Source organism: Lissotriton helveticus, chromosome 8, assembly GCF_964261635.1.
Source record: "Lissotriton helveticus chromosome 8, aLisHel1.1, whole genome shotgun sequence".
Lineage (NCBI taxonomy): Eukaryota > Metazoa > Chordata > Amphibia > Caudata > Salamandridae > Lissotriton > Lissotriton helveticus.
In genome coordinates this window covers 917,124,626-917,268,804 of record NC_136069.1, presented here as the reverse complement: position 1 = coordinate 917,268,804, position 144,179 = coordinate 917,124,626, and the positions used below count along the sequence as shown (strand labels likewise).

At 44.6% G+C, this 144,179-nt stretch overlaps 1 protein-coding gene across 1 annotated transcript; it reads left to right on the top strand.

Annotated features, from left to right (window-relative positions):
* Positions 1–63,276: 63,276 nt before the first annotated feature.
* Positions 63,277–63,693, top strand: LOC144773825 (late histone H2A.1-like). Its single transcript, XM_078658920.1, has one exon. It carries the CDS (start codon positions 63,277–63,279, stop codon positions 63,691–63,693), a length of 417 nt encoding a protein of 138 aa, XP_078515046.1.
* Positions 63,694–144,179: the final 80,486 nt, after the last annotated feature.

Sequence of the window (144,179 nt, the reverse complement as noted above, 5' to 3'; positions counted from 1 at the left end):
TAGAACCTCATTGCCTAGATTGTTTAAAGGCCCGTTCACCTTAAGTGAAGCGTGTTACTCTTTATAGGCCCTCCTGTAGTTATACCTACATAGTCCGCCCATGCTTAAATATTATTGAATAGCATAGTATCTTCTCGTTACATTTTATATCAGTATTTCAATGATTACTCTGTCGTTATTTCTTTACAGTTACCTCATTTACGTTATCTTGGTTATTGATTGCCTTATATTGATGTACCTTATGAATGAAGCAAATGAACTTTAGATAAACATTTTAAAACTTCCCGTTGTCCGTGGTCATTTCAAACAGTATTTTGAATGTTATTGGTTGGGTTTGTATTTTGCTGCCTTTCTTTTTACAGCTAGCTCCCTGATTCATTGTGGTCATTAAGTACCCGCATCGGTGGATGGTAAGTCGGGTGCACTGAGAAATAATAGTAGGGAACACACACAAATTGGTAGAGCTCGTGAAGTCACCTGGTCGATGTATATGGTGATTTGAAAGTATATGGGCCCTGAAGCCGGAAACGGCGAAAATTATTGGTCGGGTGGCCTCGCGCGCTCTATCAGTTTTACTGGTAAGCAGAGGATGGTTAGGGACTAGCTAAAGGTTAGGTAGGATTAGTTAGACTAGTTAAGTCGGAAGCTGCTAGTATATTGATGCTGCTAGAAGAGCGGCTGTTCTAAAGAGACCTGATCAATCTCTTGTGAATACGCACGAATAATATCTTGTAAAAACAATTCATGAATTGCTGTATTGTTATTATTCTTGTTCTTATATTGTTATATGTATTAATCCATGCATTTGTCAACCGTTTAGTTCTGTGTTGTCCGAACTCCCCGGGGAATTGAAAGGGCAAGTGGTGAATAGAATCCATTGTCCTGAGGTCACAGGCTCGAGGAAAGTTAGGTGCAGGTTTAGATAACCGGGAAGCACTAACTAGGGTTTTCTGAATACATGTGTGAATAAATGTCAGTAACGGGGTTCATTGGCAAAATTCCCATAGTGGCGTAACCTAATAAGGGTCACATCGGAAGAGTAGCAGGTTCCTCGAAGCTAGCGTGAAAGCAGAGGGGTCCGCTGGGAAACCTTAAACTCGGAATATATCCCGGAAAGAAGTGGATGAGTTTAGGGGAATAACAGGTTCACCGATGCTAGAGTGAAGGGTAGGCGGAAGAGATCTACCCGCAGCGAGTGAAAAGTAAATGGAAGTAGTTTACTTGCAGTAAAATAATTCTTTCTCTGTCTAGACACTTGAGCACTGTGGCGAATGTGTATTTGTTGTAAAATAACCAAGCACTGAGCACTTTAAAAGAAAGAAAGTTTCCGTTACCTTGTGAAGGGAGGGAGTCAGTCGCGAAGCGCCTCTGACGTCACTCTGTGCCGCGCTGGGATTGGTAGAAGCAGCGGGCGGGTAGCGGAGCTGAGATTGTAAAGGAGGGGTGAACGCCAGAGCGTGGGAACTGTCTCACGAAGGGGCCGCGCACCCATTGGCGGAGATTATTCAGAGTCGCGCACCCATTGGTCGCACGGATTTCTGAAGCGCGTTTTGATTGGAGGTAGTTTGTAAACAAAGTTTAGCGTAGAAGTCGTATGTGGCACTCGCAGACTACAGGAACTCGACCTGATCCAAGGCACCTAGGGTTTGAAAGGGATCAGTGGAAGACTAATAGATACGATATTATGTACGGAACAAAGAGAAAAATGTCCCTTGTAAGTAAGGTGAAAAATTATTTTAAAACGGACAAACCGATTAAATCTAGAGAAGGTGTTCTTGTCCCACCACCCAATACTCCTGCCTCATTCATGATGTTTGACCGAGGGTACAATACCTGTGTGTGGTTAGAGAATTGGGTGAAGTACACAAAAGATGACGGAGTATTGGCTTTTCCGTTAGATGGTACTTTCAATGGTAGGATCTTATTTAATTTAAGAACTCGGATGAATGAACTGCATCCCAGACCGAGACTAACGCAGTATGAGGCATTAGAGGAATGGGAGATTGAGGCTTTTGAAAGAGAAAGACCCCGAATGGACAAGGGTTTGACCAAGTGGTACCCCCGGCTGAAACAGGAGTCCAGGGATAAAAGGATGAAACAGTGGAGGCAGAGCATGATTGTTGAGGGTCTGTTTCCCATGATGCCGGCATGTCATAACCCTGGAGCGGGTGAGAAAAGTACCGAAAAGTGTAAGCATTGGGGGGCCCCTGGGGAATCAGATGATGAATTGATAGATGACATCTGTACCAGAAGTCCGCCACCTTATAATGAGGGAACCCGACCTTCCAGTGTAGGAGATGCTCCCCGACGCCACTTCCTCAAGGAAGAAGACAGATCCCTAGGACTGGGAGGGGGTGGTCAAGTATTGCCCTATTTTGAGAAACCCGAACCGGCGGAAACAAGGGATATATATCCCAAAGTGCCCGCAAGCCAGGAAGAAAAATATTCACGTACGAAAGTTTTCTTTCCCAGACCCTTGTATGAAAACGAAGAGAAACCATCGAATTCAGGACTGCCTTTTGTTCAACCTCCATATGAGGAAGAGCGCAGGTCCGTTAACACTGGAACTTTATTCCCGAAACCAAATTATGGTGGGGGACCAAGTGAAACGCATCCTACTGCCCCGAGTTTTACTCCTCCATTGACCCCACAGATATTACATGACACAACTTTAAGAAGGATACTAGTGGAAAAGGAGCAAGAGGCCCTAGCTAGACAAAGGACAGAAATAATTCAGAAAATCTCCCAGTTAAATACCAGTCCTGAGGCATTGACTATTCCAGTAACTATTGGACCAGTGGTCCCGTTATACGGAAATGGTCAGGGAAATCCGATTACTCCAGTTATGACCCCAGTCATGGCACCCCCGAGACAGGAACCGATAATCATAGATGATCAGTCCAGTGAGTGCGAGTCTGAAGTTGCGTTCTTGGACTTGCCCAACAAACCGACCGGAAAGGGAATGCAGCAGAGGCATAACCCTTTTAATGCGAAAGAAATTAAATCAGAGTCAGCAACAGGCACTAGGAATGTCTCTCTGGTAACTCCGGATGAAATTGAGAGTTGGAGTCGTGAATTAGAGAAACAGACTCCGCAAACGAAACCTTTAGACCTCTACAAGCTGAGGGTAGAAATAGAAGAATTAATGGCAGGAAATGTGGGGTTGGATCGATTGAATACCTATTCTGAAGAAGAATTGTCGTTTATATGTAAAAGCTTTACAAGGAACACCAGAGTGCTCCACGAAAAACTGACCGAAACCGCAGCTAGTATGGGGGTAGATATCTCGAAATCCAAGCCCTTACAGAAACCGTACAGAGCAGACTTCTCAGACAAAGATATAGAACACCTGAATGTGGTGGGAAAAAAGTTGCAGATTAAAGAATTATTGGGGGTACTGCAGAAATGGGGAGATGTGGAAAGATGGAGAAGCAGGTGGGCGAAAAAGAGGGAAGAGGCTCGCTCCCGACAAGTGACTCCTGAATTTGCTTTAAGGGAGGTAGAGAAACCTGAGCAGTTATGCCCCATGCGCGAAGTACCTGGAGGGAAATATGTGCATGTCCCCTGGTCTAGACAGGATATTGTGTCCTTTACGAACGATTTTCCAAAATTACGAGAGAAACCAGTAGACTGGTACAGGCAGGTGGAAAGGTTCGTGAAGGTACAGAAATGTCTGTGGAAAGACCTGGATGGGTTTTTCGACATTGTGGTTCCGGTAGATTTATGGACCCAGTGTAAAATAGCCATAGACTGGCCTACTGAAGAGTACCCAAGAAATAAGGAAACAGGGGAGCCATCAAAGGATGTCATGCGAAAATATGAGCAGGTAATTCAGCATTTGAAAGAAAAGGTGCCCGCAAAAGAAACTGATTGGACAAAAATAGATAGAACAACACAGGAAAGGGACGAGACAGTGCACTCCTTCTATGAGAGGTTATTGCAGGTATTTAAAACATACAGTGGTATTGATAACATCGATTTGAAGGACATGACGCACTTTATTTACAGGTTTGTAAATGGTTTAAGACCTGAAATTTGTCAGTGGATAAAAGATAATAAAATCTGTTGGCATACAAAGAAAATGGATGAGGTCCTACGGTACGCTAAGTACTGCGAGGACGAGATGGCAGAAAAGAAAAAGGCCCTTAAGGAAAAAGTGATGTGGGCTCAAGTAAAGCTCGCAGAACAGCAGGAAAAACAATTGAGTAACATGGTTAAAAATGCTGAGAACAAAAGTCCTGGGGGAGGGGGTGGAGGAAAGCCCCGGCCCAAATTTAGCAGGGAAGAGGCTATGAAGAAATTTCCCTGCCACCAGTGCGGCGAAATTGGACACTGGCGAAACGAGTGTCCCCAATTGACCGATGATAACCCCAAGACACCTGATTTAACTCCACAGACGCAGAAAGAAAGACCAAGAAAAACGCAACCCCAGGTAAAAACAGTTCAGGTGCCTCGAGCACCCAAACAGGTATACAGGGGAAAACAGGGAGAGGGTGAGGAGATAGAAGTTTGGGAAAGCGGTGAGAACAGAAATACAGCAACTTCGCAGTATCTGCTAAATGATACCTTCCTTTGTAATGAACAGTACTGACGGGGCCTGAGAGGGGAGGACGAGGAGTGCGTACTTGGCGCTTCCTTGCCGGTAGACCAGTCTGGACCATACATTGAAGGAAAGGTTGACGGAAATGATGTCACCTTTCTGTTGGACACTGGCGCTACCCGTTCTACTGTAAGAACAGTGGACGTTCCAAACCTACCCCTCTCGGGAGAAAATATCCAAGTAGTGGGTGTATCTAATCAATTGATTAGTACTCCTGTTACCGAACCAATGGAGATTTCAATTGGAAATTTTAAACAAATGCATAGGTTTGTCGTCTGTGACACCAGTCCAGTGAATCTACTGGGTCGTGATTTGCTGTGCAAAATGAACTGTACCATCTTTTGCACACCAAAAGGTGTTGAAATACAGACCCCGGATGAAGATGGCATTTATAAACTATTGTTACTTAGACCTGACTCAGAAATTAAAAGATTGACCCTGCAGGATTTGCCCCAAGAACTCCAGGAAGCGGTAAAGCCAGAGGTGTGGGATTTCACTGGAAAAGATGTGGGATTAATGAAAGATGTGGACCCCATACAGATAGCCATCAAGGACAATGCAGTATATCCTAACACTAAGCCCTACCGAATGAATGCTGAAGTGAAAGCAGGTGTCACTCTGGAAATACAAAAATTATTAGAAGGAAACATCATACAGGAAGTGATGAGCAGCCCATGCAACTCACCGATTATGGGCATCAAGAAGCCTAGTGGCAAGTATAGGGTAGTGCAAGACCTGAGAAAGGTAAACAAAATTGTAGTTCCTTGCTGCCCTATTGTCCCGAACCCAGCAGTGATATTGTACCAGATTCCTTGGGATGCTGAGTGGTTCACTGTGATTGATTTGTGTCATGCATTCTTTTCGATACCCCTGCACCCCGACAGCAAATTTCTTTTCTCGTTTGCCTTCGAAGGTCACGTGTATTGCTGGAACCGGGTCCCTCAGGGGTATACAGAGAGCCCTTCTATCTTTAATCAGATCTTGAAAAAATGTCTAGAGACTTTGATCTTACCTGGGAACTCTGTCTTAGTGCAGTACATAGACGACCTTCTACTGGCGTCTAAAAGTCATAGGGACTGTGTAGTTGACACCATTGCCCTCCTAAATCATCTGTGTGAGAAAGGGCATAAAGTGGCCCCTGACAAACTACAGTTCTGTGCAAAATCAGTGAAATATCTAGGACACCAGATAGAAAAGGGTGTCAGAAAAGTCACATCAGAAAGAGTGAGAATAATTCAAAAGATGCAGTTGCCCCGTACTCAAAAAGACGTCAGAATGTTCCTGGGTGTACTAGGATACTGCAGGCAGTGGATTCTGGGATTTGCAGTCTTAGCCAGGCCTTTGATAAAAATGACCACGAGAGGAATGCCAGACATTGTAGAATGGGACGATGAAAGCCTAATGGCTTTCACAAGACTGAAAAACTGTCTGTGTACAGCCCCTGCGCTGGGAATGCCAGATTATTCCAAAGAGTTTGCCCTATTTTGTGACACTCGCGATAATTGCGCATTGTCAGTCCTGACTCAAGAACATGGCACAACCAGAAGGCCTGTGGCCTATTTCTCTGCCACCCTGGACCCAGTAGCTGCTGGGTTACCAGGCTGTCTGAAAGCAGTAGCTGCTACCTGTGCAAGTTTGGAACAGAGTGAGTCCATAGTCATGGGACATCCTGTGACTGTGTATGTTTCACATGGAGTGGTAATTCTATTGACCAGAACTAAAACGCAGTATCTCACCCCTAGTCGGCTGACTAAATACGAGAGGATTCTTGTGGGTGCAGCAAATGTAAGCATTGTTAGGTGCGGTATTCTGAACCCTGCCACTTTACTCCCCGACTCCCTGGAAATGGAAGGTGGGGATGATGATGAACATGATTGCATTGATCTGACAGAGTTCAGCACCAAACCACGCCCAGACATAAAAGAAACGCCATTGCCTGAGCATGATAAAGAGCTGTTTGTAGATGGTTCCTGTCTAAGACATGAACTAGGAGGCCTGAGTGCTGCTTATGCAGTAGTCTCTTTAACAAAAATTGAAGAAGCAGGTTACCTATATAACATCAAGTCTGCACAAGTAGCCGAATTGATTGCTATGATAAAAGCTTGCAAAATTGGGAAGAACATACGCATAACAGTGTATACTGACAGTCAGTACTGTTATGGAGTTGTGCATGACTTTGGCCAATTGTGGCTACAGAGGGAATTCCTGACTTCCTCAGGTACTCCCATTCGGAATGCAAAAGTTGTTCATGACCTTTTAGAGGCCATCCAGTTACCCAAGGAACTGGCAGTGGTAAAATGCGGTGCTCATAAGAAGAGCATGGACAAAGTATCACTGGGAAACGATTATGCTGATCGAGTGGCCCAATGGTGCGCCAGAGATCACTATATCGTTAATCCTAAACGAGGGGGGATCGGAGCCAGCTGCCAACTTCAAGTGTTTGAAGAAGTGCCTACTTGGGATGAAGTGAGAGAGTGGCAGGAGTCGGCTCCTTGGCAAGAAAGAGAGAAATGGAAGGAGGATGGGTGTAGACCGAGACGTGTGGATGGTGTAATTTTGGGCCCAACTGGTATGCCTGTGTTACCCCGACACTTGCTTGGCACAATGGCAAGATTAATACACGAAGGATCACACATTGGTAGGGATGCCATGATTCTGGTATTTCAACAGACTTGGTACAGTAAGAAGTTCAGGAAAGTAGCAGAGTCCCTCTGCCAGAGGTGCCTGTCATGTCAACAGATGAACCCAGGCAAGAGGACAATGGTTGAGCTGAGCAAAATTGGGAGATCAGGGGGTCCCTTTGTAAGGATACAGATTGATTTCATCACCATGCCCCGTTGTGAAGGGAAGCGATATGTCCTTGTCATTGTTTGCGTATTTTCAAAATGGGTAGAAGCTTACCCTACTCCCCAAAGTGACGCACTGACAGTAGCGAAGTGTTTACTAAAAGAACTGATACCTAGATTCGGGGTGCCATTCATTATTGAATCAGATAAGGGTGGACATTTTCAGAATGAAATACTGGCTGAACTCTGTAAGGCCTTTGGAATAAGGCAGAAACTTCACTGTGCATATCATCCAGAGGCTTCTGGAATAGTGGAACAAGTAAATGGAACTATCAAAAACAGACTAGCAAAGCTGACTGATGCAACTGGCATGACCTGGGTGAAGGCCCTGCCCCTGGTCCTGATGGGACTGAGAAGTGTTCCTGACCGCAAGACAGGCCTAAGTTCCCATGAAATCATTATGGGAAGAGTGATGAGACAAGCATGGGTGCCAGGAAGCAAACTGTTGAGTATTACTGATGATTTGGTGCTTGAATACTGCAGAAGATTGGGTGACCAAGTGCGTTCTATCTCTCGCCAGATTGGAGACGACGGCATCCTCAATCCAACGACTCCTCTCCACAGCTTGGTTCCAGGAGACTGGGTCAAAATAAAGAAGCACACTCGATCAAGCTGTCTGGCACCAAGGTGGGGAAAGAAACGCCAAGTAATCCTGGTAACAACCACTGCAGTGAAGGTCGCAGGTATTCCCCAGTGGATCCACGCTGGCCACACCCAGAAGGTATTACCAGACAAAGAATTTGAAGAAGAAGGGCATCCAGCAGAGGACTCTGCAGGAGCCAGACCAGAAGCGGCTGACAACGAGCAGCCCAGCACCAGTCAGGCTGCAGGAACAGCAGACGTTGGCCCAGGAGTAGTTGACTACGAACTGCCAAGAATCCAGCCTGCTGAAGAGGTCCAGGAAGCTGAGCCAGGAGTAGCTGATGACGAGCTGCCAAGCATATGGCCAGAAGAATGGATACCGATGATTGATCTGACCGAAGATCCCATCCGAACAAGAGAGCGACTTTGTGAAGGTAGAGAGTGGATTAGTCAGGAAAAGCAAGGCACAGGCGAAGAACCTCAGCCGCCTGAGATTCACATCAAAACTGAGGAAGGAGAAGGTCAGACAGGGACAGAACAGGTGTTCGATACACCACCGCTAACACCTGATGTGGATAAGGGACAGCTTAGAAATAGAGTAATAGTTCGAGCAGAAGAAAATCAAGAGATCGAAGTGCTTGAACAGGATCAGATAGGGTTAGAAGAACGGGTTCAGGAAACAGAAACAGAATCAGAAACAGAGACAATCGAAAGCCAAAAACAACATATTCCTGAACAAGGCCAGATTAGTAACCAGGCAGAAGAATTTGATGCTAGCCCTGGAACTAGCGAGATAAGGGAAGAAGAAGAAAGTGAAGCAGAATTGCCACAAGCTAAAGAGAATAAGAGGATAAGAGAAGAAGGTGAAGTCCAAGTACCCACTAAGAGACTAAAGAAAAGAAACAACCTTGAGCCTAGGTTCGTAAAGAGACTAAGGCTAAGGATAAAGACGGTGGAAGAAAAATGTGCAGAAGCAAGGAGAAGTGCGCGGATAGCAGAGCAAGAAGAAAACTCTTCCAAAAGAAGGAGTGAACGAATAAAAAGACAAAACAAGAAGTACAAGTCTCCTGAATGGACACTCGTTTTGGAAGAACTTGAAGACCTTGATATAGCTGACATAAGCGACGGAGAGCCCGTCCCTGAGTACTTTGCTGAAGAAGAAGACGAACCACAGTGAATTTGCACAAAGTAAGCTAGCTGTGTAAAGACACAAAGAGGGGTCGAGAAACTTCTTCTGAGCCGAAATGTCTGATTCAACTGTGAATGGTAGACCTAGTTGCAGTCGTTGCAAAACGTGCTGCAAGGTGTGTATATGTAGTATAGTAGTACTGATAGTAATTTGGATAGGACTAACAATCTTTATACCCTTCACTGTAAGTAAAGATACTAACATTGTCCCTACTGAAATTGTAAATACAGACAGTGAGGAGTTGACAACACAGAGTGTAGCAAGACATGAGAGAGCACTGAGACAAACAAAACGAGACTTAGAAGCATCAGATGAGGGAGGACTACATTATCATGGATTTAAGAACAGGACACACTTAAATGTTTTTGCAAACTTGTTAATACACTATGTAGAGACTATGGAAATTGAAGATTGCTATGTCTGCATGAAGCTACCTACTTCTGTGGCTGAAGGCGTGACATACCATCACTTGCCATTGACATATGGAATCTCCTGTAGCATTTTAGCTAGTTTATTTTACAAAAGAGGACCGTTACAGTACTATTACTCTAATAATGACGTAATCTTTTCTGAACTTCCTATACGTGGGAACTTGAATCCTGTACATACCAAAAGCTACACCATAAGATATATGGGAGACTACTTCTTGACTATAGGTAACATTGACATAGCTGATGCACACAGAGATAACTTGACTTGTTCTTTGCGTGAACAGGAAAAGATGTTCCTGAACATGGCAGAGAAAAGAAGAATTAAAATACAAAAGAAGGCTAATGACGAAAGTCAGAAAAAGCCAAAGTGGGCAGAGAACATGGAAGGCACCTCAAATGGTGGGGCGGGACCTGCTCTGTTGCTGGATTTTGAAAAGAAAGGCAAGCTATGTCTTCACCGCGAGAAGACTAGCTATTATAATAATGTTTTCATTGGTTCCAGTGAATGCGAACATAATTACAAGGTAATTGGAGGTTGGGGTTTCAAAAATGGGTCAGAGCCTGTGTTTCCTGGAATTTATTATATTTGTGGGGACAAGGCTTATTTCAAATTGCCGGATCACTGGTATGGAAGCTGCTATTTTGGCATTGTCTTCCCGAAAATATACCATGTGAATGGAAAAGCTGGAAGCAATGAAGATACTAATGGCTTAGTGCGTAGTAAAAGAGAAAGTATAGGTGAAATTATGGGTAGTATTTTCAGTGCACTGATACCTGGAGTGGGAGTGGTTCTGAACACTCACAGAATTTGCAAATTGTCTACTATAGTGGATGTGCTGTCTACTGAAACAGCTCATGGATTTCTGCTGGTCAATACCGAAATGGTTGCGATCAGATCAATGGTTTTGCAGAATCGACTTGCTCTTGACACCTTATTAGCGAAAGAGGGCGGAGTCTGCCGGATGTTGAAGGCGCAACATTGTTGCACTTATATTCCGGATAAAAGTGTACAGATCAAAAGATATGTGAAAAACATTACTAATTTGACAAAGGAACTCAAACCACTCGAGGTTGATAGTGCCTGGAAGAGACTGGTAGATGGTCTCTCCAATGTAGGTCATTGGCTTGCTAGCGTAGGTAAAAGCTTATTGTTCAAGATACTGATGCCAATTGGTATTATAGGTCTTATTATATTTCTCATTTTTATCTGTTGTAAATGCCGTAAGCACACCAAGAAGCACGAGGTAAATGCAAGAGGGTTGAAACGGAGTGTGGATGAGATTGAATTGGAGGAAGTGAATGATCAGATATACAAAAAGGTGAAGACTTCTCACCCTACTAAAACTGAGAGAGAAAAATTAGAACGATTGCTGGAAGAGATAGAACTATATAAAGTGTGAAAGAAAGTTGGCATCTGGTTCCATTTTTTGTGATGATAGTAAATATCATCAAAGAGGGGATTGATGAAGCAAAGCTTCGCATATTTTGCGGCTTGCCGAAGTCAAGAACCTCGTTTATGTGTAATAAGGTAACAAAACGTATGTTTTACTAACGTTTATTTTTGTTTAGGCAAAGTTTGCGAAGCTTGCCTACGTGTATTTCTAATACATTTAACCCGTGTACTTTAAAATGGCCGCCGCTTGTATTTTAGTTACTGCGCATGCGTCAGCCACACTCACGTGTCCTGACGCGTCTGCAGAAGTGGAGGGAAATTTATGCGCATGCGTAATCCATAGTTGTGCTCATCATGTGGTACTGCTCGTGCCACTGCTCTTGTGTCTGTATCAATGTAGCTAACATTTAAACCGCATAAGTATATTTTATAATGATAAGTAGAAAGTACAAACCCTGTGATGGGTTTTCATGATGACATTATTATGTATTAATTTGTTTTCGCTTACTTTTCATGTACCGCGGGGAATGGGGGTCTGAGTGAGAAGAGAGCCATATTGGAGGTCCCTTCTGCGCCTGCGCAACTTTGGCAGCACAGTAGACCTTGACTGATGGAACATGGCCAGTTGGCAGCGATGGGCGAGATGCTCCTGAGAAAGTCACCTCTGCCCTGCGAGAACAGCGAATGTGGCTCCTTATATGTTACAATGTAATATTGTATTGCTGCTTGCCGTGTAGCTTCTCATGGGAACCCCAATCTTACTAGGCGGTGCCCAAACATGCAAATACAGGCTTGAAATGTTGAATTGTGATTGGTGTGTTACCCAAATCCTACCTTAGGACCAATCGAAATTGAGGGATTCTGACACTTTGCAACATTGGGGGGTGGTACACTGTCCCCAAACTGTATATCTACCCTGGGTTCACCTAGGGAACCGCCCGACTTGTCTGGTTTAGCTGACCTGTCACTGACCCATCGTACTCAATAGGTGACTGAAGATACAGAGCGCTGCGGAGCACTCTGTCCGAATTTGACCATAGACTAAGGTTCTACTGAACCTTAAAGTGCTGGCGAAGCACTTTGCTGGGAGTTCGCTGACCCAATCGGGGTCTTGATCGATAACTGCAGAGCGGGTGGAGCGCAGGCGTTGCTTCCGAACTGTGGGTTCCGGTCCTGTCCTGAGCGGTCCTGTCCTGAGGGTTTGCTGTCCTGTCCTGAGGTCCTGTCCTGATTCCTAATCCGAGGGTATCCTGTCCTATCCGGGGTGTCCATTCTGCACCTGCTGTCCTTTGAGGGGTATCCTTCCTTGAGGGTTTCCTGTCCTTAACTGACCCGTGGCCAGGGTTTGGTTTCCACACCTTTCTAGGTAAATATTGCTCTGAACCTCTTAAATCTTGCACCTTCTGAATTTCTAACTTTTGCTTCAATAAAGTTTACCATTGCACATGTTATTTTTCCATGTCTTTCCGCAACTATTGAAAGTCATTTGCATTTTTCCATAAGTTTGTTCCTATGTCTTCTCACTTGTTAGAAATTATATTTTGCATTGCAGTTTGTCATTTTCTAATATGGTCTAGAACCTCATTGCCTAGATTGTTTAAAGGCCCGTTCACCTTAAGTGAAGCGTGTTACTCTTTATAGGCCCTCCTGTAGTTATACCTACATAGTCCGCCCATGCTTAAATATTATTGAATAGCATAGTATCTTCTCGTTACATTTTATATCAGTATTTCAATGATTACTCTGTCGTTATTTCTTTACAGTTACCTCATTTACGTTATCTTGGTTATTGATTGCCTTATATTGATGTACCTTATGAATGAAGCAAATGAACTTTAGATAAACATTTTAAAACTTCCCGTTGTCCGTGGTCATTTCAAACAGTATTTTGAATGTTATTGGTTGGGTTTGTATTTTGCTGCCTTTCTTTTTACAGCTAGCTCCCTGATTCATTGTGGTCATTAAGTACCCGCATCGGTGGATGGTAAGTCGGGTGCACTGAGAAATAATAGTAGGGAACACACACAAATTGGTAGAGCTCGTGAAGTCACCTGGTCGATGTATATGGTGATTTGAAAGTATATGGGCCCTGAAGCCGGAAACGGCGAAAATTATTGGTCGGGTGGCCTCGCGCGCTCTATCAATACCAGATGTGCTAAAACAAATTCAAGATGAATATGGTCCGGAACCCGCTTTAACTCTTGGTATGAAATTACTAAAAGACTTCAAGCAGGTCTCGGCTATATTATTAGACAACATAAAGGGAGAAGCAGCAAACGTGGCAATCCGCCAGAGGTTAAAAGAGACAGATATAGCAGACCAACCAGCTGAAATTGCCAGAATCATAGAAAAATCCTATGAGGAACTAGGTAGAGATAGTTTAGGTGGAATACCAGTAAAACCACAACTGATTGAAAGTCCTGAAAAAATATTTTTTAATAATAATTCAACATCACCAAAAAAGAACTGGGATGGAAACAAACAATCCAATCCTAAAGAAAAGAAATTCCAGTCCAGAGGAAGGTCTCCTAGGCGAAGAGAAAAATCTCCAAACCAAAGACAGAGGTCACCCCAGAGTGACCCCTCTGGGAAAAGATATAACCTTAGAAATAGGGATAATATAAAAAAGCCTGATAGATATCGAGACATTGATACACGTCCCTCTCAATCTTTTCAGACTTCCTCGCAGAAATCGGAAAGAAGAGGACGATCAGAACAAAGAGAAGAGCACGCCAAGTCCAAAGACAAGGAACCTGCTCAGCTAAAAAAGAAATTACAATTTCCAAAAAAGAAGGTAGCCAGCATTAAAATAGTTAACAATGCCGAGAATTCTGAGGACACAACTGAAAAACAAAGAATGGGCTCAGACAATGCTAGACAGCGCAGCAGAAGTGAGCATAGCTCGCAAAGTCCTTATGAATCATCTGGAGACAGTGGACACGAATGAATATCTTCAAGTGGAAACTGCAGACACCAGAGTTAGCAAACCTCACAAAATATACGAAATAACATTGCGTATAGAGGGAGATAAGACTAGAAAAATAAGGGGACTATTTTGGGATAATCTCTCCAAGGGCTATGATATCCTTCTAGCTGAAAAAGACTGGCCACCAGAGTTTGTCAGGGATTGCCCTCATGGCGAAGAAATAATTATGCCTGCCTTCTCAAATCACATCCCAATTCATAAAAAATATACACTTGCTAGAAAGTGGGCAGTAGCTCTAGCTCCTGCTTTATATAAAAATCACGTAGGATGGGATGAGGACTCTCCTTCTCACAAAATCCAGTTAAAATCACAACCTACTGCACAAAGGCAGTACCCAATTAAGCAAGAAGCTAAAAAACAGGTAAAAGAAATCCTAGATCAGCTAGAATACCAGGGGGTGATTGAAACTTGCACCTCACAAATGAACAACCCTTTGTTTCCGGTCTCCAAACCAGACAATTCATATCGTCTAGTTTTGGATTACCGACACCTTAACACATGTTGCAAAACTTTTGCAGTGCAAAACTCACATAGTGCTGCACTAATGAATAACATAGTGCGCAAAAAATACAAAACAACATTAGACATCTCTAATGGATTCTTTTGTCAAAACATAGCACCAGAGAGCAGATATTTGTCTGCATTCTCAATAAATGGCACTCAAAAACAATTCTGTCGGTTAGCCCAGGGGTACAAGAACAGCCCGGGGGTATTCTCAGCGAGAGTAACAGAATTACTACAAATATATGATGATGAAGCATTATCTTATGTCGACGACATATACTTAACAGATGATGACTTGGATACTCACTTGAAAAGAGTGAACACCATAATACTTGGGTTCGCAGCAGAGGGTTACAAATTCAACTTTAAAAAATCCAGAATTGCCCATCTGACAGTCCTGTTCTTAGGATATGAATTATCAAGTGAAGGCAAAAGCCTGGCTGACAATTTTCTAGAAAAATGTGCCGTAATCCAAGCACCTAGAACACTGAAAAATCTTCAGTCAATTCTAGGCTTCCTAAATTTCGGAAGAAGATACATTGCAAATTACGCAGAAAGGGTCAAACCCCTTTATGATCTGATAAAACCAGATTTTAAAAGATCCAATTGGACTCAAATACACACAGAAATTTTGAGATCCTTACAAACAGACATGCTAATTAAAACAAAATTAGAAACACGTGATAACACATGCAATCTTGTGATTCGAGTCATCCCAGGGAGATGCGGATTCACATACCTGACCTCTAATGAGGGAGAAAAGGTACCAATTGCATTCAAATCACACTTGTACACAGAAGCTGAAAAGAAGTTCAGTATTAAAGAAAACATTGTTCATGCAGTTCAAACCGCAATAGCTAGAGAAAAAGACATAGCTGACGGTAGACATATCACAGTCAGAACAGCAGAATCAGCCTTTGAGGCATTAACAACACCGTGTAATTTACCAACAACAGCATTGAATCCGGAATGGATACAATGGGTGAATTCAATTACAACGGACAAAGTATACTACTACTTTGATCCAGAACTAGAAGAATTGAAAAATCTAGAATATGAAAAAACATTCCCTCTGCCAATCGACATTCTGCCCTTACGACACTACGCTTGTGTAATCTATACAAACGGACATGCTCAACCCTCCGTTTGGGGAGAACAAGCATACAACCCCACATGTGAGATTACAAAAGAATTGTGGCGCGGAGGTAAACTAAAACCTCTATTAACAAAGACACACTCAGTAGAAACTAATTCAGAACAACAAACTGAAATATTAGCTTTGAAAATGGCGCTAGATAATGCGGATCGCGAATTCCCGACACTTATAGTGTCAGATTCATATTACTGCGTCAAATCATATAACAGCGATTTGCAGACGTGGATTCAAAACGGTTACAAAGATGACACAGATGCACCAATAAAGCAAAAACTGCTCTGGGAACAAATAGCTCTTTTACAAAAAGAACTACCAAAGACTCACGTGACACATTCACTGAGTCATCAGCGTGATGGCGTTCACGTTGCAGGGAATTCATTGGCTGAAACAGCCACAGCGGCAGCCACTAAATCGGCTCCCGTAGTTCGAAAAAAGCGTACATTAAAATACATTGACGGTGAAACAGTGCTGGCGGTGAAAACGTCATCAAAAGGCGACTGCTCAGCGTTACCGATCAACTATCCACTCAATTATACATACATAATCGATGCAAACTCCGTCCCTTTTGCTCGAATCCCTGGAGTGGGGGATAGAGTGATTCCAAACATGGACAGGAGAAACTTGTTAATCGCAGACGCACATATGGGTGAGGGTCTTGGACACCTCAAAATAAAAGATTCTCTGGAAGAATTACAATCTAGGTACTGGTGGCCAGGCATGAGCCTGCAGCATCACATTTTTGTAAAAAAGTGCCAGGACTGCAACAGAGATCGCAGTGGTGAGAAAAACGGTATACTACCGTGGAGTCTCACTCCAGAAAGAATCAACCGTAAAAAGCAAAGCGTCCGATTAACATATACAGGCTAGTTTACACTTATAATGTAGATCACCAGCACTCGGCTGACGTCCGGACTGTTATACAAAGATTTGCGAGTCTAAATGGCATATACGCTAAGAGCATGCTACGTTTGACCATTGCTTTCACTCTAGCCCTCAAGCCTGAGAGGAAACATGGCCAAATGAGCATAGCCCAGCGGGAATCTTCTCACTTCCTTCCTGAGGGATACGGGATGGTGTAAAGAAAAAACCAAGGCATAAAGCAATCTATAACGGAAAGGATATTAGGTTCGGGAGCTGGGTGGGTCAAACATCTAATAAGTGTCCAACGTAGTCTAAATAACTTGCCAAGAAATTCTCTGAAGGGATTCAGTGCGTACGAATTATTATTTGGAACTAGGATGTTGATCTCTGACATTGATAGTCAGACTTCAGTGGTAAAAGAAAAAAGCTTTGATATCAAAGACCGTTTGGCTATTTTGCAGGACTTAAACAAAACAAGAAAAGACCTGAGCAACATAAAATTGAAACAACAGCCAACAACCACTGAAGAACCACCACCTGTCCCAGCAAGACCTGTCTGGATTCCAAAAGTCGGGGATCTAGTCAGAGAAAAGATCGCGGTAAAGAAGGAATTTGGGCCTTCTTACAGAAAAGCAGTTCCTGTCTTGTCTGTCAACGGGACAAGATCAGTTGTACTACCGCCACTTGCTGGTAAAAAGGAGAACCGAGTTGTATCCATCGACCTGGTAAAACCACAATCATGTGGCCGATAACAAACAGTAGGCCAAGTGGACTCCCAATAAGTAGCAGAACACCAAGGTTTGCTACCAGTACAGAGGTCCTAACAAAGAGGCTCATCACATTCGAAACGCCTACAGAAGAACAACAAGGACTATGCAACAATGCAATAGAACTCAGACCTCTGAAAACCCAAATAAAAACATTTAGCAGAGACACACCAATCTATAATGAAGTACCAAGTGAAAATGCAAGAAACAGTAATCCTGAAGCAATTGGAACAATTGACAGAACTGCATCCGGCTACTTCATAAACTTCGATGATTCCTCTGAAGGCTTCAGTGAATCAAAGACACAGCCATCATCAAAAACCTTTAAAGATAAAGCTAAAGAACTTTTGAAACAACTGAAAGAAACATATCTGATTTCTCCATGGATCGAATTTTGGGTGGGTTTTGGGGCATTTATCCTCATACTTTGGCTCATCATGGTACTAACTTTGGGACGCTTCATTGAGGGAAAATATGCTAAAATGGACACAGCAAGTCAGAAAATCAACTTGATCCTCAAACCACACACATCTTCACACGTCGAGAAAAGAGAACTTTCTTCAGTCAACTTCACAGCCAATCCTATACCGGGTGGGGTAGCCTGGGACAACACTGACTATGAAATTTATGGTCCGGTCGAAATCCTGAAATATCCACACCAAATTAAGATCTCATTGAGTGACTTTGCAAAACCAAGCTCATTTGCTGATGATTGGGACTTCGAAAGCATTAATAATATGATGTCTGACTTAGTAATGTCTGCTAAATTTACCAAACATGATTATTTGCAGGGTTCTACAAATTATGATAGTATGTACTGTTATAACCACTATGGTAACCATTTTATACATAGATCTGCACAACCTAGAAATGTTTTAAATTATAATCAATGGGAACATTGTGCGACCCCTCCAAAAGGAAGCTCAAGAACCTTCTATGACAAATATTCATACTTTTCAGGTTTTAACACAAGTAATGCTGAAACATTTTATTTCAAATTGTCAAACAAGACAGGAACTAAGACCATGATAACAAACACAAAATTGATTTATTCAGACTCATTCTTTGAAAAAATTAATACCTTTGGTTTTGATTATTGGGACAAAAATGTTGAATTGAAAAGTGTTTGGGGTACAAAAAAATGGCAAGTACAGGGTATAGAATCTTTGTTTAGAGCCTGCATGATCCCAGAACAAATTATATTTTTAAATGACACTGTTCAACAAACCACCTGTCTTGGCCTAGCCAAAATCAAAGACTTAAATAAACCGTCTATTCCAAAGCCAACAATGAGCAGCAATAGCTCTATAGATGAAGAGATAGACGTAAATTATGTATTAAACCAAAACAGAACACATCCTGATTGGAAACAGTGGTTGATCTGGCCCACAGATACTAATAACTGTCAAGACAGATTCCTGAACAAAACACAGGGGTTCAAACTGACCAGGCCAGACCCTAGATATCCCCAAAGACAACACCCAGGGATAATAACCACCTACAGTGTGGGCAAATTATGCCTTCAATGGCTACAAACTTCGACACTGGCAGAAATTAAGCAACACCTAACTTTACTTACTGATGGTGCTGACTTGCGTGATTTCATTATGGGACCACGCAAACAGCGTCAAAAGCGTTTCGTAGCAGCCTCTGTATATGCAGCATACAACGAGGCCTGGAAGGTGACTCAAATTGAAACAGCAGAAAGTATACGGGAAATTGACCGTATTAATTTGGAAAAATCACTTTCTGTAGTGGACAATGGGTTAATGACTCTGTCCTCCAGAATTTTTTCTTTGGACAGCATTGTGTCTTCAGCAATCGACATATTATCGCAGGACTTACTGTTGTTACAACACGGTCAGTCTCAATTGTACAGCTTGGCTGGACGTTACAAAATCTGCGTTCAGGCTATGTGCCTTGGCGTTTAATCAACACAACGTCACTATTCAATATCTTTAACCTTACTGATAAACAAATCAGTATGGCACAGAAGGGTGCTGATTATACAATCCTTGAGCATTGAAAAACTCGAAAGATTACCAGTGACAATGTCAGAACGACCTGTCAGTGAATGGATAATACATGGGATAATAAATATTCCAATCTCAACCTTCAGGTTTCAATACTGACAAAAATATATACAGGCTGGCATGTACGAGAAATTGGGAAAGGGGTACATTAAAACAACATGGAACCTGCCCTATTCACATGCATGTGTCAGTAATAAAGGACAGAAAGTGTTTCTTAGTGGCAATAATTGTGCGATGTCACTAAGCGGCACGCTTCTGTGTCACGGAATTAGTTTGCATGGAGCCTGTGAAGGGAATTCATACAACCTTTCATGTCACCAGCAAGGCGCACCTGCAACAGAGATAGAACCATTCTTTCAAAGACTCTATAATGGGAGTTACATTCTAATTGTAGATCGCAGATGTTGTAGTCTTATGCCCGGGACTCCTTATCTCGTAACTACGACTGCGAAGGTCAAGTGCTGTGGACGCTCATTGTTCCCCAGCTCCTTTCCAGACAGGGAGGCAAGGGCATGGCCCAATTTGAAAATTACTTCTATTCGAATAGATACTTTAAGCAGAATGAAAACAGTGCTTCTTCAGACGCCTACAAGGCTCACGTCATCAAAAGAAACGTATGATCTACAAGTCGCAAGGACGACTGCAGAGATACACTCCTTATTATCGACTAATTCCCCCATACATTTCGCAGAAATCCTGAATGAAATCTTAAATATTTCTGATACCAGTGGGGTCTCAAAGGTATTTAAGACAGTATTTTCGATGGCATTAACACCATTCAAAGCCATACTGGGTATTTTCCCAGATTTCGTCCATTCGATTTTTGGCGGACTTCCCCTGATCTTAGGACTAATTGCAGGAATCCTATTCTTGGTCCTTATTTTTCGTTATGGCAACCCATGTCACAGACAAAACTCTTGCGACAAGGGAAGAAACAATCCTAGCCATTGGATACCGGGACCGGATATCAAAAATCCTGGGACTATCCCGGCTTAGAGACCTGAACATGACTTGGTTTCTATCATTTCGACCAATGTGGCAAAGATGTGTTTTACCTGTATTAAGGTGTCTGCTATGCGGAGAAGAATGCGTGTTAGACACCTGTCTGACGCTACAATCGGATGCGCCAATGGATGCAGAAACATTGTTGAGCCCGATCAAGGTTCATGCTTTGTGCTGCCCTCAAAGGCTACCAATCCTGATGACGGCATTCGTGGAAGCTTCACCACTACGATTGAGGGGTAGTGAAGTTCAAGATGAAAGCAGCATCGATCAGGTACGACCTTCTGTCAGCAATGCGAATCAGAATGTCAATGGAGACAATCATGCGCACGAATGCATGGTTACACCTATTTCCGAGTTAATGGAACTTTCCCAGGAAGCTGTTGACAGTTTTTTCGAAAGCCTAAATGATATGATGTTCTCACCAGAGCAGAAATAGAGACTTTTGAGCAAGCTCGCACACGGCGTTCCCTGAATTCGGCCTTCAACTTTAAAAATAAAGTCACATGAACAATTTTCCCTCCAGTTCACGGACAGCAATTTTTCAGCAGCCCCAAAATATTTTTGCATATTTTTCGGGACACTATCTTCTGCTTAAAGTAAGAACTATTCTTAAAGAACTAAAATTTCTAATTTTAGATAGCTTATAGACATTAGCTGCCCGCTGGTATGTTCATAAATATTTTATTCTGTGATGGAATGGTCTCGAACTTTTTTTCTGTATTAAGAGCCATTTCATGTGTAATTCTCATATACCAAATAGCAATAATGTATACAAATGCGTTTACTTTGGCATTATTCTACAGCTTGAGTGCATACAATACATATGACTGCAATTTTTCAGTATATTTGATAATTTCAAAATGCATTTATGTATTTTGGGGTGGTAAGGTATACACAATACTCTATAGTATGTTGTACTATGTTTTACTATGCATAGATTAGTAAATATGTCCATAGTTAGCGTGGAGTGGGTGTGATGTATTCCTATAGGTTCTGAATCGATCCCCCTATTCCTGACCCTATTCTGGTTAACAAATTAACAAGTTAACTAGCAGTCAGCCCATGAGGCAGAAAACCCCCATGATGCAGATACCGTTATCTGACGCAGCCACATTACGGCACAGGAACGTGTTATCTGATTAGGTCATAACGCTTGCGATCTAATTAGACAAGCGATATTCCTCCAGCCCCTGATAAGGCATACGGAGTTCTCTAAACAAATCAAACCTATGACAACCTGGGCAAAACCCTGCGGCCATTGTTTTGATTTCACCGAGAACTTCAGCAAAAGAATGTGCTAACGAGCAAGTCGTATGACATCCTTATTGACGTATCTATGTCCATCCTTACGTCAATCTCGGCACCTTAAAGCAATAAATATTACCGATATTGCCCTATGCAAACACACGCGGTGGTGACGAGACGGAGCAGCCATACTTGCCGAAGCCCAGAGCAGAGCAGACCCCGCTGGCGCAGCCCCGCCTTCCTGACGCGCTGAGGACGAGACACGCTGCTTTCTCCTGCCGAGAAATCCAGCACCGGCGCTTCCGGGTAGCCCTCGCAGGCAGCCTGGAATATCGAGACCAGAGAGAGAGATACCATCCCTCATTCATCCTAACTTCCAGGTACAGAACTGAATAACCCCTCACAGAGAATTCTTTAGTTATTCACTTGGCAAAAACAAACTTAACTTAAACTGTAACTTTCTATTCCCGCCCACGTATTAGGCTTAGGTCAGGTACACGGGGTAGGCGTATTTAGAAACACCAGTTGAGTACGTTTAGTCAAATGTATATGTGTATGTAATATATTTTATTCATTTTAAAACATCTTATGGCTTAGAAACCATATCAATGTTTTTACAGTATTATTTTATACTTCTGCTTTTACTGTATGCACTTTACTTAGCTATAAGTATTGCAATAATATCGATCCATTTCTCTTGTATGAGAAAAGAGACTGATCAATAAATAACACCTTTTTATTGAACACGCCCGTCTCTTCCTTTTCTCTACAATCTGATGAGACTAAGAATGCACGTACTGACTGAGTAAAATAAATTGCCTTTTGTTCACACGACTCTCGAGATATACTCTTGATTAGGGGAGAGCAAAGTTGTCCTGTTCTATGGTTGTCAGAAACTAAATCCCTTCTTGTCTAATCAGGGAAGTTAATTCCTTCCTGAACATTCGAGAAAGTTTCTAGTGAACTCTGAGCTAGCTGGCAAACCCAAAACTTTAAGTCTAATATCGACAGTAGTAGACCTAGTTAACGTCTGGTCTAGGCCTTTACTATTGAAGGTATTATTCCAATGCGCAGAGCCTATTGGGATAATAGGAACTACACTACAGGTGAACTTGCTTTCTACTCCTGTGCAGAAATGGCTCCTCAATGCCATTGATATCTGCTTACCTCTTTCGAAAAAGAAGGCTAATAATCATCGGTCCCCCGCACCTTGGTTCACTGAAACTCTGAAAACAGAGAAGGCCAAATGCAAAGCAATGGAACGCAGGTGGAGAAGGAATTATATCCCTGAATCTAAAAATAGTTACAAAGCTGCCAAAAAAATGTATCATAATCTTTACAGAACTGCTTGTGCTGGCTATGTTTCATCCACCATCTCTGATGCCCTTGACTGTTCTAAAACATTTTTTAGTATGGTAAAGGAGCTCACAGGCTCCAAAACAAAATATAGGCCACCATCACTCAATAAACAGCAATGTGAGGATCTGGCTACCTAGTAAAGTTAGTAGTCCTAACTTTAGGACTCCTAAATGCCTTCTGTGAATACTGAAAGTCTTAAAGTTAGGATTTTTCCCAGTTTAGTAGTAGTAAAGTTAGGACTCCTAAATGTATGACTCCTAAATGCCTTCTGTGAATACCGAAAGTTAGGATTTTTCTCAGTTTAGGAGTATTACTACTCCTAAACTGAGAAAAATCAATATTCACAGAAGGCATATAGGAGTCCTAAAGTTAGGAGTCCTAACTTTACTACTACTAAACTGAGAAAATCCTAACTTTAAGACTTACGGCATTGACAGAAGGCACTTAGGGAGTCCTAAGTTAGGTTTTGGTAATCACAAAGCTACTTCTCAGGTTCGGTATTCCACAGAAGGTTTAGGAGTCCTAACGTTAGGAGCTCCTAATATGAAAGTTAGGAGTCCTAACTTTACTACTACTAAACTGAGAAAAATCCTAACTTTAAGATTTTCGGCATTCGCAGAAAGCATTTAGGACTCCTAAAGTTAGGAGTCCTAACTTTACTACTCCTAAACTGAAAAAAATCCTAACTTAAGACTTTTGGTATTCACAGAAGGCATTTAGGAGTCCTAAAGTTAGGACTCCTAACTTCTGTGAATACCGAAATGAGAAAGTGCCTTCTGTGAATACCAAAATGAGTAAGTGCCTTCTGTGAAAACCAAAATAGTAGTAAGTTTAGGATTTTGTCTTAAGTTAGTTCTGTGAATCGGGCCCTTAGAGAAAAATGTCCATGCACAGCTCTCTCTGTTTGATGAAACACTAAGGCTTTTTCATCCCTCCCAATTGGGTTTTAGAGCTGGCTTCTCAACGGAAACCACCCTGCTGGGGGTAACGGAAAGACTGCGCTGTCATCTGTACAAAGGAGACACTGTGGCCCTAATTTTGCTGGATTTAAGTGCAGCATTCGACACGGTGTCTCATACGTGTTAATTAAAACTCTAAGATCTTTAACCATCTGCGGCTCAGCTTTGAAATGGCTTACTTCTTTTCTCACTAATTGCACTTTTCAAGTTTTTTCCCCTACAGCTAGTTCCAATACTTACTCTTTTTCCCATGGGGTACCTCAAGGCTCCATTCTTAGCTCTTTACATTTGAACCTTTACGTTAGACCCTTAGCTGATGTTGCAGAAGAGTCTGGGATGACCCTGTTTTCCTACGCAGACGACTCCCAGATAAGTTTCTCTCTCTCCATGAAGAGCACGGATGGGCCTTCTCCTCTTCTGTTGGGTCTGAGTAAAATTGCATTGTGGATGCAAACTATTCACCTCAAACTTAACAGTGAGAAAACTGAGGTCCTGATACTGGGGAAAGACAAGGAACTCTGGGGCCCCCAACATTGGCCCTGCGAGATGGGTGCACTTCCTTTACCCTCCTGCCAAGTTTGCAACTTGGGCGTCATCATTGATGACTCGCTCAGTATGCACTTTCAAGCTGTCAAGGTTGCTGCCATATGTTTTACCGTCTTGAAGTGGCTAACAAAGATCATCTGAATGCTACCAGAGCCCACTCAGAAAACCGTAGTCCATGCACTGATCACCTTAAGGCTGGACTATGGAAGTGTTCTCTACCTGGGCTCAAATAAGGAGGTGACTCCCAGGCTTCAGATGGTCCAGAACTCCGCTGAAAGGTTACTTTGCCGGGTTCCTAGAGCCACCTCTATCTCCGGCCATCTACAAGACTTGCACTGCCTCAGGGTGGAGAACTGAATCAAGTTCAAAGCCCTGAGCTACATGTTTAAAATCAAAATAGGAGTTGCCCCTCAATACCTACAATCTCTGGTCCATCCATATGTCCCTCCTTGTAACCTCCGCTCATCCACTCAGGGGAAGTTTTTTGTTCTTAAAATTAAACTATCTCATGGATGTAAGGTCATTTGCATATCAATAACCTGCGAGCCATTTTTCAACAAATTCTCTGATCTGTTTTGGCGCCGGGAAACCCTTTTTGGGTAGCTGTTGGGCCTTATAAATTTAATAAATAAATAGATAACATCTACATTCACCTCTCCATCAGTTTTCTAATTCAGCACTTCACCTCCTCACTCTCCCTTTTGATCTCCTTTCCCTCTATCTCACCTCACTTACCACCTTAATCCTTTCTACCAGTTTCTCTGCCCCTTATTCACTTTCATTACCTCCTCTCTTTTATCTTTCTCTGTGCATCCTTCTCTATTTCAGCTACACTTTCTACTCACCCCTCTCTCGCTAGCTCTCTATTTATACGTCTGTCTCCTTCACCTCTCTCTCTCGACTTCACCAATCTATCTACCCCTTGCGTTCCCTCCCTGGTCTCTCTTGCTTTACTTCACTTCTTTTCTTCTTCTACACCTCCTCTCTCTATCCTTCACCCTCTCTGCTTTTCATTTGCTTTACTACTCTCCTTGCATGATCTGTCTTTTTAAACCTACCTTCTCGTTTTGCTTCTCTCTTAACCCCACCACTATGTCTGTACTTTGCTTCTTTTTATACTACTCTCTCTCAGTATAACTATTATTGTTACCTGTATACCTTTCCCTGCCTCTACAGCTATCTCACCTTATTCTTTATTGCCTCTTTTTCTGCCTCAACCCTAGATGTACCCAATATTTTTTCTCTCTACTTGTACCTCTCGCTGTCTCTAGCTTCAGTTGAGTCTTTGCCTCACCTACCTGCCTTACTTTCAAAATCTCTAAGGAACATATGTGCAAAGCATTTTTGCAGTCGTCAACAGTCCAACTTGGCAGTTTGATTGCAAAAATGCTTTTACATATGTTCAAAGCACAAATTGGGACCCTGTAATACGTTCCTGAATTGTAATTTGTGTCTGTGATTCGGTATTTGGAAGGGACGTGTTTTGGGCACCTCTTCCGAACACCTAATTTGAATGGGATGTATCAATTTTTTGCAATTGAATTCTAGTAGCAAAACATTAATAGTTTACCATCTCCTGGAAGGAGGTGGTAACCCATTTGCAAATGAGACGGGCTCCCAATGGTACCCCTTTCAGAAGGTAAAAATATATATTTTTGTGCGCAGGCAGCGGTCCCAAGGACTACTGCCTGCTCTTAAAAAATGAAACATCAAAGTTATATTTTGTTATTCTTAAACACATCCCGTTTTTCTTTAACCCCATGGCTGCTCAGCATATTCCCCTGCTGTGCTGAGAAATCGTCAATCCCACACAACATGACGAGCTGGGCTCGTCATCAGTGTAGCAGGAGGCTACTGCATGACGAGCCCAGCTCGTCATGAGTGTGGAAGGGGTTAAGGAAAATGGACCTGTTTATTTAAAAACAGTCACAGACATGGTCCGTCGTCACCATCCCTGTGATGGCTATCATTCCTAATGGATGGCAAACTGGGACCTACCACATTAATATTCATGAGGTAAGTTGATTTGCGAAACATTGGGAATTGCTAGCTAATATTTTCTTACATTGGGAATTGTGATTTCCTAATTGTGATATGGTAAGAATAACAATTAGGAAATCACAATTCCTAAATTTTGTACCTGGCCATATTTCTTTCTTACAGGAAACATTCTTTCTCTCTTTCCCTTACGCCTCTCACTATCTCATCCATCTCTCCATCTCATTTCTATCCATACCACCTTTCCCTCTCCAGTTTTTTTTAAGTTTCAGAAAAAGTTTATCAATGTAAATAGGATGAAAGCATACAAAATAAGGCAATAATGATGAGAAGAACATACAGCAAAACATATAAAATCATCAATTGGGGATGAAATAAAGAAATGTAAAGCAATATACAAATTTAACCGGCAGTAATTAAAGGATATAGTGATAAAATACATTAAGAATCTTTATAATAAACTGCGAGGCCTGAAGATTCAATACTCCTTGTTCTATCCGGCCCGCCTGCGGGTGGTCTTCCAGTCGCAAACCCACTTCTTTGACACTCCGGAAGACGTCTTTAAATGGACCGATGAAACAGTGAGGGTCAGGCCACACGCCCAGCCGGGTCTGAACCCGGGCCACTCGAGAGGCCCATCGCAAGACCGGGGGGAACAAAATGCCCGAAGCAGCAGGAACAGGAGATCTAGATCACGGAAGCGCTCCGCTTCTCGCGGTGGAGCACAAGACGGCGCGCCTACTGACTCTGATCATTTTGGGAAGGACCATTGAGGGATTTCGGGGAGCTGAGCTTATCTGCAGCTGCCACAGCCGTCAACTGAGAGGAGTGGTATGACTGTGCTCTAACGAACTGCTGTTCGAATACTGGCTCTATTGCCATTGCTAGATACTTTTCGTGAGATCCTATGGGGCTGCGGGGTGGGGTTCGGGGTGCTTCTTTATAGGGGCTATTTGCCTCCTACATGAGTGGGAGTTGACTGGGAGGGGGTTTCCTTTGGTTGCGTGGGTAGTTGGGATCCATTGGTATGGTTGGCCTTGGGCGCTCTGTTTTGGGCCCGAGGTTGCCCATGCCGCGACAGATACTTCAGAGTTCTATGAGGTATAGGGGTGGGGGGCCAGGGGCAGGGGGGGGGAGTTGAGGGGGTTGTTTGGGGGATGGGTAGGAGGGGGGTTCTGGGGTGGTTGGTGGGGGGGTACACGCGATTTCTGATGCCTTGTTACAGACTGTGCTGTGCGCCTGGGCCTGGTGCTTGGCGTTCTTGTGTTGGGTTCCATGGGATTATGGCTGAGACATCAACACCGGGGCTCCCCAAGGAGTCTATGCGCATACTGAGCTGGAATGTTAGGGGACTGCTGGATAAAATCAAGAGGGGGGCGGTTTTGCGGTGGGGGAAGAGGGAATCGGCTTATGTATTATTGTTACAAGAAACACACATGCTGGGGACAAAAGTGCTTAGCCTGCAGAGATTTGGTTATCAACAGGTCTACCATGCTGGGTTCTCTAGGGGCTCCAGGGGGGTTGCTGTCTTGGTCCATCGGAGATTGGCCTATGTTCACGGGCGACAGTGGATAGACCCACAGTGCCGATATGTGTTTGTTCAAGGGATGGTGGGCGTAGAACCAGTCGTGTTTGGCAGTATATATGCCCCCCCCGTTGCAGTGGTCCCTGGCTGAGCGGTTGTTTGAGGTGTGGTCGGAGATCCCGGAGTCCCTGGTGGTGCTGGGTGGAGATTGTAATGATGTGATGGATGTGCATTGGGACCGTCGGAGACTGCAGGAGACGTCTACTGCTGCCGCTCCTACCCGGCTGTGTGCGATGGTGGAGGGACTGGGCTGGGTGGATGTTTGGCGCCACATGCACGCTAGGGCCCGTGAGTATACGTATGTCTCTGCTGTTCATGGTTCCTTCTCCCGGCTGGACTATATATTTGTGCCTGGTGGGTGCCTGAGTAGAGTGCGGGAAGCTAGTATCCTACCTTGGGGGCTGTCGGACCATTCCCCTGTAGCCGGGGTGGTTGACTTGCGTGGGAGGAGACAGCTGTTCCGATGGAGGATGTCCTCGTGGCACCTTCAGCAGGCTGATTATGTGCAACACATGCGGGGTGCGATTGCCCACTACTGGCGAGAAAATCTGGTGGAAGACACTGATGTGACGGTGGTCTGGGAAGCCATGAAGCCCACTTTGAGGGGAATTGATATTGCGTGGTGTGCGGCGGCCCGTCGCAGACGTCGAGAGGCCATAGTTGCGGCGGCGGCTCAGGTGGAGGTGCTGGAGCGGCAGTGTCAAAGGGAGAGGGACGGTGCGGCAGTGCGGCTGCTCCTCCAGGCGCAGCAGTCCTATGCGTCGGTGTTACTTGATGAAGCCAGCCAGGCGTGGTTGGCCACAAGGAGTAGGGTATATCAGTGGGGGGACAAGTCTGGTACTATGCTCCACAGGCTGTGCCAGCGTACCCTGCAGCCGCTTGCCCTGCCCGGCCTTATTGATGGGGATGGTGTTACCATAACGGACCCGGCGGAACTGGCGGATAGCTTTGCCAGATACTACGCGAGACAATATGCACCGCAGGATTGCCTCTCGGCAGACGCGGTCGATAAATTTGTTGCCGATCTACCCCCGAGAGCAGTCTCCACGGAGACGCGATTGGAGTTGGACCTCCCCCTCACGGCGGAGGACCTGGGGGATGCACTGGGCAGCTAAACCCGGGGGAGGCACCTGGGCCGAGCGGTTTCCCGTGTGAATTTTATAAGAAATTTCAACTTCAGTTGGGGTCCCATTATAGGACTGCGCTGGAGGCAGCACGAGAGCTGGGTACGCTGCCGGATGACTGGCGGCATGCTGAAGTAGTGGTATTTCAGAAGCCGGGTAGACCCCCTGAGCGACACGACTCGTATCGCCCTATATCTTTGCTCAACATCGAGGCTAAGTTGCTGGCTAAGGCGTTGGCGAACCGTCTTCTCCCATACATAGCCGATCTGGTCCACCCGGAGCAGGCTGGCTTTATGCCGCGCAGGGCGACGCGCCACAACATTCGTCGGGCGCAGACTGCTGTGGACGCAATGAGGGCCACTGGAGAGCGGGCGGCCCTGCTCTTGGCGGATATAGATAGAGCTTTCGATTCTGTAAGTTGGACCTATTTATTTGCACTCCTGCCCCATCTTAATCTAGGCCCGGTATTTATCTCGTATGTCAAACTGCTATATACTGATATCACGACGTCCGTGCGTGTCTCTGGTGCGATCTCGGAGAAGTTTACCATCGGCCGGGGGACCCGTCAGGGTTGCCCGCTGTCCCGTTTTTATTTGCGCTAATTATGGAGCCCCTGGCCTCTTGGGTACGCATTGATGCACAGCTGCGGGGTTTTGTGTGGGATGAGGGTCTCACAGATAGGATCGCCCTTTATGCGGACGACGTCCTCTTTTTCCTCACTGACTTGAAAAGGTCGGGCCCCCGAGTGATAGAGATCATGCGCATATTTGGCGAGGTGTCGGGCCTCTACCTTAACCCGCGTAAGTCCACTCTATGGGTGCTGGGGGACGGGGCTGGAGCGGGCTCGTGGGCGTCGGCCTTACAGGTGGCGGCCGGGGGCATAATGTATCTCGGAGTGTTTCTGTCCGAATCCGCGACGATCTTGTGGGAGCGTAATGTGATACCGGTGTGGGAAAAGGTCCAAGCAGACGTTAAAACATGGTTCCGAATGCCTCTTACCATATATGGTAGGTCCGCAATATTTAAAATGGTCGCCCTTCCGCGTCTCCTATACCAGTTACAGAACCATCCACACCTAATTACACCTCAATGGTTCCGGCAGGTTAATTCTGTTCTAGGCTGCTTTTTGTGGGCCAGGGGTGCAGCCAGGGTGGCACTGCGCACATGCTTCAAGTCCACATATTGTGGTGGCCTTGCTACATCGGACATACTGTCATATTACCAGGCATCCCATTTGCTAGTACTAAATGAATGGTGGTATGGCGATAGAGGTGATCCGGCGTACGCTCTGGAGCGCTCGCTGATGGGGGACAATACATTGCATACAATCTTATATTCGGCAGGGCTCAGGAGGCGGCTGCCGTGTGCCACGCAAGTGGTCTTTGCAGTTTGGCGTCAAGCGCTGCGTTGCATGGGCTGGTGGGGTAGGTTGACGGCGGAGACCCCGCTGTGGCGTAATGGGCGGCTCCCCGCGCTGGCCTCGCTGGAAGGGTTTGGCGGATGGGACTCTATAGGGATCTCCTCGCTTGGAGACGTTCTGTCCGGTGTGACTCTCAAGTCGTTCCAGGAGCTACGGGATGCATTCCACATGCCCGAGACCCAATTCTTCAAGTACCTACAGTTTCGTCACGCGCTCGCACCTAGCCTCGTTGGTCTGGAATCGCTGCCAGAGTTCAGCCCTGTGGAAGCGAAGGTTTTCATGGGTGATCTCGACGATAAAAAGGTGTCCCGTATCTACCAAACGCTAGTCACCCACTGTTCCTTCTCTCCTGATGCCATTGAAAGACGCCTGGGAACAGGATGTAGGACCCCTAGATGAGGATGATTGGAGGGAGGCCTTGGAGTCCCCACGTGCGACCGCTATTGCGGTACGACTCCGACTAATTCAATTAAAATATTTACATAGAGCTTACTATACACGGGAGTGGCTATGGAAGGCAGGCCTGATTGTGTCCCCGCAGTGCCTGCGATGTGGAGCTGAGATGGGTTCCTTCCTACATACGGTGTGGTCCTGTGCTGGCTTGACTAGGTTCTGGAATGGTGTATGGAGCTGTCTGTCGGAGGTGCTTGGATGGGATCTCCCCGCACTCATCGCTTGGGCCTCCTCCATGTGCTGGAAGGTGTGGGAGGAAATATATACAAACGTCACCTTTTGCTGTTGGGTCTAGTGGTGGCCAAGCGGGACTTGGCAAGCCCCCTCTGAGTGCCTGGAAGTCTGGTCTGGATTATTTTATGGGGTTGGAGCGCCCAGTGTTTGAGGCCAGAGGTTGCCACCGGAAACATTACAAGATTTGGAAGCGGTGGGCCGATTATAGGGATTTGACTCTGGAGCACCCAACAGAGCTTGATGACGGTCCGGATATGGGCGCCGGGCATAAGGGGCGCAGGGCGCCAGGTATACTCTCAGCACCTACAGGAGGCTTAATGTAATCGCGTGTCCTGGGTTAGGGAGGGATAAGGGGTGGGTAGCGGGCTTGTTGGGTGGCGGTGGGGAGTGGGGGGGTGAAAGGGGGAAAGGTTCTTCATTGATTGAGTTACCATGATGCATGTGTTGATTTCCTGCAGTGGTCTCCTGATTGTGGAGGACTGTGTATATGCCTTACTTGATCAATCAATAAAATTTGTTGTGAAAAAAAAAGAATCTTTATAATAGAAAGTCAAAAATCATAATAATAGAAGAAAATATAAGAACTTGAGGGAAATCATGGAGGTTTAGTAACTTCTTGTTGCAGAGGAGTTTGAGACAAAGAACTTCTAGCACTCATATCAAAGAATAAAGTGACTGTATCCCACAATTCCCGTCTCTTTGGGGCAAGAATCAACGGATAAACACATTTTGTGTCTAGCCTATGGGTATAACATACTGCATACCACCATGCCTGATAGGAAAGTTTGGTAGAATCTTTCCAAAATTTGGTAATTTGTTGGAATGCCACTGCTAATAATAAATCAATTATTTTTACATTAAGGGCATAATGATCCCAAATAGGAGAAATACTACCCAAGAGGATGTGAGAAATGGAGAAGGGGTGATTAGAGGCAAAAAAAATATTTATTTGAGACCATATTTTGACCCCAAAAATGTGAACCGGGGTGCAGTGAAAAAGCATATGAACTAAGTCTGCATGTGGGGAGGAACAAGTCCAGCATGTATCTACAGTGTCTGGAAATCGTTTGTTAAGAGTAAAAGGCGTTAATAAAAGTCGGTTATACACAAAAAATAAAGTCTGAGTAGTATTCGCAGCTCTAGAGGATTTGCGAATCTTCAGCCATATTTTGTCCCACACCACAATGGACCAGGAAACATCTAAATCCTTTTCCCAAGCTTCTTCTGTCTTGGTCTTAACATGTTGTGATATTGGAGCCTGAAGAAGTGCATACATTTTTGAAGCTTTAGTACCTTTAAGTAATAATGAACGTAAAGTTAAAATGTTAGGGTGTTCTAAAGATGAGGGGGGGGAAGTGATGAAAGAATTATAAGCAAGTTGAAGTGCTTGTGTTAATAGCGGATATTTAATGCTAAAAGTGGGAGGAAAGTGAAATGTATTGGCAGCTAATGAGTAGGAAATTATCTGAGTTTGATGGAATAATTGATGCACCCATATAAGTTCTCTCTGCCTCCAAGACTTCCAAAAAATCGGTTTGTTGTTTATTAAAATGGAAGAATTATGCCAAATAGGTTGTTCAAAAAAAGATGTGATAGGTATAGATGGGAGAATTTTAGAGGTATATTTAAGGATGGGAGTGGATAAAGATTGTGGCTTACGAGAAAAAGAAAGGTATTCTTTAAAAGAAAAAGGAGATATGAAAGATTGTTCCAAGGTCGACCAAAGAGGAGAAGACAAGGAGGAATCAGAGAGCCAACGAGATGCTTGATTTAATAAAAAAGATTTATGATAGAGTGAAAAATCCGGAAAATTCACCCCCCCTTCTATTTTGGGACGTATCAATTTAGATAAGGACATACGAGATTTTTTGTGACCCCACAGAAAAAGTGTCAATATGGAATTCATTTTATTGAAGTGCTTCAAAGGGATAGAGAAGGGGATGTTAGAAATCGCGAAAAGAATGATGGGGGAAAGCATCATTTTTATTGTATCTAATCTTCCCCACCAAGATAAGTATAGAGGGTGCCATTTTGTGGTAAGGGTATTATTTTTTTGTATGCAGTCGTCCATACAGCGAGTAACCGTGCCGGAAAGTGTGGATGTAAAATGAAGACCTAGATATTTAATGGAATCAGGACTCCAAGAGAAACCTGAAGCACTAAAATCAGACTTATAGGTAGATTTAGTAAGGGGTAGAATCTCACATTTTTCCCTCTTTCATTTATAACCAGAGACTTGTGCAAAGGAATTAACTTCATCTAAAAATGCAGGAAGAGACGATTTGGGTTGTGATAAGAACAACAACACGTCATCAGCATATGCTGCCATTTTAATTGTGTGGATTGTTGAAAATTAAAACCATGAATATCATTGTTTTGACGAATACGAAGTAAAAAAGGTTTTAAGGCCAAATTGAACAAAAAATGGGAGAGTGGGCAACCCTGTCTAACCCCCCTACCAAGGGAGAAATAAGGGGAGATGCCACCATTCGCGGAAATAGCTGCTCTGGGATGAGAATTTAAAAGTGAAATTAAGGTAGAAATTTTTGGCCCAATACCAAACCATTTTAACGTCTGAAACAGATACGACCACGCGACTCTATCAAAAGCTTTTTCAGCATCTAAGGCTATGGTCGCGAGAGGGTGTGAAGAATGCAAAGTCTTGGAAAGTATATAAAAAAAACTAGTATTATCTGTAAGCAATCTGCCCTTAGCGAAACCAGATTGTTCTTTTCCCAGAAAATCAGGTAAGTAAGATTCTAAACGAAGACCTAAAGCTTTTGAAAACATTTTGTAATCTATGTTAACTAGGGATATGGGACGGTAATTTTTGCATTATTGTGCATCTTTACCTGGTTTAGGAAGAATGCAAATAAGAGCATCAGAAAAGGTACCAGAAGCAGAACCAGAGTTAAGAAAAGAGGAAAGGAGAGTATGCAATTTGGGGATAAGTAATTTCGAGAAATGAAGAAAAAATTCAACTGTGAAGCCATCAGGGCCTGGAGCTTTACCACTTTTAAGAGTTTTTAATGCAAGGATAAGTTCTTCTTGAGTAAGATCTGTTTCCAATGGGGAAAGATCATGACGCTTATCCGAGGATAATTGAATCTTAGATAAGTATTGGGAAATAGAGTGTTCAGAAGATGTTTCGGATGAATATAGTGTTTTATAAAAATGAAGAAATTCTTGTAAAATGTCATCATCTTTATGTTTCAATAAACAATCTTGACCGAAAACAGATTCTATGTTTACTTTATTTTGTTTTACTTTCAAATAATTGGCCAATAATTTACCTGCCTTGTTTTGACCACCATAGAATTTAGCACTGGACTTTAATAGAAAATTAGAAGCATTGTTCGTGGAATCCTTATTAAATTGAATTTTAGTAGCAATGAGTTCAGTTAAACATTCCTTAGATTTAGAAGTATAATAAGAGTGTTCCAATTGTTTAATTTTGAATAAGAGATCATTAGTTATTTGTTGTGCTTTTTTCCGTTTACGAGAAACATAGCCAATAATAAAATCTCTAGCCGATGCCTTGAACGCATCCCAAACTACATGAAACGAAATGTCGTCAGTTTGATTCAACAAAAAATATTCGTGAAAGAAAGAGGTGAAGGAAGAGACGAAATCTGAATCAAGGAGGAGGGAATTATTGAAACGCCATTTCCGAGTGACTTTAGATTTTTGTAATACATCCAGTTGAATAGTAATTGGTGCATGATCAGATATCAAAATGGAACCAATATCTGAAGCTACCAAGGATTGGGAAAGGTGATGTGATATGAAAAAATAATCTAATCTTGATTGGGTTTGATGAGGTGGAGAGAAGAAAGAGTATTCTAGCAAAGTGGGATTACAAAGTCTCCATGCATCAACAAGTTTGTATTGATTAATAAGTTGTAAAAAAGACTTGTGAGATTTATGAGGAATGTATGTAGTAGAAGAATGTCTATCTAAAAATGGGTCATAAACTTCATTACAATCTCCTACAAGAATGAAATTGTCATCGTAATGTTGCGTAATGTGCGGGGCCAATGATGTCCAGAATGAAGCATCACCAGTAGCCGGGGCATAAATGTTGAAAAGGGAAATAGAGACATTATCAATCGTGAATTTCACTAGAACCCATCTACCTAATTGATCTGTGCAATTTGTTATTAACTTAACGGAAAGAGTTTTCCGAAATAAAATGAGTACCCCATTACGCTTTCCATCACCAGGAGAAAAGAAAACTTCACTGTTGGACCTGTCCCTTTTTGGCAGGTTCACCCCGAAACTTTTTGCTTTCGCCTAGCCTGTTTTTGTAACCTGGTGTTGGTGATTTTAGGTCTCTGCGCACTTTTTCACTGTGGTACAGTGTAAAGTGCATGAGCTCTCTGTGTATGTGTGAGAGTGACCTGCCCTCCCATAGGCATGCATGGGGATTATGTGTGACCATGGTAGTTCCTGATGTGTGGGGAGTGCAGGGTCGAGTTTGGTATGTGCGAACTCGTGAGATTGAATGCTGCGTAATGATGTATGCGGCATGAATGTGTCTAGTGGGGAAGTCCCCCTTCTAGACATAGGTGTGCGTGTGTAGCGAGTGTGCTGACACGTTATTGACTGGAGCCTGGCTCCAGGAGTCTGGATGGGTCTGCCCAGTGGTGAGTGTTGAGATTAGCATGCTGATGTGAGGGGAGGGGTGCACCTGGGTCCTGAATAGGGCTGGGCTTTCCCCACACAATGCTGGCTCCGCCCCCTGTGGTGTGACTGATGACTCTAGCCTGACTAGTGAATGGGAGGGGTGGCTGAGCTCCTCAAGGGGGCTCCCAAACCAGCTGTGCCTGGTTTTTCCCCCACCCTGCACCTTTATACAAAGGAATTCACTGTATAAAAAGAGACTGTGTCCCCTTACAAAATGTCCTTGTTTCTGACTTGAATCCTGCCAGGGGCGTGCTGCTGCTTGGACCCCGGGGAAGGCTTGCCTCCCATGGCCCTGCCCAGCCCCTGGATATCTGATGGACTTATTGTGGACCCTTCTTCCTGACCCTGGAAGCCTTGTCCTGTGATGTCCTGCTTGTGCTGGGACCCTCCTTGCTATGGGGGTCATTTCTGGGGCCTCTTATGATTTCTATGCCCCCAGCGCCTTGAGAGCGCTTTTATTTCGTTATTCTTGGCAGAGCGCTGGTTTTTTCCCTTGGAGGGAAGCGATCCTGCCCTTTTGTGTGCCTGTAGAACTATTTTTGGACTCGGGTGCCCACCCTGATAATGGCCGCTATTTTGATTTTTATTATTGCAGGAGCCCACCCTGCATTATGGCCTTAATCATTTATATACCGAGGGTGCCCACCCCTCATTATGCCAGGTAAATCACCGCCGCGGCACCGGGATTCGGGATGCCGTGGAAACCGGAAGTCAGGCAATGTTTCATCTGACGGCGGGCGGGACTTCCGGTTTTGCAGGAAGGTCTCGCGCCCGCCGCCGGACCGGGAGAGAAGGAGAGAAGACCTCCCACGGCCCGGGGCTCCCGTGAGCTGTGGAGAGCCCTGGGGCCGCCAGTAGTGAGAGGAGAGCGGTGGAGAGTGCAGGTGGGGCTCCGGTGGGGAAGGAGAGCCCCGCGCTGCTCGTAGAGACTGTCGAGAGAGGTGCCGTCATCCCCGTGAGGAGTAGCCCCCAGCGAGCAGCCCGGTGAGTGAGGAAGGGCTGGGGGGCTCCATGGGGAATGTGGATGGTTCCTGATCAGGGCACGGGGTGATGTGCACTTCTGAGCGGCCCCGTCCTGCAGCGGGCTGCTCCAACGTAGCCATGGCAAATTAAAAGGGGCCAGAGGGCCCGTCAGCCTTTTGGTTGGTGCTCCAGTGAGGGGCTGATCTTCACAGCGGCACCGCAGTTGCGGGTCGCTGTAACGAGGCAGACATGATTTTGGTCCCGGAGCCAGCCTGCTCTACGCGCCCATTGCCCACCAGTACTTGCGGGCATATTTTCATGAGAGCCTCGTGGGCACATTCCTTTAAAGCGGCAGCTGGTCGCTCACCCGAGTTTAAGGGCCCATGTAGTGTGTGCAGAGCCTAGAGGGCTCCCCCAATGGGCATGTTTTGTGTCAGAGCCTGTGTGGCTCCAACAGATGGCGCAGATTTGTTCTAGGGGCTAGAGAGAGCCCCTGTCGCCGTTTGTCTCAGCTGCCCAGCAATTAGTGGGCAGCTGCACCGTTTAGGCGCAATTTGAGAGTCCTTGTGTGGGACAGAGGTGGCACAGAGGTGCCAGGCCTTCTACAGCTGCGCAGCACTTAATGCCAGCTGCAACGTTTAGGCCCTTGTGATTGTTCCCAGCTGCCCAGCAAGTAGTGGGTAGCTGCAACGTTTAGGTTTGCGCCGGTGGTGCACCCCTGACTGGCGCTGCATTGGCAGCGAGCCCTGACATTCTGGACACAGGGCTTTTGAGTCCCCTTGTTGAATGGCCAGTTGGCCAGGGGGCTGGTGTGTGGGTGAGGCGTAAGGCCCTAATGTGATTTTGCTATGTTTATGATAGTAATTGCCTAAGGTGATGTTTTGCGCAATTGTGTTTTTTTACACCTCTGAATGTGTTGGTTATACATCATGTGTTTTTCCTGTGTTGCACATCTGAATGTTTTAGGCATCATGTGTTTTCCTTCCCTACACCTCTGAATGTTGTGATGCATCATGTGTAATGTGTTCTTGCCTATACCCCTAAATGTATGGTGATACTTAGGTGGTTGTTCTTTCTAGTACAGATGTGCTAGTGAAGCCCAGGTTCCCTGCGTAATATTCTCCTAAGGTGGTTAGGGTTGCGTAGGTGGTACTTACCTGGTACCTGTAGGTACTGGTTGTGTGCTAAAGCGATTATTATTCTATGATTTACAACTTGCTATTTCTAACAGTATTTCTAGTTCTAAAAGTGCTGATTCCTGACAGTGGTCCAGGTGGGCCTGTCTTGTACATATCCCTTGTGAATATTGCCCGTGCCAGTTGGCACAATGTATATTGTGTGATTACTATCTGATGTGTTTTTGACAATACAAAAGTTATTTTTATATAACCTTGTGTGGAGTTCCTTTTGTGATGTGCCTAGGATGTTGTTGCTGTTGTGTGCGTGCGCAAATGCTTTACACATTGCCTCCGGGATAAGCCTGTCTGCTCGTGCCAAGCTACCAAGGGGGTGAGCAGGGGTTATCTTGGCGCGTGACTCCCTTGCCCTGACTAGAATGGTGGTTTCTGCATGGCTTTGGCGTAAGCCTTAGCCAACCAGAAATCCCAGTTCTAACATTCACCCACCCAATTTCTTTTTAATTTAGCAGATTCCTCAAACGACAGATGTGATTCCTGTATGCATGCAATATCTGCATTTAGTTTGGCTAAATGTGTTAATACTCTTTGTCTTTTGATAGGTGAGTGCAAATCTCTAACATTCCAAGATATTATTTGTAAAGGCATTGGAAAAAACGATAAAAATATATCAAAAGCCATAAAGTGAAACTTCAATAAGCGATAACTATGAATGCATTTGTAAATGTTGTACAGATACATCATGGAACAAATATAATATATCAAACGGGAGCAAAACATCAATATCAGTAATAGCCAGCTGTATGTCAAATTAGGAAATTGAGATTGAAAAAAGGAAGTAAAAAAGAAGGAAGAAAGACGAGAAGGAGAAACAGGAAAGAGCAAAAGTTTAAGATATGTATAACTCGAAACTTACATAAATTGAAGAAATAGAGAGGAAGAGAAAAGGTAAATAAGGGAAATGAGTATAGAAAGAATACGACAAGTAATATAGGAACAAAGTGGACAATGTTTAACTCATAGAGCAACTGGATCAAGAGACAGAATAGAAAAGAAAAAATAGAGTAAAACAAAGTGATGAAGGTATTCGTCAACTTATATAACTTCGAAAACATACAAGGGGGTAAGAGGATGGAGGCCACATAGAAAAATGATGGATCCTTGGCTCTGAAGGAAGGGCGGGAAGGGATAACGACTCCAACGAACTCCAAGAACAATAGGGAGAAAGGAAACATGTAGGAAGGAAATCTGTTTGGAAGGGAAAGAGAACAATGCAGAATGACGTTAGTAAATGGGATAATTAGTCACATATACATAAAAAAATAGTACTTATGAATTTCATCATAAACAACTTCTAAGGGTTCGATATAGATGTAAAACTATCAACTGAAAAAAGTAATTTAGAACTCGATGCGGAAGCAGTATCCATTGTGATCACACTTTGAGAATAAAGGAAACTCTTCAATTTTAATGGATCTTCATAAGTGGTAGTCTTGTTGTTGAGGGTCACTTTAAAAAGACATGGGTGGAATAACCCATATTTTGCTCCCAGTGAACGAAGCTGTGGTCGGAGAGACAACAATTCTTTACGACGATCTGCAGTAGATTTGGCGTAATCTTGTGAAAAGAAAAGAGTGCTTCCTGACCAGGTAATACGAGGCATGGCTCTGGCAGCTGATAAAATTGTAAGTAAGTCAGTTTATTCGAGAAAATAAATGATGACACGTCTTGGCTTTTTGGCAGTAGAAGTAGAAAGCACATTAGGTTGAGGACCTAGACGATGTGCATTCTGAATGTTGAGATTAGTGGTGTCTGGCAGTTGAAGGAGTTTTGGCAGGAATGATTTGAAGAAAACAAGGGGGTCAGACCCTTCTGATCCTTCCGCAAGGCCGTAAATGCAGAGATTGTTTCTTCTATTCCTATTTTCTACATTTTTGAATTGTTTGTGGAGAGCTAATACTTGTGCACACAACGGCTCAACCTTAGTCACAGATGAAGTGAGGTATTCAACATTTTGCTCCAATGCAGTAACTCGATTGTCAACCGTGGACCACTTTTCATAGAGCATTTGAAGAGTCGTTTTGGTTTCATCCATAAAAGGGCGTAAGGCTCTTATCTCCTCTAATATGATATCCATTGTGACAGAAGCAGGTTGTTTGGGAGGAGAAGGTGGATCTTTTTTCAGTCTCTTGATGGATCCTTTATTGGTACCAGAAGATGGAGGAGCCGAGGCTGCTGAGGAGCTTTTAGAGGAGGTATCAGGTGAATCATCCATTTCAAGGCACTGATATCTAGAGCTCGTATGGATTAAAAATGTGCGTGTGTTAGGAGATGGTTTATGTGAGTCCTTATATGACCTTCCCATAAAGAAGGTAAACAAATAAAGTAAATTGGATAAAGAGCTACAACATCGAAATACTCAATGACTCAAGGTATAATATCGTGGCCTTATGGCTGAGAAAGAATATCTACTGCATGAGACAATATAAATGTCAATAAAATACAACAGTAAAAGATATACGTCAAAAATAAGGCACAAGTGTCACGGATACAGAGTAAGTGAATTCAAAAACATATTGTTCATGTACAATAAAATAATGTGAAATCACATCATAACTCTTGTATACATAAACGAGATAGAAGTGGGTAAATGAAGTCAAAATTAAAGATACCAGCAAAACATTAATATACCAATACCAACCAGTAGCATATTATACCACTAATAGTAGCTGAGATATAATTGTAGTCTGTTGAGATATCTCTTAAAAGTTGAAGATAAATGTGTTATGGAGTGCCTTAAGATACTGAAGGAACGATGCTATTCATTGGAGCAGAGCAGGAGTTGTAGAATTATGATAAAAGATCCATTATGGCAAAAAAAAAACAAGCACTGGTGTTGCCAATAGGTCTCGCAGTAGGAAAGTTTGAGCTATTGGTCTTGTAAATGACAATTTATTTTATTTATGTGTTGGTTTTGAAAATAGCTAAATTATTCGCTTTGTCATTTACAATGCCAATAGTTATAACTTCCGCAAATGTGACACCTATAGTATTTGTAATGCAACATGTTTGTATTTACGTTACTTAGATGTATTGATATTACAAATTACAATGGCTTTTAATTGTTTTAAATAATTAATACTTAAATAAAAGTGATTTTAATTTATAATTGAAATAGCTTAAACTTTTGTAAATAACTTTTGTGAAGCATTTGCAGGGTGAATCAGTCCGGAGGAATGAGTTGCAGTTACTGCACCCCCGACGTTTAAAGCTCCTCAGTTACATTAAAACATGAAACTAGTTGCAAAAGTTAAAAAACATGTCCTTCTAGTCATAGGAAGCGTACAACTTCTGTATATTCAAGGGATATTAGTTATGAAGCTAGTTGCAAAAGTTAAAAACCATGCCCATCTAGTCAAAGGAAGCGTACAACTTCTGTATAAGCAAGGGATATTCGTTATTAGCAATCATCATTTAGCCCCTTGCGATTTTAAACCAAGTATAATAATATTGAAATCAACACTACAAGTCCCATAATGCAACCTATTGCTGCTAAAAAGCCATCAGTCTGAACGTGTTGCATATATCATGGAGTCTCTTATCAGTTACAGATGGGTGCCCCTTGCTGGTGGAGAGTTTGGAGGTGAAGGGGGCTCAGAAAGGTGAGCTCACTCCCCAACTGCAGTATACTCCGGAACATGACTGCAGAATGCTCGCTTCAACTCGGAAGCACCAGTTATCAGCTGGATTCAGCCTCGGCTCCTCCAACCAGCGGCACACGCACACACCCCACTTAGGTGCAGCTAAGCGCCAATTCAAGTGACTGTGAGTCGCAGACGTGCAGGCGAACACAGAACTCCTCAGAGTCACATGCTCACATTGTTTCAAGGCGGGTCTTTCCATAAGTTCAAAGATCCAAGTGAAAGAAGGTAAAGAAGAAGAAAGAAGTATATCATGGTGTTTCCAGTAGTCAATTGTGCAACTACAATAATCCCGTGAATTTGAGATGAAAAGTGATGACACCGAAAAAATGTAAGTGGCAGAACAAATTATCCGGAAACGAGACGTACAACGTGTGTAAAAAATACAAACCTAAGTGTGGTAGCGATTTTGCGCTAGTGAAACGATATTGAAACTAACATTGCCCAAAAGTAATAACAAATCGTAGTATTGTGAAAAGGAGAGTTTTAATGAACTGCTTTGCCAAAAAGTGATACCAAATCATGATAATGTCAAACAAGTAAACTTTAATGTCTACAAAATATGCATTAAAATGCTGGGCTATTTCAAAGAGGAGAGGATAGACACGCCCGCTCTTTAGTTGCAACTTTACTTTATATTGCCAAGAAAGTGTCTGTTGTAATTTGAAAGTTAAAGGCTAAACAAGAAAAAAAGCTGATGTGAAATCACATAGAATTTTAAAAACTAAATTCTCAGAGACGGGGAAGGAGCGGCCAGGCAAGGCACAAACAACACAGATGCAATAGCACCTACTAGCACTGAGAGGGGACATTGGACGAAGAACGGATGAAGAGAATGGAGGAGAGGACAGGAGAGTAGCGAGGGGTGAAATAGCAAAGAGGGAAAAGTCTGGAAAAGAAGAGAACTTATAGAGGCGAGAGTAGGAAAGAAAATAACAGAAGGGTGAGGTAGTGGTGAATGAAGGAGGGGTAAGAATAGAATGACTGAGTGAAAGGATGAGGGCGGAGTAGGGGGGACAGATGGTGAATGAAAGAGAGCGAGGGATGGGGTGGGGCGAGACATAATAAAGTAGGGAGAGTAAGAGAGGCAGAAAGTGAAGGCACGGGACGGCGCAAGGATGGCTGTGCCAGACAGTGAAGTGAAAAGGAGACACATGGAATGGCGGCGAATGGGAGGGGAGAGGAGACAGTAAATAGCAAAGGAAAGACGAATCGGGGACTGTGAGGAGTGGTGGGGGAAAACCACGAGGGAGACGGAGACACATGGAATGGCGGCGAATGGGAGGGGAGAGGAGACAGTAAATGGCAAAGGAAAGACGAATCGGGGACTGTGAGGAGTGGTGGGGGAAAACCACGAGGGAGACGGAGACACATGGAATGGCGGCGGAGGGGAGAGGAGACAGTAAATGGCAAAGGAAAGACGAATCGGGGACTGTGAGGAGTGGTGGGGGAAAACCACAAGGGAGACGGAGAAACATGGAATGGCGGCGAATGGGAGGGGAGAGGAGACAGTAAATGGCAAAGGAAAGACGAATCGGGGACTGTGAGGAGTGGTGGGGGAAAACCACGAGGGAGACGGAGACACATGGAATGGCGGCGGAGGGGAGAGGAGACAGTAAATGGCAAAGGAAAGACGAATCGGGGACTGTGAGGAGTGGTGGGGGAAAACCACGAGGGAGACGCACGCACGGAGACAAAGTGAAACAACACGTACCTGATAATGCAGAGCGGCCGGGAAAGTGAAAGTACGACCGGCCTGCGGCCGGCCATGAATAATTAGGAAACAAAGTAAAACAACACATACCTGATAATGCAGAGCGGCCGGGAAACTGAAAGTACGGCCGGCCTGCGGCTGGCCATGAATAATTAGGGGAGGAGAAGCCGCACAGCGCACGCTGGGAGAAGCCCTTTGATGTGCTGTGCGGCCGTTAATGCGCGTGCTTGTTTGGTCACGTGATTCACGTGAACTTAATGAAAACCGCAGCGCAAGAAGCCCTTGGTTTGACGAGGATTTCGAGCACTTGAATTCTCGCTCCGCTCAATGCGCTTGCGCGCATTGATAGGTCGCGAGACCTAAAAACGTAACTCTCTGTTCTCCCGTCCCGGACATGTCAGTAGTATCTAATTGCGGTCGACGGCTAAAGTGGGCTAAGCTGTCGCTCTCAGCGGAGAAAATATCCTCTATAACGCAGCTTTTAGCTGCAGCCCTAGAAAACCTTGACTCTCTGGGGGGTGGGTTGGTGGATGTGCCTGCCAGGTTTTGCAACTTAACTCTGGCTCTTAGTGATCTCTTTATTGTTTCAGGTAGCACCAATGGGAAGAAACCAGGTCCCCGGGCTACACAAGGCTGGTTTAACCGTAAGTGCAGAGAGGCGAAGACCTTGCTTGTTGACGCAGTTAAATCTAAATCTCAAATCAGGATTAGGGAGGCCAGAAGGTTATACTCACACTGCCAAAAAAGCGCTAAGAAAGAATGGGAGGATAACTTTTGGCAGGATCTTTTGACTGCCAGTCAAGGGAGAGATGCCAAAGGGTTTTGGGACTTGGTGGGTAGTAGGAACCGTCCTGTTGACACCTTGAGGACTTGTACTATCACTGCCAAGGCGTGGTTTGACCACTTTTTGGCTCTCTATTGTGCTATTGAAGGCACACTTAATGATCACTTTATCCTTCCCCCCTATACTCTGGATAGAGATACGGATCTTTTCTCTGCACGCGAGGTTACGAACTTGATTAAATCTCTTACTCCACTAAAAGCAGCTGGCCCGGATGGGTTACCAGGGGACCTTCTTCGAGCTTATCCAGGTGAATGGGGGGTGTTGGTCTCTGTACTCTTAAATGCCATTATTGAGGGAGGATCTGTGCCAGAGTCCTGGAAAGGGGCAGAGGTAGTCCCAATTTTTAAAAAGGGTAGTCGGGATTCACCAGGAAATTACAGGCCAATAAGCCTTATAGACTCGACCCAGAAGGTGGCGGGAAAAGCAATTCTGGGGAGGATTCTCTCATGGGTGGATGACAACCACATATTGTCTGAGATGCAAGCTGGGTTTCGCTCAGGCACAGGAACAATCGAACAAGTCTTCAGACTCCTGTTACTATATTGGAAGGTGGTGGAGCTGGGCAAAGGCAGTCTTTATCTGGCCTTTATAGACCTGAAGACTGCCTTTGACCTAGTTCCTAGGGAGGAACTCTGGAGGGTGTTGTACGGTCTTGGGATGCCCCCTTACATCTTAAACCTCCTCATGAAATTGCATAACGCCAACTATGCCCAGGTTAGATGGGGTTTGAATGGGGAGAAGACCGATAAGATCCGGGTTGAGAGGGGTGTCCGGCAGGGCTGTGTTTTAGCTCCCACCCTATTCTCGCTCTATGTGAATGGGGTGGTAGAGCATCTGCTTGAAGAACCAGCAGACGCCCCCACATTGGGTGGTGTTAAGATCCCAACCCTGTTGTTTGCCGATGACACCCTTCTCATTTCGAAAACCCCCCAAGGCCTCCAGAAGCTCCTGAACCGGTTTCAGGATGTTTGTGTAAACAGAGGACTTGTCATAAATGTGGACAAAACGAAGTATTTAATCATGCACCCCCCCAGGAAACTTGGCCGCCCCCCCCATCCTGAATTCTATCCCTCTTGAAAGAGTATCAGAATTTGATTATTTGGGAATCCGTTTGAGTGATGTTATGAACTGGTCTCCCCACATTAACAAAATGACTCTGGGTCACAAAAGGGTGGGGGGAGCCTTGCTAAAGGAGTATAACAACTCATCCAAACACTGTGTAGCTCCGTTAATTGATATATACAAGGCTAGAGCAGTATCCGCATCACTTTACGGAGCAGAGTTATGGGGTCTGGGTAACATGGAGTCTCTGTCTAAGGCTGAGAATAAATTTATTAAGGACCTAATGGCAATCCCGATGAGCACCCCGACAGTTCCGGTGCTCATGGACGCGGGCTGTAAACCAATTAAGGATCTGGCCCGCCTCCGGCCTCTTTTATTGTGGGCTCGCCTGTGGAGGGTCCTGGAACTAAAACCTTATGCAGACGGGCTGGTAGAGGTAATGCATTCGGATGGCTGGCAGAAGATTAAATGGCTTAGGGACATTAAACACCTGCTTGGGGACCTGGGATTGGGTTCCTGCTGGTCCACACACTCAGCTCCCCCGAAGGAGACTCTGAAAAAAATATATTGGGAATGGGTTTCCTCAAAGCTCATCAGCAATCAGCATCACTGCAATTCCACCGCAGCTTATCTGAGAATAAAAGATGTTGTTGCCTTTGAACCCTTTTTGGACATTATTACCATACCAATGGATCGGGCCCTATATATTAAACTCAGACTGGGGACCTTACCCCTTGCCGATCTCCTCTCGAGATGGAACTTGAATAAGCAGGTATCACGCAACTGTGCCCTATGCACTGACAGACCCGAAACCGTGGCACACTTCCTCCTTGAATGCCCGGATTATGTGCGCCCCAGATCCCACTGGCTCAAACCACTTTGTAGAGAGATGGGTATTCGTCAGCATTCGGTGGCTTTACGTATTTTATTGACTGATACAGCCCCTCCCACTGTTTGCGCTGTTTCTAAATTTTTATAATGGGCCTGGTTGATCCGCCTAAAAAGACTGTCTATATCGATTTAATGCCTTTTAAAATTTATTTATTATGTCTAATAGTCATTTTTACTTGATGTTTCTAATGTACAGTCTATGTTTTACGATGTGCTGTTTTATATCTTTGTGTAATGCTTTTATGATATATGCATATCGAAATAAAGCTATCAACCAACCAACCAAAAACGTAAGAGAGCTGAAATGTTAATTATTTTCGAAGTTTGACATTTTTGCTAATTATGGACGTCCTGAATGCCCAAAAACGCCATAACCTGAAGATTAGAGAACTGTTTGAGGTAAGCGCTGAAAACACGTCAGCATATAAGACAACAAGTCTGCAGCTGTGAATTATGAAGAGAGCTGCCTTGTGTGAAGAAAGCGCTAATAAAGTAACTCAGCCGAACTCTCGATAGATAGCGCTGCCGATGCGGGGCACAGCAAGGTAGAAAATGAAAAGAGCGGCAATTGCTTTAACGAAGTGACTCTACGCAGACCAAAGGAACCGCTTGGAGCCAAGCTCCATCAGCGGGACCTCAAAATGGCGGCCGCTATCCTTGGTATCGGCGCTGAACTCACTTGAATACGGTAAAGCTGAAAGGAGGCTTCGGAGGGGTCACCAAGAGATAAAAATCAAGACCGCAAGGTTTCCCACATCATCTCCCGTGCTTTTCTCCTCGTATCATCGGAAATTGGAGTCGCGCTGGGTCCGCCGCAGTCCGCGCCCCCCGGAGAGCTAAGGGAGAGCCGCCATCTTCTTTGGGCGCTAGCCACGCCCCCCTTCCCTCTCTAGTTAACCTCTCTGGCTTGTCCATTCCCTTACCCCTCTTTCCTTCTCTTTTTCCCTTCTCTTCCTTATGCTCCTACTCTGCAGAGTCGGAGATCCTTGTCTAACCACACAAGTCTACATCTTCAAAGTGAAGATGGGAGACAAGGTAGGAAAAGAGAAAGAATTAATGAGAAAATGATCAGATTTCACCCGATGGAATTGTGAAAATCGTGGGTACAGTGCTCTGATTTACCCCATTGCAGCGAAAATACTAGTTGTGAATGGAGATTAATTTGTGATTGCAGCTCTCTGGCAATTAACACTTTCACTTTGAATCGGAAACGCATTTGAGAGAATGCGGGTAAGGGTTAGGACGTTCGACCTCGGAGCTGGGAAACCGGACTCAAACCTCGGCAGGGACGCTCAAGATTCTGGACAAATCACTTAGGGCCCGAGTTAGGTAGCCAAATACCGGTCGGTAACGGCCGAAATTCGGTAATTTCGGCCCTTACCGAGGGGAAAAAAAGTGTCCGAATCGGTAAAAACCAGTCGGTAAAATACCGAATCGGTATTTCACGAATCGGAATATACCGAATTCTTATTTACCAAGTCGGAAAATAAGAAATGGGTATTTTCCGAATCGGAATATACCGAATTCTTATTTACCGAATCGGTAAATAAGAAATGGTAAAAATGGCATATCGAGATGTAGGAAACCCAAAAAATACCGAATACGATGAAAATCGGTATTTTAGAGTCTGTATTTACCATGGATTTAAAGCAGGTGGAAACCAGGTGCAGGATGTAAAATAAGGCCCCAAAATGCAACTGGGCAACCACAATGGCGGCTTTCTACATAATGACAAGGCGGCTACGGATACAGGCAGCAGGAGAGAGGGTCTGGCTATGGGAGGAGCAGGTGTATAGGCAGAGGATCACCCTCTTCCAAATGACTGAAGCTGAGATCCTGCAAAGGTACAGACTACACCCGAGAACCATCCTGGACTTGATCAGGGACCTCCACCCATATCTGGAACACCCAACCCCAAGAGCACACGCCATCCCACCCCATGTGCAGGTGCTGTGCTGCCTACACCTTCTTGCTTCTGGGAGCTACCAGAATGTGATTGCTGTGGTAGGTGGGGTGTCCCAGAGCTGCCTTTCATGTTTTTTCAGGAAATTCCTGGACGCCATGATGCAGAGGATGGGACACTACATTGAGTTCCCTGACACACCTGCTGAACTTGCAAAGACCAAAACCGATTTCTACCAACTCGCACACTTCCCGCACATCATAGGCTGTATCGATGGTACGCACATCCCACTATGCCCACCTGCAGCAACAGAACACATTTATAGAAACCGGAAGTCTACGCATTCAATCAATGTGCAGGTGATCTGCAGCGCTGCCAACATAATTACGGACATTGTTGCCAAATTTCCAGGGAGTACCCACGACTCCTACATCTTCCAGAATAGTGGGATATACAGACGCCTTGTTGCTGGTGATTTTGGGGATGGATACCTGCAAGGTAAATAACTGTGAGACAGCCTGATAGTCAATGCAGAAGGAGCAATCATGAGTATGTGACTAATCATTATTTCATTTTCCACCCAGGTGACAGTGCATATGCCCTGCGTTCATTTGTCCTCGCCCCTTACCTGAATCCATCCACCAGGAGTGAAAGGCGTTACAACGTGGCACACAGAAGAACACGTTGCGTGGTGGAACGCACTTTTGGACTGCTTAAAAGCATATTTAGGTGCCTCCATAAGAGTGGAGGTGCACGGCAGTACACGCCAATTATCTGTTGCAAGATTATTGCGACCTGCGCCATGCTGCACAATCTTGCCACCAAGGAGGGCACAGATGTAGAAATCACATATCATGAGGACCTAGATGATGGGACAGAACATGCCAATCACAATGCAGCAGGAGCAGCACCAGCAACAGATGGGAGACTGAGACGCGCAGAAATCACCACCAGATATTTCTAATAGAGTGAGGAGACACAGGCATGTTTAGTTCCTGAAGCACTCAGTTTAATATGCACTAATGCACTTCACATATACCAGAACACATGAACCAAATAAAATCCACTTTTCACACTGGGTGGCCAAAGTTCACATCACTGTGACCTGTCCTGTGTTCAGGATTATTTGTCAATGTTTGCGCTTACGCAATATGTTGTGGGAGCTATGGGGCAGGGGGTCAACTTGCGCAGTGGTGCCAGGGTCATCTGCATGGAGCCTGCTGCTCCGACGAACGTCCTGTACAGGCGTGCTGGATCCACTCCTGCTTGTGGACTCCTCTGTGTCCCCGACACACGTGTTACCAGCAGTGGCTGTCTGCTATGTCAGCAGTACCTCCATAGCAGAGGTCACGCTCCCCATGCCCCTGAACAAGTCACTGCAGCAGTGCACAATGTCAGTCTGCATGTTCATTGACCGGCGGCATAGCAGGGTGGTTGCAGTTGCCAGACGATTGATGGACTTATTCAGCTGCTTGAGTTCGTGCCTATTCCTGCGCCTTTCTGCCTGGTCACTCTCCAGCATGTCACATAGGGAACCCATGCGCACACCCATTTCCCTCACCCCCTCTGCCATGGACTCCATTCCTTTTCCCATGGACTTCATTCCTAGGGCCATGGAGCATATCCCCTGATCAATGTTTGACATCCTGCTGTTCAGGATGCGCACCTGTCTGTGCACAGCCATGATCCATTTGGCCTGCATGCGCTGGATCTTCACCATAGTGGTTTCCAAACCAGCAAAGACCCCCTGAACATCCTTCCCCTCGTCTCGCTCACGTGCCCTACGACCACGGACACTTGCACGCACAGATCCTGATGACCCCTGTTGCCCTGCGTTGCCAGCCGGTGGTGGAGTGCTAGGTGTGTGAACCTCCACCTCTTCTTCGTCAGATCTTTCGAGGATCCTGAGTGGTGGAACATCCTGCCTTCTTGGCCTCACATGCACAGAGGACCCTGAGGTTGGTGTTTCCGGAGGCTGTGTCCCAAACAGCAGGGGTGACAGTGGCTGTGCTGTGGTGTCTTCCTCCAATGCTGTGGGTGCCTGCGCTGTGGAAGTGTCCTCAGGGACAGTGCTGGGTCCTGATGTGTCAGAAGGCTTCTCCCTCGCAGCCGTTGCTGGTGCACTCGCCTCCCCTCCCTGCGCTGCACTGCGCGATGACTCTCCTGTGGGCAGACATGGACAATGGTCACCTGTGTGTCTTCATTACACTCATTCCTATCACACAATTTCCTAAGCCTCAACTGCTTGTGTATGGGGAGTGTGGCATGGCATGCTGAATTCTGTGTTGGCTGCTTTGATGTATGTTCCTATGACTACGACTACCATGATGCATTACTGGTGAGTACTGACATGTGTTCTGGATTGTGATTCAGTCACCCACATTGGGGAAGGGGCCAGGGAATGGGTGGGGATTCATGTCCATGCATCTTACCTTTCTTTCTTGCAGCTCTGGCTGAGCTGTCAGCATCCCCAATCCCGTGTATGCATTCCGGCTCCATGGTGGATTCCACCAGCTGCTCCAGTTCAGTGAGGCTTGGTGCACGGCTCTTCCCTCCACCTGTGGCTGAGGATTCTTTCCTCTGGGTTGCAATCTTCTTTTTGGTGGTGATCCCCAGATCATACCATCTTTTTTTTATATCTCAATTTCACGATGTGTGACCCCTAGGGCATTTACTTTGCTCTGGATCACCAGCCAGGTGTTTCTTTTGACAGACTCTGCTACTTGCAGGGACTGTCTCCCAAAAATCTGGCTGTAATGCTGCACTACCTCCTCCACCAGCACCTGGAGCTTAGTTGTGCTGAATTTTAGCTTCCTTTTTCTGTCACCTCCATCCTTCTGGCCTTCCTGGGACTCCATGGTGATGCTCTGCTGGGCTCAGTGCAGCCTGCTCCTCTGTCTCCCCTCCATCTCTCTCAACAGTTCTGTAGCTCTGCACCTGCATGGGTGTGGTCACCTCCAGGTACTGGGGTGTGGTACTTGCATCTGATTGGTTGATTTCTCAGTTGCTTTGTTGTGGGGTGTGGTGGGTGTCCCTGATTGTTTCACTGGCTCACATGTCTTCTATTCGAATTTTCGAGATCGGATTTTAACGATTCGGTAAATACTGATTTGGTAATCTCTGATTCGGTATCTCCCATTCATTCCTATGGGCCTGGAGGCCCATAGGGTTGAATGGGTGATACAGATTCGTAGATTGCCGATTTGGAGATTACCGATTCGGTATTTACCGAGTGTGGATTCCGCTTGTTACCGATTCGGTATTTTTTACCGATTTTTTTGCTACATACGGTTTTCCGATTCATAAATACCGATTCAGTATGAATCGGTATTTAAGAACCGGTAAAATTAAATTACCTACATCGGGCCCTTAATCTCCCAGTGCCTAACCAAAAATAAATGAATGTCTCCATTTGTAACTGGCGCTGGTCGCTATGATGCCTTCAGGTCTAGTTCGCGCTATATAAAACTCCACTAAAAAGAGATGTTATAGTAATCATGTATACTTTCCCACTAATCCGCCTCCAAGTCACCCTTTTCTGCCTTTTCTACTATTGGAGGCATACATTATATTATTATTATAAAGGCTTTTGTAGCGCGCTCAATTACTAAGAAAATAGTATCCTGGCGCGAAAAAGAGAGAGGCAGAGTAGAGGAGATCCAGATGGTAATATGGGGAGAAAGAGGGACCCTACAGACTGATATTAAAAAGGTGGGTCTTCAGTCCTTTCTTAAAAACAGCGATGGTAGGAGCTGTTTTTAGATGAAGAGGGAGTAGATTCCAAGCTTTCGCAGCTCTAACTGTGATGGATTGGCCGCCTAGTCTGCTGTATTTAAATTTAGGGATTGTCATTTGGCATAAATTGGCCGACCTAAGGTGCCGGTTGGGAACATAGAGGGAGAATCTTTTTCTCAAGTACACTGGACCAATCTGATGGACAGCGCAGTAGGAGAGAACAAGGATTTTGAATATAATCCTGTGAGCGACTGGAAGCCAGTGGAGGGCACGAAGATGGTGGCGGACACTGGAGCTTCTGGGTATGTTAAACAGAAGTCGCACAGCGGCATTTTGAATAACCTGGAGGCGATGTATAAGATAACCCGGTAGACCACAGAATAGGCCGTTTGCATAGTCTAATCTAGAGAGTATAAGAGCACGGATGATGGTCTCTTTAGCCTCTCTAGGGAGGAGTGGAAGAAATCTACGTAAAGTCTTCAGGGTAGAAAAACAGACCCCTGTGAGATTTTTTAAATGATCTTCAAATTTCAGATCATTATTGAACCAAACTCCTAAATTTCTAGCAGGGCCGCCGATAGATTTGGGACATGGCAGATCAGCAGGCCAAAGAGAATCGCTAAAATTATCTGGGAAGGTACCATATAACAGAATCTCTGATTTACCTTCGTTGCATTTTAGCTGGGCGAGGGCTAGCCAACGAAACACATATGTTAGGCAGGATTGGGCCGCCGACGTATCCAAGTTGTTTTTCGGCCATGTAAACAAGAGTTGGGTGTCGTCGGCGTAAGCCATAATTTTTGCTCCCAACTGTTCAGCAAGGTAGATAAGGGGAGTAAGATAAATATTAAAAAGCAGGGGGCTAAGAGTGGAGCCCTGAGGGACAACTGTAGTAAGTTTCTTAGGAGAGGAGGCAAAGGGGGGCATCCAGACTTGTTGCGTTCTATTTTCTAAAAAAGATGTCAGCCAGTCAAGTGCGGGGCCTGAAATGCCTATGGCAGCTAGTCTGGTAAGCAGGAGGGAATGTGGAACCGTATTGAAGGCGGCAGAGAGGTCTAGTAAAATCAGAGCCGCTCTGCCACCTCCGTCCAAACATTCCCGAATAGCCTCAGATATTTCAACTAGTGCAGTCTCAGTGCTGTAGGCCGCTCTGAAACCTGATTGAGCTGGATGGAGTGCCTGAGAGGTTTCAACGAATGTGTCCAGTTGATTGAATACGACCTTTTCACATATTTTGGCAAGAGCTGGCAATAGTGATATAGGCCGGAAGTTAGAAGGGACAGCGGGGTCAAGCCCGTTTTTTTTTAAGAGTGGGAGCAGTTTCGCCTGCTTCCAGCAGACCGGGACAGTTGAGGTGAGCAAAGAGCAGTTAATAATATGAGTCACCTCATTTCCGACTAACTCTGCCAGTTCCGCAAAAACTCTAGCTGGGCAAGGGTCAGAGGGGGATCCTGACTTTAAGGTGTCAAGGCATTATAGGGGAGGGAGTGGCCAATTGAGGTGGAAAACTGTTACAGACCGTTAGCAGATCATTCTGAATTTTTGTTATTTTATCAACAAAGAACACAGAGAGTTCTTCGCACCATTTTTCTGACGAGACCAACAAAGGTTGAGCTGCACATGGTGAAACAAAGCTTTTTACAACAGCAAAGATTTCCTTGCTGTTATTATTGGCTTTGTTGATTCGCCCTGCAAAATAGTGGCTTTTTGCAGATCTAATAGCCGCGTAGTACTTTTTTTGAGCCACCCTCAGTTCTTTCTTTGCCTCAGGAAGGTATGCTTGTCTCCAAGTCCGTTCAAGTTTTTTACAACCTGATTTAAGGTCGCGAAGAGAATGGGAGAACCAGGGTTTAGAAGGAGTAGAACGAAGTCTACAGACCCGGCTTTTTTTTATAGATGCAGCAGTCCCCAGCTTAATCCATGAATTGAATGAGCTGACAGCCGACTCAATTTCATGGGAAAGAGTTGGGCGGGAAGTGGATAAGCAATCAAACAGAGTATCTACATTATCTACATACGTTAAATAGACACCGAATTCCAGGTAAAATATTGCTGAAACAAAAAAAGGAAATCTAGATGCAAGTGCAAAAAATATTGGCTTTTTCAAGGCTGGGGTAAACTTTGTTTCCAGTATTTAACAGGAGGACGCTGTGCAGCTTGAGGTTTTTGTGAAGCCACTCTGAAAGTTTAAGGTGTAATTCAAAATCGCTTGAGTTAGCTGTAAGGGGTACATTTAAAATTGTTCTGAACAGTGGGCCTCAAAATATTAGTTGCCCGGGCACCAGCTGTGCTTACAATGCCAAAAGCGAAACTACGGTTCCCAGAATGATACATGCTCTTCACCAAAAATCCTGGGTCTGGCTTAAGGTGGGACATGGCCTTAGGTCCACTGAGAAACTATGGATCTGTGTATAGCTTGGGTCACAACTGGGTCAAATTATCCCCTCGTCCTTCCAAGACAATTAACTTGGGTCATTGCAATACCTTGTCTTTACAACATTTGGAGAAGGAAGCGTATTGCAGCAATAACGACTTCTAAAACAACGCTGTTTTGTGGGGATGGGGTTAGGGGCCGGAGTGAGTTGACCTCTCACTCTCCCGCTCATTTTCTGAACTGGGCGGGGCAGGGAAGCGGGAGTGCGCGCCTGACACTCAGGTGGCAGTCGTTGCGTTCTGATTGCAGGTGTCAGCCCCCAACTGCTGGGGGTTTAAAAGGAAGCTGGGCGCGCGCAGTTTGAGATCATCAGTGTGAGCTAAAGGTTGTTGGGCGAGCGTACGCGGTTTAAGCGGTAAGTGTTTTACTGTATTGGTGGGCTTTATGCGAGCTTTCCATCTGTTCTTCCTCGCGCTCAAACAATATTGTTTCCAAGCAGCCTTCTTCGCTTACAAGTGCTTCAATGTTGATTATGTTTAATTTTAAATTGTGTTTATTTTCAAGTAAGCCTTTAGCTCTTATTGACTTCGGTGAGATCATAATCATTTTTATATATTTTTTTTTTCTTGATGTAAGGGCCCTCCATGTCGATTAACTTTTTCCCTAGTTCACAAAGTACTAATCTGTCCCATTCCTTTGCAATGCTGACTTTGATGGCAGGAAAAAAATGACTCCAGCATAGTATTTGTAAAAAGCGTAGACTACATTTTATAGCGACCAGAAAATGCGTAAGTTCTCTTAATGTGGCTATATTTAAGAAACGAGCGCGGACCCCCTCCCCATCTCTCAAAATAATTGTAAACCTAAATCTGTGTGTTGCGCTTGTTAAATGCATTGTCCGTGACACCGTTGGGGAGCGAGCGCAACATTGCGTGCTCCATAATATGATTTTCATCACCTTGTAACTACTCGCCACCAACCACTAGGGTCCGCGAGGGTACAAAGTCGATGTGTTGTGGGATTAGTAAACTAATTTTACTTTAGCGACAATGTTTCAGGTAATACTGCCGGCACCAATAAACGTTCATTGGCAAAGCCAGCAGGTCGTTAACACTTCAAAACCAGGCCTACCGATTTGGCAACACTTGTTCGTATTCGGTCATATCAATCCTGCTGATCTGTCTGACCGGAGTAAGCTAAACATGTATAGAATTCAATAGTTTTATTAATTTGAGGGCTTAAAGCCGTGAGACCAGGTGTGATAGTTTAGAACATTGCTGGCTACACCACGTGCTTAAAGTGAAACACTGTTTCTTGTATTAGAAATATCACGCTTGCACCATAGACCGGGCCACGGCAATTGTTCAGTGAGGGAAACATTGTTCGACCGGGTTTTTAAAATTATGCCGGGTAACTGAAGCACTTTCTGGCCGTACCTTCATTTCAACGCACATTAATACTCTGGGCAAAATTGCCCCTCCTTAGTACCCCAGTCATCCGCTGAAATGTCATTAGTTAACCTTTGCTTCTGCTGCTCTCAAATTGTATATTCTGTTAAATAAGTATCAGCGAAAAGGAACTTTAATGAACTGGTGGCTGAAATTAAACTTTTTCGTCGTGCAGCTCTTTTTTAATTTGTTTTGACTTTTCAAGACAATTAAACACTGGCAAATAAGTCTGCTAGAAAATGCCACGGTACTGGGTACATGGAAGTATAGACATCCGTTTGTTGACCAATACCTCAAATTACTCACTTCCGCTCCTGCAGAAGGTCAACAGACCAGCCATTGGATGCTCTCACTTTGAATGACTGCCTTTCGCCAATGCGCATGTACAAAAAATAGTTCCCGAGAAATAGTCACTTGCGCTTCCCAACCACTGAACATTCCTACCTATAAACCAGCTTTGGCATTTTCGTGTATCCTACCGAAAAAGAACACAATTCATTAAAGTAGCCAGAGTGTATATGCAGATTTTTCAGCTTGGGTCACAACTGGGTCAAATTTATCCCCTCGTCCTTCCAAGACAATTAACTTGGGTCATTGCAATACCTTGTCTTTACAACATTTGGAGAAGGAAGCGTATTGCAGCAATAACGACTTCTAAAACAACGCTGTTTTGTGGGGATGGGGTTAGGGGCCGGAGTGAGTTGACCTCTCACTCTCCCGCTCGGTTTCGGTTTCAAAGCTTTTATTCGATTTGTAAACAAATCATACACACTCTCCCGCTCATTTTCTGAACTGGGCGGGGCAGGGAAGCGGGAGTGCGCGCCTGACACCCAGGGTTGTGACTGACATTTCAACCACTTGTATCCGACTTGAAGGGCCTCAATTAACTGCTTGTGCAACTGCATCTCACCTCTTGGGTTGTTGGAAAAGCACTGTTGGTATAAAGAGAACTATCTTGGCAAAGCTTGCACCCCAATAAACAGACAAAATCTGCTATCGAAATGTAGTCGCCAGTGACTAAAGGCACCTATAAAAAGGTGTGATATTAAAAAAATTAGTATTAATCTGTAATTTGACTCTGCTCATTACGAACCAGGGTTGGTCAACTCTTCCTAAGGAAAATGCACACGAGTAAAATGGCTGAACCCTGTATACAAATTCATATACTAAAGCCACACTTCAAAGGCGGGGACAAAAAATCCCCAGGGAATTACCGTCTCATCGCACTCATTGACAACGAAGCAAAGTATTTTGCGGGAGTGCTGCTCAACTCACTTAGGGCATGGGCTGATAAACTCTATAATTCCTCCGAATCAAACAGGTTTCACAATAAACACCGGTACCTCATGACCCTATCATGCTTAATTGACCAAGCGAAATTCTGCTCTTGTTCACTTTATATGGGGTTTATTGACTACCAAGCGGCTTTTGACAATGTCAACAGAAGTAAACTCTGGCAGAAGCTGTCCAGACTCAACATTCCTGAGGCCCTTCTAAGAGCCATACAACTCCTACACCAGGACACATGGGTTAGAATTAAGATCGGGGACGGCTCAAGACTGTCTCGCCCGATTCCGACGGAAAAAGGCCTCAAACAGGGTTGTGTCTTGGCCCCTACACTTTTTAATCTATTCTTAGCTGACCTCCCTGAAGCCCTTAATAAGGTCAACTCCCACGCTCCCAAACTATCTGGCTTGCCGCTGACAAATCTACTATATGCAGATGATGTGGTACTGTTAAGTAAAACAAAGATCGGAATGCAAAGACTTCTGGATGCTACTTCCGACTACTCAAACGACAATGAGCTTCGAATCAACAACAGGAAGACGAAAATTTTTGCGGTGCACTCAAGGAAAGTTAAGAAACTGTCATGGGCTTTGAACAATGAAAGCATTGTCGAATCAAACTGCCAAAGGTACCTTGGAGTCACTTTCAACAACAACGGAAAATACAAATCCCACCTAGAAGAGCAAAAAAGGAAGGGTACGGCACTTGCTTATGCAATCGGACTAATTCAAAAGAAACTACAAGGCCCTACTCTTGCACCCACTCTAAAAGTGGCTCAGGCAAAAATCATTCCTACCTTAACTTACGGCAGCGAAGCTTTAAAAGGATTGGACAGTGACCACCTGGATAAAATAATTACTAAGATCTACAGGTCTGTGTTCAACTTACCAAACCATACATCACCGGCACAAATTAGGTTGGAACTTGGCATCTGCAAACAACGATTGGCCAGAGCCATGTCTTTCCTCGTGTGCTGTCACAAATTGAGGTTATCAAAGGAGGGAAGTTTAGGATACCATTTGTGGGCCAGCATTGATAACAACTCATGGCGAGCAGGACATGAATACTGGTCAAAAGGCTTAAAAACCCTGTGCCTAAATGACCTCTGGAACTTGCACGCAAGTCAGATGGAATTTAAAAGGCTAGCGAAAATCAGCACTAAACAATTATCAATAGTGGAAGACAAAGCCAGCCTTGCAAAAAGAAGCCATGGGTGGATGACCCTTCAATCTTATGTCTCGCTAATTCCACAGCCGTACCTTACTATATTGTTTAGTGCTCGGATGAAACTAAGTTTTTTAAAACTGAGACTGGGAGCTATTAACCTGTTGACTCATTGGCCAAAATGGAAAAGAGAACATGGAAAAGTTCAATGCCGACTTTGTGGGATGCAAAATGAAGACATCATACACATCATATGCCTATGCCCTCTACTATACTCAAGCATCACTGGAATAGAAACATGATTAGAAGCTGTAGAGCAGCAGTTTTGGCCTGTTTCGACCCTAGGAACACTAAATTAAATTGTGCCCTAGTAAGATTCATGGAGCGCGCTGCAAAAAAACTTACCGAGCTGCCCAGAGTTTGCGACACCCCATTGGAATAATGCTGCCAAATTTTACTTGCTGTTGCTGGCTTTTAAGAATATGACTTTTTTTAAATGGAAGTTTCACTTGTTATCATCTATACATACTACTGACTTTTAATGAACTCAACATTCTAAATGCAATCTTGAACCTCTTAAATGTTTTGTACTTGCAATGGTTTATTTTTAAATCACGCAATAAAGTTTATTATTATACTAAAGCCACACGCCTCTGCTGGTACAGGTCATTTGAGGCAGTTGCTCCTGACTTGAGACTTCACAAGTGGAACTGCAGTTTCATGAAAATATTTAAATGGTTTTGCAGTTGACTTGTTAAGAATACCTAGTAACTTGAACTGCCCCTTCATGAATGAATAGCCAAGTTTTTGCATTGTCTTGAGGGGGATACCTGGTAATGACCAGGAACTGCATCTCCGGGAAAGACATTTTAAGATCCCCTTAATTCAAGTGGATCTTTAACTTTAGGATTTGCCCGGTTTGTGTGTAAAATGTAATCTATTGGCTTGCATTTTGCTTCTTCACACCACAGGGCATTTTACAGTGACTTAAAAATAATGCCACTCAAATAGTTTGCCAACAATGGTAGAAGGCACCAGACATAACCATTTATTGCTAGTACCTGTATTTGGTGGAAGGCACTTGGACTAACCAGTGGATAGAAAATGTGATTATTGTAAAGTATTCTATAACAATCAAGACAATTGAAAGTTACAATATTGATATACCAGCATTGGCATACGTACTTCTAGTGAATTAAATTACTATTTATTAGCATAGCAAGAGTGCATTTGTTTTCAAGCTCCAACCCCCTAAACTTTGAAGGACATTTTAAGCAGTTGCATCTTCCTAGAGGAATACTTGGTAACAACATGAGTTATTGCAGCTCTGTGACACTTGTTAGGAAGTTGCTTCTGATTAGAAAGGGACATCTAGTAAAGTTCTGAAGGGCAGAAGTCTAAAAGACTTCATGCTGGTTATCTAAAAGGATATCTAGAAATTACTTGCAGTAACTCTAGCTATGCGGGCGGGGGGGGCACACCAAGGGTATATCGGGTGCAATAATTATCACCAATTACATTTTTGGGATTAGTATGCAGATTTTGGGTATTAAACCAAAACCTGCAAGTTCTAGTAAACATTAGTTTTTTTCACACTTTGGTATTGACCGATCTGATCTGCCACTGTTACAAAATTCAATGTGTGATAACAGGAGTTACAGTAGCCAATCTAACTTCTGCAAAACAGATGCATAGCTTTATCTCTGATTCATATGGGAATGGCTTCCTCTGGGAAGGAGTAGGAGAATGAGAACCTTTCATATAGCGGACCCCATGGTGCACATATGCTCAGCCCGACAAGCAAGAGCTCACTCAACTCTAATGTTATAAAATAAATGTAGGAGCAGATATTACCAATTCCCAGAGCTGTGAATAGGTGTAAAAATGAGTTGTCTGCTTTTACACCAAAGTAAGATTATTTCATATACAAAATAAAACTGATTCTCATTTTGTATAACTCGACACCCATATTTGAACTTGGTAAAAATCAAACTACTTAACATGGCTTCTAAGTCTCTAATAATTCCAGTAGCATTGCAATAAAAATCTGGTCCAGTATCCAATGGTTTTACAATATGAAAGCTGTAATAAGTTCCTATACATGGCTAATGGATTTCAGGGGTTTCTATTGGTTAATCCCCTACCTTTGAAGCATTTCATGTAATCTTCTGACTTAAATTTGCCAGCAACTTGTGGCCATGTTTTCTACTTTTTATATTCTATCTTCTGTGGCACACATAAACCCCCCCTACTCAGGTAGTTGTTGCAGAACTATCGCTTGCAATGAGGTCATCAATTCGATGGCCACTGAATTAATCAAACAGCCACGCATTTTAAATGTGACTCCTTTCTCAACCCCAAAATCTGTCCTCCAATTATCACATAAATACAAAATCATAAACTTAGTCCTATCACTGAATATTGGGCTATTGTCTAGGACTTTGTTTGGTATGTAAAAGGCTGTGAATATTTTAATAGTAGATGGCATAACCTTGTTTGCTGAAAACACAGGCTCTCTGTGTTGAACCAGCATCAACAGACCACCGCAGATGTGAGACAAACACAAGCTTATTCCTTTAGGGTAGTACTTACTGCAGATGAGGCTAGCTCGGAAACCTTTTTGTTTTCTCTTCTCTAGAAATGGACTTTCGCTGGCCAGGAACAGCAGTTTAATGTCCATTCCTTGTTTTTGACATTGGCTGTTCTTATCAAGTTACACGTTTATTCAAGATCTAACGACACCACCCTTTTGTGGTTTATAGAGGTCTGTTATAGCTATCTTTTGAATGTACTTTACTTTCTCATCCCAGCCCACTTGGATTTGGGCAAAGGGCAAGCTTGAATCTGGCCTTGCTCTGAGGGTACAGGGCATTATTACCATGGATATTTCCCAGTTCAATGCTGTACAACTCCTAAAATTCCACTCTAGATGTAAATTCAATTAACATTATCGAGGCCACTGCAGCCCTCCCTTTGGGAGGGTCAGGACCACGTGTAAGCAACATGAAGAAGCTGTTTTTTTGGAGTTTTTTTAGGCGCATTCTGAGTACAGACTAAAGTGACAAGTGGGTGTAAAAGCCCAGCTGGTAAACTAGTTGGGTGAACTGTAGAAGACTCTAATTGATCAATTTAAGGTCTAACTGGTTTAATCTCAAGGTTTACTGTACATGTGTAAAATCAATTAAAACCATGATCGTATGATCTAATGGGTCTTGATTTAATCTACAAATCTAGGGATCTCTCAAATGGCGTCACCCATTTCGTAATGAAGGTTTATGTAAAACTGTATTTATGGTAAACTTATACATTAGTTACCACTCTATTTAATCGCATTTGAAGAGTAGGGGTAGGCCTAATCTGGAAAGCCTGCATGCATGAAATTTCTTCACGATAACCACATTTAAAAAAAATCAAAGTTGACTAATTTTCTAAATTGGTGTAGAAACTTCTTTCACTTTATTGCTGCATAAATACGTAACACATTGCCTCAAAGTTAAGCCTGACTGCTTTGTGCCACACTACCAGAGGTTAAGCACAGGTTAATTTAGGGAATGTTGTGGTTCACTCTGACCAGAATTATATTTGATTGGGGTTTTTACCACTCGGCTAATAACCCAGTTTCTTAGAGCCCGACAAGTCATGACTAGTGAGACTACAGAAGGACGGAGTGCCCAGTGTAACAAGCACACACAGCCAGGTACTTGAACTCCCACAGTATAAATGTGCATAACCAAAGACCCCATTGGGCCTGGGGAAAATTGGAGAAGTGGCTGAAGCCATTCTGTTCACTTGCATTGGTCCACTACAAACACTCAGACATGCAGTTCCTCACTTCAAGAACATGGGATTGGGGTTTCTCGAAGCTCAGAAATAGGCTTCCACATGAGCTTCGTGGTTTGTGGCTGTAGACAGTTTGGCTCTAATCTTGCCCCAAACCTACTCTGTACCTGCCCAAGCAATGGGATCCATCATTTCCAACGCAACTTCATCTGAGATTGTGAGATACTCCAAACTCCACTGAATACACCAACCCTCCATTAATGGGCAAGAAAAGTCATGTAATGAGGGAGGTTTTATCAATGCTAGACTACAGGCTCAAATACCTACTGAGGCTCATTAGCACACTGGGTCCCTACTGAGTTGTGTTGAGTTTGTGGATTTTTTTAGATCTTGTAGACTAGATCAATTGCATTAGATATGACTCCTATTTTTGACACCATAAGCTTTACACATCCATTCGCCTGATTTTTACGCTAAGGAGCCTTAACTATTTGTGTGGCCAAGAGCTTGCAGAGCTCCAGACCACTTGAAAAAGGGTTGGGACCTGGATTTGACATGCCTGTTCATTTCTGGGCTTCTTAGAAGATGTGATATTAGTTCTTTGGGTCGTGGCGGGGACGGAGATAGGAAAAGTGGTCTGATATGCATGTTTAGCGTTTTTGTGCAAGACAAATCTGCAGTTTAAATTTGAAGTGCATAATGCAACTCTTAGTGGTGCTAATTGTGACTACCATCAATCCAGTAGTTCTTCTACATGCAACTTGTCCATTGAACACTTATTCAACAATAATTGTTTTAGATTTGGCAGCTTAAGATTGGCTGGCTGCCTCTTGAATGACCCGATGAGGTCCAATTTAGTGTAGCAGGCTTGTTGCACTATTTTTTTTTTTTTTTGGGGGGGGTGTAAATGTAGACTAGACACTTGCATCTGTCTTTCTTCATGCACAGAGCATTGAAGCAGGCTCACCTTTCCGACATAAACCGCAACACAAGTGGCTGCCCTACACTTTCTTCATAACCTTACAGGTTATATTCGTCACCTTTCCACTGACCACCCCCAGTTATTTATAGGGCTCTGGGTGGCTTGAACATTTTCATTGTAAACAAACTAGCAAAAAATGTGCCTGCAGAAAGGACCATGTGCTCATAACACTCGTTCAAGGAGCTCCGCCATCTACCAGCAAATGCCATTGTCCAAAGGGTGCTTAAACTGATTCATAGACCTGTTATGCATTTGTGATGAATGTCAGAGTATTGTATGGTTATAAATCACAGTAACACTTTTTTTCTTCAACCCCCTCCCCTCAGCATCATGTCTGGCCGTGGCAAGAAAGTGGGCAAGCCAAAGGGAAGTGTGCACAAGACACGGTCCTCCAGAGCAGGCCTACAGTTTCCCGTTGGTCGCATTCATCGACTGCTGAAGAAGGGGAACTATGCAGAGCGGGTGGGCTCCGGTGCTCCTGTTTACTTGGCGGCTGTTCTGGAATACCTGACTGCAGAGGTGCTCGAACTGGCGGGAAATGCCGCCAAGGACAACAAAAGATCTAGGATTGTGCCAAGGCACCTCCAGCTGGCTGTCAGGAATGACGAAGAGCTGAACAAGCTGTTTGCTGGTGTGACCATTGCAGAAGGTGGTGTTCTACCAAATATCCAAGCTTCGCTGCTCCCCAAAAAGACTGTCAAGGGGTCAATGCAAGAATCCAAAGACGCAGAGTCTCAGGAATTCTAGAAATCTGAAAGCATGGATTCCCGAATGCTCCTTGAACTAGTTTATGCCTTTTTAGTGAGTTTTTAAAGCACTTCAGTGAATAAATGTTTTATTAATTTCTTAAATCGTCTGACTTCTGTTATATACAGTAAAATTGCTGCATCACAAATGTTTGGCTATTGATAATAAACCATGCTGTGTCTCCCCCCTCTTACAAAGGATAGTGGCATGGGATCCTATGTTGGGGGGACGACCTGTGTTCCAAAACCTTTGTTAAATGGGCCAGCCAGTGACTGATGTCAATACATCTTGGAGACATATGTCACCCGCTGTCTGAGCACCTTTATTGAGGATTCCTCCTTCCTGGATGCCCAACAAGCTGGCTTCAGACCCCTCCACTCCAACGAGGCGGTCATTGTGGCCGTCATGGATGCCCTTAGGAAGGGTGCCGATAATAATACCTCACAGGTCCTTGTCCTTTTGGACATGTCGGCGGCCTTTGACACGGTCGATCATACAATTTTGATCGACCGTGTCAACAATGCCGGCATCCAGGGGGTGGCCCTCGATAGGCTCAGATCCTTCCTGGACCACCGGACTCAGGCGGTGCTTCTGTCTACTTTCTCTGCACCCTACTCGTCTCTATCCTGCGGGGTACCTCAGGGCTCCGCGCTATCACCTTTATTGTTTAACTTGTATTTACAGCCCCTTTTAGCTTCTCTCCGCAATACCCCGGTCACTATTTTCAACTATGCGGATGATCTTCAATTTTTCCCATTGAGTCACTTCCCTCCTCCCGCTTCAACTTTCAGTCTACCGTGCTTGGCATTGCAGAGTGGATGTCTCATAGCCAACTGAAACTGAACCCCACAAAAACAGAGCTTGTACTGGTGGGGGTCCTACTAATCCGTGGAATTCCACTTTCTGGCCTTCATCACTGGGGGCGCCACCTAGTCCTGTTAGCACTGTGAAGAGTCTGGGGGTGGTCATCTCTGGTGACCTCTCTATGAGGCCACAAATCAACGCAGTCACCTCATCCTGCTTTTTTCATCTAAGGAGGATCCGTAAGATCAGTAGGTTCCTCACCAGAGATGCCCTGATTCTTGTCATACAAGCTCTTATCACCTCCAGACTAGACTATGCTAACACTCTGTATGTCGGGATTCCAGCAGACCATCTACACAGGCTACAACTGGTGCAGAATCAGGCAGCTCGCCTGATCTTCCACCAGCCGAAACATCAGCATGTCACTCCCCTTCTGCGCAGCCTCCATTGGCTCCCTGTTACCAAAGGCTGCACCTTCAAGCTTGGATGCACTATCTTCAAAGCCTTATCAGATCGTGCCCCTGTCTTTATTTCCTCTTGTCTGACACGGTATGTCCCTCACAGAGATCTCCGCTCAGCATCACTTAATCTACTTGTCGTCCCCAAAACCAGACGGAAAAAGCATGGAGGTCTGAGCTTCTCTGTCATGGCCCCCACCACTTGGAACTCCCTCCCAACTGCACTTCGTCACTGTCCCAGCTATGATTATTTTCGCAGGCGGTTAAAAACCCTACTGTTTCAGTCAGCATTTGAGTAAAACCTCTGCCCAAGCTCTTCGTCTTTGTCAGGAGCGCCATGAAACCGCTTGGTGAACGTGCGCGGTAAAAATGCATTTAACAATAACCACAAGGCGCTGAGGGCCTGGATGGCGGCAAGGAATGCCCCTGGTGATTTAGTTGATTATAAGGATGCAAAACAGCAGCTTGGGGGGGGGGCACTGGGTCCTTAGAAGAGGGGTGCACCCTTTCCAGTGGGTAGCAGGGTTTCTGACCGAGGTCTGTCCCCAGAAGAGTTGGCAGACAGGAAAGAAAACAGGATGCATGAAATGGAGATGGCCAAGCTCTAATTAAATGGGCAACTGGAGCGAGAAAGCAAGAAGATGGCTCTAGAGGTGGAGCTAGAAACTAAGTAATTAGCCCTGGAAGAAAAGAAGATGCAGTTTGAGCATAACTTGATAATGAGGAAGCTTCATTTGGAGCTCGAGAGGGTTGAGGCCATGAGGGTCTCAGCCCAGCAACAAGAAATGTGTGTAGCTCAGAGATTGAGCTTTGCTGAGTTGGAGTCCAGCTCAGATGGCAGCAACATTGAATTTTCTAGTGTTTAGGGAGTAGTACACACACACACCGGGAGATGAGGCACTTGACTTGGAGGGGGTTAACAAACACCAGGAGGTTCAAGGACATAAAGTAGCTCCAGTAGTGTGCACTGTCCCTGAGAGGACTAAGGTAACTGGTGCAGGGGTTCATGGCCCTAGTGGTGGGAGGGACACTCTACTGACTCTAGATGAGAGGTGCAGGGAGAGGGGTTCCCCTAAAGTTGAAGTCCTGGTATGTGAGTGTGGAGACAGTCCAGAAGAGTGTGGGTTGTGTGACAGACAATCAGATACTTTCTTGCCAATCTCAGGAGAATGGTGTGGAGTGAGTGTGTGAGGCACTGGATGGTGAGGTGAAGAACAGTTTTGTTAACCCCTATAGGGGGCTGTGTGATCTAATTGTGGGAGAGCATATTGTAAGTCCCTGTTTTCCACAGCTATGCTAAAACCTGTTGGAGAGTGAGTTCTCTGACCCCAGGGAGCTCACATTGGAGGCTGACCCATTGGTGGATTCCAGAGGGTCTGAAGAAGCATTGGGTAGTGATTCCAACAAGAGTGGCTCAGGTATCTTCCAGTCCTGTGTGATGGAAGAGGTTCAGTGTAGCCCAGCTTGGTCCCAGTGTAGTGGGAGGGGTGTAGGGGCTCACGTCCTGTCTCGGAGGAGGAGGAGGAGGAGTGCGTGTGGGTTCGGTCACAAGGTACCCGAAACCCAGTCTCAGGGCCTGGATGGTTTCTTAAGGGAACATCAGGTCGGGGGCCTTAGCTGTACTTGTAGGCCATTTGAGAAGGATCTCCCAGTGTCTAAAGAACATGGAGCCTCTGTAAGCAGAGCTCCAGTAGTTCTGGTGTCTGGCAGTGCCGTTCCATTTGGGAGGGTGCAGAAGTCCAGATGGAGGAGTGAGAGGGGGAAAGAGTCCCCAGTGGAGGAACCAGTGGGTCAGGGGCCAGCCAGAAGGGTTGCGTCACCAGTGAATAATCATGGTGACACCATTTCGCACACTGTCAAATGGACAGGGGTAGGGAGATCTGCGCCAGGCAGACTATCACACAACACATAAGTTATGTGTTGCCCTCGGGGGGGGGGGGGGGGGGGGGGGCATGCGTGCTCCCAAGGAAGTCCTGGTGCACCAGGCAAGTGTTCAACTGCAGGGTTTGGTCCCTGAGTTGGGAAGCCTGCTACAGGGCTTACCTGACCTAGAGGGAGGGACATCTGTAATCCGTGTCCTTACCAGTCTGTCTTTTTGGTATACCACTCCAGGTGGGAGGGTACAGTCATCTGGAAGGGGGTGCAGAGGGAAAGAGTCCTCGCCTCTGACCCCGGTGCAGCCTGAGGGTTTAGACCCTAGGTTGGAAAACCAGGTTCAAGTGATGTCTGACCTGGAGGGAGGGACAACTGTAAACAGTGTCCTGACCGGTTGGTCTTCTAGTTGTACCACTCCAGTTGGGAGGATGCCGTCCTCTGGAAGGGGGTGCAGAGGGAGGGAGTCCTCGCCTCTGACCCCGGTGCAGCCCGAGGGTCTAGACCCTGGATTGGAAGGCCATGTTCAGGGTGTCTCCCCTGACCTGGTAACCCCGTTGCAGGATAGAACCCCTGAACTGGTGGGCGAATTGTGCAGGACACCTGTCACAGGTGCCCTGACAATTCTGGAAGGGGTACCGCTCCAGGTGGAAGTATACAAAGCCCCAAGGAGGAGGACTGGGTGTGGGAGAGCCCACCCCAGTCTCTGGTCCAGCTGCCGGGTACAGGCCTGGGGCTGGTGGGTCAGTGCCAGGATATCATCCCTGACCTGACAGGAGGCAGAGTGGACAAAGGGTGCCAAGCACCTGGGGCTACTGTCCCCCACTCTGACGCCACAGAGGTTTGAGAGCCCTGAGAGACATAAGGCCTGGGTCTCAACCCCGACTACTGTCAGTAGCTACTGTGACTTGCTGTCTGTCTGTTGGGACACACCTGTGAGCAGGTTAAGGTTAGATGCTGCCCAGGTGGTGTCCACGGGTGAGGAAAAGGGTTCCCCATGGACTAGCTTGGTGGACCCTGAGAGTATGGACAGAGGAATTGAAATGGGTTCAGATAGGCGTCTAACTGGAATGTGCCCCTGTTGTTGCGGGCCAGGTCCATGTTCTATCGCCCTAAGCAGGAAATCCCATCAAGGTAGTGATTGGCCTACCCTGGTTTTTGGCTGGGAGGGGGTTGTGTTGGACTTGGCCCTTTTTGCAGGGTCATCCCTGAACTTTTTGCCTTCCTCCTATATTTTTTCTGACCTGTTGTTGGCTATTTTATGACTCTGGGCACTTTACCAGTGCCAAAGTGTATATGCTCTCCCTAATGTAAAATGTATGTATTAATTGGTGATTCCATGATTGACTATTTGGTTTACTTGTCAGACCCTAGTACAGTACACTGAGTGAGCCCAGGGCATGTAAATCCAAATGCTGTTGGTGGGCTTGCAGCACTGGTTGTGCCACCCACAGAAGCGGCCTTGTAAAATGTGTCTAAGGCAGGGGTCTCCATCCTTTTGTGTAGTCGGAGCTACTTCTGGCCATTGAAAATCGTTGTGAGCTACTGAACCCGAATCAACTCGTGCATTTTTCCGACAGACCCCCCCCCCCCACGCCCAGTTTCATTGACTTTAAGCCTAATTTCATCCGAGCCCATACTGTGGTTTGAACAAAATACCCAAGACAGGCCTGACTTAAGAGTTCCCTAGAACACCAAAAGGAATGACTTTGCATATGTGACGCTTCAAGAAATTTCAATTAATAGGTCCAAAATTAAGGTCCAAAATTAAGACCTTCCAGTAATAGTTGTCATTGAAATAATCATTGTGATGCGGCTCAATTAACAAACATACATGGAAAGCGATATTACCTTCAATGTGGAACTGATTTGTTCTTATGCTGCAAATAATCATTTGGAAACGTGCTCAAGATTCATCTCTCCAGCTACATTTTATTGTGTTTGTAATACAGGCCTGCAGTACACATTGCATTGTTCTTGTTCAAATAATAAAAAAGCTTTGCAGGGGGCTGAAGATTCTGCTCTGCAGCGACTTTAATCTTGGTTTTAATAATGAAACCGATGTGTGATTTCACCAGGAAATGTGACTAAACAAGTATTGATTACGACTGCATACTAATAATTTCAGTGAGAGACTTGACACTGCATGGTGTCCAGTAATGCCTTGTAATCTGGGGTGTAGCTTGAGAAGGCAACTCTTATGGAGTCATTTAAATGTTCGTCAGTCAGACGTGTGTGTAACTTAGATTTTATGAGGTTCATATCGGAAAATGTAGATTCACAAAGATAGGTAGAGCCAAACAGGGAAGAAAGTTTCAATGCAGCTGCGTGGATGTTCTTAAACTTTTCTGCATCTACAAGACTCCAGAAATTAATGTCAGATTGCCTTGATTTCAATTTAATGTCATTTTGAAGTGAGACCATCTCCATTTCCATGGTGTCAGAGTCAAGGTTCAGAAGAACACAAATTGTCTCTGAAAGGTCACTAGCATCCACTTCCATGAAGGGGTTTGAAGTGAACATCTCACAGGGCTCCAGTTGCTCAAAATCATTAAACCGGTCACTGAACTCTTGATTAAGCCTCATGAGGAGGTTACTGTATTTTTGTATGTCAAGGATCTCCGCCTCAGTTTTGTTTTCTGACCGGATTTGGAGGACAGAGGGGAAGTGCTGCATCCTTCTTTTCTGTACATGCTGTATGAAAAGGTTAAGTTTTGTTTTGACACAACTAATCATGTTGGCTATTGTCTTGGCCTTGCAACTCGTAGTTCAATACATTTAATTTCTCTGTGACATCTGACAAAAAAGCTAAATCGAGCAACCATTCAGTGTTTGACAACTGTGCGGTATCTTCATTTCTAGACTCCATGAAAGCTTTGACTTTTTTGACTTTTGGCAATAGGGAAAGGAATCTTCGCAGTATTTTTCCCCTGCTAAGCCATCGGATTTGAGTATGCAGTAAAAGGTCCCCATACTCAGCTGAAAGTTCTTCAAGGAACAATTTGAAAGTTTGGTGCTGCTTGGCCTTTGCACGAATTGAATTAATAATTTTAACAACAGGAGTCATCACATGATCAAACCCTATTACCTTGGCACATATTGCCTGTTGAATGCAATGGTAGTTTAATAACGGAGGGAAATCTGGATCTGCTTTACAATTGGCAATGAATCCAGAATGATGCCCTATCATTGCGGGTGCACCATCAGTTGTTATCGCCACTAACTTTTTCAACGGGACATTTTGTGTCACAAAATCATTTTTCACCTCATTGTGGATGTCAGATCCTCTGGTTGTAGTTTTCAGAGGCAACAGAGTTAAAAATTCCTCTTTATAGGTGAAATCTTCAAAAACCATTCTAACAAAGATAGCCAACTGTGCAATATCGCTTGCATCAACATATTCATCACATTGCAGAGAAAAATATTTACATGTCTTTAAATCCCGCTCCAACTGCTCGATCATGTTGACCGATAATGCAGATACCCTTCTTACCATAGTGTTTGACCCCAACTGCACATCTGAAATGCCAGACATAATTTCAGGGCTATATTTAAAGTCTTTGAATAAGGAGTGGGCCATAGAAGCATTGCTTCCTTCACAATTGCTTCATCTGAAAATGTTGCTTTGTGCTTGATCAAGTGATGAGTAACTACGAAGGATGCTTCAGTTGCTGCAGTGGCTTTCTTTGTTGGCTTTGTAAAAAAAGATTGCTGTGTCTGCCATGCAGATTTCAGTTAATTTACTTTTTGTGACCTCAGGCTGCTTCCTTAGGGAACTTCCTCTCAAAATGCATGTGCTTTGTTGAAAAATGCCTCTCAACATTGCCCTTTTCCCCCACTGCAACTTTAGCTCCACAGATTAAACACACACAGTTGTCTTTGATTTGTGTAAATAAAAGTTAGTTCTCCCACTCTTGATGGAAGTTGTAAATCTTTGCACTTTTGGAGGGACCTTGCTCTTCACCCATCATTGGTTGTTGAGGCTGTAGCAAGAGTAAAAATGTTGAAGAAGTCCACATCCAATCCATAAAAGGCAAGAAGAATACCACATGGACACCTTTAATAATGCAGACCATTAAACCAAGGAAAAGACTTTCAACCACACACCGATTTGCTGAAATATCACATTCACCATTAATGGTGGACCTGGGAATGCGTAAAAAATGCTATGCCACCACAGGTGAGGCGTAACAAGGAGAACTACTGTTATTGCTTAATTGAAGACACCATGACTAACCACCCCATCACAGCAGTTTAGCCAGATCACATTCTTGAAGGCACCATGACACACCACACACTAGCAGCAACAATCCAATCAGCTCACACCCTTGAAGACATCATCACACCACCCGAGCAGCAGCAATCCAAGCAGCTCACATCCTTTAAGGCACCATGACACACCACCCCACCAGCAGCAATGCAGCTACCTCACATCCTTGTACATACAGAGGAAACCACCTGCTCAGCAGCGATCCAGTCAGCTTACACCACTAAGACACCGGCGATCCAACCAACTCAGATCCTTGAACCATCCATGATAGACCACCCACTCAGCAGCAATCCAGTCAGATCATATCCACGAACACGCCATGAAACATCTCCCTATTATTAAGAATCCAACCAGCTCACATCCTTGAAGACACCATGACATACCACCTATCACCAACAATCCAGAGAACTCGCATCATTGCAGAGTCCACGACAGACCACCCACTCAGCAGCAATCCAGCAAGGTCACATCTTTGAAGGCACTATGGCATACCACCCAGGCAGCAGCAACCCAACCAGCTTATATTCACAAATACCCCAAGCCAGATCACCCCATCAGCAGCAATCTAACCAGCTTACACCCCTGAAGACACTATGACAGACCACCTCTACAGCTGCAATCCAACCAGCCCACATCCTTAAAGACTCCACAACAGACCACCTTTGCAGCTGCAATCCAAGCAGCTCACATCCACAAATATGCCATGCCAGATCACCCCATCAGCAGCAATCCGGCCAACTACCACCCACACGCATTATACTCATATAGCAATAAGCAACAGAAAGGTGACCAGGCAACCTTTGCCAAGGGCCTTCCACTGCACTGCAAAACATGTTGCTGTATCGTTATCAACATTTTGAACAGTTTGAGCTGGAAACAATTTTTCTTTTTGTTAAAATCTTCAGATTATGCAGCAGATAATGGTTTATGTGGCAAAGGTGGCAGAGCTATAATTATGTGGCGGCACATTCGATCGCATAATTCTGTGGCCCTGGTTATAGCAGAACAATCCAATACAGACTGGCCCCTGCTCTACCTGCTGGAGAAAGTGACACAGTCACAGACATCAGGTGAACAGTCTGGGCCCTGGCATGTGCATGCAGGAGGCCCCCTCCACTGCCAGGGAGGCGCCCTCCGCATCGTAGCAGGCACAGCTGCTGCAATCCAGAACAGAGGTGGCCCCCACCTCTTCAAGGACCCAGCATTTCTACAGGACTCTGGCACTCTGCTCACACTTGGACACTCAGGCGGTCCAGGGAGTTCCTCTCTTGTGTCAGCAGTGCCTGGGTTTGGGCACCCGTATTTGCATGCTCATTTGCATATGTCCCGCAAGCACTGGAAACAAGCTGTGTCCTGCTGCAAACAGTTGTGGTGTTGTATTTCACAGGCCTCTGCTGGGACCCACAATTTCCGGCCCTATTCGAGGGTCTTTACTGTGCCCGACTCGAAGGGGCTTTAATAAAATATAGCGCTTGATGGAGATGCGTGTGTGTGATGATATGAGTGTGGCGCCCACTACGAAATCAGTTGCCAGTGTTGCACGATTGTGGCTGTATTAGGGCCTCGGGGGTCATCTATTTGATTTGTGCGCTTAAGACAGCATGAAGAGGCGGGCAAACATCCTTGCATATGAAAAAAATATATATATAAACGACTCCAGAGACCCAGAATTCCAGTGTTAGAGTCTGGTGTGAGCTAATATACGCTCAGGTATGAAGTGTGTTGCTTTGTATTTTTATAGAACAGGCGTCATTTTAAATCTAACTCCTTTTACTTCCACGTGTACTTCCACAATCCACCAATCTAACCCTCCAGAATCACCTCTAAACACGGAACACACTCCCAAATAAAATCACACAACCATGCGACAATAAACAGTCACTGTTAAAGGTTGGCTCTGGCTGTTAAGCACAAAAAATGGCAGTATGAAGAAAGCGCACTGATGCCATAAAAATGATTAAAAGCGCTTTGCAAAGTTATTATATCATACTCAAGGAGTTGCCGAGCGATGGAAGATGTGTCTAAAAGGGCAAATTAGTCACCCCACTGTGTGTGATTGAGTCGACTCGCCCATCAGTTATTGGTTGGGTTTGGGACGACCGGCGGCGTTTTAAGAGGGGTGAGCAGGTACCCGCCGCTCCTTCTCTGTAGTCTGTGACCCGAATGGGGTCTAGTCCCGGCACGTGAGGCCACCCCTGAGTGTGCAGACCTGGTTGAAGGTCCTCCGTGCTGGCACTGGTCGCACAATGGCAGACAGTGTGATGCCAGCATGTTTTGAGTAGACGATGATGTCAGACTCTCATGAGAGGAGTCTGCAGCTCCAGGAGAGGAGCGTCATCCTCTTCGCCCGCCCCATCCAGAGATTACCTCCAATCAGAGCAAGGGCTAGGCGAGCTACTCCCGGGGTCTCCGTGAGCTACCGGTAGCTCACTATCGACCGGTTGGAGACCCCGGGTCTAAGGTCTGCCATTGCAGAGCCTGCGTGCAGTCTGGTACTGTCATGCTGGCATGGCAAGTGCACACACTTGCCAGTCCCTGAACCTTCCCTTTTCTTCATATCAGCCACCCCTATGGTAGGCCCAAGGGCAGGGTGCATTAAAAGTATAAGGTAGGACAAGCCCTGATGTGTTTGGCATGCGCTAATAGTGAATTACAGCCATTTTCGTTTTTCATTATTTCAAGGCTACCTGTTCTCCATATGCCAGAATGGGCTGTTAGAATTATTAAACTCCATGAGTTCTTGAACAAATCAATATTCAAGCAAGGGGATGTCCCTGACTGCTTAAGCCGGTTTTTCCAAGAAATCGTTGTGGCTTTTTGGAACGGGTGGAAGTTGCCATGCCTGTATTTGGACTGCATGGGCTATGTCTAAATATGGGTGTGATTTCTATGCCTATATAAGGGCAATGTGAATTGTACCTGTATAAGGGCATGAATCGGGAAATTTCACTTGGATCCTAAAATGCCATACAACAAAAGTAGCACTGGCCAGTCTGATATAAATAATCCTATGACGACCTTTAAAAAAAATGGATTAGGCTGGGCACTCAAACGTACCTTTATGTGACTTCAGTCTCACATAATCCTTCACTTTATGTTCTGGTGGGGATCAGTTATAAAGTGTAATTTAATGTAGAGCACTTTATGGAGGATTGCTTTATAAAGAAAACAGTGTTGCTACAGGCTGAACGCTCCCCTTTAATGCTTCACTCTAAAAATGATTGAGATGCAGCTTGCATCCCTGTTGTCACAGCAGTCTCCTTGCCTGAGTGCCGTTAAAGGGGCCTCCACAGCAAAGAAGCGCATAATGGAACCTCAGCCCAATTCCCATAGTTAGAACCAGGGCTGTAAGTCGGCCAGGTCTCGCCGGTGCTGAGCACCTGCAGTTTTTTTTAAAGGAGGCCTCAAAATGGGTTTCTTTTGGCTCTGTTTGTGCCCTGGCACAGGCGGTCTGTTTTTTCCGGACTGTAGTGACAGCAGGCACATGGATGTGAGCATGCTCACTGCTCCCTTCTCACCGTTGGAGAAGTTATGGCATGACATCATGCCAAGTGAGCGTTGTAGGGGGGGAAGTGAAATCATTTAGTAATTTTCCCTCTGGATTTCCCTTCTCTTTTTGGAACTCAGGAGCAGCAACATTGTTGTGGTGTCACCAGGGCTTTAAGTGGAAGCTTTTTAAATATTCTATACAAGCCATAGTTGCTGCTTATTTATCTTATGCAACTAACAACCATTGACAAAGCCAATAGTCCTGACTTCTTGTAGGTATTATGTTAATTGTTGTATCATATCTGGATGCAATGACAAATAGCAAAATACAAGTCGGGCGGCACACTATGCTGTAGTGTAGTTCCTATATTCCCAATAGGCTCTGCGCATTGGAATAATATAGACAGCAGTGTAGACGTAGGACTGAGGTCAACTAGGTCTCTACTGACTATATTAGACTTAAGGTTTGCCAGCTAGCTCAGAGGTCACTAGAAACTTTCTCGAATAAACGAGGAGGAGTTTAACCTCCCTGGATAGACAAGAAGGGATTAGCTTCTGACAACCATAAAACATGACAACTTTGCTCCCTCAGAATAAGAGTGTATCTCTAGAGTCGTGTGAAAACAATAGACAGCTATTTCACTCAGTCAAGTGTGCATACTTAGTTTCTGCAGAGAATAGAGAGACAGGCGTTTTCAATAAAAGGTGCAATTTATTGAGCAGTCTTCTTTCTCATGCAAGAGAAATGAATTGTCACAATTGCATTACTCATAGTAAAGTAAAGAGCGTACAGTAAAAGGAGGATTATAAAATAATACTGTAAAAGCATTGATATGGTTTCTTAGCCATATGATACTTTAAAATAGATAAAATATATACATACATATATACATTGACTAACGTACTCAACTGGTGCTTCTAAATACGTCTACCCCGGTGTACCTGACCTAAGCCTAATACGTGGGAAGGAGAAAGTAAGTAGCAGTTTAAGTTAAGTTGGTTTTTCCAAGAATCTGACTCAAGAATTCTCTTTAAGGGTTTAGTCAGCTCCGTACCTGGGTAATAGAAAGCAGGAGGTCTGGTATCTCTCTCTCAGGACTCGATATCCCAGTAACCCGGAGGGTATCTGGAAACACCGGAGCTGGATTTCTCGGCAGGAGAAAAGACAGCGTCTCTCTCAGTGCGTCAAAAAGGCGGGACGGCGTCTGTGGGCTCTCGCATCAACTGGGCTCTCGGGCAAGTAGATGGCCGCTCTGCTCCAAAACCACTGTGTGTTTGCTTAAGGCAACGTTGGTATATTTATACCTGAAAGGTGCCGGGTTTGACGTAAGGTTGGACATAAGACGTCAATAAAGATGTCACTAAGAACTGGCCGTTCTTACAGTGCTCACAGGAGTTCTAGGACGAAATCAAAACAAAAGCAATGGGGATTTCCCAGGTTGCTGGAGGTTTGGTTTGTTTAGAGAACTCGTTGTGCTTTCTAGGAGTCCGGGGAAGTAGCCTTGCTTAATGTGACTGCATGGGCTACGACTAAATATGGATATGATTCTTATGCCTTTATAAGGATATTATTTATTATAGCCATACAAGGGCATAAATCAGGAATATCGAATTAGGGTCCTATATAGAAACACAATACCCACTCCACGATCTAATGTCCATCATTACTAAAATTAAGCAATAGTAAACATATAAAGGTGCATGTGTTTTCCAACCCACCCAAAATACATAAATTGCATTTGAAATGGTATATGGTAAATACACGAAACTGTTAGGTACTGTACGCTTTTCAAGCAGTGTTATCATTCAGTTAAAAAAGATGCATATATATCAGCTGAATTATTTGCGAAAATTACACATGAAATGGCTCTTAAATACAGAAAAGAAGGTCGAGACCATTCCATCACATATAAATACAGTTGCTGTAAATGTGCTAGAGGCTGAGGTAATATATTGTCTCTAGAGTTCCTAAAATAGAAGCTCTGTTCTCTAAGAATAGTTCTACTTTAAGCAGAGTACATGTGCCAGAAAAAAGGTAAATATTTTGGAATTGGAAAAAAAAGAATTTTGCTTTCAGGGGAAAAAATAGTTCCAAATATTTTCAGTAGCTTTTGTTTATCAAAGCTGAAGGCCGAATTCAGAGTTCAGGGAACGCTGTGTGCTCGTTGCTTAAAAAGTTATTTTTTCTGTTCAGGGGAGAACATCATTTCAGACAGACTCTCAAAAAATTGGTCTACGGCTTCAGGTGAAAGTTCGACCAAGTTTGAAAATGCTGCAACAGTGCAGTCTTGAGCATGATTGCTATCATCGATGTCAGGATCAGCAATGCTCACAGAAGGTTGTACCTGGGTGATGCTGCTCTCATCTCGTACTCCACTGCCACATACTCGTAGTGGTGAAGTCTCAATGAATGCCGTCATCAGAATGGGTAGCCGCTGGGGACAACACGATGCATGAGCCGTTACAGGACTTAGCAAAGTATCTGTATCCATTGGTACTGCTGATGGTAGTGTAAGACAGACGTCCAACACGCATTCTTCTCCGCATAGCATACATCGAAGCACAGGTAAGATGCAATTCTGCCAGATGGGTCTGAATGAAAGAAACCAGGTCATATTCAGATCTCTTAGCTGGGCTAAACCAAGGACTTTAGTTATGTGGTACCGATAGCGTATAGCTAGGATCGTTTCTTCCATCGTTGCTGGAGTCTTGTCTGTGACTTGGCTTAGGATTTGGCTTAGCATTTCTACGAAATGCACTGGGCAATTTGTTGATAAAAGGGAATGTATCTCTGCCGTTGTCCTTGTAACTTGCAGATCATACGTTTCTTTTGATGACGTTAAGGGCACAGTTGTCTGTAAAAGAACAGACTTCATTCTGCTTAAAGTATCAATTTGAATAGAAGAGATATTCAAAGAAGGCCAAATTGTCGCCTCCGTATCTGGAGTGCTGTTTGGATACAATACTTGCATACAGCAAGTGACCATGGAACTAACGCTCACGAGATAGGCTTTTCCTGGCACCATGCCACAACAGCTGTGGTCCGTTATTAGAATATAACTCCCGTTAGAAAGTTGTCTAAAAAATGGCTCTATCTGTGTTGTAGGAGTGCCGTGCAGGTGACATGAAAGGTTATTTGAAGACCCCTCGCAGGCCCCATGCAGGTTAATGCCTTCACAAAGAAGTGTACCGCTCAGTGATCTTTTACAATTGTTACCACTAAGAAATACATTCTTTTTCTTTTCACTGTAACATGTGTGTGTATAAGCTAATTTCCATGATGACTTGATGTACCATTTACCCAACCTTTCATACTGGCCCGCTAGTATATACTCTTGGCAGTATTTAAATTGGAAAGTTGTTATCGAAATTGTAATTATTCCGTGTATTATCCATTCAATGACAGGTCTTTTTGACATTGTCAATGGTAATCTCTCAAGTTTTTCAATGCTCATAATCGTATAGTCTGCTCCTTTTTGTGCCAAACTGATTTGTTTATCAGTAAGGTTAAAGATAGAGAATAATGACGTTGTGTTGATTAAACGCCATGGTACCTAGCCTGAACGCAGATTTTGCAACGTCCAGCCAAGCTGTACAATGGAACGTAATTGGGACTGACCATGTTGTAACATTAGTAAGTCCTGCTCTATTATATCAATAGCAGATGATACAATACTGTCCAGTAAATATATTCTGGAGGACAGAGTCATTAACCCATTGTCCACAACAGAAAGTGATTTTTCTTAATTTATACGATCAATTTCTCGTATTTTTTCTGCTGTTTCAATTTGCATTACTTTCCAAGCTTCGTTGTACGCACCGTATATACCGGCCGCTATGAAACGTTTTTGACGCTGTTTGCCTGGTCCCATTATGAAATCACGCAAGTCAGCACCGTCTTTAAGTAAAGTCAAGTGTTGCTTAATTTCAGCCAGTGTGGATTTTTGTAGCCATTCAAGGCATAGCTCCCTACACTGTATGTTGTTACTATCCCTGGATGTTGTCTCTGGGAGTATCTAGGGTCTGGCCTGGTCATTTTGAACCCCTGTGTTTTGTTCAGGAATCTATCTTGACAGTTATTTGTGTCTGTGGGCCAGATCAACCATTTTTTCCAATCAGGATGTATTCTTTTTTGGTTAAGAATATGGGATACGTCTATCTCAACATCTGTAGTGCTATTACTGTCAGGTGTTGGATTTGGAATAGACGGTTTATTTAAGTCTTTAATCTTAGCTAGGCCAAGACAGGATGTCTATTGAATGGTGTCATTTCAAGAATATTATTTGTTCTGGGATCATGCAGGCTCTAAATAATGCTTCTAAACCTTGGACCTGCCAATCTTTGGTACCCCATATGGTTTTTGTTTCAATGTTGTTTTTCCAGAAATTAAAACCAAACGTATTAATTTTTTCATAAAATGTTTCAGAATAGATCAATTTAGTATTTGTCAGCATTGTTTTCATCCCTGTCTTATTTAACAGTTTAAAATAAAACGTTTCTGCATCACTTGTGTTAAACCCTGAGAAGTATGGGAATTTCTCGTAAAATGTTTTCGAACTGCTTTTAGGTGGAGTTGCACAATGTTCCCATTGATTATAATTAAAAACATTTCTAGGTTGAGCAGAATTATGCAAATAATGGTGTGCAAAGTGATTGTAGCAGTACATTTCTTCATAATTAGATGAACCCTGTAAGTAATCATGTTCTGTAAATTTTGCTGACATTACTAAATCTGACATCATATCATTAATACTTTCAAAGTCCCAATCATCAGAAAATGTACTTGGTTTTACAAAGTCACTTAATGAAACCTTGAACTGGTGTGGATATTTCAAGAGCTCGACCGGGCCATAGATTTCGTAATCCGTTTTGTCCCAAGCTACCCCACCGGGTATTGGATTGGCCGTGACATTCACTGATGATAGTTCTCTTTTCTCGATGTGAGATGACTTGTGTGGCTTTAGGACCAAGTTGATGTTCTGACTTGCTGTGTCCATTGTACTGTATTTTCCCTCAATGAATTTTCCCAAACAAAGAACCATGATGAGCCAAAGCAGGAGGAAAAGTACACCTAACACAATCCAAAATTCAATCCATGGAGAAATCAGATAGGTCTTTTTGAGTTGATGAAAGAGTTCAGTTACTTTGTCTTTAAAAGTTTTTATTGCTGGTGTTTCTTCAGGTTCGCTTGGATCCTCAGAAAAGTTATCGAAATTGATGAAGTAGCCAGATGCAGTTCTGTCAATTGTTGGAATCGCTCCCGGATTTTCATTTGCTTTTGGATTTTTTGTTTCATCAGCATAGTCTGAGGCTACATCGTTGTAGACAGGTGTTTCTTGATGAACTGTTGCAATTTGGGTTTCAAGAGGCTTAAGTTCCATGGCTTTGTTGCATAGTCCTTTTTTATTCACTGCAGGTTTATCAAATGTGATTAGTCTCTCAGTTTGAACCTCTTGTATTGTAGCAAATTTTGGTACTCTGCTATTTCTTGGGAGTCCACTTGGCCTACTACTTATTATTGGCCACATGATTGTGGTTTTACCAGGTCGATGGATACAACTCGGTTCTCCTTTTTACCAGCAAGGGGCGGTAGTACAACTGATCTTGTTCCGCTGACAGCTAAGACAGGTACTGCTTTTCTGTAAGAAGGCCCAAATTCCTTCTTCACCGCGATCTTCTCTCTGACCAGATCCCCAATCTTTGGAATCCAGACAGGCCTTGCTGGGACAGGTGGCTTATCTTCAGTGGCTGTTGGCTGCTGTTTTAACTTTACGTTGCTCAGGCCTTTTCTTGTTTCATTTAAGTCCTGTAAAATAGCCAAACGATCTTTGATATCAAAGCATTTTTCTTCTACCACTGAAGTATGACTATCAAGGTCCTGAATATGCATGCTAGTCCCGAACAATAGTTCGTACGGACTGAAACCTTTTAGAGAATTTCTTGGCAGATTATTAAGACTACGTTGGACACTTGTTAAATGTTGGACCCACCCATCACCCGAACCTAATACCCTCGGCGTTACAGATTGCTTTATGTCCCGGTTTTTTCTTTCCACTACCGCATTTCCCTCAGGATGGAAGGGACAAGAGTACTGCAATGCAATGCCCATGCTGGTCATGGCCTCCTTATAAGCCCTAGAGCTAAAAGCAGGACCCTGGTCAGGACGTAACATGCCAATTGCGTATGTGCCGATATGGACTCGCAAATCTTTTATAACAGTTCTGGCGTCAGCCGAGCGCTGGTGTCTACATTTTAAGTGAATCTAGTCTTAAATATTTATGGGACGCATTTTTTCTGTTGGGTTTTGCGTATAGATAGCCATATGCTATCTAAACGAAGAGCCATGGCAATACTCCGGCCGGTTCGCCATTGCGATATCTGTTGCAGTTTAGACAGCTTATTGCAAATTTGTGTTGTTGCAGGCTCATCCCCGGCCACCAGTATTCTGATTGTAATTCTTTCAGAGATTCCATGATCTTTTGGTGCCTTAGACCCAATCCCATGTATGCTTCCGCTATTAAAAAGATTCTCCTGTTCGTGTTTGCAATTACTCTATCCCCCACTCCAGGGATTCGAGCAAAAGGAACGGAGTTTGCATCGATTATGTATGTATAATTGAGTGGATAGTTCACAGGTAATGCTGCACAGTCGCCTTTAGAAGACGTTTTTACCGCCAGCATGGTTTCACCGTCTATGTATTTTTCTGAACGCTTTTTTGTGGCTATGGAAGCCGGATTAGTTGCTTCCGCTGTGGCTGTGTCAGCCAATGAATTCCCTGCAATGTGAACGCCATCACGCTGATGACTCAGTGAATGTATCACGTGAGTCTTCCGTAGTTCTTTCTGCAAAAGAACTACCTGTTCCCAAAGCCTTTCATGCTTTATTGTGGCACCTGTGTCATCTTAGTAATCGTTTTGAACCCAGTTCTGCATGTCATTATTGTAAGACTTGACGCAGTAATGCGAATCGCACACTATTAGTGTGGGGAATTCGCGATGGGCATTTTCAAGCGCCATCTTTAAAGATCTTATTTCAGCTCGCTGAGTTGAGCAGTTTCTGAGTGATTCAGTTTTTGTGACTATTGGTCTGAATTTACCAAATCACCAGCGACCTTTAACAATCGCGCACGCAGTGTTGTAGGATTTTTTCTCTACATCGTAATGTTGTGCAAATCTGTCCATGTAGATTACACATGTGCACTGTTGGAGAGGCAGAATTTCGATTGGCAGAGGATACTCTCTTTCATATGTTAGATCTTTCCGTTTTTTCATGTTCGGGTAAAAATTGTATTTCACGTCTTCTGCAGCAAGAGAATTTTCCCATTCGATCCATTTTGGATCTAATGCCACAGCAGTCAAATTGCGTGGGCTTGTTAATGCCTCAAAGGCGGATTCTGCTGTTAAAACGGTTATCCTTCTCCCTTGTGATTGGGCTCTTTCTTTTGCTACAGCAGTTTGAACCGCATTTACAATATTTTCCGTAAGACTGAATGTCTTTTCAGCCTGTGTGTACAAATGTGATTTGTAAGCTATTGGTACCGTTTCTCCCTCATTAGAGGTCAGGTACGTGAATCCGCATCTTCCTGGGATGACCCGGATTACAAGGTTGCGTATGTTTTCGCGAGTTTGTAAATTTGTTTCAGCTGACATGTCGGTTTGCAACGATCTCAACATTTCTGTGTGTTTTTGAGTCCAATTGATTGGTTTAAAATCAGGTTTTATTAATTCATAGAGAGGTTTAACCCTCTCCGCATAATTTAGATTGTAAGTTCTTCCGAAATTCAGGAAACCTAGTTTTGATTGTAAGTTCCTCAGCGTTTTTGGTGCTTGGAGTACAGCGCACTTCTCTAAGAAGTTGTCTGCTAGGCTCTTGCCTTCACTTGATAGATCATATCCTAAAAATAGGACTGTTTGATGGGCAATTCGTGAATTTTTAAAGTTGAATTTGTAACCCTCAGCTGCAAACCCAAGTATTATGGTGTTTACCCTTTTCAAGTGAGTCTCCAGTAAGCATGGGCGGATCTAGCGGATCTCGCGTACGCGAAATTGCGGATTTACGGATTCGCAATCCGCGAACTCTAGCGGATTTGCGGATTTTCCCGTTTTTTGTGTTGGCGCGCGTTCGCGCCGATTTTGGGACAAGTTCGCAATTGCGAACTTACTTTTCGGCTCGCAACGGCCGCGACTATGTTGTTTCTACGTCTGGTTTATCATCACAGGTTCACAGCACCCTCTGTTTCACCACTGCCACCCTCTGGGACACCCATGCCACCCTCTGGTACATCCTCACTGCCACCCATTAGGTTTATTTATCACTGTAGATTATGGTGGTTGAAAAAAGCAAGCACACCTGCCCTTCTTCAACTGCCATCAATTAATTTGTGGGTCATTAATGTGTCAGTAATTTTGAAACTTCCAGTCTGGCTGGCACCTGCTTCCTTCCTTATCTGTAATTTGCTTTTTGTTGCAGTGAAATTTTTTTTCACAGAACCTTTATGGTCTACTTGTATCTATTCTATGAGCCTGCTGTTTGGGTCATAGCAAGGTCATAGAATAGTTGCAAACTCTGGAGGGGCCCCTCAGGAAGCACTACCTTGAATGTTACTAATGTTAAGTTTGAACTTTTGCACCTGCTCATTGCTTTCAGTTTAGCTAAAATCGTTTTTTCTGCAATTTCACGCGTTTTTTGGGGCTCGAATCCGTGCGAGATCGATTTCGGAAGCCGCGAATACGTGCGAATACAAAATTGTTTTTTGTGCGACGTGTATGTTCGCGTGATCTTGCGCGTGTTCGCGAGGCGCTTCTAGCTATACGTTTGCCAAGTTACCCTATCGGTCGTACACGGGCGCGGCCATCTTGTTTGCGTGACGTAATTCCGTTTCCGGCCGCTATGTGTAATCTCGCAAAGTGTGCTGCTCGCTAGTACAATTTCGCGCGTACTCGCAAGGAAAATCTCGCGCGAACTTACCCACGCGGTCGTGAACGGGCGCGGCCATCTTGTTTCTCATTCATTGCTATGGTTCTGGGCATGCTTCTCTATCCTCTCTCAATCTCTGCCATCCTTTGCTTGTTTGAAGTTTATTTGATCTAATTTTACTTATTATCTATCCCTCTATTTTTCTAGCTCTATATTTTTGTGTTTTCTGCTGCTTTTAGTTACTTTTAAACTACTTTTTTAAACTCTTTTCTTTTCTTCTTCACTATTCTATTTCTTGTTTATCATTTAACTGTATTTCTGCCCAGACCATGGTAAAGGGAGCCGGGAAGCACCCTGAGAAGGGGAAGGGTCCCGCACCCCGTGCCCGGCTCCCGTGCGGGCGTTTGAGGGGGGAGCAAGTGGTCCCGCGGGAGATCTTCAGCGCGGAGGAAGTGGCGGCACTCATCTTCCACGTCCAGCGCCGCCTCCCCAAGACGATCCTGGGAGGCGGCAAGATCGCGACTGGCTATGGCATCCGGGAGCGCCGCCAGCGGTGGGAGAAGGTGTGCCGGGCCATGTATAAGCTCTCTGGGGTCCGGCGCACATATAACCAGGCCACCCACCGCTGGACCGATGTCATGGACCGGGAGCGGGACTTGCTGGTCGCGCTCGGCATAGAGGTCCCCGGGCTTGGTGAGTAGTAGTAGCTATTCATTTACTACTCTGTTTTATCCGGCTCTGTTATTTGCAAATCTTTGTTCTTTACCAAGAGCAATAATGCTGCCGATTACATTGAGGTAAATTATATTTCAAAATCTTCTATGCATTTCAGGTGCACTGCTCTCCTTCTCAGTAGCCTTGCTTGCTACTATGCTTCTTTGTTTTGTATGTTGTGTTCAGAAGCATTTCATTGGCCTGAGAAATTATGTATGAGTGTAGTGTAAAGATAAGAACTGCGTAATGCTAGACACTAAGGGTCATATTTTCAATTACCGGCGCATCCCTGCAAAGTAGCAGGGATGCGGCAGTAATTGTGTGCCATGCCACCACCACCCATTGGCCCAAAACGTCACAGAAGCCTTACGCATCTGTGCCGTAAAGGCAGCGCATTGCTGGAGTTGCGTGCCAACGATGGCGCAGCTCCAGCAATGCTCTGGGGTACCCTATCTCCCCAATGCTGCATCAAGCCGTACGTCGGCTTCAAGCGCGCAGGGTTTGAGTCATGCATCATTGTCCTAAAAGTGACTGATTGACATCTTGTAGATTTCCCTCAGCCACTTTTAGGATTCGTTCCTGCGCAGGTACGCCCTCCCTTGCGCCGGAACGCCCCCTGATGGCGCAGGGCTTTACAACGTGATGCATCGCCCATATGTCCATGTGTTTTTTTTTTAATATATACGCCGCACCAACACCATGGCGAGTCTTTTGTTCTGCCGCTGCGTCACAAAAGGCACGCAACAATGGAGGAAAATGAGCCGCAAGGGACTTCTAAATCCGCCCCAACAGACTGAAGTCCAGTCCTTCCTTTAGACACATGGCTATAAGAAGAAATAGTGGCGGTGGTGGGTGGATTGATAGTTTGAGTATTCACTGATCTGCAAGCAGGATGGACTTTGTCTGTCATGTCACTTCGCGTGCTGCGGACTGCTGCCTGCAGTGCCAGGCCTAGGCAAACCTCTTTAGTAGTCTGTTTATTGAGTTACATAGGAACTTTCTAAGTCAACGTTCCGCAAATCAGGCAATACGAATAACGTAGTATACCACATGAGATAGATCCCGTGGAATAGTTGTCTATCTATTTGCTATTTCTCCAAAATATTTTGTTATTGTTCTTTTGAAATGTTTGATTTGGTTGAAAAATCTCATCCATGTTTTCTGGTTTTTCTTTCTTTCATGTTGTACATCAGCTCCCCCCAAGGGCAAGAGGACACAGGAGGAGGGTGCTGAGGATGCAGGCCAGGATCGGGCAGGCGAGGGCTCCTTTGCTGGCCCCAGTAAGTTTACATTTTAATAAAGAGTACCTATTTTTTCCTAGCGTTCCTCATTCGATTTTTTCTAAATCGTCTTTGATCTTCTTGTAGACTGGATATAAATTCTTATCCTGCCTCGAATATGACTCCCTGTGGTATTACTAAACTATTCTTATTAGTCTGTCTGTGTAGCTCACTAAGATTGGACATTTGGCAATTCCATTGGACTCCCATTCTATTCAGCAATAGCTCTATGCACTGGCTCCTTACTGACTAGATAGTGTGGCAGAGTCATTCAGCTCCCGAAGTCACCGATTATTGATCCCCAATGATCTCTAGATTATCGTACGCAGGACAAGAGAGTACGGAGTCACAGCACAGTCAAGAAGTGTCAGAGGCACTCATGCTTGCAAAAATTCCAAAACCTTTAGCTCATCCACTCTAGTCTGGAGGAACAAAAACCACAGAGTCTATTTAAGTTTAAAAGCTTTATTAAAACTAAACACATTTATTAAAATTTACTTTGTCATAAAACTATTTAACTGAAAACGAAAAAGTGGTTAGTGCTGACGATTAATTGGACACATTTCTTGTGGTCGAGCCGAGCTCTCACCTGGTTTGAACTTGATCCTGGTCGTGTTCTTAGGAGTCAAGCTTCTGTCTGTTAGGAGAAAAAGTGGTGCGTGTTAAAAATCAAAAGCAAGCATTCATCAGTTGTGCATAAAAGTGCAGCAAGACAACAGCCTTCCCTGGAAAATGGGACATTTTTACTTTGGAGTAGACAGTCACAAATTATTACATTGTATTCCGTTTTTTTAACATTTCTCCTAGACCAAATATTATATAGTAGTGAGTGGTGTATTCTAACATTCTTAAATGTACTTTGTAGGTGTAACATCTGGTGACGGGGCCAGCGCGGAGGTGGCTGTGTTGGGCGAGGACTCGGCGGACTCTGGGGAGGAGGCGGTGCAAGAGCCGGCGGACGGTCCTGTGGGGGTTCAAACGGTGGTGGCGGAAACAGGTAAGCTATATATTCCTTACTTATTGAGATTGAAGACTGCATAGTGTGCTTTCTGCACGGGTGTATTACAAATCAACCAGGTAGTAGCCTCCTCGAAATGTACTTCGACTTAGCTGTGAAGTTTTTGGTGAGAAGAATCCCAATAAGTTCTTAGACGAACGTGATGGATGGGATGAACGAAAAGCGAAAGAAGGGTGTAAGTAAGTGGGACGCGAACTTGTATGATGGTTGCCAAAGAAGAACGATATGTGTTTGCTTGGCCCCCGAGGTGGCTGGGAAGGAAAGAATATGGTATGGTGCATGGCTGGGTCAATGATGAAGCAAGGATGGGTGGAAGGACAGCAGCCTGGGTGGGTGAAACAGAAACTGTATGTGTGCGTATACTTTGACTGAATGGATGCCTGGAGCATGGTATTCTCTGACTCTTAGATAGCACATGTGTATCTAGAGAGAGTAGATGGTCGCCAGATGAAGTAAGTGTTACCTTGAAGAGCATGTACCACCGCACCCGCACGTCCGTTCCAGTGCAGGGAAGGCAAGGAAAAGAAATTGTAAATGTGTCCAATACTACCATGAATAGTAGCAGTACTTTGTATTGCGTCTGCAATCACAGCATATATCTGGTTATTACGGTGGACACTCCGTACCTCTCTTAATAACTTTAGTTTACTTGTAGTACGTCATTCATGTGTGGGTGTATCACTGTTCACTCAATATTAAGCAAAGCACCTAAAGTCATCCCATATGTCATCAAATACGTCCCATGTGAAGTGATAGATAATCAAATTAGTTAGCTTCTTCATTTTCCTTTTCTAGTACTCATTTGCACTGTAGGGTGAAAGGTAAATTAATTAAGCAGTAGCCCTTGTAACAGAGTATTCTCAGTGCCACCCGTAATAGAAAAGTAATAGCTTCACCACCTGCATGTACTGGACCGGTACAGTAACGCAAGTCTGTCTCACTCATCATGGTGTGCAACTTTTTTTCTCGGGTGCAAGTTCACTGTGCTGTCCATGTCATTCTGCCGGCTTGCATAAGATAACGTACCAATTTCCCTAAACAAGAGAGAAGAAGAAGAATAAGACTGGTGTACTGTCATAGTCGACTGTAATGGAAGTCCATAGTGGTCGTAGAATTTGTTCATTAAACTACCACTAATGTTAGAGCAAGGATGCAGAAGTGGGAGGTTACATAGATACTGTCCTCAATAGTTATGTACTGTGCTTTCAATTTGCTACTTGTACTGTGACCCAACTTTCGGCTCAATCACTTTGTGTTATTAATGCTAAGGAGCATTGGTTACAGACTATGTCTTTCTTTCTTCATATAGTTGCTCCTTCCAAATCAACATCACGGAGGGAGCAGGCTAGACTGGCCCGGCAACGGAGGCTGGAGGCCACTGTCGCCGAATATCGGCGGCTGGTGGCCCTGGAGGAGGAGGAGGACACGCAGTCGAGCGGGGCAACAACAACATCCTCGACTGTGACCACTGCATCCTCCTCCGTGACTAAGCCAGCGGGACCGAGCCGGGCTAAGAAAGACAACCGCCACCGCCAAGCAACAGAAATACCAGCTGCCCCCCACAGGAGCTGCAAGGAACGCCAACGCCGCCAACGAGTCCGAATGTCCAACCTGGAGCAGGAGGTCCTGAAGTATAAGAACTTGGTTAAGGGCCTCCGCTCCGAGCTTGCCACCCTCCGCAAGGAGTATGATGCCCATGCCGCAAAATGCCCCAGCACCAGCACCCTCCAGTAGTGGAGTGTCCCTTGCCCTTTTTTTATAGACTTGTGGGGGGTGGGATTTGGGAGTTGGGATCGTTTTGGGACGTTTCAAAGACAATCGTTGGGGTTAGGGTGGGTGAGGGAGATTATTTTGTTAGGGCTACATAAATATATTTTTAAACTTTATCTGACCATACCTGTTTTTTACTGCTTTTCAGTCTGGTGGGTGGGGGGCGGGGGTGTAACAGTAACTTTGTTTTCCTGAACAGTCGTAGGACTTTAGTAGTACAACCGTCAATCTCTTGTCTACTCCGAAATAATACTCCATTATACTACCTCCCACCAAACGCTTATCTTACCTGTAATTTGTGTTAGAAATTAGGGCTAGGCCCAGGGCTGGCTCCACGTGAAATGGGGATTAACGTTGTCAATCCTGGGCGGGTGACATTTCCTCATTGCGGTGGTACTAGTGGTGTGACACAGTGGCAGTTGCATGCCTATGGAAAAAAAGAAAACGAAACCTTGTTTGTCCTTACTGTAGCATTACAACGGTTACGGTACGATCGAGAATATAGCAGGTGACAGACAGAACAGTGCCATAATGTAGCCTAACAAATGGTAAAGTATTTGCTTGCAAGTATAACTAGTACTTGCGTTGAATTTATTTGACATTGGCTACTACTACTAGAAGATATAGTACTGAAGCTGAGTAAGTCTAGAAGATATCCTCGTATTCCTTCACCAGCCTGTTGCTATGACCTTATCCTCCCCAGCAAGTGTGTGGAATTATTGATGTCATTTTAGTCAGACATCAAGCAAAACAACACAGCCCGGGGGAAGAGGGTTAGGGTTTGTAAAATGGATGGGAATGGGGGTTTCTTTTTGGGTAGGTTTTGTTGAGAGAAGAAAAAAAAAGCAGAGCATGGACAAACAATAATTGAAGATAAAGACAATCTTTGGTTACAAAGTAAAGCTAAGCACATGCAGTCACACTCATAGAATAATACAATGGATACTGTATCTGTATTGCGTATGTTTTTGGTGTTGTCCTTGAATTTGGTAAGTAAGTTGCATGCAGCAAACAATTCCTCTTATTGGCGGCACTCCTCCATTCCAGCTGACGCTTCGTCCATCAATGTTGGTGACCACTGACAGAAGACACCTGCCTGGCGGATGTTGACTGAAACCCGGCCTGTAATTATTGAACGGAAAACAGGAAGTGCTATTACAATACCACTGATAAATAAATAAAAGGTATGTACGCTGTGTGGTTCAAAATGTGACACTTTGATTTCCCTAATAGACAGTACAATATTTTTGAAATTGCGTGCTCTGTCGGACTCACCTTTTTAAAGATAAATAAGTATGGCCAAAATATTATAGCGGATCTTTCCCCTCAATTAAGGTGTACTATAAACTGTGTTTTAGAACAAAATTTGACCTTCCCAGCAATGCTCCCACCAAGACCCTTACTAAAGCCAGTCGCAAAAATGTAGAAGAACCCCAATCAGATCTCCAAAAACGATGCCTAGCAGAAAAATGGTTACAAAACGTACTTTGAAAGTAACAGTAGGCCCAAATACAGACCGTGGATTGTATTCCAACCACTTGCAAGCATTTGGGATTAGGTGATTAAAGTTTGAATTAAATTAACTGTGCAAAACAAAGAAAGAGAGACACAAAGCACACAGGAATAAAAGTGAATAAGGACGAAAAATAAAGTTCTTGATTGATTGTCTCATTTTCAGGGCTCGGTGTCAGGGAATAAGAACAAGATTTCGTCATCATACTCTGCGAATTCAGGCTGGATGAGGTCAGTGCCACCGAACAGAGAACAAATCCCCTCATCTACGTTGCCGTCCTCCTCGTCTTCATGCGGCGTGCTTTCTCGTACTTTGTAATCTGGTGGTATGAGGTGCTGATTCATCTTGATCATTGTCAGCCGCTCCACATTTTTGGGCGAGAGGCGGCTCCGTTTGGGAGTTACAATGCCACCAGTAGCACTGAAAACACGTTCAGAAGACACACTTGCGAGTGGGCAAGACAAATAGTTTATAGCCAGGTTGAAGAGCTGTGGCCACAATTGTTTTTTGCTATGCCAATACTGCAATGGCTCATCATTAAGAAAGACCTCTGTTGAGTCATTCAGATAGTCCTGCACCATCGACTCAAGGTCATCAACGGTTCCTCCACTTTGCTTACTTTTTGCTGTGGCTGTGACATTTTTTCGAGAACCATACCCAAGCAAACTTAGCCAATCCTCTACAACAGCCACTGTTTTTGTTGTGTGTGGTGCAGATGATCCAGTTGCCGGTGTCTTTAACAGCTGAGAGGTCACTTGTGCCCCAGCCACAGGTGCAGAAGTGGATTCTTGTGACTGGGGATGGCCTGCTGATGCTGATGCTGATGTACTGGCTTCTCCTTCAATAACCTGCCGTTCTTTTTCAAACCTCTTGGCTGACCAGGCTAACCAATGTTTGTACTTTTGAACATCTGCATCAGCAAAAGGAAAGAATGCTTCGCCTGCCAGCGCCTTTTTGTAGCGTGGATCCAGAATAGTAGCACAAATGTAATGCTGATCTGACTTGATCTTTTGAAGACGTTCATCACCACGTAGGCGCTCTAATAATTTCTCAGACAAAATAAAATGGTCTTTTTTTGGAACATCTTTTTCAAACTCAGAAGACACCGCCATCAGTTGGTGCTCCAGCATGCACAACAATGGGATAGCTTTTCCCAAATTACAGTCCTCCTGGCTGACTGCACGCGTGAAGAACTCAAAAGGACGAAGCATGTCTGTCAGGCTTTTAACTATGTCCCATTGCGCCGCACTCATCCGCAGGTCCTCCTTCTGAGATGTACCCTCTGTGAAGAAATAGTGATCGAGTACCGTATACTGCTCATACAGACGCTCAAGCATGTAGAAGGTTGAGTTCCAACGTGTTGCCACCTCCTGGATGAGTGCTTTCACTGGCATTCCACGTTGAAGTAGCAGTCTCCGCAGATGCTTCCGGGCCTTAAAAGAATGGCTGAAATGGTTGCACATTTTGCACATTTTGCGGCAGGTGGCCATTACCTCGAACGCTGGACTCTGTTTATCAATCAAGAATTTTTGAACTACCAGGTTGATACAGTGCGCCAAACACGGCACTCTAACATGGTCACCCATCAACATGGCCTTAACTACATTGGCGCCATTATCCGTGGAAACATAACCAATCTTGCGTTTTAGGGGGGATAGCATTTTCAAGACCTTTTTGTCAAACTCTTCCAAAAGGTTTTCTGCTGTGTGACTTTTCTCCAAGCCAAACATGGCTAGTGTTGCATGTTTCCGAGCAGCTTTGAAAACTTTGTCCGGGTCAACACCTGCGTTTAGCTTTGCTTTAACACCTGAAAAAGAGACCCAGTGTGCAGTGATGCACATGTAATCAGCGCCTGCGCCACTGGTCCACATGTCTGTTGTCAGATGTATTGTGTGAACAGCACTCTTCTGCAAAGCTGCCCCAATCGCCTCCAGCACATCTTCATGTAGTGCTGGAACCGCAACTCTGGCAAAATAGAACCGGCTCGGAACCTTCCATTTAGGGCAGAGCGTTGCCACTAATTCAAGAAAACCTACCGCTTCTACAAAAGAAAAAGGTAGAAGGTCCACAGCTAGCATTTTAGCCAGCTTAGTGTTATACAGATGCGTCAGTGGGTGGTTGCGTTCATATGGCACGTCTGAAGTAAGCATTGTTCTAATGTTGCCCTGGACCAAGCATTTACGGGCTGATAATGACTTCGTTGACCCAATTTTGCTCGCTGGTGAACTTTTGTGCGTTGGTGTCTCACTCGCTCCAACACTCTTAGTGTGCCTCACATTGGGTGTGCTGCTGACAGGGGTACTGGGTGTAAGGGAAGTGTTTGACACGTCTTCTTCCTGCTCGTCATCATCAGATGAAACATCAACGTTTCCTTGAATTTGGCCTTTCTTGATCACATCTAGGTGCGCAAACCATTTGACAGTGTGCTGTCTCCTAAGATGACCTCTCTGGCCTCCGGTACCATAGTTGGTACCTGGCTTACCACGACTAACTGCTTGCTTACAAATGGTACAAATGGCAAACTTTGGATTTTTTGGACAAACAGTAAAGAAGTCCCAAACTGGGGACTTGAAGTGTCTGTGGGACATGGAGGAGGCGGCGATACTGGTGGTGGTGGTCATGAAGCTAATGCCAGATGAAGTGGAGGATCTGGATTGCCCAACTTTTGTACGTTTTGCACTTTCACCGCCACTAATTAAGGTCGAGGTTGACGGAGGTCTCTTCTTGCCAGAAAGAAATATGGAAGCGGGACGAGTTGGTGTACTACTTAACTCCAATGATTGTGGTGTTTCCACTGCCTCCTCATCGACAACATCATCATCATCATCACACTCAGCAGCTCTTCGGGCTAGGGTCAAAATGTCTGTTTGCTGCATGCCCGCTGGGGCTGCAGTGACCTTTATGATGACTGGGTCGTCGTTGGCAGAGTCTTCATCAGCAGCAGTATCCGCCACTTCTTGTTGAGACTCATCACACTCCATAACTCTGAGACTTTGGACGAGCTTCCTTTTACGCTTAACTACCTTTGTCGGATCATGGTGTGCCTCACTCTCAGACGGCTGTGGTGCTGGTTCCCAAGTTTGATCCGTATCATCAGAAGGAGGTGTGCTTGAAGAAGATGTAGATACCACCCTTGATCTCTTCCTTGCTAGGGGTGTGGAAGACAATGAAGGATCATCAGGAGGAGTGGCTTCCTCAAATGATACCTCGCCTTAATTGTCGATTTCCTGATGTGCCCCTACTTCGGGAGGAACAACTATTGTGGGCACTTGTGACCCTCCATGCACCTCTGCTTGCGCATCTCCTTGCGCTGCCTCTCCTTCCACATGTACTTGGGCTTGTACTTGCACATGTGATTGTTGTTGCGGCTGTGGTTGTGCAACACTCATCAGATGAGCTACAACAACCTGTGTTGATTGAGGGACATTGCTGCTGCTTTCTTGCGATGAGCCAACATCACTGGTCGATGGTGATTGAAGAACTATACTGGCTGCCTCTGCAGCACTCAAGGGCTTGGACTTAAGTTGGCGTGGTGGTGGCACTGAGCCCAATGGAGCGGGGGTGCTGCTGCCAGCTTGGTCCCCAGCAGATCCCGCTGCTGCTGCTGCAGGCATACTTTTTTTTTTACTCCCAAAAAAAGGGGCGGGCAGCACACCAGTGTCCTTGGTAACTTGCTTCTTCTGCTCCTTACTGGCACCTTTCTTGCTAGAGGAGCTACGGGTTACTTTTTTTGGGGCCATCTTCTTCAGAGCAGGTCAGCACGGCAGCAGTTGCACGAGTTGCAGAGGGTTCTGTGTCCAGACGTGACGTCGCGTGACGTTATGCTGCACACACACACACACCGCTGCAGGACGTCTTCCTGGCACTGGTGGTTCTCTTGAGTCTTTTTGTGCACCTAAAAGCAATGGAAGACAGAGGAACATCAGTTCAGTTATACACCCCAAAAAATCGACAAAGCACAGAAAAATGAGCACAATCCCATGCCATCCATGATGTTTACATTGAAGACACCCCACAGAAAGACTAGGGAGTGGGACATGCAAGTATGCAACACTCAGTCACTACCCCTGTGCATAATGGATGAAAAGTAGGCAAAATAAGTGCAGGCCTCAGACACTGCCTCTCCTCAAAATGGCCCCTTACACCCCAAGCACATGTTGCCTGTACCAGCCAGCACTCAAGATGGCCACCACCACCACCCACATGGCCAGTCCACATCAACAGTACACCCCCAAAAAACAGAAAAACAGCCAGAAATCACCACAATCCAATGCCATCCATGATGTTTACATTAAAGAGAGTGAGACCACACCACAGGCACACTCAGTCCATGCACCACCACCCCTGGGCAAAAGGCCACACCAGCAGCCCCCCAAAAACGACAAAAAACAATAAAATCAGCACAATCCCAGCCCATCCATGGCCTTCAATTATGTTTAAATTCAAGAAGACACCCCACAGAAAGACTAGGCCCATGCAACACTCACCACCCACCCCTGGCCAAAGGGCCCCACCAGCAGGCCCAAAGAAACGACAAAAAACAATAAAATCAGCACAATCCCAGCCCATCCATGGCCTCAATGGTGTTTAAATTCAAGAAGACACCCCTCAGAAACACTAGGCCCATGCAACACTCACTACCCCTGGGCATAATGGATGAAAAGTAGGCAAAATAAGTGCAGGCCTCAGACACTGCCTCTCCTCAAAATGGCCCCTTACACCCCAAGCACATGTTGCCTGTACCAGCCAGCACTCAAGATGGCCACCACCACCACCCACATGGCCAGTCCACATCAACAGTACACCCCCAAAAAACAGAAAAACAGCCAGAAATCACCACAATCCAATGCCATCCATGATGTTTACATTAAAGAGAGTGAGACCACACCACAGGCACACTCAGTCCATGCACCACCACCCCTGGGCAAAAGGCCACACCAGCAGCCCCCCAAAAACGACAAAAAACAATAAAATCAGCACAATCCCAGCCCATCCATGGCCTTCAATTATGTTTAAATTCAAGAAGACACCCCACAGAAAGACTAGGCCCATGCAACACTCACCACCCCTGGCCAAAGGGCCCCACCAGCAGGCCCAAAAAAACGACAAAAAACAATAAAATCAGCACAATCCCAGCCCATCCATGGCCTCAATGGTGTTTAAATTCAAGAAGACACCCCTCAGAAACACTAGGCCCATGCAACACTCACTACCCCTGGGCATAATGGATGAAAAGTAGGCAAAATAAGTGCAGGCCTCAGACACTGCCTCTCCTCAAAATGGCCCCTTACACCCCAAGCACATGTTGCCTGTACCAGCCAGCACTCAAGATGGCCACCACCACCACCCACATGGCCAGTCCACATCAACAGTACACCCCCAAAAAACAGAAAAACAGCCAGAAATCACCACAATCCAATGCCATCCATGATGTTTACATTAAAGAGAGTGAGACCACACCACAGGCACACTCAGTCCATGCACCACCACCCCTGGGCAAAAGGCCACACCAGCAGCCCCCCAAAAACGACAAAAAACAATAAAATCAGCACAATCCCAGCCCATCCATGGCCTTCAATTATGTTTAAATTCAAGAAGACACCCCACAGAAAGACTAGGCCCATGCAACACTCACCACCCCTGGCCAAAGGGCCCCACCAGCAGGCCCAAAAAAACGACAAAAAACAATAAAATCAGCACAATCCCAGCCCATCCATGGCCTCAATGGTGTTTAAATTCAAGAAGACACCCCTCAGAAACACTAGGCCCATGCAACACTCACTACCCCTGGGCATAATGGATGAAAAGTAGGCAAAATAAGTGCAGGCCTCAGACACTGCCTCTCCTCAAAATGGCCCCTTACACCCCAAGCACATGTTGCCTGTACCAGCCAGCACTCAAGATGGCCACCACCACCACCCACATGGCCAGTCCACATCAACAGTACACCCCCAAAAAACAGAAAAACAGCCAGAAATCACCACAATCCAATGCCATCCATGATGTTTACATTAAAGAGAGTGAGACCACACCACAGGCACACTCAGTCCATGCACCACCACCCCTGGGCAAAAGGCCACACCAGCAGCCCCCCAAAAATGACAAAAAACAATAAAATCAGCACAATCCCAGCCCATCCATGGCCTTCAATTATGTTTAAATTCAAGAAGACACCCCACAGAAAGACTAGGCCCATGCAACACTCACCACCCCTGGCCAAAGGGCCCCGCCAGCAGGCCCAAAAAAACGACAAAAAACAATAAAATCAGCACAATCCCAGCCCATCCATGGCCTCAATGGTGTTTAAATTCAAGAAGACACCCCTCAGAAAGACTAGGCCCATGCAACACTCACTACCCCTGGGCATAATGGATGAAAAGTAGGCAAAATAAGTGCAGGCCTCAGACACTGCCTCTCCTCAAAATGGCCCCTTACACCCCAAGCACATGTTGCCTGTACCAGCCAGCACTCAAGATGGCCACCACCACCACCCACATGGCCAGTCCACATCAACAGTACACCCCCAAAAAACAGAAACACAGCCAGAAATCACCACAATCCAATGCCATCCATGATGTTTACATTAAAGAGAGTGAGACCACACCACAGGCACACTCAGTCCATGCACCACCACCCCTGGGCAAAAGGCCACACCAGCAGCCCCCCAAAAACGAAAAAAACAATAAAATCAGCACAATCCCAGCCCATCCATGGCCTTCAATTATGTTTAAATTCAAGAAGACACCCCACAGAAAGACTAGGCCCATGCAACACTCACCACCCCTGGCCAAAGGGCCCCACCAGCAGGCCCAAAAAAACGATAAAAAACAATAAAATCAGCACAATCCCAGCCCATCCATGGCCTCAATGGTGTTTAAATTCAACAAAACAGTTGTATCATGCACCCCTAACCAACCCTGGTCCTACTGGATACTGTGGCTACCCACAATATAATTTATTTAATGTTCTGAAAAAGTTCCAAAATTTTACTTGCAGCAACTGTAATGCCCCAAACAAACTTACTTGTGAAAGTTGATTTCTAATCCAAAAGTGATCCAAAGACAGTCAAAAAGGCCTCAAATCCAAATATCCAGCAGCACCCACAAAAAGTAATCCTTCCAGCTCCAGATCCAAATGAAAGTGACCAGGAGATGGACAAAGCACTGGGAGGAGCCTGCTGGACAGGAACAGGAAGTTGGAGACTGTGGGGCACTTCCTTCCTCCCCCCCCCCCCAAAATGGACTCCTTGCAAAAAAAAAGGCCATGCAAATGTCAACCTGAGGAGTGATTCTGATAAAAATCATAATTTTCTGAAGGTTTATCCTGTTTGCTGGTGATTTTCTTGTGCGAAATTGCAAAATCTCTATTTCGCAAGTGCGAGATTGTTCCTTTCCGCCGCAACTACGTGTTCGCAATTGCGAACTCTCGCGAGGTGTGCTGTGCAAGGTGGCAAGCCGCGAGTACGTATTCGCGGGCGCCAAACTCCCGCGGGAACACGCAGCAAGATCTAAAATGGCGCGTCACTCGCAAAGAAAAACAACTCGGCAAACGCTAAATGACGGAAAGTGAACGCCGTGCACCACGCCGCGCGCCGCAACCAAGCAAAAAATCCGCCGCGAGCAGATTCACGGATTTTCGACAAATTCGCGAGAGTTCGCGGATTGCGAATTTGCCGAAAATCCAAAAAATCCGCGATCGGAGCGGATTTTACGCCCATGCTTAGTCTCCAGGTCATCATCTGTGAGATAGATGTCATCGACATAAGATAATGCCTCATCATCATATATTTGTAGTAACTCTGTTACCCTTGCTGAGAATAATCCTGGGCTGTTCTTGAATCCCTGTGGGAGTCGACAGAAATTTTTCTGTGACCCCATTATTGAGAAAGCGGTCAAATACCTGCTTTCAGGTGCAATGTTTTGACAAAAGAATTCATTAGAGATGTCTAATGTCGTTTTGTATTTTTTGCGCACGATGTTATTCATTAGTGCTGCACTATGTGAATTTTGCACTGCAAAAGTTTTGCAACATGAGTTTAAGTGTCTGTAGTCCAAAACTAGGCGATATGAATCGTCTGGCTTGGAGACAGGAAATAAAGGATTGTTCATTTGTGAGGTGCATGTTTCAATCACCCCTTGGTATTCAAGTTGATCTAAGATCTCCCTGACTTGTTTTTTAGCTTCTTGTTTAACTGGGTACTGCCTTTGTGCAGTTGGTTGACATTTTAACTTGATTTTGTGAGGAGGAGAGTCCTCATCCCATCCTACATGATTTATATATAATGCAGGAGCTTGGGCTACTGCCCATTTTCTTGCATATAATGCTTTTTTATAAAGTGAAATGTGATTTGAGAATGTTGGCATAATCATTTCTTCGCCATGAGGGCACTCCCTGACAAACTCTGGTGGCCAGTCTTTCTCAGCTAAAAGGATGTCATAGCCTTTCGAAAGATTATCCCAAAAGAGACCTCTTACTTTCCTGGTCTTATCTACCTCTATACGCAATGTTATCTCGTATATTTTATGAGGTTTGCTAACTCTGGTGTCTGCAGTTTCCACCTAAATGTACTCATTCATGTCCACTGTCTCCAGAAGATTCATCAGGATCTTGCGAGCTATGTTCAGTTCTGCTGCGCTGTCTAGCATTGTCTAGGCCCACTCTCCATTTTTCAGTTGTGTTACTCAGTATCCTCGGCATGTTTCATTATTTTAATACTGGCTACCTTCTTTCTTGGAAATTGTAATTTTTTACTTTGATGAGCTTTGGACTTGACGTGCTCTTCCCTGTGTTCTGACCGTCCTCTTCTTTCCGATTTCTGCGAGGAAGTCTGAAAAGATCGAGAGGGACGTGTATGAATATCTTGATATCTATCAGGTTTCTTCAAATTATCCCTATTTCTAAGGTTGTATCTTTTCTCAGAGGGCTCCCTCTGGGGAGACTTGTGTCCTTGGTCCGGAGATCTTTCTCTCCGTCGAGGAGACCTTCCTCTGGACTGGAATCTCTTTTCTTCGGGAGTGGATTGTTTATTTCCATCCCAGCTCTTTTTTGGAGTGTTTAGATTATTTTTAATAAATATCTTTTCAGGATTTTCAGCTAGTTGGGGTTTTACTGGTTTCCCACCCAAACTATCTCTTCCTAGTTCTTCCTAGGATTTTTCTATGATTCTGGCAAGTTCAAATGGTTGTTCTGCTATATCTGTTTCTTTCAATTTCTGGCGGATCGCCACAGATGCTGCTTCTCCTTTTATGTTGGCTAATAATATAGCCGAGACCTGCTTGAAGTCTTTCAGTAATTTCATACCCAGAGTTAAAGCAGGTTCTGGACCGTATTAATTTTGAATCTGTCTTAGCACATCTGGTATTATCGCCATAGACGGAACACCATGTGTTTTCGTGTATATTGAAGCAAAGACTGTGCCCCAAGTGTCACAGTCCTCCACATGTGGTGCGATCCCCATTGGAAGACAGATAGTCAGAATTCTGTGTTTCTCAGTAGGGGTAGTATCCGGAAATACTGCCTCTATTTGAGTGATTTTTTGTGCTAATCAGAATGGAATTTGTTCCCTTTTTGTGGGTACTTTACCAAGACATGATTGTATGTTCTGTGGTGTAATTTTGTTTGTGTTCCCCTGATGAGGGGTCAGCTGTGGAATGTTAATAGCTGGTTGGACTGTTGAAGTCCGCATTACATATTGGACTAATTGTCTATGTATTTTAATTAGTATTTTTAGCTGAGCTAAAAGTTCCCGGTCTGTCATTGTTTCAATGTCGGGGTGTGGTGTGTAGCTGGCTAGAACCTGCCACTTTGCTCCTGGTCTACCTAGTGGACCGAGCCTGGTGATGTAATTGTTATGTTTTAGGGCGCCTTTAAACCAGAGCAGGTGCTCTTGGTAATTTAATGGGATTTCAACCTCCTCGAAAGGAGTGTATTCTTTCGGAGGTTCCTCTATTTTGTAATAGTGGAATTCGTGTGTTACAGCGTTTGCTGCTGGAAAGTTTATCCATGAATAGAATACCTCTGTCTGCCGATATTCATGGGCCTCAACCACGAATATGACTGTACCAACTCGTGATGTCAGTCCATTTTCTATAAGTTTAAGAGTTATAGTTTTTCTTATGTTGACCGGAATGAGTATAACATTCGGGTCATTGTCTTGGAGACTTGTGTCATCCGCTAGGAGTCGAGCTGCTATTCTAGCTGTCTCCCTTTCGTTGTCACTTTCCGTCATTTTTACTAACAGAAAGGTTTTTGTTGCAGGTCAAGTTTCAAGGAAACAAAGATTAGGTGCACAATATTTTGGAACACCGTATCCTTCAACGTTGAATAAACCAACAACTATACATAGGAATCTCTTCCTGCTAAGTTCCGGCGGATTTGAACCTTTTACCCACTCCAGACGTCTTTTGGAGTATTTACGGGACAAAAGGGTCTGTGTGAAAAAGCACGACTGAGTTACTCTAACGTCTTGCGTTAGATTTATCGCCTTACCAAAAGTTGGGCGCCATGTAGTGTAGTTCCTATATTCCCAATAGGCTCTGTACATTGGAATAATATGGACAGCAGTGTAGACGTAGGACTGAGGTCAACTAGGACTCTACTGACTATATTAGACTTAAGGTTTGCCAGCTAGCTAAGAGGTCACTAGAAACTTTCTCGAATAAACGAGGAGGAGTTTAACCTCCCTGGATAGACAAGAAGGGATTAGCTTCTGACAACCATAAAACATGACAACTTTGCTCCCTCAGAATAAGAGTGTATCTCTAGAGTCGTGTGAAAACAATAGACAGCATTTCACTCAGTCAAGTGTGCATACTTAGTTTCACCAGAGTGCAGAGAATAGAGAGATGGGCGTTTTCAATAAAAGGTGTAATTTATTGAGCAGTCTTCTTTCTCATGCAAGAGAAATGAATTGCCACAATTGCAATACTCATAGTAAAGTAAAGTGCGTACAGTAAAAGGAGGATTATAAAATAATACTGTAAAAGCATTGATATGGTTTCTTAGCCATATGATACTTTAAAATAGATAAAATATATACATACATATATACATTGACTAACGTACTCAACTGGTGCTTCTAAATACGCCTACCCCGGTGTACCTGACCTAAGCCTAATACGTGGGAAGGAGTAAGTAAGTAGCAGTTTAGGTTAAGTTGGTTTTTCCAAGAATCTGCCTCAAGAATTCTCTTTAAGGGTTTAATCAGCTCCGTACCTGGGTAATAGAAAGCAGGAGGTCTGGTATCTCTCTCTCAGGACTCGATATCCCAGTAACCCGCGAGGGTATCTGGAAACACCGGAGCTGGATTTCTCGGCAGGAGAAAAGACAGCGTCTCTCTCAGTGTGTCAAAAAGGCGGGGCGGCGTCCGTGGGCTCTCGCATCAGCTGGGCTCTCGGACAAGTAGATGGCCGCTCTGCTCCAAAACCAAAGTGTGTTTGCTTAAGGCAACGTTGGTATATTTATACCTGAAAGGTGCCGGGTTTGACGTAAGGTTGGACATAAGACGTCAATAAAGATGTCACTAAGAACTGGCCGTTCTTACAGTGCTCACAAGAGTTCTAGGATGAAATCAAAACAAAAGCAATGGGGATTTCCCAGGTTGCTGGAGGTTTGGTTTGTTTAGAGAACTCGTTGTGCTTTCTAGGAGTCCGGGGAAGTAGCCTTGCTTAATGTGACTGCATGGGCTATGACTAAATATGGATATGATTCTTATGCCTTTATAAGGATATTATTTATTATAGCCATACCAGGGCATAAATCAGGAATATCGAATTAGGGTCCTATATAGAAACACAATAATGCTAAGCACAGATTTTTAGCTTGTGTGTTTTTAAGCCATGCCCTTGATTACATTGGCCATGACCCTTTCAGAGACACCCCCCACCCCCCAGCTTTTTAAATCCCACTTAAAGCCCTGTTTAGAACATCATGAAATGTTGAGGGATGCTCCACATGTTGAGCCTCCTGCCTCAGAGGTGTGGGTCTGTTCAAACGTGTGGCTCTGAGCTTCCCTTCAGAGTCCAACAGCTCCAAGGGGGGTACCTCCATCTGAGTATTCAGAATTTCCTGGCTGCGAGGTCTACTCCTCCCAGAGTACATATAAACTAACGCCCGACCCGCGACTTGCCCCTGTAAGATTCTCATTGGAGTACCCCTTTACAGGAGAATTGGGGAAGGGGATGAGACCCAGGCGGAACAACTCCATAATACATTGGACTGGCTTTTGTAGCACAGGGGTTTTCAATGTGGTTGTGTGGAGGACATTCTATTAACTCGCAGGGTGGATTGGATTGGGACCAGTCCTATTGAAGTTCAGGGTGACATATTTTAGGTCTCTGCAACTGGTTCAAAGACTACTCTGGAATCTGAGCAAAGGTGGGCAGCAATGGTAAATAGCAGCAAAATGTTCTGGGATACAATAAATATCCGAGGGATGCTCTGCCAAACCCTCTTTTGGCCTGAAACATATCTGGCTTGGATAAACACTTCAACTCTATTTCTTATATAGTGGAAGAGAATTCACAGAAAGATATATTTCGGCCACTTTGGGTAACCCACCTCCCCTTGACACCTCTTATCAGAGGTGGAGAAAGCGATGAGACGCCCAAACCTGTAAAACACCAATGCCAGATTGGGTCACTCATGGACCTCTTCAAATGAAACATTCAGCTTTGGGGGCCCCTTTGTTACTAATTTAACATTTCCCAAGTAACATGAGCCCTAACTCTTGTACACTTTGATCAGTGTCCATTTTCAAAAAGGGCGATCTGAATTAAACCAAATGTTCACGCCTGATTATCCTTACTGATGTTGCAGTAAAGATCATTGGGTGACTCCCCTCAATTGCCTGAGATGCTGGACACATTTAAATATGGCTTTTGTCTTGGGCTAGGTACAGTGCCTGAACTTGCACTTCATCCTATGTAAATACATGAACACCAGGCACAGCCCACTGTACCTAGCCTTTATGCATTAATCTACTGACTTTGAGCATGTAAACAGAACCAAGTTTTGGTTGATACAGTTGGATTAGGGTGTTAAAATCACCTTGGTGCATTTCTTCTATACCCTGCATGGAGAATTTAGAAGTAAAGGTGTACTTCAGTTCAGCTGGAGAAATTTCTGATACATTTCTTAGTCAGTGGAGTGCGCCAGAGGTGCATTTTGGCTCCTGTTTGTTATAAATGTATATTAATAATTTGAGTTCTCACCTAGAGATAGCCACTGGCAACTTTCCAAAAACTGCTAACTCTCTGGTCCCGGCGCTACCTTATGCAGACAACACTGTTTTAATGAGCAGGTTCCTGAGAGCCTTGCACTTCTTAGTGGAGTATTGCTTATTTTATGGGCAGCTTAGATCAAGCAACCTACGTTGGGAAATCCCATATTCTGGTGTGTGGCCCTGGGAAGAGGCATATTGTGACCTTGTCAGTAATTGGATGTTCCTGAGCTGCGTAAGCAATTTCCACTATCTTGAAGTCCATTTGGACTCTGCTCAAGGCAGCCTCACGCCAATATCTCCTGTATGCACCGAATTAGGGTGGCTGGAGCTAGTCTTAATTATTCCCCCCCACCACCCAAGACCTCACACAGAATAGTCCACCTCTTGTGTAAAAATATACAACTAGAAGTGTCTCAGTGGCTTTGTATAGAGCAGGGATTTGGGATATCCATACCTCACCCCTACAAGTAGGGGAGGGGAAAAACACATTTGCTGGCATCTTATTAATCTTTCGCTTACTAGCCCTCATTTTATCTTTCATACAGAGCCAAACCTCCCAAATTGTTGATAAATCAAGGCTGACTCTGCTGTTACTCTGGGTTAGTGTGGTTCAATAGGAAGGCAAGCTGTAACATGGAGGTTATTTGACTCTGCCCTAGATAGAGGCCTCTCTATCCCTTGGTTGAAATGGTGTAGGGTCCTTTCATGAACTTGGTGCATGTGAGGTTTTTTTTACATCGCACAGTTCACTTTCACCAACTCCTATAAAATTGGTTAAATCTCCTTTCTTGGATCACTAGGTTATCCAAAGATTGGACTTGGTATACAGTAAAGGTCCCTTTGTGGAGATCTTGTTTCCCTGAAATTACCCAGGTGGGACAGATCGCTTCTTCCACTTTAGGGCCGGCCCTCTATTATTACTCAACAAAACTGCACTTGCCAACTTTCTGAAAGCAAGGAGAAATCATTCAGTGAGGAGTAAGACTTAATCTGAACTGGCATTGACTGTTGGGGCCCACCAGCGTTTATTCTTTTAGGACGTCACTTATTTAACCTCATCAACTAATGACTGGAAGGCAAGAGAGGAACAAATTGGAAAGGAAGAACAGAAAGGTGGGGGGTGCAGCAGAGGGAAAGTGGAACTGACAAGAGTAAGTGGCGTATGACAGTGGATTAAAGAGATTGGAGGTGAATTCAGCACTATGCAGGCAGCCCTGGTATTTGGGACGCTTTTTTATACAGAGTTTCGGGCCCCAGCACTCTAATTTTTAGCAAATTAAGCGCTTGAGTAGGGGTATTACCACTCGGAAAGGACAGGGGCTGTCCTAGGCTGACTTGGGAATTCCAGGACGCACCTCCACTGAGACCTGCTCGACCATTGATCAAATGTGTGAAATTTGAAAATCTAGTTGTCCCTGTGCCAAGATGTGCAAGAGCAAAGGGAGCGTCAAACAGAGAAAGTTGGTAATTAGGGTATGGGTGGACGGCAATGTTTTTCAAGAAGCAATTAGGAAAGAATGTATACTGGATTTGTGAAGCAGGGGAGTGTAAGAAATGTGCTGTTTTGCATGATGAACATGGTTTGAAAAAATGTATTTTAACTTGATAAAATCATTAAAAAGATTATTTGACTACATTCCCCTTTCAGCAAGAAAACCAGTGGCATTTGCACTGATTACATCCGGATGGGACTATTGCAATAGTCTGTGCAGGTACCACCAAACCAATTCTTCACAAACTATAGGTAGTACAACACTCTGCCACTAGGCTAGTTCTTAAACTGCCATGTCGTTCATCGGCCTCAGCAGTCTTTCAAATCCTTCATTGGCTGCCAATACACCAGTGTCCTGTTCAAAATTATTTTGCTTACCTTCAGGTCCTACAGGGCAGTAGGACCACAGTACCTAACTGCCAGATTTACTCACTACACTACCTCTAGGATTCAGAGATCATCTACTAACTTTCTCAACCCACCTACTTTTAGTCTTCAAACTGAAGGAGGCAGATCTTTTGCTTTCTTAAGAACTAAGGCCTGAAATCATCTTACCATTCAGCTGAGACACATTTATTCTGAAACCCTTTTCAGGAAACTACTGAAGACTTTGTTTTTTACGGCCTCGGACTCTGTCATTCATTAATCCAATGGCTCCACTGTAAGCCATGTCCTGCTGATGAGTTCTGGCTTCTTTTGACTAACTATTATACCTTCAGATGTTTCTCCACTGCCTAGCGCCAGGATTTTCCCATGGGAGATACAGTTGTACTGTATAAATACTGGTTTCAATAATTCCTGGCTCATTCGCCGGTTCTCCCGTGCGAGCGTCTGGAAGCAGACTGTCTGGGGAATGCCAGCATGTAACTAACTACATTCTCGGGTAGATTTTTGAGAGCTTGCTCCCAGCTTTCCCAAACCAAACTGATCTTCTCTCACAGGGTGTCCATATAGCAGTTCAAATGGGCTGAAGCCAACTCCCTTCTACAGACCCTCCAAGTAGGTGAACAAATGGCAAGGCAGAGGACATCCCCTTGATACCTCATGGGTTCAAGGAGACCCATTATCATACCCTTGAGGGTATGGTTGAACCTTTCAACCAACCTTTTAGGTTGGGGATGGTATAGAGAGTTTCAGAGAAGTTGTGACTACTTTAGAACTTTGGCTACCTGCGTTGAAAAGTGAAGTACAGAGAAGTTCTAAAGGCAAGTTAATGCAATCTTGAAGTATTTTCCAACATTTAGCACACAAACATGTACAAAATGTCCCATAATTGTGGGACAGCTCAATTGCTCGCAGTTAAAAATACAAAATTATGGTCAATAGTGACATTTGTTGGGCGTCATATGAAAGCCAGTAGAGATTGTGGGGATTACCTTCACTCTGAACAGTCAGCTCATGGGTCCGATGGGTGGAAGGAATAGAATAGTCTTTTATCAAATCTGATAGCCCCTGTGTTAAATGATGTGCTTTTTTAACCCACGATTAAGGGTTACTTATAATGCCCCCCATTTTAACTCACTAGCCTCTGTTGGCCTACTTGATCAGTGTCCTCCCTTCGGTGGGGATACATAAGGCATTGCCCTCAGAAGTATTCAACTCTAAGCTTCACTCAATGTACTGTGAATGAACGATGACGTGTATAGTGGCCTCCTACAAGGCTGCTATAACTCAGGAGCCTTACAACCATATAACTCTTGTAAGCTGTCCTGAATCTGCCTTTATTTTTAACAGCCAGTATGGCTCATGGAGACCATCAATCGAGTTGTGAGCTGGAGCTTCTCAGGCTCACTGTTTAATTTCTGCCAGGTGGAATATAGCTGCTCGAGCATGATTTTCTTTTATAACAGTTTTCTTGTTTTTTTCCTTGTCTTTTCCATGCATTTACACTTTGAAATGTATTTGTCATCTTATTTGTTACATACATTTGTGTAGTTGTATATCATGATCTAAATCTGAAATGTATCTTATAATTAAACACCCTTTAAACGCCGCCCCCCCAAACCCAGGTCGTATCTAGATATCCGTTATGTGTAGTGACACAATTCTAATAAAGTTACAGCCTCTATTCTGTGTGCTGCAATATTTCTTCAATATTTGTAAAACTCCCCTTATTTTAATCTTGCTTTCACTCTGCTAGGTGCTCTTTCCTTGTGCTCTCTCCAAAATGTTAATGCCATCAGCTCTCTGATGGGGATTGTATCAGGAGGGCCTTTCTAAGTAATACACTACTCTCATAGCCCGCCCACGTTTCCAACTCCTTAGTCCACCCTACTATTCGAGGCCCCTCTGCCACCTTCCAGCGCCTCATAATTCCTGCTTGGCTAGTATGAAGGCCAGATCCTGGAATCTGCCAGTAACTCTTGATTTAGAAGTGTGAAGAAACAAACTGAGGAGACAATGGGCTGGCGCAGAGAGAACCATCAGTTTTCTTCCTTTCGCCACTGATAGATCGCACAGGTCACCCGACTATAATTTTACCAAATACTCCCCTAGGCCCATATACAAATTAATCCCAATTTGTTAGATCAGGTAACCTGGGCACTATCTATCAAATATTTGTACTTCCTAGGTCCTATACACTTGACTTACTCTCCTGGTCATCGGTATCTGTGAACCTATGGGATCAGGGAGTCCAGCATAATAAGTATGGTAGCAATACGACAAATATGCACTCATATATATATATAAAGTTCTTTATTCGGCTTATTCACAAAGGAAAAACCATAAAAGAGACAGTAAATAACATTCATAACATTTTTGAATAATTAAAAGAAGCACATTTCATAAAATTTCATACATAACACTGGTAAGTTAAAGAAGAATTGGTTATAAGATTTTTCTACAGGGAACTGCTCGAGGTATCCTTGATATGGGCGTTTATAGATTTTTACTGTGTTTCATAATACATTTTAAAAAGTTGCTCACAAAGTAACAGACATTTTCAGTTTCCAACATTTGGAGTCTAAGAAGGGCAGGTCTACATTGTCTCAGACCCCAGTTCCTTAGTATTGGTAATAACCAAATTTTTCTGTGCGGTTGGTGAAATTTACAAAGCATGATCACATGTAGATTTGATTGTGCTGATAGTCCATCGCACGGACAGGGTGGGAGAATAGCTTTCCAACAGTTTTTCAATGGGAACGTAACCAGTCTAAAAAAAGTGTTTAGCCTAAATCTTGTTAGTAACATTCTCTCGTAAGTTGGTATTTGGAGTGTCAGATACGGATGAATGCCATAGGGTATTTGGACCGTGTTAGCATGAACTACCGCCGTTTTTAGTGAGTTCGATGCTAATCTTAGAGTTTCCAAATGTCTTAGTACTAGTTGTTTAAGATCTCTTTTTGGAATGTCCTTTATAGATTCTGGTTTGAAGTAGTAGTTCTCAAGCCCTAGATCTTTGAGGAAATTTCTTACGTAGGACAGCCACTTTACTTTGGAGGATTTGTCGAGAGCCATTGTGTCAGCAATGATAGACTGGGTCAGCGTATTATTTTCGGATGTCCAGATGCGCCGCCACAGCATCACAGGTTCTGTTTTAATTAAATCCTCTATGTACGGTATTCCTAATTCCAGGTGCATGGCATATGTTGAAGTGCCTTTCGGAGTGGCCTTCTGGATGTAGCTAGTATCGGTATACCCCCAGACTCCCGCACCGTATATGGCGGTAGCCAGGCATTTGGCATTGTAGATTTTTAATAGCTCCACCGGGGGCCTTTTCCCTAGTCTCTGAGAAAAACTCGTTAAAGCGGCTATTGATCTCTTAAATAGATTACCCCTTGTGTCTACGGCTGGCTTCCATGTTAACAGATCATCTATCATGATGCCCAGGTAAGGGTATTGGGAAGTAACCTCGAGTTTTTCATTCTCGAAGTAAATGGCTTTTGTTCTTTTTTGCCCCCTGCCTGCTGTCATGACAAAAGTTTTCTTCACGTTCACCCTTAGATCCAGGTTACCCATGAAGGTCGTGTACCTATTCAGTGAGGATTGAAGCTCACGAGGGGTGCGCGCGAGAATGAAGGCATCATCCGCATAGAGCAGGGCGGGAATCAGGCGCTGGTTTATGCGTGGGAGGTCCCGAGCCCCCCTCAACATCTCCCCCTCCAGATCGTTTGTATAGAGTGAGAAGAGGAAGGGGGCCAGGACACATCCCTGCCTGACTCCACGCCCTACGCTAAACGGGGCCGTCAACTCGCCATTTACGCCGAATCGCACTCTGGCCGTTGCGCCGGAATAGAGTTCTCGTAGGAAGTCCAGAAGGGGGGTTCTACTCCCATTTGAGCTAGGACCGTCCACAGCTTTGCATGCAAAACGCAGTCAAACGCTGCGGACAGGTCGACAAAGACCATGTAGATTTTATTAGCCTTGGCCTGTGTATATTTTCCCATTATTAGGGTGAGATTGAGGGCCTGTTCGACTGTTCCGAAACCCTCACGGAAGCCGAATTGGATGTCGGAGATAATGCCTCGGTCCTCGCTCCACTGCTGGAGACGCTCTAGGATGACTCTCCCCACTACTTTCCCGAGCGAGTCCAGCAGTGAGATGGGCCGATAGCACTTCACATCTTGTCGGTCCCCTTTTTTGAAAATGGGCACCATTATTGATTCAGTCCAAGAACTTAACACTCCCTCATTCACAACGGCAATGCACACTCTTGTTAAAATCGGGGCCCAGAGATCTAGGTTATTTTTAAACAAGTCCACTGTGACTCCGTCTGGGCCTGGCGCTTTACCCGATTTGCTTTTCTGCAATGCTTCCAATAGATCAGGAATGTCAAAGAGAAGCGGGATGGGGTACTGTGCTCTTGGGGGCAATGAATCTGTAGGTGAGGTATTTTTAAAGATATTGGAGAAGTGTGTAACCCATGTCTTCTCGTCTATGGCAACTTCTATTCTGGGGGTGCCAGTGTCCGAGAGATATGGGGTTCTGACTATACGCCAGAAATGCTCACTGTTTTTTGAAACCGCACTCTCATGGAGGTCGTCCCAGAGTTTCTGTTTTAACTGGGTGATTCTCAGTTTTCGTTCTCCTATGTATTGGCGCCTTAGGAGTTGGATTTGAGCTGTATCTCTCGGTTTGTTGTGAAGTGCTGATTTTAATTTTGTTAGGGCAGTTGTACAGTTTTTGTTAAACCACCTTTTCTTTACTGAATGGTTTACTTTGGGTTTTGACAGAAGTAGGTCCTTAATGAACTCCAAAATTTGTTTAAAGTTTGTTAGGACTTCCTCATGGCTAGACGAGAGGTCAAGACATTTTAAGATGTTTGGATATGCCTGAATTATAAGTTTTTTTGTAATTTCAGTAGGATTAATTTTGCCCCATTTGATTGAGTAACCATTCTGTTTACCAATCTCTAATTTATTTTGTGCGAGCATGTTTGCAATATCCGAGTTTAGGGTGTTAGGTACAGACAAGTACAGATTAATCCTTAGGGCTGAGTGGTCACTAAGTGGATTGCCAATGACCCCAAAGTCCTTGGCTATACCCAACAGACCAGACGATAAAAATATATAGTCCACTGTTGTGTGATAGCCTCTACCCACATAGGTCGGACTAAGTAAATTGGAATCTGCATTTTGATGGTTAGCAATTTGCAGGTCCAGGTCCGAGAGGACAGCATTTAATATGTTCCCTACTTTACTGTGTGTGAAGTGTGCTAATGGGGCATCGAATTCGTCCGCCATCCCGCAACAGAGTAGATTAGTCTTTAGACATGGATGGAGGTTGAAATCTCCTCCCCAAATTAAGTGGGTTGCCCTATTACCAGTTCTCCATTGGTAAGTTTGTTTTAAACTCTCATGTACATGACTGAGGAGATTTATAAATTGGTCTTCAAGAAGATTGTTATATAGGTTGGTCAGGAAGATAGTCTCCTTGTTGGCAAAGGATAAGGTAAGGATTTGATAATTGGAATCCTGAGAGACTATGGCCACTTTTGTGAGGGTTAGGGTGTTCGCTATAAAAGTTACTAACCCGCCTCTGGGTCTTCCCATTGTGCTACTTAGAGCTGGAATTAAATAAGTTTTATAGCCTTGTAAATGTAGTTCTTCTATTGCCCAAGTCTCCTGGAGACAGATTATTTGGTGGGGATTTAAAAAGTTTTGTGCAGTCCCGTCCTCAATTTTGGAGCGAAGACCTGCTATGTTCCAATAAAGTATGGAAGTCGGAGGAGTCACATCTTTTGGTTGTTCTACTGGGAGTACGACTTCAGAGTTCGTGGGTCCCGAGGAGACATTAGAGTTCCCCGGACTGGGGGGTACATCCAGGTTATTGGATATACTTTCACTTGATGGTCAATCGACCATTTCAAGTCCACTGTACCTATTTAACAAGGGGATGTTATGCCATGGGTCCCATCGGGAATGATATCTGATTGCCGGCCTTTGTGTGTAAGTTCTCCTATCTTCCCAGCCTCCCCCCTGATAGCGTGGACCCACTGTGTGCCAGGAGTAATCTGGATCATAAAATCTAGGGGGACCATGATATCTGGGGTTCACTAAATCATTCTGTCTGGGGGGTGGAGCTGCCCAGGGGGGCTCTTGTTCCTGTCGTCCGTTTGATTGCCTGAAAGGGTAGAAAAAAGAAAGTGATTTAATCTTAATACCTCCGTTTGAAGTGATATCTTCCCACGAACAGATGTAGTCTGCTATTCGTGGGTCCTCAAAGGTAATCGCTATGCAGTCCCCAGGAATTGTTTTTCGAGTATTGCCCACCCATGGAACCCTGGCAACAGATCTAATCCTACCCTGCCAAGCTGACGGGATCGGACGGTTCGTCTGCAGCCAGTGCTGTGCCTTATTTTTTAGAGACCAGCCAGGTTCCGAGTTGCAGTCAGTTAGCTCAGGGACACCGGCCATGACCGCCACATACGGTGAGGCCTCAGGTGGAAAATCTGCTGGAAGTCTTGACTGGCCAAAATTTTTGGCGGTATTTCTCCTGGGCCTGACGGACGGGGGGTTTGAAGCTGGAATCTGGAGGACCGGCGTTTTAATGGATGATTTGTTTATGGTTATATTGGCAGTTTTATTACTGGTTTTATTAGATGCCTCTGTATTCGGAGCCGGTGTAATTGGCGTTCCTGGAGAAGTCAGTAGGGTGGTATTTGTTGGATTATCAGAGATAGTCGGGGTGGTTGTTGTATGTGTAGGTTTGGCTGGCTTCGGGATATTAATAATGGTGGGGGGAGTGGGAATTGTGATTTGAAGAGTCTTCTGTTGGGGATTAGTCAAATTTGGGTTTACATTTAGTGTTTTTGTGGAAAGTGATTTTTTTAATATTGTTTCCCCCTTCTTTGTGTGAGCCTAAAAGATGATTAGGTTGTTGAGTTTTTACCAGTTTTAGAATCTGTGACTCCAAATTCGCTAATCGTTGTTCTAGGGGTTGCAGTGATTGTTTAAATATGTTAGCCATCTTGGTTAATAATGAATCGGGAACCTCTATATCACGCGAACCCTTGTGGGATTGTGTGATAATTGGGGGATCCAGAACTACCGGAGTGAGTATTTCGTTCTCTGAATGGTGTACTAAGACTGGGGCTTCTAATTGTTCTGCTCTCTCTGGTCTTTCTTCTAGGGCGCTTAGTAAATGGGTAGGGTTGTTTAGTGTTGGGGGATTAGGGGCCACCCTTTTCTTACTTATCGCTCCCTCCCTCCTTCCCCTTTCTATCATTCTTTCTATGGAGGAAATGGGTGGGGGGGTTTGCGGGACTAGGTCCGGTGTTTTTTCGAGGTCAAAACTGAGCTGTGATTCAGCAAGTTGGGACACTGATAGATCGACTGTATTAGGCAAACTGCGTCTCTCTCGTATCGGGTTAACCTCAGCAATTGTGACTCCTGTGGCTGGTGATCTGGCATTCGCCAAATTCCCCAATGAGGATCTTTTGGCGAAAGCCAGGTCCAAGGAGACCCTTTCTTCAATTAGTGCTATGCTTTGGTCTATGAACGTGTTCGCCTTCGTAATGAAGTCGTCCATAGGACCAAGCAATTTGCCCACGCTACCCGGGGCTTTGGTTTTAGTTCCTCTAGTGACAACCATTTTAGTTGGGCTATGAGGTTGGTGTTAATAGTAAGGAGGATGATAGAGCCGAATGAAGATGAACGAATGGTGGCCCAGTCCAGTCTCTCAGGTCCTCGAACGGCCTCAAACGGCCCGCTCTTTGCCCGGTCTTCGCCCCGTGCTTGGCCCCGCGCGCGTCCCGCGTCGCGGTTTGGATAATGTTTGTTAAATACTCACGAGCGTGGGGGCGTGTCCGCCAGGGAAAGAGGCACCAGCTGCGTTCAGTGGTGGATGCTGGGCCTCGCAGTCCCCCGGTACGGCGCCTTGTGATCCTGGGTCTGAGAACAACCACTGGGAGAGTGGTGTCAATCCACCGATTGCGGACAGGCTCCCACCAGCGGTCGGACCTCGCAGGACAAGAAAACAGCGTTCAGACCCCTCCTGGGGAACGTTAATGCTCTCCTTTTGGCTCAGCAGTGGCAGGGAATGATGAGCGGCACCCGCGGAGCGGGTGTCGCGAAAGGTAATAAAGAGGTGAGCGTGGGGGCGTGTCCGCCGGGGGAAGAGGCACCAGCTGCGTTCAGTGGTGGATGCTGGGCCTCGCAGTCCCCCGGTACGGCGCCTTGTGATCCTGGGTCTGAGAACAACCACTGGGAGCGTGGTGTCAATCCGCCGATTGCGGACAGGCTCCCACCAGCAGTCGGACCTCGCAGGACAAGAAAACAGCGTTCAGACCCCTCCTGGGGAACGTTAATGCTCTCCTTTTGGCTCAGCAGTGGCAGGGAATGATGAGCGGCACCCGCGGAGCGGGTGTCGCGAAAGGTAATGAAGAGGCGAGCGTGGGGGCGTGTCCGCCGGAGGAAGAGGCACCAGCTGCGTTCAGTGGTGGATGCTGGGCCTCGCAGTCCCCCGGTATGGCGCCTTGTGATCCTGGGTCTGAGAACAACCACTGGGAGCGTGGTGTCAATCCGCCGATTGCGGACAGGCTCCCACCAGCGGTCGGACCTCGCAGGACAAGAAAACAGCGTTCAGACCCCTCCTGGGGAACGTTAATGCTCTCCTTTTGGCTCAGCAGTGACAGGGAATGATGAGCGGCACCCATATAATAACCACAGACTCAAGAAGTTTTGAAAACCTTTATCTAATCTTCATCAAAAGTCATAAGCCAAAGATTAACAGCAAGCAAGCTATCGATAATCAGAATCACAAACAACGTATAGCTATGCAAAAGATATATTATGCCAACCATTTAGAGTTCTAAAGGGAAGGTAAAGAACAAGGAACATACTGAAATTGAACTTATAGAAAATCAGACTTGAAATGATATCTTCTAAAGGACGGGAAAAATAAGGGACATGCTAGAAATCACAGTTTAATCGTTTTCACGAGGGTGGGTAAAAAGAGGGAACACAAATTATAATGATGTAACTGAATTTACCATGTAACTATAGGGAAGGTAAGAAAATTGAACACGCTAATAAATCTAATAACCAATTTTAAATATTCTCAAAAGGGAGGGTTTTGGAAAAGAGATCAAGAAACATATACTATGCAATTCATAAGAACATTTCAGCATCACCTATAGGAGGGTAAGAAAGTGGAACATACTAGTAAATCAAATAACGTTTTGATCATTCCAAGGGAAAGGTAAGAAAAAGGAACATATGCAATTAAGACCTTAGCAAACTTCAGGTAGGGTAAGAAAAGGACGCAAATGATACTATGTGTTACCCTCATAGACTTATATTTACCAAGACGGAGTGAAAACCAACCCTGGCCACGGGTCAGTTAAGGACAGAAACCCCGAAAGTTGCAAACGCCAGTAGGCCAGCAAGTGCAGGTCAGAATCAGGACAGGAAAGCCAGATTTGCATCAGAACCGGACCACCGAAAGTTGAGACCAGCACCCGCAGTTCAGTTGCAACGCCTGCGCTACTCCCTCTCTGCAGCTATCAGTCAGAACCCCGATTGGGTTATCGAATTTCCCAGCAAAGTGCTTCGCCAGCACTTCAGGTCCCAGAACCCATATTGTGTCAGCGAGTCTTCTGACAGAGTGCTTCGCAGCACCTCTGTTCTCGATCCGCTATTGAGTGCTTTGGGTCAGTGACAGGTCAGCTATTCGGACAAGTCGGACAATTTTCACTAGGTTAACCTAGGCTAGTTATACTAATTTCCAGGTCAGTGTACCACCCCCAATGTTGCAAGTGTAAGAATCCCCAATTTCGATTGGACAAAGGAAGAGGACAGGTCATCACCCCATCTTAACATTTCGAATTTTCCCGTCTCATATTCAAATTTTGGTTCACGCCCCTTAAATTCAGGCTCTCATGAAGTCTTCCACTGGCAAAACAATGGTTGTTCTATTTATAATTACAATGTAATTTTCCAAAGTTCACTAGGTGAGGTTCCCAGGAGCATCTTCTCAGTCAGTCAGCTCCTTGGCTGGAATTCAAAGGTCACTGCTCTGGAGACTCGCAGATCTCGCGCAGACGCAGTTTCAACCAAGATGGAGTACAGCATATTTCAGTAGGCCAGGTTTCGAAATGCAACATGAAATGGAAAAGAAACAGTTTTAGAACACAGAATAAATGATTTCACTGTATACCATGAACTTATACCCTGTACCCATTACCTTATTTTTATCTATTTCCTTAACAATTTTAGGCAAAACGAACAGCTTGGCAAAAGCAGCAGTACAAGATTCTTGCATGTGAGAACATACAGCAGCCATCTTTATTCTAGTGCGCATATGCGAACAGTTTCCCACCAAGACAACAAATATGTCACGTCACATGGGTATGACCGACGCATGCGCAGTCCAAATTCCCGCGTAGCAGCGGCCATTTTAGATGCAAGCGCATTAGTATTAGTAGACACATAGGCAAGCTTCTCTCGGACACCCAGTATATACAGGAAAATGTAAAATTAGAAGGACAAACATGTTGGTTACTTATTAATACTGTTATTCGAGGTTCTTGAATACAAGCAAGTTGCCTTTTGTGCGAATACTTGCTCCATCAATCCCCTCTTTGATGATATTTTATATCATCACAATTAATGGAACCAGATGCCAACTTCTCACATTTCACCCATTTCAATCTCTTCAAACTCTCTATTTTGCTTTTTCTCAGCATTTTTATTAGGATGAGAATTTTTCATCTTTTTATAAATCTGGTTATTCAATTCTTTTAATTCGAGCTCTTCGATATTCCTTTTCACTCCTCGCTTATTCATAGACTATTTCTTTTTGTGTTGTCGACATTTGCAGCAAATTATTATTCCGAATACTAATAAACCTATTCCCGCTATTGGCATCAGTATTTTGCTCACAAGACTTTTACCTAAATTAGAAAACCAACTACCTACAGCAGAGAGACCATCAGTAAGCCTCTCCCATGCACTATCAACCTCCAGTGGTTTAAGCTCCTGTTCCAGATTTGTAATATTTGTCACATACCCTATAATTTGAATACTTTTGTCTGGTACGTAAGTGCAACAATGTTGCGCTTTCAACATTCTGCAGACTCCGCCCGCTTTTGCCAATAACGTGTCAAGAGCAAGTCGATTTTGTAAAACCATTGATCTTTTTTTTCAGTTTAGTAAAGTTTTATTTTGTTTAAGAGAAAAAAAGTACATCATAAGATAACAGCATGACAAAAATCTGAACCAATATGAGAGAACAATTGGAGATAAATGGAGAGGAAAAAATGGTTCGGAGAAAACATGAAAAGGAAGAAAGTGTAAGAAAAAGAGAAAGATAAGAAAAGAAAAGAGAAAAGAGGGGGAGAGAGAGAGAAGGAGGGATGGTTAGGGAGGGGGATAAGCGGATAAGTAGGTAGCAAAAGGCAGCCAGGTAAGGTCAGACTTAATTTTTAAAGTGACAGAAGAAGAAGAAGCAATTGCAATTCTGTGCTCATCACATATGAAATTCCACCATGTATGCACAGACAATTTAGTATTATCCTTCCAACATGACAAAATTACTTTGAAAGCAGTTGCAATGAAAAGATCAAATAATTTAGCATTATAGGAATGTAAATCTAAAACATCTGATATGGAACCTAGAAAAACGTGCAGTGTTGAGAATGGTTCAGAAAAATGAAAAATACGCATGCAATAACCCCAAACTGAGCTCCAAAAAGTAAGAACAGAGGGGCAGTCAAACAAGAGGTGTTTGAGCGTGCCAGGATGAGATGAGCATGACCAGCAAAGGGGGGAGGATGAAGGGGAGAATTTTGTTATGCTTATAGGGGTAATAAGAGCTCTATGGTATAGAAAAAAAAGGGATTGAGTAATACGAGCTGAAATCGAAGTCTTAAACAACTTACACCATAAACGATCCCAAACATCAACAGATAACGAGAAAGATAAATCAGTTTCCCAAACATTTTCAATAATGGTTTTAGGTCTAAGACCAACATTATCCAATAACAGTTTATAAATTAGAGCAGCTTTAGGGATTTGTTGAGGGAACAAAGGATACAGAGGAGTGGTAGGAGTAAGGGAAGGAAGGGAATCAAAAGGAGGAAGGGTAGACAAATGAGATAAAATGGCAGAAGTAATAATGTCATATTCCGTGCGAAAATGTACAGGTAAATCAAACATGGTTTGCATTACAGAAAATGAAATAATGGAGGAAGCAGAGAAGAATTGGTATACAAACATAATATCCTTTTCTTTCCAATGCTTGAAATAAAAAGATTTACCCTTATACTTAAGATATTTGTTATACCATACACTAGAAGAAAGAAAACATTGTAAGGGGGAGGAATCTTTCGAGAATACAGTGTGCAGTAGAGTATGTGAGTATTTCAGTACAGGGTGGGTAGCCAAAAATGAACAATGTGACATAAAAAGAGATTGTTGGAAAGTAAAATCCTTTAACAAGGACCGTTCAAATGCAATCCATCTGGGCAGAGGGGTATCAGTGAAATTGAAAGCCAATGAAAAAGCTTGTTTTATTAAAAAGGCAGAGTGGTATGACTGAAAGTCAGGAAAGCGAACCCCACCTTCAGATTTCGGGCGTATAAGTTTATGAAGACCAATACGAGGTCTTTTATTATTCCACAAAAATTTAGAGCAGATGGAGTTCAACCGGTTGAAATATAATTTAGGGATTTTCACAGGAAGCATGGAGACAGTATACAAAATATGTGGGGAAATCATCATTCTAATGGTGTCTAAACGACCCCACCATGAAAGAAAAAGGGGAGACCATAATTGAAGAAGTGACTGAATTTTTTGAGTAAGGGAGGTAAAGGTCAGTTTAAGTGTGTCACCTAAAGTAGAGGAGAACCAAATACCCAAGTATTTGATCTTGGAGGGACACCAGGCGAAATCAGTTGATGCAAACATATGTTGGTAACAGGATGAGTTTAAGGGTAGGACCTCCGTTTTAGAGAGATTAAGCTTATATCCAGAAACAGAGGAGTATAAGCGGACTTCTTCCAAAAAAGGAGGAAGGGAAGAAACAGGATTAGCCATGTAAACCAGGACATCATCGGCATAAGCCGAAATTTTTGTCTCAAATGACGACAATTTGAACCCATTAATGAGAGGGTTAGAACGGATTTTAATGAGAAAGGGTTCAAGGCAAAGAATAAAAAGTAAAGGGGAGAGGGGGCAGCCTTGTCTCGTTCCTCTGGTTAAGGCAAAAAAATTTGAGAATTGATTATTAACAAAAACACTTGCACGAGGAGCAGAATAGAGTAGTTTAACTAAGGAAATGAATGAGGGGCCAAACCCAAACCATTGTAATGATTTGAACATGAAATTCCAATTAATACGGTCAAACGCTTTCTCAGCGTCCAGGGATAAGGCAGCTAGGGGGGCTTTAAAACGTTTACTATGTGAAATAATATTTGCAAAAACACGGGCATTGTCAGCAGCAAGTCTACCTTTCACAAACCCGACTTGATCAGTGCTGATTAGGAGAGGGATAAGGGAGTCAAGGCGGGCAGCTAGAATTTTGGCAAAAATTTTACAATCGTAATTAATGAGGGAGATGGGACGGAAGTTTTTACACAAGGAGTGGTCTTTGTCAGGCTTGGGGATTATGATTATTAGGGCATCTAAAAAGGACCCAGAGGCTTTGGCATTAGTAATAAAGGAGTTGAAAAGTTGTAACAGATGAGGAACAAAAATAGTATGCATGGTGGAATAAAACTCAATTGGGAGACCATCTGGACCAGGGGCTTTCGATTTCTTTAGGGATGTAATTGCCTTGAGAATTTCCTGAGGAGTAATTTCAGTCTCTAGTTGCTGGAATTCGGTAGGGAGAGATGGGGGAGGGGGTAGGTCTTTGAAGAAACGGGAGAGGTCATCATCATCAGGAAGCGTATCATCAGTATATAGGAGTTTATAGTAATTATGGAATACTTGTGCAATATCCTCATCAGAAGAAACCAGGGTGTTAGTTACTTCATTGAGAATGGGGCCAATTGATTTCCGTTCAGATTTAATTTTGAGATAATTTGCTAGCATTTTCCCAGCTTTATTCTGCCCTCCATGAAATTTAGATTTAATCTTCAAAAGGGTGTTACAAGCTTCAACCGTGGCAAGCTGATTGAGGTCAGATTTGGCTTTGATAAGTTGGAGGAGAGCGTCAGGATTCTTGGAAGAAAAGTAAGAGTGTTCTAGGGTCTTGATGTTAGAGAGTTGGGCGATATATTTAGCGCGGGTGAGTTTTTTCTTTTGAGAAACATACGAAATAGTGAAACCACGTAAGGCAGCTTTAAAGGCATCCCAATTATTCGAGACTGACGTGTCATTAGGTAAATTGAGGGGAAAGTATTCAGAGATAAAATCTTTAACTTTAGACATAAAGACAGAATCTGAGAGAAGGAAAGTATTAAATTTCCAACGATTAAAAGAGGAGGAGGTTTGGGCCAGGTCAAAAGTGGCATAAACAGGTGCATGGTCCGACAAAAAAATAGAACCAATTTCGGATTTCTGAATTGCAGGGAGAAGGGATTTGCTGACTAGAATATAGTCAATTCTGGACCTGGTGTGGTGAACATTGGAGTAAAATGTATATTCAAGCGAGTTCGGATTGCATGTTTTCCAGACATCAAAAAGGGGACGGGAGGCAATGGCTGATTGAAAGGATTTATGTGTCTTATCAGGCTGGAATTTGGAGGAAGACAGTCTATCTGAAAAGGGATCTAACCATTGGTTAAGGTCGCCAGCTATGATAATGTTAGGGCAGTCAATGGAGGAAATGAGGACTTTGATGTCAGACCAAAACTTAGGATCTGGTCGGACAGGCCCATAAATATTTAAGAGGACCATCGTTTTGTTTTGTAACACCACTTTTGACATAACCCAGCGACCCCCATCATCCGATTGAGATGAGAGAATTTGAACATCCAAACCTTTACGAAATAGTATAGCAACACCACCTTTTTTATCAACAGCAGGAGAGAATACAACTTGACCCACCCAAGCCCTCTTAAGTTTCAATGATTCAACATCTGTACAATGAGTCTCTTGGAGAAAAGCAATCTGAGCATTTAACTTGGATAAGTGGGACAGTACCTTTTGACGTTTAACAGGGTGTCCAAGACCACGAACATTCCACGTCACAAAATTACACATGATGGAAGACAAGGTATAAGGATAACATCTGGGTCCAATACACTGCGGGTGAACAACTACAAGGGGAGACAGTGGAGACAAACATGTTAGAAATGAGAACCAAATACTGATTATGGCAAAAAGCAAGGAAAGTCGGGTAAACAGGGAAACATTAGACGAATGAGCATTTCAAGCAGAAGGAAAGAAGAAGGGGAGCAATGAAAAGTACGGTAGGCAATAAGAAGAAAGGAAGATAGGCACACAAAGAAGACCACGGAACCTAAATGAACATGGGGAAAACATGCATGGCCTGTGAAAAGAGAAAAGAGAGAAGAAAGAAAGAGATGGAGAAAGATAACAAACAGATCAAGGCAAAGAAGCCAGATCTGAGAGAACAGAGGAGATCTAGACATTAGGAGCATGGAGACGCCGGCGAAGGCGCCAACCCCACAGAGCGAGGGAAAACGCGGGAATATAGATAGGAGATAAACAAAAAGAAGAGAAGTCGTAGGGAAGAATTACATGAGAGAGACCAGGACAAGGCCACAACAGTCGTCAGGACATAAGATAAGTGAATGCAGGAAAGAGATAAGAATCATTTTCAGTCATTGGTGTCCATAGTGGAAGATGAAGCAGAAACATTCCGGAGATATTCTCGAAGCTTCAGAGGATCATCAAATGTACGGGAACGACCGTTGTGAGTTATTTTGCAGAGACAAGGATGTAGGATTCCATATTGAATGTGCAAGTCCCTCATATGTGGTCGTAGATTGAGGAACTCCTTGCGACGAGCATTCGTGGCGTTTGATAAGTCCTGGGCAAGAAAAATGGAATGGCCCGACCAGAGGAGGCGACGTTTTAGTCTCGCAGCTTTAAGAACAGTCATCAATTCGGTGAATTCAAGAAAAAGCAGGATAATGCCTCTAGGTTTGGTCGGGTTCGACGTGGGCCGGCCCAAGCGGTGAGCACGCTGTATATTTAGAGGAGTAGACTCTGGTTGGAGGTCCAAAAGTTCATAGAGGAATTTGCGGACGAAGGACACCATGTCGGCCCCCTCAAGGGACTCCGGAACACCATAAATACGAAGGTTATTCCTTCTGTTACGATTTTCAAGGTCCTCTGTGTGAAGTTTTAACTGCTGTATCTCCTTTTCAAGAATAGGAATTTTGGTAGAGACATCCTGGACGTCACTGATGCGTTGTTCGAGTTGTAAAACCTTGTTCTCCATAACGACCCAACGCTCTTCTATCTGCTTGAGCTTCTCATTAGTTGCCACCATAAATGGTTGTAAGCCACGTACCTCTTCTAAGATGGAGTCTAGCACAGGGTTCTGAGAGGAACGAATTGGAGAAGGAGGGTCATTCTTGAGGCGTTTCGGTGTAGTGCCAGTGACAGACGATCTCGTATGACCCGCGTTCTGCGACATGATATCAACAGATGGGCAAACTAGGAGGACCGCAGGAATGAAAGTCACACCGCAATAGCCAACAAGTTGAGACCCTAAATATATAGCTAGCAGAGGCACTGGAAGGAAGAGGTCACAGAAGAGGTACTAAGGAACAATGGAGAAGCAACAACTCAAATCCTCATGACGTGCGACGAAATGGAGCAAAAATCAAAGCAATACGCATGCAGAAAACCATCCAGGAGTATTGTAGTAGAGCAACAGCAAAGCGTCCATAGGAAATGAGACCCAAGGGGATCAATTGGTACTCCACAGAGGGTTATAAGTAGATGAGAGGGATGTGTTGGATAGTGTGTAAGAAACACCACAAAATGGCCGCCGCTAATCAGTAGTAATATAATGAGAGGACATGAAGAGAGCTGCGGCGCCAAAAGTCATGAAGATAGAGTAGGAGCATACTAGACGTGCCCTACAATATACCTGAGCAACATATGTCCATATGGCATAGCAGGAGAGGAAACAGGCTGCTAATGCGGCAAAGGTGAAAAGAAAAACGGAACGCGAGCTCGGCGGCACAAAATGGTGGCCAGCTCGCGTTCCACAACAGCCGAAAGATGTTGAGCGGCAAAACTGGTTGAAAGCGGCAATTAGGAGGGCCGCCGCATCTCGCAGCACACGGGGACCATGTTACGCCGTGCAGGGATGCCGCTTGCTGGTCTCCGCAGTTGCAGAAAGTATCGGGAAAATAACTTCAAATCCCGCGTCGTCACGGAGCTCACGGCGGCAGCGCCATAACTCGTCGGCGCGTAAGCCACGCCCCCTAAAACCATTGATCTGATCGCAACCAATTCAGTATTGACCATCAGGAAACCTCCAGCAGTGTCAGTTGATAACCGATCCACTACTGTTGACAATTTACAGATTATGTGTGTATTCAGAGCCACTCCCACTGTAGGTATCAATGCACTAAAAATATCACCTACTATTTCTCACTTTCTCTTTTACTACGTACTAATTCATTAGTTCTTTCATTGCTTCCAGTGATTTTACCCACATGGAATATCTTTGGGAAGACAATACCAAAATAACAGCTCCCGTACCAATGGTCGGGCAATTTGAAATAAGCCTTGTTCCCACATATACAATAAATTCCAGGAAACACAGGTTCTGACCCATCTTTGAAACCCCAACCCCCAATTACTTTGTAATTGTGTTCGCACTCACTGGAACCAATGAATATATTGTTATAATAACTGGTTCTTTCTCTGTGAAGACAAAGTTTTCCCTTCTTTTCAAAATCCAGCAACATAGCAGCATTAGCCCCACCATTTGAGGTGCTCCCTATGTTTTCAGCCCATTTAGGAATTTTTGGAAACTCTCTCTTCATTTCTCTACCATATTCAAAAATATTTTTTCTTTTTCTTGTAATAAACATGTTAAATTATTCTTGTGTGTGTCATCTATATTTATTTTACCTACAGTTAGAAAATATTCACTCATGTAACGTGCTACATCTCTAGTTGTATGTACATGGTTTAGGTTTCTTCGTACAGGAAGTTCAGAAAATATCACATCTAGGTTAGAATAATAATATTGTAATGGTCCTCTTTTGTAAAATAAGCTGGTTAAAACACTACAGGAAATTCCATAGGTTAGGGGCAAATGGTGGCACGTCACACCCTCAGCTACCGAGGTAGGCAGATTCATACAGACATAGCAGTCTTCTATTTCCATTGCTTCTACATAATGTACTAGCAGGTTTGCAAATAAATTTAAATGAGTTCTGTTTCTAATTTTATTATAATGTAGTCCTTCCTCATCTGGTGCTTCTCAGATTCAGATTCAGAAATATCTTTATTTCGGTAAATTATTACCATAAAAGACGTTCATAACGTACATTTAAAAACTGATTATAGTAAAAATGGCTTGTACAGCAAATTGTAAAATTCATAAAATCAACTTTTAGAAAGTCCCAATGCAGAAAAATCAGTTGACAGCCCTAAGGCATTTCCTTCTGATAAACCAGAGAGCGCCCAGGTACAATCCAGTACTTGCGGATCTCTCGATAGGCGGGGCAGAAAAAGAGAATGTGAAGTTCGGTTTCATCCGAGGTTTTGCATGCTGGGCAGGTACTTCTTGGGTCATCACTCCAGTTAGACGTGAATGTTCTAATAGGGAGGGACCCATGTCTCCACTGTAGGTATAATTTCCTGAGTAGAGGAGGGTATACTTTATCCAGGGATGGTTCCAGGTTATAATTGGCCTTAAAGGACATGAAGGAGGCTGTCAGAGTCCCGAGGTTTTGTTGATTAAAAAGCAGTGATAATTTGCTGTCTCGGTATGTCTTGGCTAGCTCCTTTTTGGAAATGTGTTGGCACGTGGTCAGGGGATCGGACCACATTTTGGAGAGGCCCAAACCCTCCAGTTCCAATTTGATGAAATTGAGCCATTTAATTTTTCCCGCACCCGGGGTAGCAAGGACATCCTGGAGTCCTTGTCTGTAGCTGTCCAATTCTGGAGTTGACCATAATCTGCGCCAGAAGGCCAGCGGGCGGAAGGCCAGGTTGTCATCAAGCGGGCAAAGACCTAAATCCATCCTGAGAGGAACAAGGGGGGTGCTCGGTGGTAATCCAACTAGGTTTCGGATAAATTTGTTTTCCACTTTCAAGAGGGCTGATGTTCCATCGTGGCCCCAAAGTTCAGACCCATAAATTACAGCCCCCTTGGCCTGGGATTTGTAGATCTGCATTGGAGGGCCGATGGGCCTGATTGTGGATTTGTTGTTTGCCAACAGCTTCATGATGCCCCCCGATTGTTGCGTCAGTTTGAGTGCTGCCTCTCCAGATGCGTGTTCCAGGTAAGTTTGTCATTTAGGACAATGCCCAGATATTCGAAGGTTTTCACTCTCTCAAGCCTGATGTGTGCAATGCTAGGGCTGAAGTGGAATTTCTGTGGGGGGTTGAGGACCATGAATTTTGTTTTGATGGCATTAATTTCCAATCCATGGGCCTCACAGAAATCCACGAAGCCTTCGAGGATGCGCTGGATGCCCGTTGCCGACTTTGATAACAGCAGAGTGTCGTCGGCAAACATGATGGCTGGCACCCTTTTAGCGGCTAATTTTGGGGCATCAGAATTGGGTACCCCCTCTAAGTGGGAGATAACCCCGTTGACATAAAGGCAAAGCACACAACCCTGTCTTACCCCCCTGCCAACGGGGAACCTCTCAGACAATGCACCCATCCTGCCACATCTCACCTGGGCAAAGTTAGTGCTGTGGAGGCGGATTAGCATTTTTAGCAGGCCTTCAGGAACCCCCAGTTTGGCAAGGACCTCCCACAGCTTGTTCCGGGGGACCAGGTCGAACGCTGCCCTCAGGTCCACGAATACAGTATAGAGGCTGCCACCCTCCAACTGCACCGTTTTCCAATAGATGAGGACGAGCCAAAAGACCTGGTCAATGGTAGAGACCTTCTCCCTGAAACCTGCCTGAAAAGGGCTCAGGATACTGAAATCCCTGATCCACTCATGCAGGCGGTTTAGCAGCAACTTTGCAAAGAGTGTTTGGGACACATCAATCAGGCTTATTGGCCTGTAGTTGGCCGGGAGCAGAGGAGACCCCTTCTTAAAAATTGGGACTATCTCAGCCCCCAACCAAGTAGGAGGGATTGGCATGCCTTTCAAAATGGAGTTAAATAGCACCCTGAGGTAGGGAACCCATATCTTTGGTTCGTGTTTGTAAAGGTCGCCTGGAAGCCCGTCCAGGCCCGGCGCCTTGCCAGCAGCCAGTGTCATAATTGACGTGGTGATTTCCTCTGCACTAAATCCATCCATGTCAGTTACTCTGTTATTGGTGGAGTGTGTTACTTCAGCGGGTTCGTTCGTCACCTGGTCACTGCTATGTGGTTCATAAAGACTTTTGAAATGTTCCTCCCAAACAGAGGGTGCTATATTGGCCTCCACAGCTTCAGGTGGTTCAGCAGAGCCGTGCCTAACTATCTGCCAGAAAGTCCGTGCGTCACGACGTGCAAGGGCAGCTGTCAATTTGAACCAATTCCCCTCATCCCAGTCTATTTTAGCATCACGGAGGGCTAATTTGTAGATTAATCGTCTCTCCCTGATTACACTTATAGTGTCTCGCGCCTTAAGTGATTTCAGTAGTGCGGCTTTTGCTGCCCCACAAGAGGCATTGAACCAAGTGGCTCTTTTCTGCTTGGGCTTAAAAGGCCTGGCCACTGGGTTCAGCACCTCTGCGAGGTTAGTGCATAACTCAGAGTGAATGTTACCAAGTTCAGTCATTTGTGCCGACTTATGTATGGGGGGATTAGATACCCCAGGATTAAATATGGGAACGAATTCAGATTCGCTAACTGGGTGGTGCATGCAACGCTCTACCTTTTCCAAGGCGGGAACGACTAATGCATAGAGTCTCACGATGTTACTTTGGTTTTCCAGCAGTTTGGCCCATTTAATTCTGCGCCTATTGCTGGATAATGTAAGGTCTGACTGTGGTACGGAAATATCGTCAACCTTATCTGTTTGTCGGCCAAGAATCTCGAATTTTAGTGAGAGCATGTTGTGGTCGCTATCAAGTCTGGGAATTACGCCAAAATCTTTCACTTTTCCCCAGTCCCTAGTTGGTACCATTATGTAGTCAATTCGTAACTCGTGACCCAGTCTGTTAAAGGTGTTTTTAGGTGGGATATCACCTTTAGTCCTGCCGTTACAAGCCCTCAACGAGTGACTAAGCGTGAGGGACATTATTTGGGTGGCAAGTGGGGACCGGGCCCTGATCGTTGAGTCTGCCAGGGTAGGGATGTTCCACAATTCGTCCTCCTCACTAGATATACCCACCAGGTAGTCGGGGAGCGGTTCATACTGCTGATTAAAGTCTCCAGCTACAATTAGTGAGGAGCAGAGATTAAGTGTGTCGAGGAACTGCGCTAAGTCCTCGACTGGACCCGAAGTCGCTGCAACCCCCACTGGTCTTGAGTATATGTTGATCAATGTGAGTTTTCGTCCACCTGGTCATTCGACGGAGACACACTGGAAGTTCGAAGAATTGGTTTCCAAGTGTGTGGCCCTACATCCCAAATGGGACCCAACCCAGGTCGAGAGTCCTCCTGATGGTCGGCCCTTTCCTCCCCATTTTGCTTCGATGTCAAAAGTAGCAAAACCAGGCCGGGAATATTTTTCTCTTGCCCATGTCTCTTGGAAAAGACATACATCATACCCTTCAATGAGATCCCCCCAATCAGGCGTGTCTACTTTGTTAGATAAGCCAGCGACATTCCAGGAGAGAATGGAAATTACTCCCGTAGCCTATGATGTACTATTGGTGGCTGGTGACTGAGAACAATCGTGTGCCGGGAGTTTGCCATATTGTTTAGATGGGGGGACGTCCGGAAGAACGCTATTCAGTTTAGGGCTGTATGATGTGGGGAGGCTAACTTTATCAATCGTATGGAAATCCGATTTTAATGGCTTAGGTGGGCTGATGTTAAGCCTGCCTAGCCCTACTCTAGATTTGTGGGCCATCGCCTGGTTTGATATTGGGGGAAGTGTTAGGCCACCCATGTATACTTTTGGTGGAGTAGGAATGATTGATTGGCCCAATGGATGGGACTGGGAGATTGATGGAGTAGGTGTGGAGGGTGCGATGATTGGTAAGTGTGGACGTCAATCCACCTCCTCAAGGCACCCGTATCTATTGGAAATCGGTGCCCCATTCCAGCCGCCGGGTGCGTCCGCCCAGTAGTTGCTTTGCCCTCCCCATGTACAGTTCCTCTCCTGGTTCCTTGCTTTTTTCAATTTCCATGAGTTGTGTTTCTATATGTGTAAATCTCACTTCCAGGGGGGAGAGAAGTTTTTTAAGTGTTTCCCAGACGATAGTCAGAAACTCAACGTCCTTTCCTTTAATGGTGCAGAGCGGAACTCCGGTGGTGTCACTTTCTATCGTGAGATCATTATTTTCTTGAGTGACTACCAAGTATGGGGGAATATTTTTTGGGCTTGTTACCAAGGGGAAGATGGTGGACTTTGGGGAGGGAGCTGGGGGAGCCTGAGGTGCTGCCTTATTTGATAGCTGGGCCTTAGCTATTTTGGCCTTTTTCCTTGAGTATGCCGAGATGTTTTTACGCTTCCTTTTAATATGTAGTCCATTTTGTGACATGGGAGAATTTCCACCTTTTGTTAGCGTTGCATTGTTGATTATCGCTTTGGGGAGTAGACCCGCCTCGGCTTCCTTCTTTTGCTCAACAGTTTCACCCAAGATGGATTGTGAAGAGAGGGTGGATTTTGGTGGAGATCCCCCCTTTGACGAGGGTAAACTAGCCGTTTGCGGTTGGTGGATGTCGACATGTGTGACGATCAGAGTAGGAGCAGGGCCATGTGGGTGCTCAGGTGTTTTGGCCCATGCAATAGGCCCAAGGGAGGATTTTTTGGCAGCGGTTAGCTCCACAGACAGTCTCCTGGCGGCTTCTAATTCTATGGAGACCCTGTGTTGCATTTTTGTGATTTCACTGTCAATTGCAGTGTGGGTTCTGGTGATAAAATCGTCCAAGGTGCCATTTTTCAATTTGGATTTGGCCGCTCTGTCTCTGAACTCGCGGGATGCCATAGCGGACACTGAAGAGATTCCTCGAAGAGGATAAGAGTGGGGAAGAGCGGTAGGATCAAATGGTCAGGCCCAGTCCAGTCTCTACCTGCCTCTAATGGCCTCAAACGGCCCGCTCTTAGCCCGGTCTTCACCCCGAGCTGCGTCCCGCGCTGCAGGAGTCTAATTGTGTAATATAGGAGGCGTGGTGGGCGGTGGGCGGGCCAGCGGGGAGAGCGGACCGGTTGCTGTCTCCGTGGTCTCGCAGGGACTCCTGGATGCTGGAGTCCCCGCACGCTCGCAGCCCCGCCGAGCCTCAACCCCTTACCTCCGCCTTGCTGCTCCTAGATGTCGGTAAATGAAGCACTGCGCACACCTGCGCGAAGCGGCACCCGCGTAGCGGGTGCGGCGAGGAGTTGGCTCGTTCTGCTCGTTCTCCCTCAAGGTCCTGCAGCGTCTGGTGAACTATGCCGGTAAGGTGTAATGCCCCAACAGGTAGTGGTGGGAGTCGCCTTTAACAGCCTCAGGCGGACGGTGGCGGGCCAGCGGGGAGAGCGGACCGGATGCTGTCTCCGTGGTCTCGCAGGGACTCCTGGATGCTGGAGTCCCCGCACGCTCGCAGCCCCGCCGAGCCTCAACCCCTTACCTCCGCCTTGCTGCTCCTAGATGTCGGTAAATGAAGCACTGCGCACACCTGCGCGAAGCGGCACCCGCGTAGCGGGTGCGGCGAGGAGTTGGCTCGTTCTGCTCGTTCTCCCTCAAGGTCCTGCAGCGTCTGGTGAACTATGCCGGTAAGGTGTAATGGTGCTTCTAAATCTACCTTTGTTTGTTTAAGGCTAAGTGCTCTCTCTGGTGTATCTACTCTTTGTGGTGTATTTCTAGTTTGTAGCTCTTCAGTGTCTTTTGGCAATTGACTAGTAGGGTACAGATGTGTGTCTTTACTCATCATGTAAGGAATAGCTATTGTTAGTCCTATCCAAAGTATAAGTCCTATTGCTATACTACATAAACATATTCTACAACATGATTTTAAACAACCTCGTTTCGGTCTTCCATCCACAGAAGGATCAGCTATGTTTGATTCAAAGGAGATTCAACCCCTCTTTGTAACTTTACACAGTCTTTTTACCATGTGTGGATTTCAGGTCGGTCTCACTTCTACGTCAGTCTGGTCAGTAATTAGTTCTTCATCACTTTCGTCACTTATTTCCAGGTTTTCAAAGTCTTCCAATACAAGATAAGTCCATTCAGGGCTTTGATATTTATTATTCAGTCTTTTTATTCGGGGACTCCTTCTTCTGCTTTGTATCACAGGTGGGTCAGCTTGACTTGAGACTTCATTCACCTGTTCAGGTTCTTCATTGATTGTTTTTAGTCGCAGTCTCATTCTTTTAACAAATCTAGGTAACTTGTCTCCTTTTCTGAGTCTTTTAACTGGCACTGTGTCTTGGTCTTCTTCAAATGCTCTTTTATTTTCATTCAGTTGTGGCACAATTGTTTCAAAATCGTCTCCTGTGTTTATCCCTAACTGACTAGGTCCAGGTCTTATATCAATTTCTTCTGCCTGGTCACTAAACTGGCCTTGTTCAGGTATATGCTGGATTTGGCTTTGTTTTGTTTCGTCTTCTTCTTCGTGAACATAATTGTCTATTCCTATCTGGTCCTGTTCAAGCTCTTCGAACTTTTGATTTTCTTCCGCTTGAACCTCTGCCCTAATTTCTATCTGTCCCTCTTCTGGCTCAGGAGTTCTCGGAGGAGTGTCGATTACCTGCTCTTTCCCTATCTGGTCCTCCTCAGCATCAGTTTTGATTTGAATTTCGATGATCTGAGTATCTCCCTCTACACCTGTCTCGTCCTCACTTTCCCACTGTCTGTCTAAATAGGGTTGTCTTCTTGTTCTCACAGGGTCTACAGTCAGGTCGATTACTGGGACCCAATCATCTTTACTGGAGCTCGGTTGTTCCTCTTCAGCTACTTCTGGATCAAGTTCTTGAGACCCTTCAGCTGCACAACCTTCAGTCTCAGTTTCTTCAGGTTCAGTCACTTTCTTCGTGTGACTGGCATGGATCCAATGTGGCACTCCTGCACATTTCACAGCTGTGGTGGTAACCAGAATTACTTGTCGTGGTTTGCCCCACCTTGGTCCAAGGCAAGTTTTTCGAGTATGTTTCTTTATCACTACCCAATCACCTGGGTTCAGGTCATGTGCTGGAGTTGCTGGTCTGGCGACAGCGTCTTCCCCAACCTGGTGAGAGATAGAACGCACTTGGTCAGCCAGTTCTTTGCAGTATTCTAGTACCAAATCATCAGATATCCTTATCAGTTTGTATCCTGGCACCCATGCTTGCAGCATTGCTCTTCCCATCAGTATCTCATGGGGACTCAAGCCTGTGTTCCGGTCTGGAATACTTCTAAGTCTCATCAGAACAAGGGGCAAAGCATCTGGCCATTCCATTTGAGTTGATTCATACATTTTTCCCAATCTTGATTTGATAGTGCCATTCAATTGTTCCACCACTCCAGAAGCCTCTGGGCGATATGCACAGTGCAGATTTTGGGTAATTTTGAATGCTTCGCAAATTAGATTTATTATTTCACTATGGAAATGTTTTCCTCTGTCTGATTCAATTGTAACTGGAAAACCGTACCGAGGTATAAGTTCCCTAAGTAACAATTTAGCTACAGTTATGCTATCATTCCTTCGTGTGGGGTAGGCTTCCACTCATTTTGAAAACAGACAGACAATGACAAGTATGTACTTCATGCCTCGACAAGGGGGTAACTGAATGAAATCAATTTGTAATCTTATAAAAGGGCACTCTGCCTTTCCAATTTTCCCAGGTAATACTACTGTTTTCTTTCCTGGGTTAAATTGTTGACAAACCAGTCACCTCTGGCAGAGTGCCTCTGCTATGTTCCTGAATTTCGAGTTAAACCATGCCTGTCTAAATATGCGTATCATAGCATCTCTTCCCAAATGTGTGTCTCCATGTATCAACCCAGCCATAGGAGCAAGCAGACAGTCTGGTAACACAGGCATACCATCAAGGTAAACAATGACACCATCTTCAACCCTTCTCTGACAACCAAATTTCCTCCAATTTTCCTTCTCTTTTGGCTCTGCTGTGTCCTGTAAGTCTCTCACTTCTTCCCATGTGTTTATTCCTTCTAGCATCATAAGTTGGCAGCTGTTTCCGTTCACCGCAACCTTTTTATTAAGTCATTTTGTAACTTGCACAATGTTGGGCTAACTGGTCAGCATATCGATTACCTGCTGTCACTTTGTCGTTGCCAGATTTGTGAGCAGCGCACTTGACCACAGCCAATTCTTTTGGTAACTGGATTGCTTCCAGTAAATCTTGTACATATTTTCCATTTCTGATGGGCGTACCCGAAGAGGTCAGAAACTCCCTTTGCATCCACAATTGGCCAAAATCATGCACAACCCCGTAACCGTACTGGCTGTCAGTATATATGGTTACTTTCCAGTTCTTTCCAAATTTACAGGCTCTTGCCAATGCAACCAATTCAGCTACTTGTGCAGACTTGACTCCAGGTAAATAGCATGTTTCAACTGGACCTCTCAATGTACACACCGAGTAAGCAGCGCTTAGGCCTCCTTCTTCATGTCTCATACAAGAGTCATCTACAAACAGCTCATAATCTGCATTTTAAGTTTATTACGTTTTTAAGTTTTATTAGCAGACCATCACATCGCCATAACGAGTTTCGGCAGATCCCTGCCTTGATCACATGACAACGTTGCTTTGCGTGAAACCCCTTTTAAAGTGCCAGTGCATTGTTGACTAGTAGTAGACATATTACAAATCCTAACATTTCCTGCATAAATACATTTCATCCAAAATTGTATACATGCAATCCTATATTCGATTAGAGTTGAAAGAGCCGAGAATAATGGACGAATTATTTCCTATTTTAAATAGTTGTTATCATAAAAATTCCTTGCTTGAATGCATGTTCTCGTTCCATCTCCATGTTACACTATGTTGGTACTAGTTTAAATCAAATCAAATCAAAATTCGCTTTATTCGATTCAAATATTAAATCATAAAAGCATGATACAAGAAAAACATACATCAATTCTACGAAATATTATAAAAACAATAAACAAAAACATTATTAAAAAGACTTCGTCATCATACTTCATCGTCCAGTTGCTCGTAATGTGGGGATGAGAGATTACATTGTTTTACTAAATCTTACAACCCCTTTCATATATTTAGCTGTACAATCATTCAGAATTTCATTTTCTAAAAGTTGGTATTTAATAAATGCGGGATGGCATTGTCAGTCCTAGCTCTTTTAAAATTGGCAAAATCCATCTTTTCCTTAACAATGTATAAAAAGTGCAGAAAAACATAACGTGAATCATGGTCTGTGGGGATATATCGTCACATGGGCAAGGGTCTAGGGGTGTGACCAATCGGTCCTGTTTGGAAATGTAACAGTGTTATGAAAATTACCTAAGCGTAAGCGTGTTAATAACATCCTGTCATAACTTCCCTTTGTATTTAAGAGATATGGTTGTATCCCTGGTTGTATCAGTAGCAAACGGTTCTCTCTGACAGTCAGTTTGTCATTATGAAGAGAGAATCTCAAATTCTCTAAAAAGTTCATGCAGATGGTCTTTAGTTCTTGCCTTTGGATGGTAGAGATGCTAACAGGGTTGTAGAAGTATTCAGAATGTCCCAAGTTGGCCACGAAATGCTTGACATAGTTAAGCCATGGGATACTTAAAACACGCTGTAGTCTCAGGCAATCTTCAATCACGTCCCTATTAAGACTGGTGGCCATGCTTGACCAGATCTTGTGCCACAAATGGACCAGCTGCATTTTAATTAGGTCGGTCAGATATGGCATTCCCAACTCGACATGGACAATGTACGTAGCGGTACTGATTGTGGTAGCTAAAAGATGTCTAAAAAATGTATTCTCAATTGTCTGTAATTAATCAACATTTACATATCCCCTTATTCCGGCTCCATACACAGCAGTTGAAATGCATCTAGCTTTATCTTTCTTTCTTTATCATCATAATCTGCATTAGTTAAGGGCTCTTCTTTTATGTCTGGTTGTGGTTTTGTACTATATTCGGTCAGATCAATGCAGTCATGTTCAACTTCTCCCTTTACTTCTGCTGAGAGTGAATTTGGTAGTAGTGTAACTGGATTCAAAATATTACATCTGGCAATGGTTACGTTTCCTGCACCTACAAGGATTCTCTCATACTTAGTCAGCCGACTAGGTGTGATATACTTGGTTTTCGTTCTTGTCAGCAAAATTACAACAGCATGTGGAACATACACAGTCACAGGATGTCCCATAATGATGGATTCACTCTGCTCAAGACTCATGCATGTTGCAGCAACTGCTTTCAGGCATCCAGGTAATGCAGCTGCCACTGGGTCATATGTGGAAGAAAAATATGCCACCGGACGTCTCATTAAGCCATGAATTTGGGTCAGGACTGAAAGTGCACAATTATCTCGTGTGTCACAAAATAGTGCAAATTCCTTTGAATAGTCAGGCATTCCTAATATAGGAGCTGTGCACAAACACTCTCGTAATTTCACAAAAGCAGTCATTCTTTCGTCATCCCACTCCACTGGGTCCTTAGCTCCTTTCTTTGTCATCTTTATCAATGGTCTTGCTAGAACTGCAAATTCCACACTCCACTGCCTGCAGTATCCTACAACTCCATGAAACATTCTGATTTCTTTCTGGGTGTTGGGCAGTTCCATGTTTCAAATTATTCTAATTCTCTCTGTAGTAACTTTTCTGACACCCCTTTCTATCTGGTGCCCCAGATATTTTACTGATGAGGTATATAACTGCAATTTCTCTGGTGACACTTTATGTCCTCCTTCACCTAAATGGTTCAGTAATGCAATGGTGTCAACAACACAGTCTTTCCGGCTTTTAGACGCCACCAAGCGGTCGTCTATGTATTGCACCAGGACTGACTTTCCGGGCAATATCAAGGATTCAAGGCATTTTTTCAGAATTTTATTCAAAATCGAGGGACTTTCTGTGTACCCCTGAGGAACACGATTCCAGACGTAGACATGACTGTCGAATTCAAATGAGAAATTAAATTTGCTGTCTGGATGTAATGGAATCGAAAAGAAAGCATGACATAGGTCAATGGCAGTAAACCATCCAGCATTCCATGGTATTTGATATAAAATCACTGCAGGATTTGGCACAACTGGACAGCAAGGGACAACAATCTTATTAACCTTGCGGAGGTCTTGTACGACCCTGTACTTACCACTCAGTTTCTTTATGCCAATTATGGGAGAGTTACAAGGACTGCTCAAAACTTCCTGCAAAATACCTGCTTCAAGCAACCGTTTTATTTCGACAGCAACCCCTGCTTTTACTTCTGCACTCATTTTGTACTGTCTAGTATTTGGGTAGATTGCATCTTCTTTTATTGCTATTTTAATTGGGTCAATATTTGCCATTAATCCTACGTCTTTTCCAGTAAAATCCCATGCATCCGGTTTTACTGTTTGTTGGAATTCTTCTGGTAAGTCTTGTATTGTCAGCCTTTTAATTTCTGTCTCTGTCTTGCTAACATTAATTTGTAAGTTCCGTTTGCATCTGGGGTTTGAATTTCAACGCCATTTGGAGTGCAAAAGATGGTACAATTCATTTTGCACAACAAATCTCGTCCTAACAAGTTCACAGGACTTGAATCACAGACAACAAATCTATGCATTTCTTTAAAATTACCTATTCTGACTTCCATAGGTTCTGTAACTGGGGTACTAATCTGTTTATTAGAAACACCCACTACTTGGATTGCTTCTCCCGAGAGGGGTAGGTTTGGAATGTCCACTGTTCTCACAGTAGAACGGGTAGCACCAGTGTCCAACAGAAAGGTGACATCATTTCCTTCAACCTTTCCTTCAATGTATGGCCCTGACAGGTCTACCGGCAAGGAGGCGCCCTCCCACCTCAGGAACCAACAGTAAGGTTTGTCACAGAAGAATGTGTTGTTTAACAGAAATTGTGAAGTTGCTGTATCTCTACTCTCCCCTCCTTCCCAATTTTTGGTATCTGCACTCTGTTGTGCTTTGCTCCGGTAATTTGGCATAGGTGCATGAGGCAACCGATTCTGCTTTACCTGCTGCTGGGTCTTCTGTGGCACCTCATTCTGCGTCTGTGGATTTAAATCATTAATTTGCACATTACCACTCTGCACAGCCTTCCACTCGTCTTTCCAGTGTCCCAACTTTCCGCACCCATGGTAGGGGAATTTCTTCTTTGCCTCTTCTCTACTCATTTTTCCCCTCGGCTTTCCCCCATTCCCGGTTCCCTGACTCTGGTTACTTGTTAATTTGTTCAACTGCTGTTCTTGGTGCTCTGCTAATTTTACCTGTGCCCACATGACCTTTTCTTTCCACTCTTTTCGTTTATTTTCTAGCTCATCTTCATAGTACTTAGCATATGTAAGTACCTCGTCAATTGGTTTAGCCTGCCAACAGATTTTATTATCTTTGATTCACTGTGAAATCTCAGGCCTTAACTCTAACACAAATCGATAAATGAAGTGGGTCATGTCTTTCATTTCGACATTGTCCAGTCCACTGTACTTCTTGAACACCTGTAACAGACGTTCATAGTATGCATGTACAGTTTCATCTCGGTTCGGAGTGGTTCTATCTATCCTAGTCCAGTCAGTCTCCTTTGCAGGCACCTTTCCTTTCAGGTACAGCATCACCTGATTATATTTTTTCATTACATCCTCGGAAGGTGCCCCTGTCTTTGGGTCTCTGGGGTATTCTTCAGTAGGCCAATCTACAGCAATTTTACATTCTGTCCACAAATCTACGGGAACTGCAATGTCAAAAAACCCGTCTAGATCTTTCAGAAGACATTTTGAAACTTTCACGAATTTTTCGACCTGCCTGTACCATTCTACAGGTTTTTTGCGTAGTTTTGGGAAATCATTTGTAAAGGATACAATATCCTGTCGGGACCATGGCACATGTACATAACCTCCACCTGGTACCTCTCACATAGGATATAATTTTTCCACTTTTTCTGCTTCTTTTAAGACATATTCTGAAGTCATTTGTCTTGATCGAACCTCTTCTTTTTTCTTTGCCCACCTGGCTTTCCACTTTTCTAAGTCTCCCCATTTTTGTAACAGGTTTAGTAATTCTCTTATCTGCACTTTTCTTCCTGACACGTTCATGTTTTCTAAATCTTTGTCAGAGAATTCTGCTCGATATGGCTTTTGCAACACTTTAGATTTACCAATGTCTATCCCCATGCTAGCTGCGGTGTCCATTAATTTTTCATGGTACACCCTTGTATTTCGAGTAATACTTTTGCAAATGAATAATAATTCATCTTCACTAAGAGTGTTCAATCTGTCCAATCCCACATTCCCAGCCATCAATTCCTCCAATTCGATTCTTAGCTTATATATATCTAATGGCTTCGGCTGGGTTTTTGGTTTCTCTATTTCTCTGGTCCATCTGTCTATTTCTTCAGGAGTCACTACCGTGTCACTTCTTGTACCAGAAGATGTCTCCAACTGAACTTCTCTTGAATTTAAAGGAGTGTTCTTCCTCATTGAACTGCCTTCTGGTCCCTTATTGGTAAGTCCATTAAGGAGATTATGGACTCACATTCACTTGCCTGGTCGTCTATTATCAGGGGCTCTTTTCTTGGCTGCACTACTGATGTAGTTAAAACTGGAGCTTTTGGACTAGCTTGCTTATCCCCGTACGAAGGAACAACTGGGCCAATAGTTACTGGGATTGTGAAAGCTTCAGAACTTGTGTTTAATTGGGAAATGTTCTGAATCCGCTCACTTCTCTGTTTATTCAAGGCTTCTCTTTCCCTTTCCTGCAATACCCTCTCGATTGAGGTTTTGTGCATCACTTGTGGCATTAAAGGTGACTTAAAAAATGGGGCACTCAGATTTACTGTACTTGGTCCCTCATTATAAGGAGGTTTAAAAAAATGGGTTATTCGGATTTACTACTCTGGATTCCTCATTATAAGGTGGTGGATTCTTCATTAATAAATCCTCCAAATAATCATCGTCTGAATCACCACTGGTCATTAAATGTTTTGTTTTCTCAGTCCTTTTACTTCCAGTAGATTCTTCTAGGGTTAATACAGGTTATAACCCTTCTACTAACATGTTCTGTCTCCATTGTTTCATTTTTTTTTATCTCTGGTTACTCTCTGTACTTTCAGATAGAATTTACTTATCACTTTGTCAATTCTGGGCCTGTCTCGCTCAAAAGCCTCTATTTCCCATTCCTCCAATGCCTCATATTGCGTTAATCTATGCCTGGGATGTAAATTATTCATTTGAGTCCTCAAGTTGAACAAAATTCTTCCATTAAATGTACCTTTTAAAGGAAATGCTAAAATTCCATCCTCTTTCGTATACTCCACCCAGTTCTCTAACCATACACAAGAGTGGTGTCCTCTATCAAACATCATAAATGATGCGGGAGTGTTTGATGGTGGAATGATGACTCCTTCTCTAGTTTTAATGGGCTTGTCTTTCTTAAAGTAATTCTTAACTCTGTCTACGAGTGACAATTTTCTTTTACTTCTGTACATATTGCTTGGTCTGCCTCTTATCATCTGCTCCCTAGCAAACCCTAAATATCTTGGATCAGGTCGATTTTCTGGACTATATAATTGCCACATATATTTTCACAAAATTCAAGATCACTCGACTTTGTTTACAACTCACTTCCAATACTAGCGCGTCTTCTAATTTTCTAGTGACCAACCAACAATGCGGTTTCAAATACTTTCAGCCAGTGAGTGCGCGGCCTTTCTCGTGAGACGAGTTCCCACGCTCCTGTGCTCACCCCTCCTTTACAATGGTGTCTCAGCTAGACGCCCGCTGTCTCGACCAATACCATCGCGGCTCTGAGTGACGTCAGCGCAGCTCCACTACTGACTCCCTCCTAATGAAAACTCAATTTTTAATTTAAAGTGCAAGTGCTTTGTTTTAATCTACAACATGAAACATTCGCCACTGTACTCGAGTAACTAGAAAGGAAAGATTTATTTCACTGCAAGTAAATCCCTTCCGTTTACTTTTCATATACTGCGGATAGATCTCTTCTGCCTATCCTTCACACACGCATTAGAGAACCTGCTACTCCTTTGGACTCATCCACTCCGGGATATATAATAAGGCCAAAGTTTCACCAGCGAAACCCTTTGCTATCAATCAAGCTCAGACGAACCTGCTACTCCTTCCGTGTGACCCTTTCTAGGTGATATCACAATAGAAGTTTTGCCAGCGAACTCTTTGCTATTATACATTCATACAGAAACCCTAAATAGTGCTTCCGGTTCTGCCTAACCATGCACTAACTTCCTCGAGCCACTTACCTCACTGCGATGTGGCTTCCTTTTACCACGTGCTATTCTGCCCCCGGGGATTCCAGACAATCATATAACAGTGTAATAGCCGAATTCTCTGGTCATATTGGCAGCCTACCCTAAATACTACACACCCGGCCACTACGTAACATCATCCCTTCCCAGTCCCTATTTACAACGGTACCTGGGGTACTTACCTGGGAATGGGGAACCCACTGTACATACACTTTTATACTACTACCATACAACTAAGTCCTAAAGAAACTACGGAATTCCAGCCTATGTCCTATTATCTTACCTGTACAACCCCACAGCACTCTGGCTCGGGTTGACCTACCCCCTCTCTCATTCGGGGGCAGCTGATTTAGAGTGTCCCCACTTGTGACCCCACGACAATCCAGACTGAGCCACTCTACCTTCTCGCTTTTCGGAAGGCAGCTCTCCACACTTCCTAGCCCCATGGTCTCTGCCTGAGCTATTCTACCTCCACGCTTCTCGGAAGGCAGTTCTCCACATCTCCTAGCCCCACGGTTCCTGCCTGAGCTATTTACCACCACGCTTCTTGGAAGGCAGTTCTCTCTATATCTCCATTGGTAGCCCCACGGCTCCTGCCCGAACTACTCTACCTTCACGCCTTTCGGAGGGCAGCTCATTGGTCCTATTAATACCTCGTGCTCTCTCTCTCTCTTGGGGAATTTATCTGACACCTACTGAAAGTATCTATCTTATATGATTTATTATAGCCAATCACCACATTTGGACATTAAAGCCTAACTTGGTTAACTCCCCCTCCCGGCTTACACCAGGATGGGTAGGCGGAGTAGTCCTTGACTCTGAATAGGGTTGTGCTCCTCCACCACAATACTGGCTCCACCACCCCGCAGAGCGTCTGATGTCTCTGCCCTGAACCCTGAAAGAAGACGGCAGCGTCCTGTCAACAAAGTACTCCAGAACTGGGTTGAACCTTGCTCAGGCCCCCTGGCCTGCAAAGACAAAAGAATCGCAGTATAAATATAGGAGCTCCGCTCCTTACAAATCAGATCCAGTTTTGACCACGACGAACCTCTGCCTGACTAGAAGGACCAAGAGAAGCTGAAGGACGGAAACCAGTCTGTATCCTGTTAGACTGGCCTGCAGTGGTGCCTTGCTGAGAACGGAGAGGAAAGGACCAGAAAGGACTTTGTAGACTTGTGCCTGAAACGATCTCCAAGGGCTTGATCGAGAGCTTGCCCCCTGAACGGAACCCCAGGACCATTGGGTTCTATCTGCTTGTGCCCGTCTGCTGTTGGGCCTTAGTTCTTATTCCCTCGCCAGAGTTGTGACTCGGGTGCCTTCGCCCCCTCCCAGGCCGTGACAGCTCGGAGCCTGGTCGCCCCGCCGTAGAGAGCCCCGCTCATCCCTGAGTCGCTCTCCGCTTCAGTGCCGGGCCGCCTGCTCTCCTGTCACCTCGCCGCTAACGGAGCGCGTTGTGTGCCTCTCATCTCTCCAGCTGGAATCCGCACGGAGAACATTCCCATAGCCTCGGACGGTCCGTACGTGGCAACGTACCCGACTGTCTCGCTTTGTCCTCCTGCATGCCAAGGCTCGTGCCGCACCTCAAGAAAGGCCTCCCCGTACAGTGGTACTGGAAACCTGGTGCTGCACCCGTCTGCCCGAGAACGCGACGCCCCTCACAGATCCACGAGTCAAACCCGGCGTGCTAAGAAGTAGTGCGTCCCGCAGGCCTGAACGGCGCCTCGCCCCGTGAGCTGCATCGACCTCGGATCGCCGCAACCCTCCACAGTCCTGCTCCCCCGCCTCGCTCCTCGAGGGGGACCGAGCCGGAGAGATCCTCTGGAGAACCGTCGGCCTCGTTCGGAGTCCGCCCTCACCAGCCGCGCCTGAAACGCCTCGGACATCCACAGCAAGGTACACTTGAACTCCGTCCCGAGTTCATATCGGATCCAGGGTCCGCAACGTTCTTATTTCCCTGTCTTCGTACCTTGCCAAACAACGAACATTGAAAGACTAAGTTTGCCTATTGTAATCTGGTGGCCCCCATTCGCTAAACGTTATTGTTGGTCTTGTGATAATTCTGCTCGAATATATCTTTTATATAAAGTATACGTATTTTTGATACAACCATTTGACTGGTGTCCATTTGTGGTGGGTCAGTGGGTTTACTGTGTGGGGTCATAAATGCTTAACTTACGATCGCACTGAAGATTAGCCTTGTCTGCTCGCGCCACGTTGCCTAGAGGGTGAGCAGGGGTTATTCGAAGGAGTAGTTCCCTTGCCCTGGCAATTGGGTCTCAGGGTCCCTGCTTGTCACAAGTACCTACCTGTGCCAACCAGAGACCTTCGGGTTCCAACACACATGCAGGGTCACTGAAAACATCCAAGTCAAACATTTCTTTATAAGAAGTTGAAACATAATTTAACCAAGGGATCTGACAGGCTTTATCCAGGCGAAGACAATCTTGGATTATTCGCCTAGTGAAACCTGTTTCGTCCTTGGCCCAAATTGACCTCCAGGCCATAAGGGGTCTCAGTCCTGTTAGGTCGGTCAGGAATTCCAACCCCGCCTCATTGTGAATTAGTTTGGTGGATGCCGAGGGTGGGAGGCAGAGAAGTCTCTTTAGGAATGTATTTTCAACTACTTGCAGATCCCCTTGTTTACAATGTCCTCACACTCTCGAACCATAAAGAGCAACTGAAGCACATCTGTGCCGGTAGACATTTAACATATCAGGAATGCGACGGCTGCCTAGTTTGAAAGCAAATCGGAAAACTCCTGAGGACCCCTTGCCCATCTTAGCCTTGATGTTAAGTAGCTCTGGGGCCCAAGATCCACTGTTGCTAAAAGTTATTCCTAAATAGCAGAATTTTTCCACCACCTCAATTCTATGTTCCTTAAACTGGAACGGTTTAAGCTGTTTCACCTTTTTCCCACAAACCAAGATAAAAGTTTTAGAATTATTGATTTTAAATTTCCTCCCCTTTATAAAATCATAAAAATAATTCATTAATCTTTGCAGACCAATTGGAGTTCTCGAGAGTAGAACAGTATTGTCTGCATAAAGCAGTACCGGGATAGCTTGGCCTTCAACTTGGGGAGCATCTGCCTGAACCTTCTTCAAATCAGATTCCATAGCATTTATAAAAAGGGAGAAAAGTAACGAGGCTAAAACACAGCCTTGCCTGATGCCGGATTTGACCTTGATCCTCTTTGTGCATTCCCCCGACAAGCCAAAGCGAATCTGGGCTGACAACTTATTGTAAAGTCTGGCAAAAAAATAGATAATTGCAGCCGGTGCTCCCATATCAAGTAACGTGGACCACAAAAGGGTGTGGTCCACCAGATCAAAGGCGCTAGAAAGGTCTGCAAAGCAGAGAAATAGAGAGCCCTGTTTAGCTTTAGTGTATTTCCCGATGATTAGATCTAGATTAATACACTGCTCAATAGTGCCGAGACCCTTGCGGAAACCATATTGGGAGTCCGCAAGGATATTGTTAGCTTCAGCCCATTCCTCCAGACGGGTTAGTAAGATCCTACTCATAATTTTAGGCGAAGAATCCAGAAGGGAGATAGGGCGGTAGTTCTTGGCCTCTCCTCTTTCTCCCTTCTTGAAAATCGGCAAAATTATGGATTCACTCCATGTGGAAGGTGTGCTGTCTTTAACGGAGGCATTAAAAACCAAGGTCAGGAGGGGGCTCCATAGCGCTAAATCCGTTTTATACAGATCGACCGGAACACCGTCCGGTCCTGGGGCCTTCCCCCCCTTACTGTTGCAAATAGCGGTATCAACTTCGAGTAGTGTAATCTCCAGGGGTAGCTTAGAGCCTATAGTGTCAGCACTTAAACTAACATGGTCCTCCCCGGCCGGATCAAAAATTCCGGTAAAATATTGGACCCATTTGTCCTCACTGACCTGAGCTGTTAAAACTGGGAATTCCTCCTTTTGGAGGAATGGGCTATTAACAGTACTCCAGAATAACTTGCTGTCTCGCAGCTCCGCTGCTTTAGTCAGGTTGTCCACGCTTGTTCCCTAAGCTCCTGTTTTCTACGGGTCAAATGGAGTTTATAGGTTCAATCAATCAATCAATCAATCAGAGCATTTATATAGCGCACTACTCACCCGGGGGGTCTCAAGGCGCTAGGGGGGGGTCTGCTACTGCTCGAACAGCCAGGTCTTGAGCTGCTTCCTGAAGGCGAGGTGGTCCTGGGTCAGGCGGAGGTGGGTCGGGAGGGAGTTCCAGGTCTTGGCGGCGAGGTAGGAGAAGGACCTTCCCCCTGTGGTGGCTCTTCGGATGCGGGGGACGGTGGCGAGGGCGTGGCCGGTCGATCGGAGCTGGCGTTTGGGAGCGTAGAAGTTGAGGCGGTTGTTGAGGTATCCTGGGCCTTCGTTGTGTAGGGCTTTGTGTGCGTGGGTGAGGAGGCGGAAGGTGATTCTCTTGTTGACCGGGAGCCAGTGCAGGTCTTTCAGGTGTCTGGAGATGTGGTTGCGACGGGGGATGTCCAGTATGAGTCGTGCTGAGGCGTTCTGGATCCGCTGGAGTCTCTTCTGGAGTTTGGCGGTGGTTCCGGCATAGAGGGCGTTGCCGTAGTCCAGACGGCTGGTGACGAGAGCCTGGGTGACCGTCTTCCTTGTCTCGGTGGGGATCCACCGGAAGATCTTACGTAGCATGCGCAGGATGTTGAAGCACGACGAGGAGACGGCATTGACTTGTCCGGTCATGGAGAGGGAGGAGTCCAGGATGAAGCCCAGGTTGCGTGCGTGGTCTGTTGGTTTGGGTGCGTTGCCTAGGGCGGAGGGCCACCAGGAGTCGTCCCAGGCGGAGGGTGAAGATCCCAGGATGAGGACTTCAGTCTTGTCCGAGTTCAGTTTCAGGCGGCTGTTCTTCATCCATTCGGCTACCTCTTTCATCCCTTCGTGAAGGTTGGCTCTGGCGGTGGCGGGGTCGTTGGTGAGGGAGAGGATCAGCTGGGTGTCGTCGGCGTAGGAGATGATGTTGAGGTTGTGCTGGCGTGCGATGGCTGCGAGGGAGCTCATGTAGACGTTGAAGAGGGTTGGGCTGTGCGAGGAGCCTTGAGGGACGCCGCAGATGACTTCGGTGGCTTCTGATCTGAACGGGGGGCGGCGGACTCTCTGTGTCCTTCCGGCGAGGAAGGAGATGATCCACTCCAATGCCTTCTCCTGGATTCCGACGTTGCTGAGGCGCTGCACTAGGGTGCGGTGGCAGACAGTGTCAAAGGCCGCGGAGAGGTCTAGGAGGATGAGGGCCGCTGTTTCTCCATTGTCGAGCAGGGCTCGGATGCCATCGGTCACTGCGATCAGGGCGGTCTCGGTGCTGTGGTTGGCCCGGAAGCCAGACTGCGAGGGGTCGAGGGATCCGTTCGTCTCGAGGAAGGCGGCCAGCTGCTTGTTGACGGTCTTCTCGATGACTTTTGCAGGAAACGGGAGCAGCGAGATGGGGCGGTAATTCTTGAGGCCGGTGGGGTCGGCTGATGGTTTCTTTAGTAGAGCGCTGAGTTCGGCGTGCTTCCAGCTCTCCGGGAAGGTGGCGGTGTCAAAGGAGGTGTTGATGATGTCCCGTAGGTGGGGTGCGATGACAGCGTCGGCCTTGTTGAGGACGTGGTGAGGGCAGGGGTCGGTCGGAGATCCGGAGTGGATGGAGTTCATCGTGCGGACGGTCTCTTCTGTGCTGACTGGGGTCCAGG

Bases quoted from the DNA above. Each gene is read 5' to 3' on its own strand.
- LOC144773825 (XM_078658920.1), top strand. From the start codon at position 63,277: ATGTCTGGCCGTGGCAAGAAAGTGGGCAAGCCAAAGGGAAGTGTGCAC.